The following is a 122,371-nucleotide window of genomic DNA, read 5'->3' on the forward strand; positions in this document are numbered from 1 at the left end:
ATCATTTTAATAAAACGTTTGTCTTAAGGGCATCTTAAAATAAGTCTCACAGTCGTCTTATAAGACAAATCAAGAGACATCTCGAAGACGTTTCTAAATCGTCGAAAATTGTTGCATAAGACGTCTTACAGACATTTTAAATACGTCTCTCTGACAGTTTCGTAAGACGTCTGAGTGATTTTAAGGTGTCTTTCAGACGAACATAAGACATAATGCTGTGTAGGTATGAAGTTCTTCCATTAAACTTAAGGGAAAATTGAATTTTTCAAATAAAGATTCCCTTATGAAAACTTCTTTTTCCGCAATATTATTCATCTTAAGATTATTTAAATCTTCCGCCACTTGGTCCATCTTATAATTAAGAATCGACAGCATCCTTAGTACCTGCCTTTTGTAAGCTTCATCTGAAAATTAAAAAGAAATCTAATAGATAGCTAATTAGAATAAACAAAAAATTTATAACTTTTATTTCTATAAAATAAAATTTGATAATGATATAATTTTAGTGATAGTAAAAACTGTGTGAATCCAGAATTAGAATTAGTATAATAGAAAATATTCAATAGATAACACAATACCTTTAGAAGCGTCTTGAAACTTAACAATATTTGGAATTTCTTCTTTTGACGTACACAGCACTAGTGAAACCGTGTGAGCTTTTCGAGCGCAGTATAGCTCGTCGGAATCCAGGTTCGGTCGGTTGGGGGTGTGTCAAAGAAAATGCGTTTAGTTAATGGTAAATTAGAAGACGTGTTTATTTAATTTAGTATGTTTGATGACTGTGTGTGTACATGCGATGCGAAAGAATTATTAAGCAACGGCTGAATAATTATTTGAGCTGTGTAACATAAATATAAAAGGATATATCGGTGAAATCAGTAACAGAATATCGGTGAAATAATTATTTGACAACGGCGAAATAATTCTTGAAGCGGCGTGAAATAAATATAAAGCAGCGTGAAAGTAAGCGAAGTATCGGCGGTAGCGGAATAATTATCTGAACAACGGTGAAATAATTATTTAAAAGCGGTGTAAACTAAATACAAAAACGACGTGAAAATAAATGTGAAACTATAAAGAATGACGTGAGGCGTCCCGGTGCGGTCGGCGAGAGCGCAAGCGCGGGCGATCGTGTCGCAACGGTTGGTACAATACGGAGCGCTTGTTGGTGAGTGCGTTCGTGACGGTATCGCGAGTCTGTTCGATCGTAGATCGATGCGGACTATTCGGCGGCGCGGATTGGTTGACGCGGCTTTGACTGCCGGATGGATTACGGTTTAGAAATCCCGGCGAATAAACGCGGTATCAGGACTTAGGCTGCCGATTACGCTTGGCGGGAGTACGAGGATGCTCGTACGAAGGCGGAATCTTAGAACGGCGACTTAGCTTGGTACGCGGAAATGCCCGCAATACGAAGTTCGGTGGCCTAGAGGAGCCAAGTACGCTCGGCGGTACACGAGGATACTCGTGTGCTGGAACAGGTATAAAGAAAAACCGAGTATGCTCGGTTGGGGACTACGAGGACACTCGTAGAGGGATGTTCGCTGTCTATCAGCGAACGGAGTCTGGTGAGAAGACGTACAGCCGGGCGTCTTTTATACCCGGCTGGCAGCCGAACGGCTTTGAATCGGCAAACATCGGCGGTTTCGGCGGCGAGCCCCCCACAAAACGGAATTTCGGAACGGTCGGGTGTGGGGGATTTTCGGCGGTTGACCGCCGCTGTTTTTGACAAAAAGCTTATCGGCGCTCGATGCGCCCTTGGTGGGCTACGGACGATGGACGGTCCGTAGCCGTAACGATGCAGCTTGCGGGCTGCACCGTTACACTAGAAAAAAAAAATACGTATAATTATGCAAAAAGATGAAAGTATTTATTGCTACTAACCTGAATCAGTTTGAATACTGGCCATATTTTTTGAAACTAGTGTCATAAAATTTTCTTAAAAAAAAAAGATAAATTGCAATCAATTCATGAATAAAATATTTTTAAATATGTCATTTACCTTTAGTGGCCTTCCTTAAAACTGGAATGTTAACTATTGTATTTCGTTCTTTTTATCATTTTCTTCACTTTCTTCATTTGAAATGCTCTTTTTTTTGAAGGAAAGTGTTAAAAGTAATCGAGTTTAAATCTGAATCTGAATCAGATGTAAATTTTTTTTTAAATTTTTTTCCACATCCTTCATTTTCTGATGCTAAATCAAAAGTTTCTTCAGCTTGAGCTGCTTTATTTCTTGCAATACTCAGATCTAAAATTTTTATTATATTGTTATTGTTATAGTTATATAGAAAAATCATATATTTTTTCAAATAATACCTACCATATAATTCACCAATTAGTCTTGATTGATACAGATCTCAATCATGAGCAAGTGAGATGCAATTTTTTATCAAACTTCTTAATTTTAATCCACTATATGGTGGCCAAAAGCATCCATTAATATCCTTGATCCAGGACGCTGGCACGGCTTCTACTGTATTTTCTTTAATGAAATGTACCACTCTCCAACTCATTGCCATGATATCTGGAAGAAAAACAAATTAAAATAAATTCACTGAATAATTAAAATAGTGTTTTATTTACTTTTAAAATAATAATATTATAGATTGTAATAAAAATGTAAAGTTTATAATAAAAATTCTAATGAAGAAGTGAGTAAAATATCAAGCTTTTTTCTTGAATAAAGGCTATTATCTTGTTCCTTTGCGACGACTTTTCCTTCTCGTTAGAAACACACAATCCGGAAGGCGTGCAAAACCTCGTTGCTCTCTTTATTCCATATTAACCATACGGCAATGCTTAGAATTGGGCGCCAGGCGCGGATTGACGCGCCGCACAAATAAATAAGTCAGAACAAATATATCGTTAATAGCAAGCAACGGCGATAAGCGCGACTAGCCCGCTCACACCAAATGGCAGAGGGGCGAGGTTCTTTAGAGATGCAAACAAAAACTTGGAGAGTGGAGTCTGAAACAAGGCTATTATAGAAAACACATCAAATCATATAACAAATAACAAGTATATTTATAACAATGGTATTATCAAGGAAGACACAGAGTGTGTGTAGTGTGTATTAAAGGATTCGCTCGGCAAAGATACAACCCGTACCGATGAGAGAGAACTTATTATCTTACGGATGTTCGGTTCGCGTACTGTATTCTCACTCGGTATACAAAGCTTGGTCTAATCTTGCTGTGATCATTGAGTCCGGTCATTCTATTTCGCTCTTTCTTGATCTTACTAATAACGCACAATATTCTTTCGATCTCGCTATTAAAAGTTCTCAATTAACTCTCTCGGCAGAAGGCCGAGGCGAGCCCTCAAATAATACGGCGACAAGACGTGGCATAATTACAGTCACCGGACACAAATACGCGGTACGAAGAAAACAGTTATAGACGCAAAAATACTAAATAGTTCAACATGACGAAACGCGAAATGGCGACTGTCGGCTCGGCAGCCCCGAAGGGAAGAGTGTGGCAGAATCTAATTCTATATAGCGGTAACCAGCGGGGCCCGGCCGAAATCTAACCTCACACGGTATCGTGAGAAGTCTCAATACCTATGGTATTCCTCAAGTACATTACGCGAGATGTTATTTCCGCGAGGCTCGGGCCGCCTGCTGGTACCGCTCTTACCGCAAAGTCGAAGTGGTGGCCTTACAAAATCGTCGATACGCCCGTTGTGGTTCTCGAGGTTCCGCTCAGGTTGCCGACTCGCCGAACAGTGACAACAGTGAGGCCCGCCGGACATCGGTGACAATCCGCGCATCGTATTGCGCACGTAGATTCTGCGGTATCAATGAGTTGTTACTCGATCCTTCCTGACGCTCCTCGATCTTTCGGCCCTCTGTGGCGCTTTTCCGTGGCGATCCCGGTTTTATTTATGGTAGCTGTCTCGAACGTCCTTCGCGGCCTTTTCTATTCCGGATCCGGACTGTCTTTTGAATCGGCTGTGAACTGGCCAGGTTCCGACCTGATTCTTCTCTCCTGGCTCGTTACGGCAGCTCCATTTACTGTGGTACTCCACCCCGGACTTTCGGGAGTGCGAGAGCTCTCTTTCCCTTCGGGCGTCAATCCTCTCGGTGCGTCCACTGGTTCTGATCCGTTTCAAGTCTGAAACGTTATTCTCGGTAGCGACATATTCTGTGGATCTTATTGAACATGATGGAATATTCTTACGTGACCTTATGAATCCGTCCACTCGACGTCCGGGCCTCCGTCGTCCCGTCTGCAGAGTCCCTCGCAGGTCCCACGAAGGCTGCTCCTTGTCATTTACACAACATTGGTTTTTGGCCACTCACTCCGCTCCGCAAAATCTTTAAAGGACTTACAAAATAAGAGGAAGAGGTCGTCGTCCCCCCGCGGTGGGGTTTACGACCTCAAATTTCTCTCCTCGGTCGGGCTTATTCGCCCTTATGACGGACTGCAAAATGTCACGTCACACCTTATATCTCTCACACTTCGTATACAATATTCATTCAAATTCTTTGCAATATATATGTCAAAAATACTTGAGTCACAAGGATAGTCGAATAAATTATTTCTAGTTGTTTCGAGGAATATTCTTTCACATATGTAAGTATCTTTCCTTATTAAAATATATTCTATTTTTATATGTTCACTTGTTAAATAACAAAATGAGTCGGCAAGTCTTTCAATATTGAAACTAAACTTTTCAAGGGTTAATTTTTTGAACTGAATATAACTTTGATTACGAACTAGACCTTTAAAGTGTTCTTGCACACACAAAAAATTTTCTTTATTGACTCCTTTGAATCTAGTGCCTGTTCCAGTTCTTTTATTCATTTTACAATTTGTTGTAACCGTTTTTCATGTTTTCTAAGTAAATTCTTCAAACTTTGAAGGAAATTTTTGAATGAAAATGTGCTATATTTATTGAAATTTCCAACAATTTGTATGTTATCATATATATGAATTAAACCATGTACATTATGAGATATATTTTCTTTTCCATATAATTTACCAATTTGAACAAAACATTCAAGTAACGGATGTGCATAATTTGCATATTTCTGGATATATTCGTCATTCGAAAAATTGTCACTGCAATGTGCAGGACAAAGGAAATTTATATATCTATCATTTTCAATATTTCCTTTTAAAACGACTAATCCTGCATATAGCAAAAAAAATCTGAATTCAGTTGCCTTCCTTTTGATTTCATCTAAAAAACGTGGCTTTCGAGCAAATTTATTTGGTGTATTTTCAACTATTGATAACAATTGCCTAGTAATCTCATTAATTTTTTCAAATTGTAATTTTATTTGTGGCTTTCCAAAAGTCCACATCATCAACAATTTTTTCATGACACCTAAGCAAATAAAGTGCATATATTCCAATGGCACGTGAGAAACCATATCAATTCCTGGAATTCTTTCTATAATAGAAGTACCAAAATGATGTTGAATCTGGCTTTTATTTTGAAAATTCTGACCTGTTCTTTTTCTACAATTAATTTTAAGAAAACGAGTTCGACCTTTCAGGTATGTTCCTTTTTGAAAACATTTTGTACAAGAATAAAAATCTGTATGGCCTTTTATATAACAAATAATAGATTTAGTAGGAGCATATAAATCCTTTGATTTTAATTGTTTTACATTTCCATTAATATTGATACTGTTTAATGTTAGAGCTTTTGCTTCATTGACAAATTGTAATAAGAATTTGTTAGCATTTGCTGGCTTTTCATAGCCATGATATATTCCTACAGTAGCTACCTTTGTAGGATTTGAATATAAACTACATAATATTGGATATATCTGGCTACTTGAACTTTTACTCAAAGATAGACCATCAATATTTATTAAAATTTTGATCATGTTTGAACCATCATCTTTGTCAAGTTTTTTTATTGCTTCAGAAAGACCAAAATGGTAATATGTTCCTGGCTCTATTTCTTGAATTTCTAAAGTTCTGGGAGTAAATAAAAGAGTTCTAGCATCTGAAGGCAAGTCATTTGGCGAATCAGTTACTTGTTTTTAATCATTTTAAAAAATTAGAAAAAGCTGAATGACTAATTTTATGTTTCAGTGCCCAGTCTTTGAAATTATTTTTGAAAGCTGAACCTGAGGTTAAAGCAATATTTTTTTTATTTATTAATTGCTCATGCTATGGATCGCTTACATCATTTACAAAATATGAATCATCCTCTGATATGTTTTTGTTCAAATTTTCTTCAATATTATTAGATTTTGATAGTGACACAGTTTCAATAATGTCTTTACTTATTATATCATTTCTCTTTTTATTTATAAATTCTTGAGAACGTAAAGATAAATTTTTATGCAATTTTGTTCTTATTTTTTTATAAAAACCAGCTCGAGATCTCTTCAGCATGATCACGTTAAATAGCAGAAATAACTAATGAAAGCTACCAAACTTCTACTTTTCTCCTAGCAAATACTGTCTAATGAAAAGATATGAAAGAATAGTATTAGTAGTATTATGGTAAAAAATTATAATTATGGTTTCAAATCGTAATTTATAATTATCTATTATTAATTTTTATATCTTTCATTGACCTACCCAGATAGCACTAAATACTCCTATAAACATTTTATAAATATTCTTCAAAAATATTTCGAATATTCCATAAAACATTCTTATATATTCATCGTATGTTTATAGAACATTCGAATGGCACTATTATAAATATTTTTTAAATGTGAATAGAATAATCTACCAAATATTCTATAGAATATTTTGTGCATATTTATAGAATATTTTGCAAATATTCTTTAAAATACTTTATGAACGTGCGTAGTATATTGTACAGAATATTCTATATATCATTCATGTATTTTTTTACAACATTCAATAATCTATTAACATGTGAGTTTTATTATTTTTAAAAGCGATCTATTTCATCTTTTATTTAATCCAAAGAAAGAAACAGTATAACTTGAGAAATTGTTATAATGTTAATATTACCTGTTAACTGATATTATCAGTTTCTTAATTTTAACACTTAAATATTTTTCATGCATTGTAAATAATTTTAACTAATTTTTATCTTCTTTGTAAAAAAGTAAAATGGATTTATTTTCCTTTCAAAATAATTCATATTTATAAGATATTGAATGTTGCATAAAAATATATTTAACTGTCTGAAAATGAACAACTTAATGTTTCTTAAAACAACTGTGATTATTTGAATATATATACATATATTAGGCCGAAAGGTTCATATTTAAGTAATAAATACATAAATGTAATTAAATCTAATTTTTTATTATTTCAAAAAATTTTATACATAAAGTATAAATTTCAAAACGTTTTAAACATTAATATTTTATAAACATATTTTATAAACTAAATAAAATATAATTACAAAACTTTTTTATTTTTAATTTAAAATATTAATTATCATAAAAACAGTGTTATAAATAAAATAAAGCTTTATGCATTTCTTAATCATCAATTAACATTCTATAAAATAAAAAAGACATTGCACAATATACTAACTTTAAGCAATGAATTAGACAACAACTGTATAAGTAAATTATACTTTTTAAATAAAACGAAGAACTTCCTAATATTAAGTAATTGTTGTTGCACAAAAAAAATAAAAATAATTTTTCTTTTTCATCTTAACTCAAAATAATACTTAATTTAATACTTAAAATAATACTCAATAATACTTAATTATAATATTAAAATAAAATTTTTCTATTTACTTGGAATAGAATGTCTTATTTTTCTTTCCTTGATTTTTTCTGTCGTTCCGTTGATTTTACAAGCCAATATTTTATAACAGTCTCTATCATTGCTTCAGAACAATCATGTGTTTTTTGTGTAGCAATTAATACTATTGCTGAGCAAGTCCGAATAATTGAAAAATTACGTTTTCCTTTAAAACCTATGTAATTATATGTCTTAGATAAGTCATCAGACATTATCCTTGTCAGTAGGCGTTTTATCATATGTTTGTACGATACTCCTCCAATTTGCATAATTTCTTTAATCTAAAATAAAAAAATAATTTTATACAAACTATAAATACAATAAAAAATGTATTACATAAATTTACGTACAAAAGTTTTGAAATTGTTGTCGTGGATTAAAAATTCTTCTAACGCCTCCAATTCTTGTACTTCCTTTAAAGGAAAATTATAATTGTTAAATATAGAATTTTCATTTGATAAAATTGGTTCATCTTTCTCAGAATTTGCTTTTGTTAACAAAACGCTGAGATCCTCTGTAATTTGTTGTTGTCTCAGATTAATTATTTGTAATTGTCGTAATACTTGTTTTTTGAAATTATCATCTGAAACACATAAGATATTTTTTATTAATATACATTAATTAATATCTATTTCTATAGATTTATAGATTTATAGCAAACATTTACTTCATCGATCATTATTATAATACATTAAAAAAAAAATATATTTTACGTAGAAGTATTTTTTAGGAAAAATAAAAATAGAATATATAATACAAATATAAATATTACCAAATAAATTATTATCAGTTGGTGTTACAGTTTAAGGTAAACACTTATTGCAAATAATCGTAGTAGGTAATACACGATTTTCTTTTTCATTATGTTTTCCTGTAGCAGATTTAAGCACAGATTTATTTGTAAATGAAATTGATTATGATTTTATGTCAACTGTAAAAGTTAAAATTGTACTTTTTCTATTAAAGTTTATTAAATTTTAAAGTATAAAACAATGCTTACAAAATACTAATTAATATATATATATATATATATATATATATATATATATATATATATATATTAAAAAAAATTAATCAATATTATATATATAATATATATTATATATATAATATTGATTAATTTTTTTAATTTTACCTTTAGATGAAGAAGGCAATGTTCTATTCAATTGTGTATCATCATGTTCATAGTCACTTGAACTTTCAGAAATATTACTGTTTACTTTGCTCCCTAAAAATATGTAATTAATTTTAATAATGTGTTACGTCCTGATCAGACTTCACGATTCTTTTCTTTTCATTAAATACCAAACCTAGTAAACGCGGGACCAACAAAAACTCTTAAGAAATATTATAACGCCAGAGCTGTTTTTCTCATGAGACACCAGGAGCTCGGATCTTCTCTTACAGAGAAAAATAGCAAGGGCCATGGATATTTCAAAATACCTTGGTCGCTCAGCGTGCCTATCGTCGCCAGAAAAACCGTAAAAGTCAAAACTTCGCGGTAGTTGAGGTCCTTAACCGACTCCAGACGGTTAGAGTAAGAGATAAAAAGAAAAACTGGCACCAGCTAGTCATATTCTTGGATTCCTCCTACGGGAACCCTAGCTAATAGATAGTTTTACCGAGTAACGATCGGAGAATGACTGCCGTCGCATGTCGAGAAGGCGCGAGACCTGATACGGCGCACGTGTTTAGTAGATCTGGGAAACCGAGATGCATTAGTCGCACTCTCCACGCGACACCAAGGGCACGCGACAGTCGTAAACTGTCAAATTTATTAGATCAGTGACCCAAGGCTTTGCGAACTTATATACCGATTCTTAACCATCCAATCCGAAAGCCGAGAATCGGGGCAAGCACCTCTATAGACCACCCATCATTCCATCGTATGGTCTAAAGACTACGCCCACCCAGATCTTAAGACACTGAGATGCACCCCACCTATACTAATTAACACCAACCGGGTTACGCCATCTCAAAAACCTACCCCCATCATATATGGACCCGAAACGACGCTATTCCTTATTCGTTAGGGCCCCTTTCTTCCTATCTCATTTCAAGTAACCTAATCATCTAAACCCAATCCTATTAGCTAAAAATGACGCCATCCTCCCCCACATTAAAAATCTTCTCGCAAGACTAATTCCTATTCGATCCCCGCTCCAAAAACCTAAGATTTTCCAAAGGGATCTACCCCAAAGAAAGGGTATAAAAACCCGTGTTCTGGTGGCTCCGGACACAATCACACACAGTTTTTCAAGCAGTTTTGCGCAGTTATTCCGTTTAGCTCAAACAGTTTTTTGAGTAGTTCAGGGGCGCGAATCAAAGAGTAAAACCAGTTGATACTTTGTCGCGACCAAGTGGTGCATCTCAAGTAGAGGGCCTATCACCCTGACGACACCATCCCGCAGCAGGGTGCCCACACGTTTACAAAAAAGGGGTCCGACGCTCATATAACACCTTTCCTCAACGGGGCGCCTGCTCAGAACCACCGAACATATTCAACCCGATCCGAAACTACTCTGCAACGAGTAAGTCAGTTCATTCCTCTTTATTTTATTATTTCTTCTGTCCTCCCTCCGGAAAAATAAAACACACACACACACACACACACACACACACACACACACACACACACACACACACACACACACACTTGTAAAGAATACACAAATAAAATTATAAAACACATGCGAATAAGAGTTAAGTTTTGTATCCTAATTATAAATTCAATCAAATTAAAATGTTAAGTCTTTAGTAAATTAAACTTTTGTTTTTTTTTATTTAACCACACCCTCCTCGTTCGTCACCCCCTCTCACCTTCCCTCTCAAATTGCGCACAAAGGTTCCGTCCCGGGTAAAAGGGATTCAATTCCTTGACCCAAAAAGGGAATTACGAGCGGTTGACCTGTCGACGGAGTAAAAACGACTCTTTCAGTCGCTGACCCGTCGCAAGTCCTAAACGTGCCGCTCGGCTCGTGCGGTCAGGCCCGTTTACGTTGATCGCCGAGCCCAACGAAAAAATTCTACATCTATCAGGACGTAACAAATGATTATAGATTATATGTATAAATTTTAGAGTACTTTAAAGATTAGTAAACTATTGATTTAAATTTTGTAAACTAGTTTCTTTACATCTTTTACATTATTACATAAACAGTACCAATTTTTCATTTATTCACAGAAATAAAATTTTTATTAATTTTAATATGTATAAATTGAAATATATATAGACAAATAATAAAAATAAAACATAAAAATAATTGTGTAAAATAATTTATTTTTTTGTACTCAATTTATTAGTATTTTGTAGATATAATATTTTTTAATTTTTATTATTTATGACAATATGTTCAATATTTAAAAAAATTTTTATTTAAACGCGGTACATTTATTGTAGAACGTGGTTTATATAGAACAAATTAAACAATATTTAAACAATATTTAAAATTTATTTTAAAATTTAATAAAATATAATGTTTAAAACAATGCAATTTTGTAAAAAATATATGACAGAAGTTTTGATTGAAGAGACAAACAGCTTTTACAAAAAATATTCACCACCTAAATACATTTTAGAATTTAAAATGATAATTGGACGAAACATTCTATTTATCAAAATAAAATATAATATTTTATAACAAATTAAAAAATGAATAAGGCTTACTGTTTTGTGTGGTACCTAACGAAATGTTATATTGGAGAGTAGGATTACTATCAGACTGAGCAATATCATCTTCTGAATCTTTTTCATCAAAAAATCGTTTCCTTTTTATTTGTCTTTTAAATCTTCTAAACCTTCTAAATCTGAATTAAGATCCGACGTATCCTCTGCTTTTGCGCACTTTGCTTTAGCTTTTAGCAAATTGTCTGAAAAATTAAACAGGTATATATAAAGTTAAATATAATAAGTTAATAAGTTAAAACAAAATATTGCAATAAAATCTAATAAAATTCTTCCTTTAATACTCTACAAACTTACAATATTTTTTTCCATTTGCTAATTGTCGTATTTTACACATATTCCATTCACCAAATGTTGGTGGTATACACGATGATATGGCTTGCGTTAATTTTGATCCTTTAAAAGGTGGCCAATAACAAATGTCGTCAAATACCCAAGCAGATGGTATAGCCTCAACAACATTATCATCAAGGAAATGAATTATCATCTATTCCATGATTTTGAAAATTTTATTAAGATTAAATCCTCTGAGACAATTTTATTTTATTCCTTTTAAACATATTTTTTAAATAAAAAATCAAAATATTTTATTTTGTATTAATCTATTTTATACATTCACAGAAATAAACCCATTAAAAGCCATATAAGTATTGTTAAAATAAAAAAACACAATCAATTTTAACGTACATAATATTTAAACATGAAGAAGAGGAAAAACAACAAAACCGTTATTATTTGGAAAAATAACAAGTTTTTTACTAATATCATTTACTAACCAAAATGAAATAGAACCAAGAGTATCTACAGAATAAATATTTAATCGCAAAGACTGACACGGCTTATTAAAAAAATTACAAACATTTTCAAATTTTCTACCGATAATATAATAATTATTGTTGCGTGAAGCGAAATTATCAATAAGTATTACAGAGTTATCGTTTAATAAACAACAATTGTTTCCGACGTTTATACTAAATTTTAAGTGTTTAAATGTACAATTCTTATATTCTTTTTCAAAGTTATTTGATGGTAAAGGTCCTTCGTTATGCTCTGTGCTGAACGATATTTTGTTTTCTTTTATATCATATATTGATAGTATATAATCTTTTTCATGCAAACGACGTGCAATTTGAGCTAATGGTTGGTTTGGCTTTTTTATCAACTTCTTCAAAGCTTGCAAACAATTTTCAAACGGAAATGCACTAAACGAATCTAATGTTTCATAGATCTTAGTATCTTCCACTATGTGTGCTAATCCATGCACATTATGAGAAATATATTCATAACCATAAATAACTTTTATTTGATCAATGAAATATAGCAATAAACTATTTGCAAATTCATTATATGTTTGATATAAATCTGTAGAAACTAAAATTCTAATTGTAATATGTAAAGTAAGAAAATGTAAATATTTTTTGTCAGATATTAAATTTTGTAAAACTAGTGGTCCGCTATATAATAAAAAGAATCTGAATTCGGTTGCTTTCCAACGTTTTACTTCATCCAATGAACGCGTTTTTCTAACAAATTCAATTGGTACATAACATTTTATCTATAAAAGTAAATCAGACATTTTTTTTGCATATTCTTTTGATAATTTATGTGAAGGTTTCCCTTGTAACCATATATTTAAAAGAAGTTTTTTAACAATGCCTAAACAAATGAGATGCATGTATTTTAAAGGAAAATTAGTTACCATTCCAAGATTAGGTATATTTTCTAAAATAGATACTCCATTATGATATTCTGGCTGCAATTTATGGCGAAAGCTATCATCTGTTCTTTTTATTGCATTATTTTTAATAAAAGAGACTCTACCTTTTATATATTTACCTTTTTGTATGCATTTAGTACAAGAGTAAAATCCGGAATGACCTTTACAATAAGTTATAAAAGATTTTGCAGGAGCATCACAAATAAAATCTTTAATTGTAAATGATAAAACTTGCCCTTGAAACACAAAACCATTATTTACTAGTTCAGTAGCTTCATTTACAAAATCTGAGAGATATTCATTAGCATTGAAGGGTTTTTCATAACCATGATAAATACCAATTACAGATACGTTATAAGGATATTGAAATAGGGAACATAAAATTGGATATATCTGACTGTTCGAACCTTTACTAAGAGGTAATCCATCTATATTAACTAGTAAATCAATTGATAATATTGTGGAAATTTCCACTTTAAAAATTAATTTTTGTATTGCTAATTTTAATCCAAAGTGTACATAAATTCCCACATAGCAAAGATCTCCCCAGGCCATCCCAATTTGATCGAAATGGTCCCAGTTTGATCAAGAGTAAAACGTTATCCGTAAGATTACCTGAGGATATCCCGTGTAGCATGTCCTGTGGATATCTTATGTACGATCTCCGCAGGACATCCCATTTTGATCAAAATGATCCGAACGATACAGATCGATAATAAATAGTCATTCGTAAGATTTCCTGAAGATATTTCTAGTACAAAAAATATACGTACATTAAAATTGCTTTTTCTTCAAATTTAGCAAAAGATTTCTTACATAAATATTTTTTAGTAAGACATTTTTTTTGCTTAATTTGAACAGAGAACAAATTTAATTTTGTGTGCATGCGTAGACACACATATAACATACAAATATAATTTTAATCCGTCCATTTGTTAAGATCAATGTACAAGTATATATAGAGAAAATATTTATTTCTATTATATGACGATACTAGAACTTAGTCATCGAGTTCTTGGTTCGAGAAGCCAGTATATATAAGATTACCGCTTTTTGATTACCTAACCTTTCTCAGATCGACAACTCGAATCGAATTCTAGTGTCGTAGATCGGTGAACATTGAGATTAACGCAGGCAGTGAAGTGTGAGTTTTGTGCTGTGATTCTCCCTTAAAAAACGGAAAATACACATAAGCAATAACATATAAGGCGTCAAGAACTATTAAATTGACAGGTAATTATTAAAATCTAAAATTATTATATCATACGCAGGTCATCTTTCTATATATATCATAAATAAGGTTATGTTTGAGAGATGTTGACTAGTAGAACACCACTACTACAATTTTTATTTATATATTTTATATTAATTTTTGTGCTGTATATATACCTTCTAATTCTTAGAAGTAAAAAAAGATGACGAGTAAGTTGAACCAAGATTAAAGTTAATCTACGTTGGTGGAACTGGGCATGAATGATCAGCCGAAACGTTTGACATCGACGATGCCTTAACAATATTCGTTACTATGGATACTGATACTTCTATCAAACATCGATAACAGATGTCTAATAGACATTTATGATGAATTTATATCGTCATTTATCATGGAAATAATATGGATTTCTAATAGAAACCTATCTAATATCCATCGTAGAGATAGATGTAGTATGGAGTTATGGAGATTATATGGACGTCCATTGGATATTATGTTCCGTGTGGGATATATGTACAAACACATAAACACACACTTAAACACATAGATATTTACACTAATAAACCTATACATAATGCATATACATATAATACATACATTAGATTTAGTTATTAAATTATAAAAATTAGATTAACTTTCCATCTAATTCATTAAACATCTGGTTTAAAAAAATTAAAAATATATTGAGAGGTATATGTTTATATTTATGTTATATAAATGTTTATACGTATTTGTAGGTGCAGTTCAATTAAAATACCTGCAAGCTACCGAGCACGAAATTTCGGAACCAATTAAATCATGGTTTTGTCATGCAACTGAAAAAATAAAAAAACTGAATGCTGCACAATAAAATATTTAATACTCTCTTTTATATTTTGTTTATGTGTATAATTCATACATAATATTAGCAATTTTATGTATAAAATATTATGTATGTAATATTATTCATATTAAGTTATAATATTTAGTAATATTAAGTTTATTAATTTATATCTAACACTGTGACTAGTGCAATTTTCAAATTTACAAGACGTATCTTTAGTTTTCGTTTATATATATACAAATTTTATTTTTATTGTAACTATTTTTACATTATATAGTAAATACAAAATTAAAAAAAAATTACATATTTTATAATCAAATGTGCTTCAAATGTACTATTATTTATATTACTTATACGTACTTTACCTTTTTTGAAATGTGTCAATTTCTTAAAATAATGTAATGTAATAGAAGCTTTTATTTTTAGAAATTTTGCTAATAATCTTTCCTTTATGCTCATAAAAATACTTACATGTCAAATGTCTATATAAAATATTTGAAAAAAATATGTATTTTGAAAAAATGTTTCAAAAATTGTTTAGTTTTAAAGGAGTAATAAAAAGTAATAAAACAATATCTTGATAGTGGTGTCATTAAAGCGAGATTGTCGTAATTTTTTAAAATATAAATAATAATTAATATGAAACTTTTTGAGAGAGAAAGAGAAAAACGTTACTTATTAAGATTACTGTTTTATTGCTTTCTTAACTTAAAATTAAACAATTTCTGTTTAAATCTTTTTAAAAAATATATTGTTTAGAGACATTTTAAATAAATATTTAAAATAGATATTTTTCTGGATGGTATTTATAGTCCGATTTTATATTTAGAATCGTCTTATAATTTCATTCAACTAATGAAATAATGTTGCGCAACCATTTTGTTGTTTGAATGAGGTTTTAAAATGATTTCGAATATAAGATCGGATATAAGATTATAAACACCATCCTATATTCAATGATCTTATCTGGACTTTATCTGGATAGAAAAAGATATCCAGAGGGCATTGTTGGGATCTAATTTAATCATATGTAGGATATCCCAGGGATATCACAGGGATTTATTTTTGGATGTCCTACGAATATCTGAAAAGCGAACATTCGGATATCTCACGGATGCCCTACGGATATCCTACGGCTTTGTACAGACATTCCAGGGATATCTGAAAATCCTTTACATTACATCCCACGGACATCCGTAGGATAAAATTTTGCTATGTGGGTTCCTGGCTCTATATTTTTTGAAAATGTTTTGCGAGGTGTTGCAAGTAAAGTTCTAGGATCATGTGGTAAATTTGAACACATAGGTATTGTTTTTAATAAACTTAATAGTTTCTTTAATGACTCATGAGACACATTGTATGTAATTGCCCATTCACGTAAATTATGAAAAAAATTATTTTCTGTACTATTATATATTCTGTATATTAACATCAAAGTTATTAGAAATAATAGAAGGTTGATCGAAATTGTTAAAACTATCATTTTCATCTTCTGTAAGAACATCAACAAAATTGTTGTTAGCGATACCATTTTGACTATTATTACTATTATTACAATTATTATTTATTTCATCAGAACTATTATGTTCACTAGAATTGATTTTGTAAATTTCTGTTAAATTAACAATATCGGCATATGTATTAACATTTTCTTTTATAAGTTCATAACACGTATCTGTATTTTTTGTAATTTTTCTAAAAAAAGTACGTTTACTTTTACATTTAGGTATTTTTTTACTTATATTTAAAATAATATTACGGCAGTATAATACGACAAGAATCTGAAATTGAAACAAAACAAATTTCATGTAACTTAAATTAACAACATTAACATTATTAATTGAATAATTTGTATATTCCAATTTTTGTATATATTTATTGATTATTATTCTAATAATTGTAACACTGAAGAAAACCTGATAGGGGCAAAACGTTTGGTTCTTTCAAGATTATGACCAAAAAATTTTAAATATATGTAATAATATCTGATATTGGCTCTTTTGTTTTGTTTTTCCTTATTTTTTATTTAAAATAATGTTTTATTTTTACCGATGTCATAAATTATTTTGAATTATATTGTATTATATTAATTATGTTAGGTTATGTTGTAATAAAAAAAATAACACACAATATATTCTTTATACATATAATATAAACATATTTACCTTTTAAAAATGTTGTTAATAAATATTTCCACCTTATATTTATTGATTCACTTTTTACTATATATTTATTCAAATTAAGATTTTTTACTTTTATATTATACTATGGGTGCGTTCGGGGAGACGCTATTAGCGCTATTTAGCGCTATCGACTGTTCACGGAGCTAGCTGGTAGTGCTACCAAACGCAATTATGACGTCATTAATGGTAGTGTGATACGTCATAACTGCGCGCTATCAACGCTATTCCTTCCGAGGTAATGTGTTGATAGCGTTAGCGTTTGCAAGCTCCGTGAACAGCAATAGCATAGCGTGGTAGCGCGCTTCTGCTAATAAAAATGGAACAAGATCGTAAATAAACAATATTAACAGCAGTAGCACTTATAATGCAAGAATTAATAGATTCATCGTCTGAGAGTGATGATGGTGAAGAATGAAAAATTATAGAATAGAGTATAAATGTAAGAAAACATGTACCATGTCTCAGCATTAAAAATTAAAATATCGGCATTTCTCACATTTTCCGTTGAATTATCAGATGAATGTTTGTAACAAAATTAGGTGTTATTATTTCCAACTAGTTTAATATTGGACAAAAGATTTATAATTGGACTGGATCTTTTGTCCAGCATTTAACGTGTTGAAAATAATAACATCTAATTTTATTACAAACATTCATCTAATAATTCAACGGAAAATGTGAGAAATGCCGATATTTTAATTTTTAATGTTAATACATGGTACATGTTTTCTTACATTCATACTCTATTCTATTATTTTTAAATCTTTACCATCATCACTGTTAGACGATGAATCTATTAATTCTTGTATTATAAGTGCTACTGCTGTTAATATTGCTTTTTTACGATCTTGTTCCATTTTTATTAGCAGACGCACGCTACCACGCTATGCTATTGCTGTTCACGGAGCTCGCATTCATTAGCGCTATCTTGGCTCCGTGAACGGAGCTAGTAGCGTTAGCGTTGATAGCGCGGTAGCGAGCTGCCCGAACGCACCCTATGTATCACACATGTATGCACACCGGTTAGTGTCATAGACAGTGTGATATGTATGACCAGAAGTTTCTTTCTCATAAGATAAATGTACTGCGCATGTGCAATAAACTATGTGCAATAAACTTGAAGAATATTCTAAGAACATTATTTATTGAATATACAATGAATATACGATTTCTGATTGTAATATTCTACGTATGTTTATATAATATTCGATTCAAATATTCCGAATTTAAGAACATTTACACTTTATAAGAATATTCATGGAACATAGTGTGCTATCTGGGTATAAATACGTGAATAATGAATATATACAAAAAAATATCAATTGTCTGAACAGAAATGAATACAAGATTCCAACTATTTAAGTCTTGATTTCTTTGAAATAGCTGTATAAATCCATCACATACATATATGTATAAATTGTACTCACCTGTTTTGTAACTACGAAAAATATCTGACTTTTTCAAAAATCAGTCAAAACACCTTATAATATAAAACACAATCACTATTATTTTGAACAGAAAGGTTACGATTGCAATCATTCGTGATTATTGCCAGTGTATCCAAGAATGCGTTTGTAGAGCGTCAGTACTAACGCTAGCCAATCAATCTTTTGTTCTTATGATAAAGCTGTAAGTTAATTGGCTATTGCATCGCCGCTTGTCAACGCATTACGCGTTCTGCGTGCAAAAGCCCGCACGCTAGGGAATAACGCATGAGCCATATAATAACGCGTTAGCCAATTAACGTTTATTTTTACAAAGAAAAGTTCGTAAAACGTTATAGGAATATTTTGGTACACAAACAATAAAACAACCGAAATAAAATGTTATAAGAATATTCATTGAAATATTATTAGAATATTCTGAGAATTTAACAAATAATATTCCAATAACATTCAGAACATTCTTAGAACCGTATATTCTTTCCGAATATTCTCAGAATATATAAAAATTTTTTTATTAGAATATTCTTCGAATATTCTGTCCTGTTTGAGAGGTTGCATATTAAAAACTTTGAGAAAAATGTTACCAAAATTAAATAGTGCGGAACACGTTGGATAAGTATAAAATAGTAGACGCCGCACAACACTTAATATATTCACGGCTCGCAGTAAAATAAAAATTGCAAAGAGAAGAGATACGGATAAGAAAAAGAAGAGAGTAAGAGAGTAATATACAGAGTGTCCTATTTTAAAAACCCCACGTGAATAACTTTTCAGAGAGACATTTTCAAGAAAAATGATTTAGACCAAAGTTGTTGCGTTTGGAGGGGGACATCCAATGATGACATTGGTTTAACCTAGGGTGTACATGCCAAGGTCATATGGAGGTCAACTTTGTATTTTTAAATAGAACACCCTATTTTTGATTCCAAAATCTAATAGCTGGTGTCAAGAGCTTTTCAAAACACTATAATGAAGTTATTTTTTATTAAGTACTTTTTGATTTATGAGGCTTGTAAATTACAGTATTTTGACATAAAATATAAAATATCTTGTAAAACATTTAGTTTTTGAGAATGTTACCTTAATACTTTTATGCACATCAGCTTGACATCAGCTATTAAATTTTGGAATCAAAAATAGGGTGTTCTATTTAAAAAACTAGACTAACTAGACACAATATACACATAAAAAAAGTTTTTAAAATATAAAGAAAGTAAAACTCAAATAAAAAGCAAATATTGAAATATTGAAATTCTACTATGTCAACGTTGTTGGTTTTGAATATCTAAAAAGTATTTTTTACGAAATTTTTCTTATACAATTTTATTCCAGCACGTTGAAAAGTAGTAGGGTTAAGTTTTTTTTTAATTTTTTTGACAAACGTTATTTTCTGACAAGTAATGTTTTGAAGATCTATTTTCAGATTTACTTTAACAAGTATCGGTATTTTTGACTTTCGAATATAAACTATACTAATTATAGCGGTCAAAGTAACAATACTTTTAGTGTGCATCTCCTTACGAAAATATAGATGGAATATTGAACTAATATCAAGTTCTGTTCTAAAGTGCGACGCCTATAAAAAAACCTATAAAATATTGAAACAAACATTGGCAGTTGACTCAAATGTGATTGTGCGAATGCTGATAGAGAAGTTTAATGTGTCACACAGAAAATAAAATTGTCGCCACTGTAGCTAATCATGGTTTGCTAAAACTGCGTTTGTTACCGTAACTATAAATTTTTAAACTACAGCAAAACGGTTTGCTATTTTAAATACGTAAGTAAAATAGCAAAATATGCACGTCTGTTACGATCACATCATGGCTGCGTTCCGTAAAATGCATATGCGCGCAAGTATCTATAGTAAACGTAACGTATACTAAGGATACATGCGCACATATGCGCTTTACGGAACGCAGCCCGTATAGCAACATAAAAGTAGCTATCGGAACTAACCGATATGTACATAGGGTGTCCGAAACCTACCGTAACATCCGTTAATCGCAGATTTTTGAGGTTATTTGGAGACGAAAATCTTAATGCCAAAATGTCGAGGCTGCTATAGTTTTTGAACAGGAAAAGTTTAAAGTTCCCCAATCAGCTTGTCAAAATTTGGCGCGCTCAGGGATATTGCATCTCGAAAGGACCCTTGCACAATATTTTACGGATATCACACTTCGTACCGATTGTATTGATTTTCTCTCATCACATGAGAGATGTCACTTGTTAATGGTACGCTTCACATGAATGCTTTGACAGTTCGACGCGCATTGTGTTTCATACAATAGAAATTATTATTGTTATTAAATTTGTCAGTCTTGCGAACAGTATACAAAGAAATAAAGCGAATAAAGTGAGCTGAGTAAAGTGAATAAAGTGAGCTGAATAAAATGTTGCGAAATGCATCCCTTTTGAAATGCGATGTCCCTAAGCGTGCAAAATTTTGACAAGCTGATTGGTGAACTTTAAACCTTTCCTGTTCAAAAACTATAGCCCATACAGCACAGAACATTGCAATTACATTGCAGCAATGTTACAATCTTGCAAGTTGCAATGTAATATTGTTGAGACATTATTGCAACCTGTAATTGTAATATTTCATGAGAATGTGGCAGCAACATTCCAATAACATTGCAATAGCCACAGATGTCTATACTAGTACTAGATCGCTAACTTCGTCAAAAGAGCTGAGGCCGGCAAGATTTCCGGTTTCGGCCATGACACCCTACAACAAAATGGCGACAATGCGTGTGTAATGTGTATAGGCCCTCACACACAAAATGACATAACTGCATATGCATAGCATAAGACCGTCTCGACCAATGAACATCTAGCATAAAGGTGCCATATTGATTTACATAGCATGTTCATTGGTCGAGACGGTCTTATGCTATGCATATGCAGTTATGTCATTTTGTGTGTGATGGCCTTATATCTGTACGTGCGTATGCACATGTGATACCCGGCGTGGTGATACAAATTGATAATATTGTAAAAATTCTTGAAAGATGCCGAGCAGTTGTTGAGCAGTTGTTGAGCAGCTGCTGAGCAGTTGTTGAGCAGTTGTTAAGCGGCCATTTTGTTGTAGGGTGTCATGGCCGAAACCGGAAATCCTGCCAGCCTCAGTTTTTCCATACGTCAAAGCCTAAAGTTAGCGATCTAGTACTAGTATAGACATCTGTGGCAATAGCAATATTCGGTAATCGCTAGTTCGTTTGTTTACCGCTATGCGACGCGCGTTGCAAAATCTATCTCGTATTTAAGTTTTAGTCATGATGATTATATGAAACTTGCAAAGAGTGGCTAGTAAGATTAAAGACATAGTAATTATTTTTATCAGTTTAATTTTTCTGATACGACCTCAACACAGGGAATTCAGATATTGAACTGATTGTTCAAAAATCGAACAGATAAATGTCCAAATAAATAAATAAAAATATATGCAACATTATTCTAAGATTGCAATAACAATGCATTATTGCAAATTTATTACATTGCAATATTACTGTAATATTTCGTTACAATCTTTCTAAAAGCGGACATTTTAACGTTGCTGCAATCCCACAGCAATAATGCAACAACATTTTGCAGTGAATTTGCAATATTGCAACATTACGATGAAAGATTGATGCAATGTGTATGCAATTTTTGTGTGCTGTATGGGAGCAGCCTCGACATTTTGGCATTAAAATTTTTATCTCCAAATGACCTCAGGAATCTGCCATTAACAGGTATTACGGTAGGTCTGGGACACCCTGTATATATAACATCGTTTCGTTAAGCCGTGCACAATTGGCGTGAGCAGCGTTGCAGCAGCAAGTGAATGAGTTAGTGATTGAGTAAAACAAAGAAAAAACAAAAGCTAACGCAATGACCTATATATACATTGCCTCGCATAATGTCTTGTGTCGTCCTGTGTCGCATGCTATGTGTTGTCTGCGTATCGTGTTATAGACGTTAATATGGCTACAAATACGGCAATTCATCTGCTGATTGCTTGGAGATTTAGTGAAAAAGTAATAGGATATTTTATAGGTATGTAAAATAATTTATACATAACGATAGTAGCGATTAGTATACGCGGCGTTCGCTGCGTATAAATATTCCGTAAATTCTTTTCCTGTAGGTGTTCTTTCTCCCTCACTAGACAAATAGACAATACCCAGTAAACATTCGATATCTTATGTATATACATGAAATATCCATAATGTGAAAAAAATGTACTGTATATACTATGTACATACATATGATATACGCTGATGTAGATACATTTGTGGATATACATAAGATATCTTATAGATATACATATAATGTATATTCGAACGAGATCGCTGCCTGTATATACATAGAATATACCTCGTGTACATTTCATGTATATATATCAAACGTATATACATATGATATACGCTGAGGTAGATACATTTATGGATATACATAGGATATCGTATGGATATACATACAATGTATATTCGAACGAGATCGCTGCCTGTATATACATAGAATATACCTCGTGTACATTCCATGTATATACATGTAACCAAGATTGAGAAAGTTACTTTATAAAAGTAACTCGTTACCGTTACCGTTCTTTTTTCTAAAAAGTAACTCGTTATCGTTACTCGTTACCAATTTAAAAAAAAAACTTGTTACTGTTGCCGTTACTCAAAAAATAACGAATTGTTACAATTTCCGTTACTTTTTTTATGCATAATACAAATTTTATGCACAATTTTTCTAATACAAGATTAAATTAAACACTACAAATTTACAGTAAACATTAAAAATTTTTGAACATTATTTTTCATTAAAGTAAAAAAAATGATATAAATTTAATAATGATATCGCTATTAATATAAAGTGTAATAATTTTAATAATATATAATAAAAGTAATAATTTTGATAATAAGATATTTTAAATAAGAAAAATTTTTAATAAGTTGTAAACCAGCTTTCTTAAAAATTTTTAGATGCTGTAAATATAAATTAAAAAGTTTTCTTATTGTTAGTTTTTTTATAAATTCGTAGATATATAGAGTAAATTTGAAAAATGTAACGTTAAAAATAACTGTTAAATTCGTTACTCGTTACCGAAAAATGTAACAAAGTTACTTTTTTTGTTACAAAAAAAATTTGTAATGCTATTACCGTTACCCCTAACAGCACATGTAGATACTGAGAACAATCTGAGAATATCGCAAAAGTATAATTGTAATATTCTCAGAACATTCTCAAATGTACTGCGATGTACGTAGTACGTTCTAGGAATCATCGTATGTCCGCGGTATCATCTTCCATAGAATTTCGCAAGAAGGTCTATAGTTTAAAAACAGTATCAAGATAGGAAAATGGGAATGTTGCAGTAAATCACATATACATGCACACATTTACACAGCCAAGCGCTGAAACGCGCGCGCGTTCATATATTGTATAGGATAATTTAGATTAGGTTAATTAATCAGTCAATTTCTTATTAATTGATATTTGTATTTCAAAATTACGACCGTAAGCGTAAAAATATTTACATAAAACTTACAATATAAAATAAAGTTCTAGAAGCCTAAGCTAGAGAACTTCAAAGGAACGATACTGCGAACTGAAAACAGTTTTATGTTAAATCATCTTTTTAAGACATTGTTTAAAAAATAATTAAGAAAATATATTGTATATTTAACCAAGAACCAAAGAGGTGAGAGGCAATTATAATGCAAGTTTACGAACATAACCTTAAAATATTTTAAGCAAAATAATTTAACAAATACATAAAAAATAATAAAAATATTACAAAAATTATATACAAACACTATCTAGCTCTTACACTTTATTCACTATTTGGTGAAACAAAACTTAAAGGAAAAAAGAATTACCTTCAATATCAGTAAAACCTCGGATACGTGGTGTTGCGTGGTGTCACTTGATGCCGGGCAAGCGGGAAAAGGAATTACGTATGTAAATGGCGCAGGTTAGTGCTGGTCAAGATCTATATAGAGAGAAGGTTACCTCACGCGCAAAGAGGGATGAGCGGCAAGAAGGGCAAATGCTGAGCGGGGCGAGCGGCAAGAAAGGCAATGATGATCTCATCGGCAAACAGAAGTTATCTCAGACAGCTACTGTTTGTCGATGAGATCATCATGCTCTCCCCTTCCTTCATCGCCCCTCGCCACCAAGCTGTTTCTAGCTCCCCCCTTACTTCATCATCCCTCGCCCACAACCGGTTTTCCTGAGGTAACCTTCTCTCTATAGATCTTGAGTGCTGGTCTCGTCAAACCTGAGATTATACGCGCGCGATAGAAGTGCGCACGTATCACTTCCGTACGTTTGAGTCAAACCTGAGATTATACGTGTGCGAATAATACTGCAAAAGATATTATAGGATTGATCTTAGTATTTAACGGATAATCACAGTAGAATGAGTATGAAAATGGGATGATACGCAGGATATCGTGTGCTGTTAGGGACAGTTACCGAAAAAAAATAATTGTAACGGTAACAGCGTTACAAGTAACGCGTTACTTCCCAACCCTGCATGTAACATACATATATACGATATACGCTGATGTAGGTACATTTATGAATATACATAGCATGTATATTTGAACGAGATCGCTGCCTGTACATACATAGAATATATCTCGTGTACATTCCATGTGTATATAATACATGTAACGTACATACATACGATATACGCTGATGTAGGTACATTTATGGATATACATAGAATCAGTTATTAGTTTGTTCGCTTTCCGCTATGTGACGCATTATGCGCTATCTATCTCGTATTTAAGTTTTAATCATGAAAACTATATAAAACTTGCAAAAGGCGGGTAATAATATTGAAGTCTTCAATTTGAAGATGTAATAACTTTTTCTATCAGTTTAATATCTGAATCCCAACACAGGGAATTTAGATAAATTAATTGTTCAAAAATTGGGTAGATAAATATCCGAATAAATGAAAATTGTTTATTATTAAAAAACGTACTGTATATACTATGTACATACATAGAATGTACCTCATGTACATGCCACGAATTTGTATTGCACATCCTCGGAATATATCCTATGTACATACTGCGAACGTGCACTGCACATCCTCGGAATATACCCCATGTATATACCACAAATGTACACTGCATATTTTTGGAATATACCTATGTATGTACTATGGACATCCTATGTACATACATGTGGTAATTATTTCACATACATAGGATATGCGCTTTATATACTTTTCACATTTTCTGTATATACATAGAATATACAATATACATATATGTATATACATAGGACGTACATAGAATGTCCTAATGTTTATTGGGTATATGCATATAAAGTATGCTTCTCATTTGTAGCTCAAGAAATAGAAGCCGATCAATTCAGTAATTTAACAGAAGAAGATGTTAAGATTGTAATACCAAACATTGGACCCCGACAAAAATTTCAAAATAATTTTAAAATATATTTAGATGAGGTATTCATTGTGCATTATTTTTTTCGTATTCGGTTTTATTATTTTGTCAGTTTATTTTTTTAGGATCGTAACTGATCTTGGTATTAACATTTCAGATTGCGCTGCAACAATCCATAGGAAATGTTGAGCAACAGCCATAAGCCACAAATATACCAATAAAAAAGAAAAAAATTGATATAAAGCAACAACATTCATCTGCAATAAAGCAGCAAGATTACAACAAAAATAGCGACTTACATGAAGATAGTAATATTACAAGTGATATTGAATTCTATATACACATACACACAGGATGAGACATTTATTATACAGAGTATTCCCAGGGAGAACAACAGGTCTAAGAAACGTCTAATAGACGTCTATCGATGTATATATATATGTAATATATCATTTTATTTCTTATATATTTCTGCAACTTCCCTGAACCATAGCAAGAGCAAAATCCACTTGGTAGCTATTGCTAATTAATGTAGTTACCTTGGATACATTTTTAGCTACATATTAGAGCTTATTTTGGATATAGCATCAGTTTTATCGTCATAGCAAAAATATTTGCAACGACAGTAAAAGTTGTGTCTCCCACATATAAATAGTGTACAAGCTACAACTAATTGCTACAATATATGTTGACACAATATATGTGTGACTGCTAACTAAAATATATACTGTAGCTAAACCTTGTGTATTAGGTAGCTAAACTTTATCAACTAAATGAAATCTTAGCTATCACAGCTAAGATGTTAGTTGTCCATATATTACAACTAAAATTTAGTTATCACACGCAGTTTTTAGCTACGGCAGCTACTTTTTTTGTGCAAAGTATATTTTACAACATTTTACGCAATAATTTGAATAAACCAAAGATCTATTCTCAATTTATATTATTTATGTTAACCGAATACCATGGCCGTATATAAGTTTTTGGCCACAAAACAAATAACATCCGCCGCATTCATTCAATTTGCTTCCTCTTGCGACTACTTTCTATTTTTCAAGCTCAAAATTTCTATAAATGGGTTTTGCTACAACATTCCAACCAAACAGTCGTGACGAGGATTCTCAAGGCAATTCTGAAAGATCTCTAAAAGTTTATCTACTCATTAGTTGGTCATACCTAACGCTATATCGATTGCAAAAAAAAATACTTTAAATAAAATAAATAATTTTTGTACATATGATTAGTGTTTGAATTGATGTAATGTGAATCCCGTCATTTTTCAGATATTATGTAAATATTTCCTATATATTATTTTATTTAGAAAAAAAGAAACTTTTTAAAAACGTAAAAAAATATACATATAATACTATTTAAAAAATTTATGTTGACTTTAATCTAGCTTTGATAGAAGAATTCAAGATAAAAGTGAAAAAGTTATTATCTTACGTCCTTTACATCCGTAACATTTTTATCTAGAATTTTATCCTAAAAATGTTTTTTGTTTGTTGTGTTGTTGTTTAAAATATTTTGATATATTAATCAAAATGAATACTTTCTGTACACATATGTATATACTAGACAGATACAAAATATCCCAAGTAAAAATACAAATATTTCAAACGCAAAATATTTGTAAAAAACTTTCACATAAAAGTTTGGTCTTAAAGAGGTAATAGAATAATAATCTTTATATAATTTTGAGTGGCGTCGGCAAGATAAAGTCAAGGTCATCACAATTTTTTAAAATAGAAACCCTTATTTTTTATTGCATGTTATAATAGTTAAAATCAAGTTATTTTGAATAATTTTGGAGGCCATTTTTCGAGATTTTTAAATGGTAAAAGGGTAAATGTTTACAAATACACAGTCGATCGTCTTGATTTTCATATATGTTATCAAGACCATAATCCTGAATAACAAACACAAGATTACAGCCGTCGTTATAATTTAACAAAATAAGTTTCACGAATTACACGTAACTTTTGGATACCATGTTTATTTAATAAAACATACTCTTAGCAGATTTGTTATTCAAACAGTAAACAAAATGCATTGGTAAGGAAAGGGGGAGCCCCTCCCCCTGCGCCCCTACCGACAAAAATGTTAATCTAACTCAACCCTTACACATCTTGGAGTAGAGTTAGGTTAGGCAAGGTTAGGTTAGGTTAGAGTTTTTTTGGGGGATGGAGTGCTGAGGGAGGGGCTTTGCCTTTATCCTGCAGGGGCTGCACACGCATTTAATTTACTACATGCAAATAAATATAAATGCATTGTGAAAATGCTCGGAATATCAAAATGAACAATTATGTACACATGTTATCTTTTGACATCGAGGACACTATTTCTCATCGTATCACTTGCATTTTACACAAATTAATATAATCTTTATTATTAAATTAATAAAATCTTTATTATTGTATGTCGAAGAAAGAAATTCGTGTAACAATATGTTGAGGCTACGATTTCGCAACAGAAACTGTATGTCTGATTATACTTTTATAACACAAGCAAAATATTTGCTATATGACAATGACATAATGACTTTTCTTAGAAATTCCTAAGCTAGGGCAATACGAAAAACTAATTCTGTATCTTTTATTGATGGACAAGTCTTTACTGGCGTCCGAAAATTACGTGAAACTTATTTTGTTCGTAACTTTTTAATAAATAATAAGCGACCGTTAAATCTTTCAAAAACATTACTGAGAACTATGTTCTTGACAACATATGTGAAAATCAAGACTGTGCCTGATCGAGCCTGATTGTGTATTTGTAAACATTTACCAATAAAGGCATATTTTAATTGCAAATTTTTAAAGAGCTAAAAAATAAAATTTTTTTTTTCTTTAAATTTTTTTTGTTACTTTTAATATTTTTCGGGTTTTAAAACCAAAAAAATGAGCGACTTATCTTCACACTTTTTCCAGGATTAAGATTAGCAATTATAACAAAATAATTATTTTTATTACAATTACTTCTTTTTATGATAACTAACGTGTTTATAGATATTTGGAGATAAATTATATTTTTAATTTTTTAATTTTACTAAAAAAAAAACTTGGTAAACACAGCAAAAAATAAATTTTATATATTTTCTTTTAATCTTAATAGTAGTAGATACAACAAATATTGTAAGTTATTATAATATTCTTTAGATTATTTTTAATTAGAAATGTTTTTTAAAATAAATTTAAAAGAATAAAACAAAAAAAAAAATTTAATAAGGTTTTTAAGAGATAAAACAAATTATAATGTTTTTTTTTATGAACAAAAAGAATAATCTTTATAAAAAGAGTGAACTTTCAAACGTTAAAAAAAAAATATATTTTTATAAAATAATTTATTTTTAGTACAATAATCTAAATAAAAGATTGATAATCTAATTCGTGAAAATTTAATTCCTCAAAAAGCTGTCTTCTTGCTTCTATATAAGTTTACAATCTACGTCTAAAATTATTATATACTCTTCGCAATCCTTGTGTAGAAATTATTTGATATATCTCACATATTCGTTGAATCATGTTCTCTCTGGTTGGAGAGGAAACATAATATTTTGGATTTTATCTATAAGTAAGGGGTTTAGAGGAAAAGTGGACCAAGTCGTTTTTTTAAATCCATGTATAAATTTGACAAAAACTGAACAGTTTTCATTGAATGCTTTAAAAGTGAGTGCATATGTTTAAGTTAAAATTAAAAGAAACTATAGCACCTATGAAAAACAGTGTACATGTAGCACACAATTAGAATAATTTTAACTTTAGAATTAATTTCCTAACAATTGACAATAATGGACTGATCCACTTTTCCTCTGAACCCCTCAAGTGATAGTCAAATCAGATGACCTATGAGCGGCTAAGCCACTGGATCTCCTCGGTCTATCCATCGATTAAAGAATGCAACGTTTAAACGATGTCTGACAGCCAGAATAAAGTGGAAAAATATTAAATCAAATTGCATCTATGTATTTTGCCGAAAGTTTAAAGGTAAGTCTTTTAAGAGAATAAGAAGTTTTCTAATCAGAAAATTAAAATTAAACCTGCTTTACAATGTCATCTAAAAAATATGGATCGATAATAGTGTCATCAAAAATATCGCATCACACGTTTAGTATTACGTGTTAATAATCTATTTATCCTAATTATTTACGGTTATGGTCACTGTAGTAATAAAAGTTACGACGGTTTACACAACCGTCGCTTCGATATGTAGCTCTCTCTCTTTCTTTGTTAGTCTGCAACACTTTAGAAAAAAATGTTTCATTCACTCGATAGTGACATAAGAATTGTTGACAAAATTCTTCTGTTATAATTCTTTTGTTGTAATCTGCTGGAATTAAAATTTGATGTATATTGACGTGGAATAGCCACTGACGACATAGAATACGCCAAATATTGGTTTGAGATATTCTGATTATAATTCTCGAAAAAATTGCCGCATGCTGTAATGAAAATTTACACTAATTGCTACTAAAATAGCATTACCATATTTTCATACAAGTTGAACAAAATAGATTTTGATTTTCATGACGTCTATTTAGATATCTTTGACAGTAAACTCTAATAGCTTCACTGGTAGTATTTTGATGCATTTGCCATAAATTAAAAGTATATCACAATATTCTGAGTTACTATGACGTACTATTTTTTAATAATTGTTCTATTTTAATAAAAAAATTTCAGTATTTAACAAGTTCCTTAAAAAATTAGTTATTAATAAATATCTTTCGGAAAATAAAGACCCACATCACGCACGCACACACATTTGTGTAGCAGATGAATATACGCACGCATGCTCGCACGCACGTACATACACACGGACACTCGCATGACTGACGCTATATACTATACGCACGCACATATGAATAATGAAGCAGACTTAATTTATAGACTTATTTATAGATATTATGCGTGCCAGAAAAATTTTCAGCATTTTTGAATTTATCAAAAGCAATATTGTTGTACTGTTGAAAAATAAGATTATAATATTAGAGATTTTCTATTTGATGTAAATATGTATAATACTTGAATTATTTAAATATGTTTTAGCATTAAATGTCAACTTCTTCTTTTTACTGAGATAAGAATGTTATCAACATGACACAAATAAATTTAGTTAATAATTATTTTTAAATTTTAAATATTTAAATATTTAAGTAATATTAATAGATTCGTGTAATTTAAGATAGCTTTATTGATAATTAATTCTTATTGCTCTATTAATAATTAATTCGTTTAATTCAACAAATAAATTATTAGGATTATAAATATTATAATCCTAACCAAGCTAAACAACAACAGTGAAATAAATAAATAATGCAGCTAATAAAGTGGTTAAATTTTATGTTTTATATTTTTTATTTTATTTTATATTTATTATTTTTTTTAAATAATTAAAATTAAAAATAGGTTTTTTATTTCATATTTTTATTTCACTATATAATTGTATCTTCATTGTGTATGATTATATGTATATCTACAATTTGCTGTATTTGGACAGTGAATTGATAATTTATAGCAAATGAGAACGTCGATACTAAGATGCACTAATATACACCAAAGACTATTATATAAATTGACACAAAAGCACATATAATTAAAGATATTTAACCCGTAAATGGTTACATGATTTCTTTCGCCTAGAAGGTTGCATGAGATGTTTGTAAAACCCCGTTTAATCACTGTTAACTATATGATGCATTTTATAAATTGTTATGCGTTGTAGTTGTGCGTTTAGCAGTTAAAGACATTACGGATATAAATTTTTCTTTATTATTTCCACAGCTAAAAACAAAAAAAAAATATATTAAGAAAACAGAATAAGTAAATACTTTTAAACTACTATAAACGCGCGAGTTTTATTTTTCTGCTGCTAGGAATCTAATAAATCCCTGAACGCGCGCGTGACTATGTTTAACTTAGCACAAATTATCACATGGCTTGCCAGAATATTAGTCAAACTTGTCATCGCTCAAAATGCTTATATTAGATTCTTACATGTCAAATTTTTACTTAAATTTGTGTACAACAGCGTTTAGTCTGCACTAGCAGCATGCACCAAAGCATTGAATTCCTCATATATACACAAGATGAAAAAAATGTTGCCAATATCACCCGCGTGAAATCATGTCCGATTAACATCACTGAACGCAATGTCTAATGTCCCGCGTTCGCAGATAGCCACAAGAGAACAATGACAAGAATCTTCGCGTGTCCCGTTTGCCCGGGAACGTACAAGAATCTTAGCAGTAATACAAACTCAGGATTTCTCTCGATAAGATCCGGATTTGTACGCTTTGGGAGCGATGCGTGACAGCCGACGCAGATCGAAAAGTACCGTCGATCGCTGAGCCTCGATGAGAATTTCGGCGCGTGTGCCGCAAATATTTTTCTGTCTTGCTTTTCTCCGCCCTTTCGTCTTCCGTTCCGTCCCGTAGGCGGGGTCGGATGGGCGGTTCCGAGTTAAACGATCGCACCACATTTCGCGTCGCAGCCACTGCAACCTTCGGAGCGCAGCTTCAATAGGTAAACGCGTTTCGGCTGATTTTGCATAAGGCCAACAACGTGGCAGCTATCGCGAAGGGTTCGGCCTGTTATGGGTTGCGACGACGATCGGCGTGCGCCAATGACCGATGGGACGGTGCGACTGCGTCACCCGATTGGTGGCGTTCGGCCAATGGTCGTGCGGCGGCCTCGGCGCATCCACTTCTTCCCGTCGCAGCCCCTCCGCGCCTTTCTCTGCGACGGTATGGAAACCCTTCTCTCACACGCAAAAGGGGGCATCTCATCACGACTCTTGGTAGCAGGCACTTCTCCGTAGTGGGCACTCCACTCATCGTGTCGTCGTACGGGTTCTCCGTGAGAGGCTGTGGGGCCTGTACCCGGGCGGGCGAGCGAGCGAGCGAACGAGCGAAGCGGGCGAGTGCTGGTCGAGTGGGTCTAAGCGGCCGTGAGGACCTCTCCAGGAGTACCCGACAGAAGTCCTCTCCATTCATTCATCCATCCAGCCAGCCAGCCAGCCAGCCAGCCAGCCAGCCAGCCAGCCAGCCAGCCAAGCCAGCAAGGCAAGCAGCCACCCAACCAGCCAGCCAAGCCATCCATCCATCCATCCATCCATCCATCCATCCATCCATCCATCCATCCATAGAGCGGCTTTTCTCCGTAGGAGAGAGAGTGTATCCTCGACGAAGGTGGAGGCGAAGCGTAGAGTGGTACATCTACTATCGTCTCTCTATCGGCGGAATCCGAGGACTCGAAGACTCCCGCGTGATTTCAGTCGGCCGCCGGCCGGCTCTGGCCGGCCACTATTCTCGACCACGTGTGTAAGACTATCGTGTCGTGTGTCGCGACCTTGTTTGTCTCGCGTTTCGTTCACGTGTATGAAAGAGCAATAACGACACGTTATTAAAGGATTCAACGACTTTCGGGAGCCATCTGAGTCGGCCGCCGGCCGACCGCACTTCCGCTCCATTGGGTACGATGGTTCCTGTGTGTCACGTGATATCGGATTGATGTCGACCTTGAAATTGCTTTTGGGGAAAGTGTTGAAAAAATAAAGTGAAGATGATGATAATGTAAAAGTATACAAAACCATCATCGATGCGCGCAGTGAAGACAAACTCGACAGTGAAGATAAGCTCGATAATTGCTAAAAAGAAACGTTAATTTGTGTCTGTGTGAAGATTTTTTTGCGATTGTAAACTATGTGCAAGTTATGCGATGTTCGTACAACATTGTAATCGCAGAGAAAGAAAAACGGACGATCACTAACTCGCGACAATTGAACTTTACATTAACTTTAGAAACAAATAACGCTGGTGTTAGTAAAAGCAGAATTTTTTTACACTTAACGTCAGTTTTCCGAAAATTTCCCGGCAATTGGACTAGAAGTAAAAATGCTTGCTTCTTGTTCTAAAATGGAGTTGCAATTAATCATAACTTCCAAATTGATTCACATCACCAAATGCCACTTTAAATTACTGCAACTAAAAGAATAAACAAAAAAAAAACACAATTTTATCTTTGCAAAACTTAAATGTTATCGATCTACAAGTGACCTGTGACATTGTGAAAATAATTAGACAAATATACCAATTTCGATTTGAGTGAGACGCGAAAAAATTGTTGAAATTCCAATGGTGCATATTAAACGTTCCAAGTCGATCAATCATCGATCCATTATCTATCGAAAACGTGAATACAAATAAAGCAACGATCATCGGCGACGCTATCTAAGCGGCAATCACAAGTGCACGTACAGAGTCGAGAGCAATAGCGTCATAATGTCACGCCGTTGTCACGGCTAGCGCCGGCCTCATCATTCCGCGAGGCGCGAGCTTCAAGTACTTCGACGGCGCCGGGCTCGCCGAGATGAGCGGCGGTAACGGCGGCGGCGGCGGCGGAAACGGCGGTGGTAACCAAGGTGGTAACAGCAATGCTACAACTTATCATCAGCACCAGCAGCAGCAGCAGCAGCAACAGCAGCAACAACAGCAGCAATCGCAGTTGGAGCAAGCCGGCCTGTTGTCGGATCTCAACGGTATCGACTTGGCGATGAGCCTATCGCCGAAGCAACATTCGTCGCACGTGCAAACTGCCGGCGGCGTCCACACGACGCCGTTCAGCGTTACTGACATTCTGTCGCCGATCGAGGAGTCTTACCGGAAACTCGAACTTGCTGCCGCCGCCGCTGCCGTCGGTGTCGGAGTCGTCACACACTCCCAGGGCTCGCCTTACGGAACGGCTTGCGGCGCCCGGGTGGGCGGTAACACCGGCAGCTCGAGCGCGAGCAGCGGCAGCCCGCCGTTACACGGCGGCTCGACGCCCGGCGGCAGCACCCCCGGACCGGTTTCCGTTGCCAACGGAGCCGCCCCCGGTGGCGGCGGCGGCAGCGGCGGTGCCGGTAGTGCCGGCGGCGGTGCCGGCGGAGGTATGAGTGCCATGGGCAATCCTTACGCTACCATGCAACTCACGTCGCAGTATCAATATTGCGCCGCGGAACTATCGCCATATCATCATGCTGGACCCGGCGTCGGCGCCACCGCCACAGCTACAGATCCCATGCGGTCCCACGCGGTGTCGTCGCACCATCATCCCTGGTACGCACCGGCGCCACCGACCACTAACGACCCGCGCTTTGCCAGTGAGTAGCTTTTGTTCTTTTCTCAAGAAGTCAAACAATCTAAAGCGAATATAAGACCTGCGAGAATATTTAAGAATTTTCAAACATTGGCAAAACCATAAAATTATGTCATAGAGTATTTGATTATTAATTCTAAAGATTATATCATTAATTTTGAATGCACAAAAATTAAGTATAATTTTCTGATTAATATGATAATTAATTTTTATATTTACATTACTAATATTTTTATAAAAAATTATATATTGCAGCATTTTATGCTAAATTTGACAAAGAAGAAATATTGCTAACCAGGTCAAATTTTATATATACTCCATAAAAACTTTAATAAATATTCATGTAAAATTTTATTTTGCAGCAAAATATGATTATTGCACTACGTATCTTATTCTATCGCGTATCCGCAATTTGATAACGATTCATTATTTAGTTTCAATTATTTACAGTTAATTTCAAAGAGATTTGTATCCACAAAAGTTTCACTCTTTTTCTTTTTGTCCTCATAACAAAAAATATTTACAAATAATTATAATAAAAATATTAAAACTAGCGTTAATTTATAACATTATCATTTTCTACATTATTCAATATTATTTATTTAATATATAAATAAATATTTTACTATAAAATAAAAAATAAAAATTGTTTTTAAATTTTAATAACTTTTAATTAGTATTGTGTATAGTCAATACTTAAAAAAGTTTGTCTATAAAATATTCAGATTTAGGTATGCATGACTATCTCAAATTTTGGCTCAGTAATGTTGTGAATTTATTAATTATAGCAATTCTCAAATATATAATTTTCTGCATGAATAAATCGTGTAGAGAAGAATCTTATTTTTGAGAATATTTTTTGAATATTCTCTGCTACGTGCTCTAATTCATTTTTTTATTAAAAATAAGAAACAAATATAAGATCTGTGAATAGAGCATGAGGGAGTCGGATCATTTTCTTAATTAAATATCTGGACTCGATTTGCTTCTCTGAAATACATATTATATTTATTACTACAAGAGTATTAGAGGGAACGATCTCTTTTCGAATCACAGACTGCCACGATTTCATGAAATTGCATTGTATTGTATTAGGTAGAATTACAGTCGGAGCAGCACATAAATAGCTTATAATTTGGTTATATATAGCTAAACATATATACGTTTCAAACACATATATATAAGAAATTGTATAAAAAGCATAAATTTTTTTTACTTAAAAAAATAATTTAAATGTTAACATATATAACTGATATAATGTGATATAAATATAAATTTAAAACTGATAAAATTTCCGAATGCAGTCGTAATTAAATAGAAATATTAAATCTTACTAAATCTTATCTTACTAAATAGTATAACTACACATACGCATTTTTATAAATAATTATAGATAATTGGCAAATATACAATATTTTAACATAAATAGAGAATTAGTAACTTAACTAATTGTAAGTTGAATTGTTATTTCTCCACTGGCGCATATTACAAGCTTGCCAGACACCTTGATAGGACTTAGGTCCAACGCACAATAGAGAAAATATTAGGCATAAGAATATATATTAAATATTCAAAAGAACAATTTGGAATTATTTTACTTCAAACAAGGGAATGGAATAGATTAATTAATTCTGATTCTTATTTTCTAATTCATAATACGTTAATCAATTTTATTTTTTTGTTTTGAATAAAAATAATATCAATTTCTTATTTCAAATATTTAATATTTATTCTTATTCCTAATATTTTCTCTATTCTGCGTTGGGCGTTATGTATGAATATTTTGATAGCCATTTGTCAAATACAACACATCGGTTTCTTAAATATTTGGTAACTTTCTAGAGCTCCTTAAATTGCGGTAACAATTACTTTAATATTTCAGTTATATTTTGGAAATTTTTTACCATAACTAAATCTCTTTCTTTATATTTATGTGTATTTCTTTCTGATTTACAATAATTTCATTACGCTTTCGTGATATTCTAGTCTTTTCAGCTACTTTATTTCAAATTAAATTTAAATTATAATCTTGCTTTTTTATTTTGCTGTGTACATATACGATTTTGTTTTTAATTTTACCACATTGCAATATCCCAAATAAATTATTACTTAGCATGCTCTCTCTCTCTCTCTCTCTCTCTCTCTCTCTCTCTCTCTCTCTCTCTCTCTCTCTCTCTCTCTCTCTCTCTCTCTCTCTCTCTCTCTCTCTCTCTCTCTCTCTCTCTCTCTCTCTCTCTCTCTCTCTCTCTCTCTCTCTCTCTCTCTCTCTCTCTCTCTCTCTCTCTCTCTCTCTCTCTCTCTCTCTCTCTCTCTCTCTCTCTCTCTCTCTCTCTCTCTCTCTCTCTCTCTCTCTCTCTCTCTCTCTCTCTCTCTCTCTCTCTCTCTCTCTCTCTCTCTCTCTCTCTCTCTCTCTCTCTCTCTCTCTCTCTCTCTCTCTCTCTCTCTCTCTCTCTCTCTCTCTCTCTCTCTCTCTCTCTCTCTCTCTCTCTCTCTCTCTCTCTCTCTCTCTCTCTCTCTCTCTCTCTCTCTCTCTCTCTCTCTCTCCCTCCCCCCTCTCTTTTTCCCTCTCCCTCTCTCTCCCTCTCTCCCTCTCTCTCTCCCTCTCTCCCTCTCTCCCTCTTTCTCTTTCTCTCTCTCTTTCTCTCTCTCAAATATATTACTTAACACATACGTCATTTAATGTTTTATATCAATACTTTTCGCTTCTCAACTTAAAATCTATTTTTTGTTTTAGCTAAAAAACGATTCTTATGAGAGAAACACCCTTCAAAGAAGATCCGATTTTTCATATTTTTGCTAATATTTTTGAAACAGTAAAAGATATTGAAAAAATATCAAGTACTAAATATTATGGTTTTTAATGATCTTTAATATTATGATAAAAAATTTTCAAAATAAAGGAAATAATAAAAAAAATTTTTTGAAAAAAAAAACTTTTTTTAAATTTTTTATTATAATGTTAAAGATCATTAAAAACCATAATATTTTGTACTTGATATTTTTTCAATATCTTTTATTGTTTCAAAAATATTAGCAAAAATTTTTGCTAATATTTTTGAAAAAAATAAGGGGGTAGAAACACCCTTCTAAAAAAATTCGATTTTTTATATTAATATGAAAAATCGAATTTTTTTGAAGGGTGTTTCTACCCCCAGAATCGTTTTTTAGTTAAAACAAAAAATAACTTTTTGATTAGGGTTATATGTATTACATTTCTGCAAAGTTTCAGATTTTTTAGAATTTTTAGGGTTGTCGAACTTTTCTTGTTAGCTAACATGGATACAAGTATTCTATTTATTCTACTGTCCATTCGTTTGAGGCGAATTGCGATGTGCTTAATATCGTTCTCCTTAACAAAATTGACAAAATTCGTGAAAAATAAACGATGTATTCCTATCCTTATTAAAATTTGAGTTAACTGTAATTAACAAAATAATTTTCTAAATATCGTATAGCTTCTATAGTTGAGATATTTTTTGTCGCATATAATAGTACATATTTAGTAAATGCATTGATTGCAAAAAGTACAAGAGTTTAGTCAAAATGCTTTCCATCCATTGAACCAAAATAATCAGTGTAGAATACAAAATGGTACATATTTTCTTTAGATATATTACGCAAATAATCTTCACGTTAATCTTTACATCGGCTGATACGGGCAAAAATGTGATACATTTGATACATTTCAAACATTTTCGGATGTAAGATTCTACCTTTTGTCGTAAATTTGAAAACCAATAATTGTACATAATAGCATTAAATAGCATAGTCTTCTCTACTCTTAAATGACTTGAACCACTGTGATATTTATGCAATACATTATTTTTTATATTTGTTAGTACATAGAGTGACATCTATTTATTTTTCTTATAATATATTATACTATTGCGCGTTTTGAACTTTAAGTCTTTGGGCGGTATTCATAATCCGTTCTTATATTCAAGATCGTCTTAAGTGCAAACTTATATTTGCTCTCTTCGTCACATACAGATTGTGTCTGACAAAATGAGCGAATATAAGTCCCTACTTAAGTTAATCTTGAATATAAGAACGGATTATGAATACCGGCCTTTGATTTCTCTAATTTTTATTTTTTAATTCTTGGCGAATCTTGACTTTAAGAAATAACTAAATAATATTTTTAAAAATTACCTTTAATTCTTCATATGGAATTTCTCTTATTTGATTTTATCTTCACTTACTGAAATATTTGTGCACGATTAAATGCATTCACATGGCGCACACGTGAACCAGTTCTATGTTTCACTACATAATCATAATTCTTTTAATTTCAAAATCCGTCGCATTATACGCGAATTTATATTTTTCTTTATTTAGTTAGTTTTAGAGATTCACAATCTGTAACTATTTTAAATTGTTTTTCGTATAAATCCAGAATCGACATAGATCATACATAATTACCAAGGTCTCAACTCAAAACTATGGTAACTTTCAGTTTTGGTTGTGTGCTTTGAAAAATAGAAAATGGGGCGGAATTTTAGATCCGCTTTACGTTACATTAATATTGCTTTAAATCCTAACGAGCTGGCATCGTAATGTAATTCTGTTCCTTTAGAACTATAAATTGCTAGTATAGGAGCAGAAATTAATTTTGCTTTTCTATTTTTGAATCCTTTTAACTCTTTGGTATCAAACGCACACAAGGAATATTTTTCTTTAACAGATCGTATAAAGGTTTTGCTAACAGCAAAGTTCTTGATAAATTTTCTTGATAAAATATAAGCTTAGTCTGATAAATCCTTTAAGATCACGCGTTTTCAGTAACAGAGAAATGCTGCTAGTCCTCGATAAGAGTTTTATATTTATTTACACTATATTATACCCGAAATATTGAATCTTTATGCATAAAAATTTATATTTATCCAGTCGTAATGTTATTTTGTTTCTTATTAATAAGAGAAATATTTAATAAATTAAAAATTTAATACATTTATTGTTAGCTGACATTCTTTCGTTTACATTTAAAGATTTCGTAACATTTTGTTTTTGAGAATAGAAAAATATGCTCATTATAATTCTCTTTTTTCTCTCTACCTGTAAAAACGAGATCAAAGATTTTCAAAACATTGCATTTTAATACAATATTAGATAATTTTATTATCTAATACAACCTTTATTATAATATTCTTTTCTATAATACCATTTAACGTAAAATCCGCATTTATCATATTTAAAATAATCAATTTAGAATTATGTATTCCGCTGAATTGTTTAAAGAACCTGGATGCATTTTTATAAAATAAAACATTTTTTCAATGTGTTCGATATTAATCATATATACAATTACGTTTTTAATCAAATATAAATTCTTTAAAATTGATAAATTTAATTGTTTCTAAAATATCTTTACGCTCGCAAGTATTATCGTCGTTATTAGCAATATATACACATTATATATACATTATATATACATACAACGTGACTTACGTAAAGCTTTAATAACTTTAACAACAGCTTTGTATGCTTAGTATCGTTTATAGTATCGTTTGTAGTAATCGTTTATAGTAATTTTGTATTTCTTAAATTCAGAGGGCCTTTAAATTTATGTCAAAATTGTTTTTGATCCGTCTTCTTAAGAACAGTAAAATAGGGGGTAACTTTCAAATTTCAAACAGGTACCTATATAAAACAAATTATTTCCATCTATGTTATAAAATAAGCAACTTTTGTCGGAAACATTTTTTAAACCATTCTTTTAAAAATTACAAGCATTTGAAGTTTGGACTAGGATGACTTGATTATAAGTCGGGATTAACTAAAGATAAATGTGAAACGTAAAATAACATTATGTAATTTAATTTATATATATATATATATATTACATACTTAATGCATTTGTTTATTCGAAGAATAAAATTACTTCTAACTTAGGACAACATTTTGGGGGTTACTATGGCACATGCTTCACTTATTCGTCGCTTTATGTCATCTTTTATAGTCGGTTATTGGAACATTTTTCTTTTACAAATCCTCATAAAAAAATCGAGAAGTGTAAGATCGGAACATTGGGATAGCCGTTAAATGGATTCTCCTTGACCTGTCCATTTGTTTTCAAATTTTTTGTTTATTAATGTACGCGTTCATTTTACACAATGTGGTGAAGCTCCATCCTGTTAAAACCACATTTTGTTTTTCAGCGACATATCTTTTAACAGCTGAGGCAATTTATTTCTTAATAAATTACAATATGCTTCTTCAGTCACAGTTTCTTCAAAAAATTAAAATATATGATCCAATCGCAAAATTATCAATAATTCCACACGAAACATTCAATGACCAATGATACTGGAAAGAAACAGATAGCATGGATCTTTTGATGTCTAGTAGTGAAGATTTTTTTGTGCCTGTTTACTTGTCCAATGTTTGTTTGTAGCTTCTTTAAGTGTATCTTTTAGACAAAAATTAATTATTTTCCATAACAGCGCGCATCTGACAAAATACTATGCAATTGTAATTTGGTTCTACAATCTCTTGAGTTAGAATGAAATGATACGGATGATATGTTTGTTATTTCAAAATCTGTTGGATCAAAGAACGATTGAATGCCTGAGATTCTTGCTAATTCACGTTGACTAACATTAGAATTTAATGTAATTACAGAAGAATGCTCATAATGTTATTCTTCTTTATTATTAGATTAGCTTTTTGATGAGTTTTTTTGTGCAATTTATTGTGCTCACGTGCTCAATTTTCTAAATATCTAAAAAAAATATCACATGTAATTTTTAAATACCATAACATTCGAAAAACATTGCTGCTGCACGACAACTTTTTTGACATTCACTCAAAATTAATAACATATTCATTTTTTTATCAAAACAGATCATGATTATATAAAGCTTTATTATAACGAATAATAGCTGTAAACTGAAGAAAAAATTTCTTATTACATCTATTTGAAATTTTATTTTAAACACAATGAAACGTGAACTAGTAAGAACCTTAGGCAATTGTCATTTTTTCGTGCATGATCCAACGAATATCCAAATTTCAACTATAAATGCTTATAATTTTTCAAAGAATGGTTTAAAAAAGAAGTTTTCGACAAAAATTGTTTGTTTTGTAACGTAGATTACAGAAATAATTGATTTCATATGTATAGATGATATTCATATGTACCCGTTTAAAATTTTAAAATTTCCCTCTGCTTTACTCTTTATATAATATAATCTATTGTGTACAAATATAGGAAGAGTATAAAATAACAAAATACTGTGAAAAATATATAATATATTAAATCTTTGTTCGTTCAGATGACGTTACGGTTCCTAATGAAGGAAGGTACTTTTGTCAGATACATCTACATATCTATTGTACATTTACATGTCAAATAAGCAAAAAACCGCATGCCAAAAGAGCGCTTTGTGAGACTTGTCTACATATTGATTAATTCAGTCTCTGCTTTGATAGATTAAATCTCAGACAGCTAGTCTATCCGCTAAATGTTACTGAGTTAAAGAATGCAGACAGTCAAGCTATCACTCTGTTAAATGAGTCTTGTCTGTATTTACTAGAGGCTCGGTGTAGTTTCACAGAATATGATTGATGGTAATATTTTCAAAGCATGTCTTGTTGAACTATGCTACGGACGTCAGCATTGAACATCTAACTAATAATAAGCATGAACAATTTACATCTTTTATTTCATTACTGAAAGACTGATAAATAAATTTTTTATAAACAAAATCAACACACGCAAATTAATGTGATTTCGAATTTATTTATGAAAATTTTACATTTCTCTACATGAATCTCTTATTTAAAGTAGAGTTATTTATTTTTTATAGATTTTTATACATTAAATTTAAATCCAGTTTCAAAAAATGTATATTACCATAAATATTATCATAATTTAGAGGAAATTCAAAAAAGACTGACCGATATTTTAATATATTTACAATATTATATTTACAACCCAAAAAAATATTTCCTTTTAATTTCGTTTGCACTATTTCAAAATATGAATTTTTTTTTTTTTGTTTTATCACGACTTTTCTAAGGTTATAATTAAAATATTTATGATTTAAAAAAATGATGTCTAATATATACACACACATATATATATATATATATATATATATATATATATATATATATATATGTGTATGTATGTATATATTTGTATATATATTTTGTTCGTGAATAGATGATGCGCAAACAGAATGTATCAGGGATGAAACAGACAATCGCTACATGCAACATACACACAGACATACACCTAATACACATTTACGTTTGCAATAATAGTTTGATTATTACACACACGAAAAAGTTATAAAAGTCGTTTTATAAGAGAATGCAGAATACGCGCAATAAATTGTGTGTATTGAGCGATGAAAAGCAACTGCAAGTATAACGCAAAAAAAAGAATATGATCAGCGAAGAGCTGACAAACGTTTCATAGAGTTTGTAATGAGATAGCTAGATTACAATGGACATGTCGCGCGATATGGAGCAAGCAAGCTTCTGAGTCGAAGTGCACAGATGATTTTTACGATGTCGCTGAAATAAACGGCGGTGAACACATCGCATGATGCATGAAACAAGTAATCTGTGCAAGCAACTGCCGAATCGTAAGCAATCGCAGCGCGTAGGCGATCAGCACGGTGCTCAAGTGCACGACGGTGAACATTGTACGCAAAGCGAGAACCATAAGAATGTAACGCATAAAGAGAACACGCGGGCATTCCGTCGCGAGATTTTGTACTCGCGAAAAGTTCTCAAAAAAATTTTTTTTTGAAAATTTTGCAAGAACAAAAGTTTTTTTTTTAAAGATGTATGTTACGCTTGACTTTTCACGACGCGGGCTGTAACTGGTTAAGACACGATCGTCGCGCGCAGCTCGCTGCGATCGAAACTCTCTCCGATTAGTGCTGTTATTTTATATTTACAAGTTTTTATATACAGGGTGTCTTAAAATAATCACGACAACGCTCGCGAGCGGGTAAAGCACAGTAAACCGAACTAAAAGTCCTTTACCGTTTTGCAATATTCGCAATAATTATTCAGGAATTAAAAAGGAATGACCGTACGTTTCGCACGGCTTTTCAGTTTATTCTCTATGCTCTCTATGCTTTGCTCGCAAGCGTTGACACGATCATTTTGAGAAACCTTGTATATTGTACATGGATAAAAATCTACTTCATATATTTTCTCTCCCTTCTCCATATACAAACGCAGATACACGACCAGCTATTCCTTCCGTCTTTTAAGAGTCACGTCCGTTACGCTTTTATCGGCGTTGTAGCGACAAAATCATGGATATCTTAGCTCCATTTAGGGATCGACAAGAGTGTCAGTCTCACGTTACAAAGCTGACAAAAGAAGGTTATCGTTAATTGGTAAGGAAAACCCGTGGCATTTTTCGAATCATCCTGAAGTGCGGTACGAAAAAATAAATTTTATTTTTATCTTAAAAATTGAAATTTCTTCAAATACAGAAACTTATTACAAATAAACTAATCAATTGTTTATGTATATGAACTAGGAATACAAGTTTATTGGATTAGAAAGGTTACTTCTTGCAGAATGAGGATATTTTTTCGATCTTTATTTCAAAAATTATACTCAACGCACAGAATCACTTATAAACATTAAAAGTAGATTAATTTTAAATATAAATAAAGAATTAAAGTACTCGAAATCTAAAATGTAGCAAAAGCTTTAACCAAAACCTAAAAAATTTCTCTAGAAATTATAGAATCTACAGAAAAAAATACATAGTACATATACAGGGTGTTTCAGAATGATTGGACCAACGCTTGTGAGCTAGTAGAGAAGAATAAACTGAACAGAAAAATCTTTTATTGTTTTGCAATATTCACAATAATACGTTCGCCGAGCGACCAAACTCTTTTCGTTGCGACACTCACGAACTAAGATACTTTGGTCAAAACCCAAAAGTCAAATTTTTTTGATGCTATACTATTATGTTATTATTCGATAAACATCTTGATTATAAGGGGTGATCCAAAATTAAAAGTTTCACGGGTAGAATCTGTGCTTTAGTCAGTTTTAAAATTAGTTTTCACATCAATTGTAATAGTCAATGAAATAAATAATTCAACTTGGCCGAAATTGATTGTCATTTTAAATCGCTTGTGTGGTGACCACATGCTGGTCATTTGTTTATGTTTGGACGAATCAGTGATGTTTGTAGGTTATCACAATGTATTGTTTTTTAAATTCACTGGTGCATATAAGATATAGATAGTCGTTCATACGTAGCGAAACACAACAGAACATAAAACTATAGATTTTCTACTTGGGCGACACTGTCTTTTGGAAATGATACACAACCGAGATGATTTCGCGATTATCCGTGGTTACATTTTCTTAATATCTCTCACAGATATACTTTGAAAGAGAGTGAGTCCCAATGTTTTTAAGGTTAGAAAAACTGTCATAAAGCATGTGTCCGATTCCAACCACCGTATGTCCGTTTCTTATTGTGTCCGATTGTCACTGTGTCCGATTCATTCAACCTGCTGTGTCCGATTTATTCTGTGCGCAACTAGGACTTCCCCTTTGAAAGGTGCTTACAATATGGCATCAAAAAAATTTGAATTTTGGTTTTTGACTAAAATACTTTAGCTTGTTAGCGCTGTCACGTATAGAGCGTACATCCTACGGTCGTGCAAAGCGCACGCTTATTTGCCAATCTTTTTTAATTATTATCTTAATATTTATTGCGAAAATTGCAGTCATCTTAAAGGTCAGGTCAACCCCATATTTTTTGTTACAGAATCTTAAAGCCGCTGTCAAAATGGGATATGACATTGGTATTTGACATTAGTGTAGTAAATCTGTAAGCTGTCAAAGTTAAAATCGTCCCGGCATAACGCGACTTATGTTGTACCAAGTACAACTGATGTATGATGTATGTGCATGTGTATGTGTGTGTTTGTTTGCATGTGTGTGTAGGTATTTAGATTAGTTGTTCAAAATGTTGTCTTTCAAACTATTAGGCAATGGGCTACTCGATAATAAAAATGCGAGACTGCATTTCTACAATATGCTTTAGGTATACTATAACTATAGTTTATGAGAACAAATACTAAACAGCTGGAAAACAACACTTTGAACAACTAATCTAAATACACCTACACATATGACACACACACACACACGCACACACACGCACAACACACACATCAGTCAGACAAAGTTGCATTTGGCAGAATTTGGTTTGTGTTATACTGGAGGGATCTCTTAATTTCGACAGCTCACAGATTACATAATTTACTAAACACTATGTCATATATCATTTTGAAATTTGACAGTAGCTTTAAGATTCTGTAACAAAAAATAGAGAGTTTTATTTTAAAAAATTGATATGACCTTGACCTGACCTTTACGGTGATCGCCAAAATCAAAATGACACAACTACTAAATAAAATAGGTCATATCGTACAACTTTTGTGCAAAACATTTTTTCTAAAATCTAGTTTTCGAAATATTAAGTCGTTCCGAGACTTTTTTCTCATCCTGTATATTATCAGTGCAATTTTTATTTTACCAATACTTTATTTTGTCAAAATCTTACCACATCTACTTGTACATTTAAGCCAAGCTTTTAGAAAATGTATAAGCATCAATAACATAGCATAATTGAACAAAAATATATATAGTATTGTACGTATAAACAGATTCTTTTAAACAAGGTTTGAAATGAGATTGTGTTTAGGATGTAAATTAGAAAGAAATTTATACTGTGAATTAGAAAATAATTGTACATCAGAGTCTAAAATACGGAAATATATGATAATATATAAAAATAGAATAGCGTGACGTTGAAAATATGAATGCAAATCATATTTTTCTATCTCTATTGTTGTTTTTCTGCACTTTGTTCTCTAAAAGGTGAAAAAGAGAGCTAGCAATATTTTTTTAGTACATTGATTGTCATGCTGTCATACGTGACTGACAATTATTATTTCCTTTAGAAAGAATCAGAATCAAAGGGCAATCGAAACAGAAATTATCATAACTTATACGTAATAATAAAATTTATTTAGCTTTAATATGTTTTTCACGCATTATAAGTATGTTTATATAGAAAATTTAATTCAAAATTTTGTTGCTACTTTAATGCTCTTCAAAACACTTTATCACTATTTAGATACTTTATAAACTAGCAAGAAGCTTTATTTTGTTTACAAATCAAAATTTCTCTTTTTTTAAACTTAAAATTTTAAACATTTGGAATATAACGTTTTCTTTGAACAAGATCAACTTCTTTAAACACTCCTAACTTCACTCCTTTAATCCTCCTTAATCTACAGCTTCTATTTAGAATAGAATAAGTTAGAATTTAGTAAGTAAGAGTAAGTAAGACATTTAGTCAGAGTGAGTTGGAGTTTTGCTATATAAAATTGACGCCAAAAAAAATTTGTGACGAAATATTTTAATTGTAATCATTTTGATTGTTTATTGCTACAAAATTCACAATTTCAGAGTTTTTATACCTTGATTCTTCTTTTTATACGTACTGTTTATTCTTTTATGTGAGTGCCGCTAATGTGAGCGAGGCATGAATCGTAAATTAACTTTGAATACTAGATTTTATTATTAAATTTTTTTAAATAATGCTTTAAAGTGTTAGCTAATTTTCAAAGTGTGATATTTTTTGAAATTATATTGTTTCTAATTAACTTTATTCTTGACGTATCCTTTGGGTCAGTACCAGGAATCCGGACCGACATCATACTTCGGTTCGGTTATGATTACGGTATAACAAAATATTTGATAACTGTTTCGGTTTTGGTTTCGGTTTTTTAGCTAATAAAAAAAATTAAAACCGTTTAATTTGCGGTTTTTCGGTTTACGGTTCTTTTGAAATTTTTTTTAACACAATTTAATTAAAAATTGAGATTCGGAGAAGAATATTTAAGTAAAACATTTTATACACTATTTACAAATTAAAAGCAAAAAATTTGAAGAGAAATATCTGCAATGGACACAAAAAATTTTGCCTTTATGTAAAGGCATATTTTTCTTCGGAAATTCAGAAAAGAAAAATTGAAAATCACGGTGTTTCTTGATTCCATGCGACAAATACATAAAAAGTAAAAATACGAAAGATTGAGAGTAAGAAACAATACGCAAGAAGCACATTGTAGATCAGGCCTAAAAGTAACTGTAGAAAGAGTGATGATAATTAGAGTTATACAGGAAAATACTGGGTTGTTCAAATATTAACAAGACTGATTTTTTTAAAATAGTATAAAAAGCATATTTATTCAGAAATAATATCTATTATTTACATATTTTCCCTGGATTTTGAGATATTTTTTCTAAATTTTTGGAAGTTTCTTTATACTCTTTTCGAAAAAGGTTTTTGGCTGAGTATGTACCCAGTTTTGCACGCGGCCAACAAAAATGAGATTCAAATACAAAATCAGCTGAAATTTATAAAAGACTTGGAAAAATAGTTTACAAATGATTGTCTTTCAAGATCTCAAGTGTTTAAGTAGTGTGATATGTTCAAACAAGGACGTGTCGAAAATGAACCTCATTTTCGTCGGCCGTAAAATTGATTACTCTGGTAGGTACGATAACACGTTCAATGTTGCGTGGATAACCAGTGATAACGCAATCTAAATTTTATGAATAAATAATAAATTAATACAATCTCTGAAGAAGTTTATGACATTTTGCTGAAAGTTCCTTTTTTACATCTGTAAGTATTAAAATTGTCTATTTATTGCCTATTTAAAAAAATGCAAACTGGAAGGGAGTTCAAAATAAAACTTCCACGTAAATTACATCTATTAAAATTCTTTATAATTTATAAATATGTTGAGAGTTTTAAATAAAAAATGGGAAAAAAAATGTTGAACTTTGATTATCTGCACAATAAAAAGAAAAAGATAGAACAGGCTGGTTTGGAGTTAGCACAATATTCTTTAAATGAAACAGTTTAAAAGGATTGGCGTGAAAGCGTCTCCGGAAAAAGAAACTTTGACACTCGGAGGATCCATTTGGATGTTCCGACCGTCGCATAAGTTTCGCATTTCAGTGTCTACAAAAGGCTCCGTTGTGCATACCACCATTCGACCAACAATGTGCGCATCTTTCGAACGACTTATGTAAACAGACATTCGTCTCCTCTCTGTGGATTTTCGTTCTTCGCACGCGCCAATCGTTCGTCGTTCGCTTTATCGATCCAGAATTTGAGAAAGCGCGAATAGTGGACGGCGTTGAAGATTTTAGTTAAACAAATAAACGGAACTGGCCCTCGAGTTAAAGGCCTAAGAAGCGGATAGCGTTCACATTGATCGAATTCGATTTCACAGGACTTATCGCCGCCCCTTGTAAAATAAACAAAGAGTAGAGAAAAAACCTTGCGTTTGCTGCGTAACTGCGAATAAATGGTTCTCGATGCGTTTCGCAATCACTCATTTTCATTCTTTTTTTTCTGTGTGATTACGCGTACGGTACTATAAAATAAAAAATTCTACAGTTTGAAACTAAAAATATAATACGGAAATTCGTTCAATTTATTTGTCGATGTGTTTTTCAAACGCTTTATCCGAGAGTTTATTAATTTATTGTCAGTATTTCGAAAGTGTAAATTCGATATTTTTTGGCTTAAAAAGTGTTAGTGCTTAAGAATGTATAAAATTATTCATATAAACTTATCCATCATTAATCCACTCTTTTCGATCTAGCATTTTTATATTGTCACTATTTGACATTTTTTAATGATATATTGCAACGGTCAGTCGTGCGACGCGTGCTTACGGATTGCATTTTATTAACGTCCTATTAAAAACTTTGCTCTCATCGCCACGTGTACATTATTTTATATACATTGTTAAACTTTTTTCATAATTTTTTATCAAGTCTATATTATACGCACATATGTTTTATGGAGTCACAATGTGACTATTTCTTTATTATTAACCTTTTAGAAGCGCAACTATTTTCTGACAAATTCTCTTGCACAACATGCAGTTGTATATGTCCGCCATATATTACTGCCGATAAAATACACATTTAAAATTATCTTTTTGATCTTATAAACAGTAAAATAAACATTAAAATGTCTTACAACAATTAAAGTTTTCACCCAATATCGTGATTTGCAAAACGCTATACAGATAATGACGCATTTACAAGAGAGTACCTATATTGACAAACAGAGCCTCCTGTTATTTTTTAGCAAATATAATAGTTTTAAACAGACTTAGGATAAAGTGTCGTCTCACCCTTCAGAGAATTAAGTCTCTTTAACATGATTAACAATTTGCAACTAAAGAAAATTTGGTTCAATCATCTTGAAAATCATATAACATTTTAAAAGTCATATATGTATATATGAAGTTGAACTAGAAGTTTGTTTGGATTATATAATAGGTAAAAAATCAAACTTGAATGTTAAATGATTATGTAACTCTAATTAATTATGTATCCATTTTGTTCTATAAGTTTAAACAATTTTTCGGGCAGTTTCATTGTTCCGCTGTAAAAGTTGATCGGTTTTTTGTTGAAGAATATATCTCGAGGTGATTTTTAATAGTGTTTATAAAAATGGAAACTTTTATATTTGTTAAATTGTTTTGAAGCGACTGGAATGAATTGTAATACGAAGACGCATTGTTAGACGAATATGATGAGTGCTATAAGATATCTTAATTCAATGTCTCGCATTGTCAAGATGGAATACAATACTTTTGCAATTTACCTTTTTTGAAAGTTTTTTGTTTTTAGCGGATTTAATTGCAATAATATTTATTCAAATTAATCGTTTGATCGCTTGGTAAAAGTTTATAATAAATAATTTCCTTCCCATCAAGCACAGAGTATGACTTTTTTGGACGCAGACGGGCTTTTAATTGAAATAATGAAGACTTACTTCGTTTATTCCAAGATCTTTTTTGTTGGATATTGTTGTAAATAATCCATTTTTTATTATCCGTCACTAACCGCTGCCATAACAGATTGCTTTTTCTATTGCATTTCAGAAGAGAAATGCAAGTAGAAATATGATTCATTAAATTATTTTTATTTAATTGATGTTGTATTCACATACGCAAACACACACACATTGTATTCACGTAATTTAACTTTTCCGAATGTCTTACAGCTACTGATATTGTCGAAATATATTGAGTGTGCCAGCAATGTCTCTTGTATTGTGTGCTGTATTGGTTAGTTCAATTAATGTGGCAATTCGATCTTTATTAATCGGAAGGTCTTTTTGACTATGAAGCGTCTTCCAAAGAGAATTTTTCGGCTCGAAATTTCGAGAATCATGTTTAATACATTTTGCTCATCAATATCGTCTTCATGCATCGTTTCTGCAGTAATCTTTCCTTGCATTGCCTATTTATTCCTCAGGAAATAAAAATGATACATGATGGCAAAAGTACAACTATGTATAATCATCTTCCATTTTTTAATCTACACTGCACAAATAAGTATAATTGAAGCAATCTGCATAATTTTTTTAAAAAAGTCTATAAAAGAGTCACCTGTAACAAGATCATGCAATATTTTTTTATTAGAAATCAAATTAATTGGACAAATTGTTTTTAAAAACTCCCATTGTCAAAATCCGAATGAATTTTTGACTCAACTCGATATATTAATATATTTATCTACATATAAAAAAAGAAAATATATAATACTGTATAAAAATTTTAATTGAAATATTATATTATAATAAATAAAATTTTAAAGTTTTATGAATTTATGTCTATTTATTGATTTTATTTCATTTATCTTCTACGTATAATATATTTAATTATTATTTGCACTGATAAAATATGTTTTAATTTTACAGAAATATTACTTGTAGTTTATGTTTCTGTGCTATACAGCATATGAGAGATTTTATTGCAAATTTTACAATCTTATGAATTAATAGATCATAAAATCAATAAAAATAGTGCGGAACGCTTCAGCATAATAAAATTTATAATAACTGCGTATTATTTTGACAATATTCTTTTCGAATTTTCTTTATTGTGTGTGTATTTCAAAATGTTAATATTATTAAAAGAATAGTATTGGGTTGTGAAAAATCGTGATTTGCAATATTATGAAAATAAAAGAATTATAATAATAATTATAATGCTTTAAAGAGCTGAAACAGATAATAACGTTTGAAAAATCTGTAGAAAAAAACTGACACATTTCTTGTAAAATTTATTGACACAAAATGAATCAATTGTCGACACAAGATGAATCAATTAATACAATTTTTTATTTTTTTTTAATTACAATTATTACTTAGTAAATTTATTTTACCGATGTTAGCAAGACTTTTTTTTTATATTAATGAATTCCTGATTTTTATTTAATTTTCAATTATTTGTGCCAATAATCAGAGTTTATAGATTAAAAAACTTAATAAAATAAATAAAATAAAAAAATAAATAACTAACATAAAAAGTAAAAAATAATAAATAATTATTAATAAATAATTATATATATTATATAAGAAATAAATAATTAATAATAAAACGTGTGTTCTTGAAAGATAATTAGTGACATAAAGGACAAATGAGAGTCAAACGCACGGTTGTTGGTGTGCAAGAACTATTTTATTTATTCAGATGAGATCGATTGTTTTGGCCACAATTCAGGCTCTTGTGAATGTAAAGCGTAAATAAAAGAACAAATAAAATACAAGGTTTGAATTGAGTACATAATCTTAAATAAGAACACGTCTGCAGAGTTGCAATCTTATAAAATGGAAAAAGGCAAAATGTCTGTGACAGCAACACAATTGTTAACATATAGTATAGTCCAGAAGTAAAGAAGACAGAAAATAAATATTATAAAAGTACTACTATAATATAAATAAGTGAGGTTATAAATACATAATACAAATAAGTGCAGCCCAAGGGAAAAAATAAACTGAGAAAAATATAAATAAGTAATATTATAAAATAAATAAAAAATAGAGTTTTACTATTTTATAAGAAAATTAAAGCTCTAAAGAAATTGCAAAGTTATAAAAAAGTAAAGTATATAGTCGAGATGGAATGTGCTGAATAATTATTTATTTCAATGGATCTTGTAGTAAATGTGTTTACAAAATTTATCAAATACTAGAACAATACAAGCACACGCTGCGCGCGCGCACTTATTATAATACTTTAATAATTATGAAATCTAAATATTTTAATAAAATTTTTTTTATTTTAAGTAACTGTCGCTCTCAAACCTTCGCTCTCAAACTATCAAACTGTCAGAATAATCGAGATAACCAATCAGCGTCGCGGAAAAGCGTCAACAATACTTTCGATACATTCGAGTATCGATCTTTCATGCCTTTTTTAAGAGTGGATATTACCAATTTTTTTTAATTGTGTAGTAAATTGTAAAAGAAATTTGAAATTACGTAGGAAGTGCATGACAATTATAAAATTGATACACATAATTAAACACATATATAAATATTATATATATATACAAACAGAAAAAATACTTTTAGCCCTCTGGATTGGGCAACTTTCACATTGTGGGCGGTACAGTAAAGGCGTCTGTGATTTGAAGCGAGAGATCTCTACGCTTTTGTCACCTAATTGGAAGTTGAAGAGTCGAGACGCGGAGATTTTCCCCCGGTCGGTTGCTACGCCACATAATTACGTTTTGAAACGATGCGAATGGGGAGGTTCGACGGTGAGGTGAAACGCGACGCTGGTGGTCAGGTAGACGTTGGAGAAACGTCAATTTATTTAACAAGTTCTTGCACGTGCGTTGTTCGCCCATCATCGGGATCTGCCTTCGTGTATTGGTAAAAGTAACACCGCAGCATCCCAGCCCGTCAGCAGGATCCGTATTCATTGTTCTCGGCGACTGCTGACGAGTGGCTTAAAAGGATAGCATCGTACAAGAAACATAATAATTTAAGCCATCAGTATGATTTACAAGATATTTCTTGCGGCACCAATTAAACCCTCGACTTTGAAGAAAAAAATCTTATTGCCAAAAATATCTTTTATAAAAAAAAACAATTATATTTACATAAAAACGGTATATTGTTATATGTATACTTAATGTGATTGAGCAATTAAAAATTTAAATAATAGATTTGATATAAAAATTTGTCAGAAATTTTAGGGACTTTTATTTAAAAATGAACATGCAAATTTTGCATTTTGAAATATAAAATAGAAATCTAAATAAAATTAATTTAAATAAATATTTCAAAATACAATAAATGTTATGTTGTGCTTTATAAAAAAAGACATTCTCTTAATATAAAAGTTCAGTGATATTAGATTCAAATTAAAACATCATAGAAAATCTTGAGAAATCAAACGAGATCAATTTAATGAGAATAGTATTTTTTTAATGTGCGATATATTGAAGTTTGTGGAAATTCGCCTAAAAATTCAAATATAGTGACTCTTAATTCTATAGATACTGTTTTGTGATAAATCTATAAATAAAAAAATATATTTTTTGAAATAATATATGCGCGCGCGCACGCGTGTGTGTGTAATTAATACTTAAGCGTTAGTACGGACACGTAGTTATCGTATCTCTGAAATCGTAGAAGATTTGCAATTTCTGAACTGAAAGTAAGTTCAATATCTTAAAAAAAAGGAAACAAGTGTATTAAAAGGATTCATATTATACATTTTCTTTGTTTCATAATTCATAATCCATTGTTATATAATTATGAACAGATTAGACTACGACAAACTAGTGATAAGCTAGTTTTAATTAATTTATTGATACAAAATGTGTTACTTATTATTTATACAAAATATATACAAAATGTGGTAATATAATTGAAAAGGAGATGAGATAAAATCATATGTCAAGTACTTGGATCGGTTATCGGATAGACTATTAAATAGAGAAAAATTCCGATATAAGGTCTCGATAAAAGATTTATTACCTCCCGCGAATCAAAATATAACGTTGTTTCCGGTTTTATGTTTTACGCGATGGCAGAGAGAGGGAGAACTCTGATTCTCAAGCCCGAGCTCATGATTTCAGTTCCGAACAATCGTGCCAAGCAGAGCTGAGGTAAACAAATTTGATGGTGTTTGTTCCTGCGCTCAAGTGGTATTTCTTTCTCGCCCTCGACTCCACTGACGGCTCGAAAATACGGTTCTCACAGGCATAATAATTCGGAACTTCATCTTAGACCTCCCGTGCTTCGGTGACGTAGCACTTTGCAGCGCCTAAATCGTTTTCTTTGTCCGCATCCAGACGCGTTCATTTTTGACAGCTCTTCGCCAACTGACAAGGGATAGATCGTTCGCTTATTCGGCTAGCTTTCGGTAGCTCAAATTCAAAAAGAATTGCTCAGCCGTGCACGCGATTAGACTTCTGAAAATATTAATATACACAGTAAGTCTGAAAAATAACGGGATTAATTTTTTTTTACTTTTTATATAAGTGTCATCTACTGACAATTAATGGCGTTTAGCAATTTCACTTTAATAGATATTGATTTTACGAGTATCGAATTTACACGGATTATAGCGGAAGTGTACAGTACTTATTTTACAGTACTTATGATTAACAGTACTTATAATTATAGTGCACCTCGTGAAAATACAATGGATCAAGGAGCCATCAAGTTTTGTTTTAAACTCGATAAAACTGCAATGCTATGAAATATTGAAACCACTTTACGGAGATAATTGTCTATTCTAAGATGGTTTGTAAGATTTTGTGACAATAAGAAAGATTTGAAAAACGACAAATAGGACGGAAACGGCTTTAACGGAAGATCTCATGGTAAAGGTCTGTTAAACAATGACAGTTGACTCGAATGTGGCTTGTGCGAATGTTAATAAAGGACTCTTTTGTGTCAAAATTTACATTGCACAACATTTTACGCAATGATTTAACCTTTTCGCTACGGCAGCGTCGACCGAATAGCAATTACAATGTAAAGAAAAGGCGTTGAAATTGACATCTTTTAAAATGATATATTCCTATTTTTTAGAAATTAAATATTAGATTTTATCAAAATTAATATAATCGTGATTTGTTTAGTTAGTTAAAAACCCATAGTTCATATATTCTCTGTTTATTTATGTGCTAAATCAGCTTATTGAGTTCGTAAAGTTCGAAAATTTTGTTTTTATGACTTTCTTTTTGTTATGTAGTTTACATAATAGTAATCTCTATTAATAATATCAAGTTATTCTACATGCTTGTAGCTTTCTAAAAATTTTTCTTTCCTTTTATCTTTATTATTCTTTTATAGTACGACTTAAGAAATTTAGAGTTTATTGCAAATTGACATACTCTGTGGTGGATGATGTATTGATATGTAAATTAACGTAAATTTATATAAATTCTACTTTAGAAACAAACAATTGGATTGTATTTATTTGATTTTTATAGATGCCTCGCACACAAAAAGAAAATGTAGCACCACTATATTATTAATAAAGTAACAATATTATTATTGAAAAAAAATTTTGAATAGATTTATGTTATTAAATAATTTATTACATTATTCAACAATTTATTGCAGTGTAATTCTATGTTTCCAAATATTCTATAATTTTTAACAAATATGTCGGTTTTGGGACCCAATTTTTTAGAGTTTAATTTTCGTGTGTTTAGAAAAACGTTAATTTCTTAAAAATTAAGAACAATATTATAGAAAATATAATACTATTCGGTAGGCGGCAGTCTCTAATATATATACTAATAGTTGAAGGCTCTTCTATTATTTTATAATAAGATAAATATGATAATATAAAGCAAATAGAGCCGTAGCTGGATCTCAGTGTTCAATGATTTATTTTAACATTAAACGCTTATATATGATCTTAGCACTTTTAGATATGATCAAATGTTTCGGCCATCGGTTTCGGCCATCTTCAGTGTAAGGAAAAGGTAACGAATACAATTAAAACGTAATACAATTACAACGCAACTCGTAGAATGACGGTGGTATGTGAATCCATTAATTGGCCGTATTTGGATTGGCAATCGTTCTGTGAATATAGTTAAAGCGGATTTAACAATGTCAAGTAGACAGTCAATATATAAAATTATCAGTAAAATTAGCCGTAAAAATGTCAATTAGTATAAACTATTACCTAGAGTCATTCAACAATAGAATGTGTGAATTCTGAACCTATTTGTCCGTACGTAATTGAACGTCAACCTTGTGTCAAATTTAAAAAAATAAAATATAATTGTATGACTTGTATTCTACAGTTCGTCTAATATACAGAGTGTCCGGTAATTGCTGAATCACCTCTCGGGTTAAACCGAGTAGAAAAGTTCTCTACCGTTTTGCGATTTTCGCAATAATTAATGAGAAATTAATTAAAAAAGATCGGCCAATTTGCGTGAGAGAAACGCGCGGCGAGAAGAGACAGCCTGCCGTTACATGGTCGCTAGGACGCAAGGATCTAGCGTTACGCACCGCTCCTAATTTGCCGTTGTCATTTGTAGAGCGCTCCTACCAACGCTCCGTCGCGCGCCTAGTAACCAAATAACAGTAGGTTGTATCGCCACGGGTCTCTTCTCGCCGCGCTCTAAAACTCACGCGAATTGGCCGATATTTTTTAATCAATTCCTCATTAATTATTGCGAAACTCGCAAAATGGTAGAGGACTTTTCTACTCGGTTTAACTCGCTCTACCTACACCCGAGAGGTGATTCAGCAATTATCGGACACTCTGTATATATTATATACAGGATTTCTGGGAAAGATTACACGAAACCTCTAGTAAGCGAGTAGAGAGCAATAAACTGAAGAAGAAAGTCCTTTATCATTTTGCAATTTTTGCAATAATTATGGAGAAATTAATTAAAAAATTTGGCGAATAAACGCACGTTTCGCGTAGATAGTTTCGTTCAGATTGTGAGATGTATGCTCTAGGCGTGTGCTAGGTGTGCACACATCTTATAAAGCATACATCTTAATATTGCACGCTTATTTGCCAATCCTTTTTAATTATTATCTTAATAATTATTGCAGAAATTACAAAACGGTGAAGGACTTTCTTGCTCAGTTTATTGCGCTTTACAGAGGTTTCGTAATCTTCCTCAGACACTGTATACCTGTGCATATAAATTTTTATATTTTGAATTTTTAGCGAAGAAATAACTTTTTAAAGTAAAATAATATGCCGGTTTTACCTTTCCTCTATGCTTGAAGTAGGCGTTGACATAAGAAAATCGCGTGAAATTAGTTGCATATTTCAAACGATCTTCTTATGTCAACGCCTACTTTCTCTCCTTACCGCGCGCGCGCTGCACAGCTATGGCCAGCACCGCCAGGCGTTAAGAGCAGCATTATCCGACAAATTAAATGATCCTTTTCTTATAAAGATTCCAATTATTAAAATTTAAAAATTAGAAGAACAACTTTATAGGCCGCTTAGCGTTACGCAATAAAATGTACAATTCTTTACTTATTTTATTTTTTTAACTCATTATACTAAGATGACGACTACAATCGGCGTTAAAAACAAAAAAATTAAACAAACTGAAGATCCGTCCTCGATTTTTCGACCAAAAAATGACTAGCAATAATTTGCATCGGCCGTATTCATTTAATTTGACTTTCTACGACTAATATTTATTTGTAAAATTTAAAATTCCGAAAAGGAACTTTCTACGATGACATTTCTGCTGTGATTCTCAAACGCAATCAATTTCGGACTGACTTGTTGTTAAACTTTATAGTTGATTTGTGATATTGTTCATTTTCTAAGAGTGTGACATTTATTGACATCATTTCTATCAACTTTATTCTTTGACTGGATACGTTAATACGTTCTTTGCTACGTAAACATCCATCAGCGATGGCCATTTTATTAATTGTTCTATTAATTGTAATATTTAATTTATAGCAGATTTAGAATTAAGAAATGAATAAGATTTGGAAAATTTGATGAGATTTTACAGAAGAAATCTGTTTTTGTTTATAAATAGAAAATATATTGCCAATTGAGGCGTAGAGTGTAGGAGAAGCGCAAATCCCATATAAATTAAATCTTTAAATCAAAATTCTTTAAAATCCATAAATATTGAAAAATTAAGGTTAAAAATAGAAGCAAAATTTTAATTCAGAAATGTTTTTTGATGCGACGGCCAAGTATTGAGCAATAAGATGCCGTGAGTTGAACTACAAGAGATTAAAATGGCTCAGAAGTTCAGCTTGATAATATAAACGCGTGATCAGATCACGAAATTCAGAAATACAAACTTACAAAGATGCACGAAGATAACTATTTTATTATATACATATATATATATATATATATATATATATACACAAAGTGACCATTGGAAAGATGGCTAAAGTGAATTGCTATAACTTTTCTAAACGAATAGACAGAATAAAATGAATTAAACATCATTTTGTAGAGGAAACCTGTCAATTTTATTACATATTGTATAAAAGAGGTACATGATGATTAAATACATAATGATTAATTAAAATAAACATGATAAAAAAATGCTATAAATCTGTCTGGGCGCTTAGTGATAAATATTTTCAAAGTGTTGTCTATCGGAATTGGCACAGAAACTCGAAAGTTTTTGAAAACTGTTAAATACACTTCTTAACATGACTGGAAAAACATCCTGAATGCATTTTCGAATACTCTGTTTTAGCTTATCAGTGTTTTCCGATAGACAACATTTTGAAAATATGATTTATCACTGAGCGTCCAGATAAATTTATAGCATTTCTTATCATATTTATTTTAATTACTTAATTATTGTATACGTCTATCATATAAAATAAAATTGACGGGTTTTCTCTAGAAAATAACGTTTAATTCATTTCATTCCGTTCATTCGTTGCAAAGTAATAGCAATTTACATTTTCAATGGTCACCTTGTATATAAAGAGATGAAGACACTCGCGAAGTATCATTCCCGGTTTGTTCAATATGTTTTGCAGTCTCGCGGCTAATGGGCGCCGCAGCGGCGGGCGCCGGGACCAATATGGCCGGCTGCTCGGTGGGCCAGTCTATGGGTGACGTAACTAAGTCGTCGGGAATGGGGATGGGCGTCGGCGTCGGAGTCGGCGTCGGCATGGGCGTCGGCACGATGCAATTTCCCCTTGCTCAGAGGCGGAAGAGACGTGTGCTCTTCACCCAAGCCCAGGTCTACGAGCTCGAAAGGCGATTCAAGCAGCAAAAGTACCTCAGCGCACCTGAACGGGAGCATCTGGCGTCTTTAATTCATTTAACGCCTACACAGGTACGTTATTATTTCTAACATTTATTTCAGATTTGTCGAATATAATGTTGTTTTAGAGCGCATCAAAATCAGATGTGCTTGCAATTACAGATTTAAATGTAACTTATTTGGTCAGTTAGTTCTTATGGAGAAAGAAACTAAATGCCAATTTTTTGATTTTTAAATTTTGGATTTCTTGAGGTTTAGATTGCTGAGATTTAGAACTGTTTAAAAGCGAAATAATGCTGAATGCATATAACATGTTATATGCATAATAGAGCCAATTTAGCAATCATATATCAGAAAGTAATCATTGAAATCGGAATTTACTCCTCATCTCTAAATAATTATCTTAATTTTTCAATCTATAGATTATTCCCAATCTAAATATTCAAGAAAAATTTAACATTAAAATAAATAAAAATAATAAATTTATTTAAAATAAAGTGTAAACTAAAAAAATAATAAATTGAAGTAATTTTGATAATAAAAATTAAGAATTAAAATCTAGATAAAAAAATTTAATTATGAAAAAGAAATACAATTATTAAATATTGAAGCAAACCCATATTTAAATGCAAAAATTTGTGCCAGTTTTTATGGCAAAAATTGATATTTGCAACGATGTGTATCAAGATTATTATTGAAGAAAATCTATTTGCAAATTTTAGTTTTAAAAGAACAATAGTTGAGCAAATGGACAATGGATTTAGCATGTTTCGTACTTATTATTTTTCTTTTAACTAGCCTTTTTTCATTAATTTCAAGTAAACGTTTTTTCTATCTAAAATCTTGAGCTTCTTTTTGGATAATAATCGATGAATAGAAAATAGAAGATTCAGTCAAAAAGTTTTTTTATAGGAATTTCCATGTGCTACTTTTATAAATAAAGAACTTTATATTTATGTCATTGTTTATGATTATTTTATCTTCTAAGAAGAGGATGGGGGTAAAAAGTAGGGATTTCTACCTCCGGCTTCTTTAAAATTTATATTTCCTTATGTTTTTACTCCTGCTAAACTTATTTCTGAAGATAAAAATTATCTAAACCCCGGAGAAAATCCTCAAATTTATCAATCTTTGTAAAAATATGCTCTTATGTAGAATACAACGTTTCGCATTGGGATCACTTATGATTGTGTAAGCATCTTTCTTTGTACATTCCAAAGCAAAATACATAATGCATTGATTAGATCAACCTCGGAATTAGTTGCACATCTGATTGTGGTAGACGTAAATTATCGTGATAGACGCTCACTTTTCTCTCGCGCGCGCCGTAGTGGCTGGGTCAGCGTCGCCGAGCGTTAGAGACAACACTATCCGATAAATAAATGGATTCATGTCAGATTTTTATGTCACCCAATGAGGTACCGCTGACATGCTTTTGTTTTTTAACGATTTTCTTAATAGTTATATCGTGAATCTTCTTCGGATTATCAACGTATAGAGTGATTAGAGGTAACAGAATACCTATACGTTGATAATGTAAATAATAGTGTTTTCGATTATACGGATTTTGAACGATCCAAGGTTGATTAATGACGTCATTGCATCGTCTCCACCAATAAGGGCCACTTCGACCAAGTTCTGGTTAATTTAATCGTCGATTACAGAGTTGCCAACATGACAAATAAAACACATTTTGTAATAGAAAAGGGTTAGAGAGACGGATATATCGGCAGCAATACTGTTGGTAACATTAAAAGTTAATCGTCGATTACTTTAACCGGAACTTAGTTGAAATGACCCTAAAAGACATGAATTTATAGTAAAATAGTGATCGATTAACCTTGGGTCTATCAAAATCCGTATAATGGAAAATGCTATAAGATTCACGAGATGACTATTGGGGAAATCATAAAAAAAGAACGCGTCAGCAGTATTTCATGGGTGACATAAAAATTTGAACAGAAATCCTTCAGAAATGAGGTCAGCGGGTGTCGAAACGTAAGGTGATGTAAATTTTGAAAGAACCACTCCGGAGGCAGAAATTGCTACTTTTTACCCATCCTCCTTTTTTAAAATAAGAAAAACTTACTTACATTATTCAGATAATATGTATTTAATTAATAGATCAATTGCTAAAAGTACAAAAAAAAAATTTTGTCGGAAAGTCTTTTAAAAGTTTTTTTGTCAAATGCTGATACGCGTAAATTAACGTTAATATTAAGTAAAGCAAATAAAAGCAAATAATGCTAGATAACAAATGACTTGTTATTTTTCCAAAAGTCTTTCAAGTAACCAATTCACATATATATTTGTATGATTAATAGTAAATACAAATTCATTAATCATAGACATTTTGTATAATTATCTTCTTACTTGGAATTGTATGATAGTTGCCATTTATCGGGCGGTTAGGGACAACTGGTTCTAGTATATACGCCGATTTTAACGAGCGTATTCATTTTCATTTGACGCAGACAAGTCTACCCGGCTTGATGCGACACAGCAGTCTGGCAACAATAAATAATTGTTACGTGGCTCATTGGCCGCATCCTGCGTTCATGCGCACAGATCTCCCCTCGTTCAGTCTACCGTTCCGTTTACATTGTTCGTCTCTCTCTGCGGCTCAATTCACTTATCAGCCCTTTGAAAACAAGCGTACCGAATTGTTCGTTTATCATCGTGCAATGTGGCGCTACGTAACAGTGTTATCGATACAAGTTAACTTACATTAAGACTGGAATTTATAGTCGATTATTATTCGATAAATGATCATAGTTTTTTTTGTGAATTGCAGATTATCCATCAATTTGTTAACTCTTACTTTATTCTCTCTCTCTCTCTCTCTCTCTCTCTCTCTCTCTCTCTCTCTCTCTCTCTCTCTCTCTCTCTCTCTCTCTCTCTCTCTCTCTCTCTCTCTCTCTCTCTCTCTCTCTCTCTCTCTCTCTCTCTCTCTCTCTCTCTCTCTCTCTCTCTCTCTCTCTCTCTCTCTCTCTCTCTCTCTCTCTCTCTCTCTCTCTCTCTCTCTCTCTCTCTCTCTCTCTCTCTCTCTCTCTCTCTCTCTCTCTCTCTCTCTCTCTCTCTCTCTCTCTCTCTCTCTCTCTCTCTCTCTCTCTCTCTCTCTCTCTCTCTCTCTCTCTCTCTCTCTCTCTCTCTCTCTCTCTCTCTCTCTCTCTCTCTCTCTCTCTCTCTCTCTCTCTCTCTCTCTCTCTCTCTCTCTCTCTCTCTCTCTCTCTCTCTCTCTCTCTCTCTCTCTCTCTCTCTCTCTCTCCCTCTCTCTCTCTCTCTCTCTCTCTCTCTCTCTCTCTCTCTCTCTCTCTCTCTCTCTCTCTCTCTCTCTCTCTCTCTCTCTCTCTCTCTCTCTCCCTCCCTCCCTCTCTCTCTCCCTCTCTCTCTCTCTCTCCCTCCCTCTCTCTCTCTCTCTCTCTCTCCCCCCTCTCTCACTCCCTCTCTCTCACTCCCCCCCTCACTTTCTCACTCTATCAAATTTATAGTTAAATAATTTTTAATTCGTGAAATATTTATTTATGAATCACTTATCGTTTTGTTAATTCCAGATTTGTGAAAAATTAATTTACTAGTTACTTATTTAAAAGACAAATTTTATGTATGTGGACAAATTTATTATAAAATTTATTATAATATAATTAGATAATAAAGAGACGGACAATGTGTTACTACAAAAACTAAAAATGAAGCGTGAGTTGAAAGTGTTTTTGATACATCACTTTAGTCTACATTTGATCTAAATCGAATGATATGTGTCTATTGTAATTCTCTTTTAGCAGATTGTCAAACATATAGGATAATTCTTCAATGCAATATTTGAGGAGGTACATGTGCTGAGAGCTCAAAACAATAAAATATATTTTATATGAATATAAATTGTCTAGATTTTATTTTTAGAGAGTTATAACAAATTAAAGAAATATTCTCAATAATATATATTTTAATTATTTACATTAATGTAATATTAATATCGATAAATTTCTAGATCTAATTAACCAGATGTTTATAATTTCATATAATAACAGTTAAAATAGTTGCAGTTTTAAAAGATTATACAGGATGGGAGAAAATCAGCCAAGCAAGGTATGATACCTTGTATAAAAATTAATAAAAATTGCAGAATAAATTTTTTTAGCATTCGTGTATTTAACAAAGATAGTTTGAAAGACAGTTTGTGAAAAAAAAACACTAAATGTAATTATATTTACATAACGTCTTAAGGATTCACTTTTTCAAACGGTTCAATAATTTTTTATCTTAACATATGAATATTTTCAGTCTCTTCTTTTTATACACAATGACTTTAATTTGGCCCCATTAGTAAAAGACAAAAGAGTAAGATTGGATAGTGTACAGTGTACACACCAACTTATCATTCCGCCACGACCAATCCAGCATTGATGTTATTCATTAAGTAGGTTTTTTACTTCTTTACTATAATAAAATAAAACATTATCAACCTGAAAATAGAGGCATGGATATTGGTTTTAGGCACGATAAATCAGTTCATCAAGCAGTACATAGCTATTCAATACAGCTTGCAAACTTGTGTTTCTCGAAAATAAACAAAAAATTTGAAATGAAAAGAAATTTATTCTGGATTTTTGATTTATTTTTATACAAGAAATCGTTCCTAGCCCGATTATATTACAATTTTCAGAGTTTTACTCTGTATAAAAAATATTATAAGAATTGTAATTATCAATGTTGGTAGAAATAAATACTAGTCATCATTTGTCGTCTAAGCAATCGAATGACGACAATCAAAATCCAACAAGCAAATCTGAAAAGAACGGTTCATGTAGCGAACGAGACACGCGCTTTAAAGCAGTAACGGAACACTTCCTTAAACCGGAAGTCGGTCTTCGGTGTCGTGTAAAACTCTCGACGCTTGAAGCGACGGTGATGAGTCGAATCCGAGTCAAGCACGAAAGTCGGTGAAGAAGCCTGATTACAATCAGGGATTTTCATGTACACGTCTGGAACAAATGCAAAGGCGATACATAAGTTTCAATATTGAGTTTCATAGTTGATGGCACTAGAGACCATAAAAAAAATACGAAATTGAAGAAGGGGAGAGAATTTATGCACTACTCCCTGTGTATATATGTACAATATATATTTCTATATTTTTTTGTACATTGCACATTGCAACATACATACATACATTGATACATTGCGCAACATTTTGAATAATATAGATTGTGTATTTTCGTCTAACACACTGAGAAAAATGTTCTGTTTGATTCAACAAACCGTTTGTTCGATTTTGGGCGAAACAGACAGATTCTGGTTGAATCTATCAGAATTCCTATTAATGCAACAATATTCTGATAGATTCTAGACCCAGATTCTAGAATCTACTAGGTTACGAGCTCGTAACTAAACAGATTGTTGAATCTACCAGAATCTTCTTGCATTAATAGGAATTCTGGTAGATTCAACCAGAATCTGTTTGTTTCATCCAAAATCGAACAGACGGTTTATTGAATCAAACAGAACATTTTTCTCAGTGTAGTAAATCGAAATTTCCTAATTTGAAAGTTTGTTGCTCGTGGAAAAACTAACTGTTATATTGATTGCTACATGATGATTTTCCGTAATATTTTGTAAATTCGAATCTGATTTTGAAAACATATCATTCAAAATTTTGAGAAAATTAAAGAAAAATATGTCAAAAATAATGTTTTTGCTTATATTTATAATGTTATTCTAAATAAATAAAAGATAAATCTTTTTTCAAATAATTATTACATTATTTTGAAGTATTAACTTTTTTCTACAAGGTATATAAATTAAAAAAGATAAGAAAAAGGAATTTAATGTAAATCACTTCCATGTGATGTACTATGGATTAAGTCACTCGCATGGCTAAACGATCTGTAAGCTCACGGTTCAATTTGAAAATATTATACATAATATTATACATAAAAGCATGAAATGACAGAACTAAAAATTTGTCTATACATTTGTCTATACTTTCTATATATACAAAAACATTAAAAAGTTGTTTTTTTAAAACTTTAATATAATTAAATTATATGTGTATAATTTTCCGATGTATTCCATGTTTGAATCTTTTTCAAATCTACTTGTACTCTCTCAACACTATTTCACCTATCTTTTTTATATCTACATTTTTTATACTTAAGAAATATTGTTCACGCGTGATTAAATAATTTGAAACGATTCTTTAAAGTAAAATTTGTCAAACAAAGGAACACATTATAAAGCGATTTATATCTAGTATTGCAAGTTTGTTTTTGTCAACATTTTTCTACAGTCGTAGTTTAATACTGTATTGTTCATTTGCTCGCCAAATCGCAACATCGCAAATAAACAACTGCCATTTAAAAATCTTTCGTCATCAGAGTAATATAGAAAAAAATGGTGACGACAGATCGGAGCGCATGACGCGCGTTACATTTATCTCGTCGCGCTTCTCTCGCCCTGCCGATTTCTCGTCTCTGTTCCCTCCGGAACACATTTCTCCCACCCTTTTCTTGTCTTCTTGGCACGGGACACACGCAGATGGATCCCTCCATTTTGCGCTCGCATTGTTACTCCAAGTACCGGTCCCCCTTCACACGCGGCGCGATGTTACAATGCCTCTAGCCACTCCTGGCATTGTTACCGGTATTGTTATTATTATCGCTACTGTTGCCGGTTGCGGCCGAGTGGCGAATGGAAAAGCAGAGAGCCAGCGAGCCAGCTGCTGCGTCGAGTGTCGCATTAGAGGCAAATTACACTCTCTCCCTCCCCTCCTGGTCTGCCTATCGAAGCTTTCATCCTTTCATTCCATCCTTCATTCTCTTTTTCCAAGTTTCGTCAAATTTGTCGAATTGTCGGTAAAAACGTTATTATTATTAAATCTTTATTATTTAAAACAAATGTTACAGATATTTATATAATTTTATTATTATTATACTCCATTAATATTAATAATTACAATATTATATATATAAGTAATATTATTTGTACAAAATCCAAACACGATTAGTTTAAAAGTTATTTAATGTTCGTATTGATTCTTATAAAGAATCGTATACTGCAGATACTTATTTAGTAACAACTTTGACAAAATTGATACAAAAAAAGGAACATTGCCAGATCAATTTTTTTATATAAACTAACAAAACTCTAATAATATTTGTTGAATTTATTTGACATTTATCTAGTGATAATTGTTGACAAAATTTCATTCGGCATCATTAATTGACTTGAAAATTATTAATTTAAAATTGCAGCAAAATATAATCATACTTCGACACTTATTTCAATTGACAATTGATCATCATTTGATTTCTTGCACTAAATTTCAGAGAATATTCACAATCAAAAGTTTTTTCTTTTTATCATTTAATTTAGGAAAAAGATATTAATTCAAAAATATTTTTTCCAATAAAAAGTTACGTCAATTTGTAATATTGTAACATACTGCATTATCTAAAGTTATTTATTTTGTGTTTTAGCATAAGAAACATCTTGTTTTTAGATTTAACTACTTGTCATTAATATTGTAAATATATCTTTAAAATCAACAATTTTATTAAAATTTTATTATAATTTTATAAAAATTTTATTAAAATACTTATAATATTATACTTGTAGATGAATATGAAATGCTTTCAATTGTTAGATTATGCCCAACTTCAATTATGAAAGCATGCTCGTAAGTAATTTTGTGCGCGCGCGTGCGCGATTGAAGACAAAAATGTGTGATATTTAGAACTATAAATGCTTAATAAAAAAATTATACAAAATAATTATACAATAGTCAGGATATTCATTTTTATAGGAATTGCCACTAATGTTAGCAATAATAACCTTACACAGCATTAATTTATCTTTAATTATCATCTTAAATTATCTTACACAGCATAATGTTGTCAACAATAAAAACGACACAAAATTTTTACTATAACTTAATGATTTTAAACATAAATTTAGTAAAACAGTACATTTTATTATACAAAAATCTCGTTGTGAAGTATAACAACCATGCAATAAGATTATTTAAATTAATATCAATATAGCAGTCAAGAGAAATAGCTAAAACAAGATTTTTGCGCCATTTTTATAATATTATTACACTTGCGACGGTCACTCGCAAATGCGCTCGCACAAGAAATAAGTACTCAATTTAAGAACAAAGAACTTTAATGAACTTAACAGCAACACAATCAGAACGAAACAACAACAGAACTGTCGTGTACAATTCAGAAAACCGTCTCACGCCCAAAATGCGTCCTCACGGCACCGAGGACCAAGCGTAACTCGCATGTCGTTCGTCATCTCGCACTTTATTTACAAGTTACTAAGCAACGCTTCTCAACACTAGCTCGTGGCTCACACGACGCAGCTTCCGAACGACGACATCCCGCGACGCGGATATAAACAGTATATTCAAATCGTTATATTAGTACAAACGTACAATGTGACGCTTCAATCTATATCAAATTATCCTCACTGCTTCTGCCGCATTTAAAATCTTTATAATATGTGTATACAATATATGTATACATAAATATCCATATTACTATAATATGTAAGATCTATCTAGAATATGTACACACAATACATCTTATCTTCTAATTATAATCATCTTCGGATCTTTGATATCAAGAATTAACAGTTATCCTTCTGTTGTGACAGTCATTAACGTCAATAATCCGCAAGCTAACATATCCGAGAATATTTCTGCACTCCCAAAAAAAGATCAGTTGTGTACAGTTTTAATTTCTAAAATATTAAAAAGAAAAAGAGCAATAAGAATTAATGCGTCGAAAAAATCAACTTATTAACAAAAAATACAAGGAAAAATAAAAAAAGTTTTTTTTATTTTTCCTTGTATTCTCTTATTAATAGATTAGTTCTTCTGTGCGCTTACATTCGCCTCTTCTTATTGCCTGTTTTCTCTTCTAATATTTTTTACAAAAATATGGTTGGCTCCAAAAAATACTATAAAATATAGTGAGATGATGGTTATTGCACAACCATTTTTGCCTTCAGTGTGCGCGCGCGCGTGCGCGTATGTGTTACATAAACACATACAAGTATGTCATCACTAGGGATGCTGCATCGTGGTATAAAGTTCAATGAGAAAACGACTAGACTGATAGAAGAAGGCGAAAAGATCGCGGCCGCGTATGATTCAACTACGCGAATAATAATCATAATAATGGGTTTGCTTACCACCGAGCTCTCTCGCTCTCGGCTCTCATCCCTCTGCATTGCGGTCGGCAACCCCTGGCGCGCGCGCATCAGAAGAGGGATCGAATCTCGGAGAGCAGAGGACGGGCTGAATACCGTGCAAACATGTCGATACCACTGTTGAGATCTATCGACGAGGAAGACGAAACGAAACGATCGACGGCGCACGGCGCGACTGTGTGTTAATCGTGATGCTTTGATACAGTAACAAAGAAACGACGCCATTAGTCCGCGAATATTCTTTTCGAACGCTTTTTCCTGTTCAGTTCGATCGGTTATATTTTTTTATTCCTCAATTTACCATCTTTATTCTCGAATCTTAAATATATACGAGATGCGATAAACGTCACATATTTTATTATTTCTTATTGCAACAGATTTCTTGATGTGTTGTTTATGTGTTTTTATGTTAAAGTATAAAATCTAGCAATGGATAGATGGAATTCTACATCTACTTTTTGGGAGACCTGAGAATCGGAATTTAAATTAATTTTTTCACTGTCTTCAAAAAGTGGTATAAATTATTTTTGCACTTTTTTATAATAAATCTTTTAATTAAATCTATCTGACTATTTGCAAGAGTGCTTTAATACACACAAAAGTGCAAATGATTAGGATTGCACGCACCATAATACATATAGCACAAGATTAATATTATTGCCGATTTTTAAAATACTTTATCACGTCACAATTTTGAAAAATTCAAGGTCAAAGTTAAAAAAGTCGCTATGCGACGTGTTAGAAAAGTTTCTTTTTTTTCAATAAAGTATATTATTATACTAGGACTTTTAACTCTGAAAAGGAATTTTTTGTGTACATTACGGTTAACAAAATTTTGACGATTAAATATTGTTTGTTACACCTCAGGTAGATTATAAATGGTACTAAAAACTGCGAATAATTCACTGAATATTTTCAATTTTTGTGGAACATAGATAATAATTTTTGAGATCGCTAACTACTAATGTGATGTCGAAATTGACAAATTTAAAATGGCGAATTCAACATGGTGGATGTCAAAATAATAAACGGTTGTAATTTTTGTGAAAATTTGTAATTAAAAATTAGTTGCTGAATATGAATCTGATGTCAAAAATCATTGTGTACGTTATATATTTTTAAGATAACTCATTTAATAATATCTATATGTATATTATAGTATATTCTATTTATTCAATAAATGTTGCATGATTTTTTTATTTCTATTTATTCGATAAATGTCGCAAATTTTTTGAAAAATACTATTTATCAATTTTAAGAAATACTAATTTAGATTTTTTTAATGCAACTAGAATTTATTGTATAAATTAAGACCAATACTTGATTTGGTATTGCAACATTAACTCTTATTATTGTTCAAATGTATTAAATCAATTGTAAAGATAAATGATAAAAATCTGTTATAAAGACATTTAACTTTGAGCTATTTTCAGTATTTTTGCTTCGATAAAATTTTTAAACACTAATAAAAATTTTGACTATCCTAAGCTACATTTACATATATGGCAATTTCTTCATTGTCAAATGCATATGGTTAATTGAACGTTCTGCAACGCGTGCGCGCATCTTTCAAGTGTGCTCTCAGCACCCTCGCATAATAACGCACACATGAATACGTCGCTGGCTTTTGCAGTCCTGCGACATTTTGCCGTAATATCCACACGGGCAGAATGTGGCGGACATAATTACATTTCTTTCTCCACTTCTCCGTCGTTTGCGAGACACCTGCCTGTAGTGATGCATAGTCAACAGTTAGTCTGACGCTGTATCTATTAGTAGATTAGTAGATTAGTACAAAAATCATTGCTTTCAACGATTTTGTCAAAATTTTTATTCTTGCTGTATCTCACAAATATCGGACCACGTACTGATCATATAAATTTTTATTTTTAATTTTACTTTTAAATTTGCAATTAAAGTTTTCTTTTGTAAGATTGATATCATGTCTCTTAATAAAAAATCTATTAGTAACTTTTTCAAGATTAAAAGATTCTGAGATTATTTTTACAATAAATTCAATAAAATAATAATAAAATCGAGATTTTTAGTTTTATGCAAGTAAATTTCTAACTATTAGAGATTTAAGATCAACCAAAGTTTATAGACACTAAAGTTTATAAACATAATTTCATTATAACAGAAGAAAGTTCAAGCATAACACATGTTGATAAAATTTTTAAAAGTATTAAATTTACATGCAACAATATTCAAATTCCAACATTTTTTGTGCTCTAACATTCGCATTTTGATTCTTGTAACCTTTTCTCTGTTAATATTTTTTTCTAATTCAAAAATAAATCTACAATGAGTTAAAGATTAAAATTTTTGCAATATTAATTAACAATAAAAGTATTATGTATTTTATGTATTTTATCAGTTAGTGTAGTAATTTTATTAGTGTTAGTATGTATATTATATATTTTTTATTTGATTTTGCGCAACAAACCTCTGCAAATTATGTTTATAAATTATTTTTGTTAAAAGACAATTTAAATATAATACACTGATAGCATATAACAGTTAATAAAGTTAGGAAAGTATTAGATAATTTGATTATGAGGTTTCAACTTCATGTTCAATATTCTATGTTTAAATACGTTTATATATACATTTTTTTACATTTTTTTACGAATCAATAAATATTCTGAATCATTTGGCCATCATAATGAAAATGATAGATAAAATCCATCCACATTTCATGTACACAAACTGCTGAATATTTCAAGTTTATCAGACGGAGAGATTGCTTTTTATGTCTCACCCTGTAGCGCAAGCGAGTTCTTTATAACGCATTCACGGCATCCGCGTCGAGGGTGCATATATTCGGACTGCAAACATCAGCATCTCTTAACGGTGTTTTATCGCATCACGTCTCCCTGCTTGTCGATCTTAAAAAGACTACGATTAAGATGAAAAACCTGAGATGCCTCAAAAAAGCACGTTTTACGCGTTGATAAAGATGTAGTGTCTTTTTGCGTCACTTTTTTTATTCTTTTTTTTCACCGATTAATACGATTAATATAAATACTTTAAGAATCCACAGACTCTGATCAATTAGGAGTTTTGAGTTTTCTTTAGCAGTAAAAGTAAAAAATATATTTCGAGAAATAAGTTTCAGAAATGCAGTTATATAATCAAATATAATAAAATATATTTTATTCAAGCGGTACTTGAATAGACGTGTTGTTTTAGGACTTGATATAAAACTTATTAAAATTAAAAGATAGAATAGATTAAAATCACCACATAGCATTTTTTTAGACATACAAAATTACTGCACGCATTTTACGGTAACTGGAAAGTCATTTCTATTTGGGGGTTGGAAGACCCTTGGGTTTCAGACATTACGCTGGGTAATCGGTAAGTCATCTCCGGCCAGCGGCATCGAGTTAAAACAACAAAAGGGAGGCAGAATCGTGTTTGTCCTTAAGCTACCACTCAGCAGGGTCAACACGAGACAATTAACAGCCCTAATCATAATTTGACATTAGTTGATCCCGGTATTCGCAAGTTCATCGTTATATGGCAAGCTCTTGCCATACAAATATTCGCGTTTATTGAAGCGTATCTTGAATATATTATTGACGTCGCCGTCATTAAACACATTATTACTAACAGAACACATTAATAACAAAGTAATTATTTGATTTAATTATGCGAGAAAAGCAAATTTATTCCAATATAATTATTTGTAGTGCTCAAATTATTCGAATACAACACATATTTCTATTTATAACGTATAACAAGTTTCTTATTCTTTGTTTAAATAAAGAAAAATATATTTTATTATGTGAAGATTATTTCTTAATCGTTATATCTTATTCGCGAATTTAAACAATTTTGTAATATATTGTTATCGTATCATTGCTTCAACACGGTCGCGGACCGCTAAAGAGAGGATTAGCAATATCAAATAAAGTCAAATTAATAAAATTTAAAAATAAAAAAATTTATCCTTTATTTTATATTTAAAACGTCAAATAAAGAGATTTAGATTTTGCAGAGAACTATATTATATCGTTTATATATAAGGTAGTCAAAATTTGTGCTTGCTTTCGGTTGCTGGCGGGCAACCGGCGATCGTCGACGCCGAAGACACCGAACGCCGGTACACTAGTCGCTCGTTGCCTGACACGGCCCGTGTTCGATTTGATTATATATAAGTTTTAAATTCTTGCTAAAGAAAATATTTACAATTAAGATTTTTCTTAATTAATGAAAGACATAAAGGGGGAAAAAGATGAAAAAAGAAAAATGGAGAGAGCGTGAAGGAGAGAAGGGAGAAAAGGAGTAGGGGGCGGGAGAGGGGGACGGAAAAGGAGAAAGAGAGAGAGGGAGAAAAACTTATTGATGTGAAAATGAAATCTTCCCTAGAATTAACTGCAAATTACAAAATAGCGAACAATTTCTAGAACGAGTTGTGAAATGTAATTTGTCATGTTTTCTTGTAGCTTTGGATAAATTATTTTCGAAGCGGCCAGTAAATTCAAATAAAATTCTGCACGAATATGTTTATTAGTTTTGTTAATATACAATATAAAAAATTTGACTCGACTGACAGCGTCTTTTCATTGCCAAATTTGTTAATAAGTGCTGTAGCACGTGTATACGATTTTCCATTAAAACCAACATAAAATCACTTTTAAACTAACTCAGAAAATTGTTCCTCCTAGTTTTTGCGTACGTATTCAAAATAAATAATAAAACAATTTGCAAAATTTTAATGGTCTTGCTACTGTTTCAACGTATGATGTTGAATGTGCATTCAATAATTCTTTAAGAAAAGGCGGTACCACGAGAGTGCACTTGTTTGAGTTACGCTATGACAAACCCCAACCGAGAGAGTGAACCACCCACTGGCTCGGTACTGTATAGGCCACCAACCCGGATAATCGGGGTGAAGGTTGGTGTTGAGTGAAATTGCCCGAAGGAGGTTGTTGTTACACCTAGCGAGGGGGCAGGCGATGGTCGTCGTTTTGCTTCAATCCCCGCTGTAGTCGCGACGTAATAACATTACGCTAACTTGATCAATCGTCCACTCTAATCGTCCCCGCCCTTTCCCCCATCCACGTCGTCTACCTACGTAGTTCTACTCTGTCGAGCGAAGGCTAACAGATACTCGATGCTTCTCGAACGCGTGTCGACGCGCGTCTATACGTTCGTAACACACGCGAGATATAATCGCGCGGCCCCCTTGACTTCGTGCGCCACCCACCAGATTTATCGACGTTTAATAGGCCAACTAATGTCAAACGGCGACACGCGTTACCTGGATAGGAGAGATCGTTACAATGAACGAGGGAGATTGGTGTTGAATAACCGTCGAGTAGCACCAGTGAGAGAAAACTTGAATTACGTTTGACCCTTTTTATACGTTTGTTCTCTCTGTGTAAGAAGATACTACGATCCACTTTATGTAACGAAAGTCGAAATAACATTTTTCTTAATTCGAAACACATACACGGTGTTGAATTCTGAGGACGCATATTTATAACAATTTTTTTGTCTCTTTAAGAAAAACATTTGGTAAAAATTAAAGCTCAAACATTTTGTATAAGACAATTAGCTACGAGTAATGTTATTGGAATCAAACATAACTTGTTAAAATAAAAGTTCTCTTCATTATTTCTCTCTATCATTTACATGTGTGATTTTAGTAATAATAAGTAAAAGGATCCGTGACAACTGCAAATATAAAATTCATACTTGGAGTGTTATATTCTTTGAAAAATTCCGAAGCGCACTTTATATTCATTTATTGTTTTTTTTTATAGCAACAAAGATATTTTAAATAGTTAAATTAAGATAAAACACTTTATTTTTTACAAGACAATATGATAGAATAAAAATAAATTTGAATAACTTTTTTATCGTTTTACTCTAAGTTTCTTATAAAAAAATTACAAATACGTAATTTTGTTGATGGAAGTATCTACCAATTGACAAATGACAGAAATACAACAGTGAGAATGTTCATTTGTGACATTTCGAGTCAAAATTATAGCTCTATATTTAATTTTGCAATAGATAGGAGCTAAGATAGCAAAGCTAATTTAGCTTTAGTAGTAAAGATTACACGTCTTTTTTTCTAACTAATCTAAATTCTAACAATGATTTAAATTCCCGTTTTCGTTCATTTAGTGTCGATATTGATTGTTTTATAAAACTTATATTAGAGCATTACTTTCTACATAGAGTGCATTTTGTCCATAAAATTATTAACTAAAATATCATAAAGAAAGAAGACAAATTATATAGCATATAAATTTACCTTGCAAATTAATTGATATATATCCTAAATATTATTTTTTTTAAATTTAATTTAAAATTTTGTAAAGAGCTGAACGTGCTATAGATACATTTATTATTATGTAACTGTTGCCCCATAAAACAATCATATAATTAAAATAGAATATGATAAAACTGATTGATAGAAAATATCTTAATCTTGAAATGCTTTATGTTTCGCTGATCATGAAATGAGTGAGCACTTTTCGGTTGCGTTTCTCTTAATATAGGATTCTAGCAGGGAGTATTTATATATATAAAAGTCGCGTGCGCACGCGTAGTATATGTATGTATAGCTCTTTAAAGAAGCTCTTTATCTAACAATAAGTAGCACTAAATTTTTACTCAAATCAAAATCTATCTTAAACTTTTACCATTCAATGATATAAATTACAGATGTGCGTAGTACTTTTCAAATTGATTCGAATCGAATTATAACCTATAAATTCTTATTTATCAATTAGCAAGACCTTAATGCAATTAACAAGAGCTTTTCTGTGAAACGGTTGGACTTTGTTTATTAAAGATCACAATTTTGTGGATAATCTTATACAAGATGTACTTTTTTTATTATTTAATAAAATGTACCCCTCTTTATTTCTTACAGGAATGCAAAACTTTATCATGTAGCAGAATATAAAAATAAAACTTGTATAGTAATTTTGAAAAAGTACATTTCAAAATTGTTAACGGAGATATTATTTCGTGGCATTGTGAAATATTCTTTAAAACTCACTTTAAAGTGAAATTGATTTGACCGTGCGACTCTTTCGAATGCAACAAGAGACGTTAGAACTCAATGGGCAAAATTCACACATCAAAGCGCTTGTCGTTCGAGGTCGACATTGTTAGCCTTGAATTTCATGCCTGCGCACCGTGTTCTTACGTACACACCAGTTATATATCCCTATCTTGTTTAACTTTCCCTGTTTACACACGGCATCATCGCGGGAGCGATGGACAAACGGACTGACGGACGGCAGTTCCCTTGAAATAACAATTCGCTGTGCGTCGTCTCGCTCTGCGCGTCCCGTTTTCACCGTCGAATCTTTCACAAGCACAGCCTCCGGATTTACTCTCGCGTAAGTTCAGGCAGCTATCAAAAAAAAATTATTGTGCACAAGTGTTATTTTATAGTGTATATTTTATTATGTAACTACAAAAATAACAGAATAGAAATTGTTAAAATTTGTTTTCCTTGCAAAAAAATAGGTGATACCAAAACTCGGCATCAGTTAAGAGTAAGAAATTAAGCATTACAAAGTTTAATTGTTTTATTTATTACATTTTAATACTAAAACTTTTATTATTATAATATTAAAAATATTGTTCAAGTTTGTAATTTATCTGTGTGTATGTGTATTTCAGAAGAGTGAAAAGAAATAAAAGATATTACGAGAAACAAGAAAGTAATTTGTTCATATTTGATAAAGTGGACTGAGGCTGTTACCTTCATTGTTGGTAAAATTATATAAAATTGTGAATATTAAAGAATGGTCAGGAATATAGAAAGTTAAAAATAAAAATCAAAAGTTAAAATTTAAAAGTCCTTTAAACATAACACAACCACATAAGTATAATAAAAATAGTACAATCATTAATAATCGTTGGAATAACTTAACACTTCAGAATACTTCGACTAAAGTTGCTCTTAACAATTAGAGAATCTTAAAAATCTTCAACTAATGGTGGTTCAACTCGTTTAAAATATAAATGTCAACCAAAATTATTAATTGATGACTGTACTATTTTATTGAAGTACGTGGTTGTGTTATTGTTTAAAGGTCTTTTGATCAATTTTAACTTTTGACTTTTATTTTCAACTTCTCATATTGCTGACCATTCCTTGATATTTACAGTTTTATGTAATTTGACCAACAATAAAGATAACAGCCTCAGTCCACTTCGTTAGATATGAACAAATTTCTGTATAATTGCATTTGCGTTTGAGATTAGACAATTTAATTTCTATTATTTAACTTTCTCCTATAGACTGAGGATGGCCAAATTCGATGGCCGAAACGTTTGTATGTGTATGTAAATGTAAACAACAAGTTGGAACGCTATGTCCTCTGCAGTGCGCTCTGGCTCTGTTTAGCTTTCAAAGATTGTCGAATCATTATATTAATTAAAGAGTCCATTTTTAAGAAATTATATTTTATTACATATTTCTCTATTTTAATCAAATTTTTTGTTTTTTAACTTTCTGTTTCTTAATTTTTTTAAATATACAATAATTATAATATATGTATAGAAATAAAATATAAAATTATATTGGACGTTAATAGATACAGTATTTTTTATTAAAACATAATGAGAATAAAAGAACTAAGTATATGTATTTTATAATTTTTACTCTCATTTAAACATAAATTTCTGATATTGTTTTTGTTGGTGCGTTTTGAATGAAAGATATGGATGAATGTTAGTTGGTTGTGTGAATGAATTGTCTTGATTAATGATCTTAACTTTATTTATTGTATAATACAATATTCTCATGTTCGATGATTTCGTCTCGTCTTAATTATCTATTCTATGCTAAATATGCTAAAATTTTACTGCTGTGACGATCAAATTGCACTAATTGCCGAATTGTTTTATTGTTAAATTGTACTGCTTGACCGCCCTCAATCCACAATTTTTGTGTCGATCGCTATCTTTCGGATTCCCACTCAAGAGAATCCCCTACTTGTTAGCGCTTGCGCGAATACATAGACAATCGTTTCTGCTTATCGACATACATAGATCGTCATATATTTCGCTTGTCATATATATCAGTCTATACAGTTTTTCTACCTTTTTTGTAGGAAGAACAGATTTAAACTATTTCCAATTTATCATGTTTACAATAATATAATAAAATATGTTTAAAAGTAAAAGTTTTATGTGTAACAATTTTTTTCTTTGAAGGGTGTGTGCTTTTGGTGCCTTTTCTTAATGTTTTTTAAAATTTCTCTTTATTAATTTTTTAGCGATATATTACATTTTTTAGTAATTTATATTTATTTAAATGTCTCTATATTTGAATCATCACTCTATAATTCATTTTTTAATCGTGGCAAGTTTGGAAAGTAGATCACGTAAACGAAGAATGATCGTGAAGGGATGAATTTTGACGGATAAAGGATTAAGAACCCACGTAAGCTGTAGATCTCAAAGATCTACAGATCACACGTTACGTCGCGCATTCTACGTAAGCTCGCGTAAAAGTGAACGGCTGTTTGTAGATCTCTCGAAGTTAGTGCTCAGCGTACGTAGCCGAAAACTCGACGAGCTTCGAGTGGATTATCGGTGGAAAAGGAATTAACGAATGGGAGCAGTGAAAGAGTACTTCCCTCGTTTAGTACCTCTTCGTGGTTTTTAGATAAGGTCTCGCACCCCTACACAAAACCGACTTTGTGCCACAAAGCGTACGTAAAAACTCGCGCAACGAATAATAGGAAGGGCTACGAATGGCATATTGATTCTTTTTCGCGACAATGTTTCTTAAGAATGACACACGTCTACATGTTCTAACGTTGATCAAAATTTCATAAATTTTGTCATTATTTATTTTCAATATCTACGCAAAATCTAAACACAATATTCTGATTAGTTGTTGAAGAGTTATTGAATTCTTATTTTTACATTAGTTCTTGTAGAGAACAATGTATTGCAGAGCGCTTACTGATAAATTTGATAAAGAAGGAATCAAGTAAAATATTTCGCACACACTAATAAAACTCTAATAATCTTTGTATAAAATTTTATTTGGATTCACTAACTGGTATGAAAGTTATTCATCTAAAACTATAGCAAAACATTATCATTGCTATACAATTTATTCTGACATCCGCAATTTGACAATGTTCGTCATTGTACATCTTGCAGTTAATTTCAGGGAGTATTTATATCCAGATGTGTCCCTTTCTCCACTTTTCCCTCCCACTTCTCCCTCCCCCCCCCCCACACACACACACACTTATTACAAAAAAAAAAAAACAATTGTGTTAATTTGTAATATCATAATTCTTTGCACAAAACTAACTTATTAATTTGATATTTGAGTGTGTTTTAAGAAATACACATTGTTTTTAAATTATTAGCAACAGTGCATGCTTTGAATTTATACGTGTATAAATTAAAAATGAAAAATAAACCGTTTATTTTTAATTATACATTATTTTTTATTATAAATTAAAAATAAACCGCGGTTTATTTTTTATGACACAGTTTCGATTGTTTTCAAAAATTATTTAGAGAAAACTCAATGTATCACGCGTAATGTGATTTGCACATTACAAGTGAAAAAATCACGTTTTATAAAGAGGGATAAGTTATCTTCAATGATTGACTTTGTTTATTGATCAAAATAATTCAACTTAACAATTTGAATGCTTGGCTTTAATTATATTTCTTGACGCTTTTAAATCTATATTTCGTGACGATATCTATATTCTGTGACATTTTAATCACATTGTATCCTTAATAATGTTTCTTGTCTAAACTTGACATATAATTGTCTTCAGACGGCTTTTGATCTTCTTCTTAATGTAAACTTTAATTACAACTTTGAACGATAAAAAAACAATTAAAATTATTTAATAATTAGAGTTATTTAGAAAATATCAAAATTATTTTTATTTTTTCAATGGCATATATGTTTATTTACTTAGTTATTGTTGGATCAATTATCCATCTATGGCTTAGTATTTTTGAAAGTTATACAGTTTAAAATAGTTATAAAGAATGTTATTTATATATATTTTCCAAACTATATTATTATATTAGGTAGCTAATAAAGTTCTTGTCGTTTTTCAATCGTTATATTTTTCGGAATCGTTTAAGAACTGATGTAAATGTAATCTGATGGTTTACACTTACATTAAATGCAAGTTTTTGGCACGTTAGTTTCAATTTGCCTTTTAATTCGTCATTATTTACAGAAATGTCGGTCTCTGTGGACATTGATCATGTAATTTTTCTCTAGGAGTGGAAATGTGAAAAGTGAAAAGTTTCACGTGAATTCGACAATTCTAGCAATCGTGTAAGTTTCTAAACGGAAACGTGAAACTTTTCATGTAAACTTTTCAGTCATGAAGATTGATGGCGGAAAGACGGAAAAGGCTAGTGAAATAATAAATATATTTCGGAGTTGGAATACAGATACGTTATATTTTTGTTATAACTACACCAACAAGAGGCATAAGCTTTATAAGATTATATACATGCCTTATTTGCTTGTAATGCCTTGTAATGCCATGTAAAGCCATGTCTAGTAATTTCATTTTTATATATTTAGTTGGCTACATAATTGCTATGAAATTTGTGAAAAGTTTCACACAAAATTAGATGATACCCTGATCGAAAACATCTTTTAGGAATTTATTCTCTGATGCAAATTTGTGAAACTAATGCCAAGCGTGTGTGTATTCTTTCCTTTATGTTCATCCTTTTCCTGCATCCTCTTTAAATGCAGAGCAAATTTTTCGGCAAGTTTCTGAGATGCTTTGGATCTAAGTTTAAACTCGTACAATAAATCAGCGCGAATCACTCTTATTTAAATAGACATTTTAAGGGTTTAAAATATTTATTTAATTTGAACTTTACAATTTGAAATGCAGCGACTAAATGAAGTAAGATATGTATTTTACAGTGAAAAAAATTCTCTACACAATTCGTGAAAAACAACAGAAACTTCTCTTTGGTTACTTAATATAATTTATATATTTTTCAATAAATTTAGTTGTTTTGAAAATAAAACTTTGTGTGAAATAATTTTAGTTTACAATTTTACAATATTTTTGTAGGTGAAATCTTTGTTTTTCTTGTAACAATACCAAAAATAACGATAATATTTACGTCACATTAATTATAAATGTCACAAGTTCTGTATAATATCCAACAATATACTTAGAACAACCGAAATTTGAAGGCACAGATCAAATAATAGAAACACAGAGGATGATGATCGTTTTTCGTATTGTATTCCACCGGCGGGACGACCACTGGTATTCCGGCCACGCTTGAGGCGACATCCGAGAGGGGTAAAAGGAATTTTCGAGGGTGGCCGATCCCGCTAATATTCAAAGAATTAGACAGACGGTAGCGGGTTCTCGAGACGCGGTCGCTTGGTCGGCCCTTAAAGTGCTTTCGTTGCATTCCCGACACACGTAATTCCGATAATGGGGTCTGTACAGCCTTAGGAACGGAGCTATAGCGTACAAAAGCCACTCGACGAGGTTACACGAGGGTAACATATGCGCTCCGCGTAACGGAACAATAAAAATCAGTTACTGCGCAACGGCGCGGTTTATGCCACATTGATGAGTAATCCTGACAATTTGTGAAACATAAAAATCGAACAATTACGATCGACAAAATTGCAAGTACCAAAATTACATGTTCAATATAATTGATTATTTAAATTATTATTTTATAATTATTAATTATTACATAATTATTAAATCTTAATTTTTTGTTAAACTTTTGTTATTTAAGAGTTCGCTTTAGAAGATTTGAGGAATTTATACTGTTTTGTACTGTATTATATCTATACAATACGTTAACTAAATATTAACTCAATCCTTGAAATTTCAAAACAATATATTTTTTTTTGTTTATAGTGAAGCATTAAATAATATTATGAACATGACCTTTATTCGAGAAAATGTTTACGATTAATATTAATTTTTTTCTTACTCAATGATAAACAGAGAGAGAGAGAGATTTTTGATGTAAATATTTCTTATAACTAACAATAGCAAGAAATAAAATAAGGAATAATTACCGAATTGCGAATGCCAGAATAAATTGCGTACTGTGCTTAATATGCTCAAGTTTTATTGCAATTTTTTTTTGATAAATATCGTTCAAATTCTATGAAACTGAGCTTAATAAATCTGAATAAAATTTTACACGAATATTGCTAGTTTTGTTAATGTATATGAAACATTGATTTGCGTAAAAATGCTTTTTTTGCCAAACTTGTCAATAAACACTGTACACAATTTTTTTATAAGAATATAAACAAAAAGTTAAATAACTTTTGAATTAATCATTTATGCTTGAATTTTAAACAGACATTCAGAGTAAATGATACGATCTAAAAAATTGTTACCAGTTTTGCCAGCATTTTAATATGTGTGTTTAGTAAACATTGAAATTAGATTCTAATTTTGTATTTTTTTCCGTAAATTGCTAAATCGCGAGGTCGCTTTACTTAAAAAAAGTAGCTTGCATGTACAAAAAGGCTTACATGTTTACATGTGTGTTAACGATGTATAATACGAGATAGAAATTTATTTGCAATTTTAATAGAAAAGACGTTTAAAAAATGAGAATATATGTATTGTACATGTTTACAATCTCAAATTTATATTGTATATATATAACAACGCTGCCCAACCTTTTTGTACATGCAAACTTTTTTTTTTTTTTTTTTTTAGTAGAGCGACCTAGCCATGTATGGAAAAAAATACAAAATTAGATTCTGATTTCAATGTTTATTAAACGTATCAATAGACAAACTACAAGTGTCAATATATAAGCAAATTAATAGGAACAAAATAAATATTGAAATTACAAACATAAATTTTATAATGGAATTTAAACAAAGGAAAAGTCGAAATATGATGATTTGTCAAAAAACACATCGTGATTGATCGCAATCGGCTAGTTGGTTACTTTCTTGATATATAATATAGAAAAAAGAATGATTTTAATCGTGTTATTTTATATACAAGAATACATTTAGTTACTGCATAATAATATCATGTTCCTAACATTCTATTTTTAAATTATACTTAAAATAACAAACTATCTTACTCTTTTTCAATGCAATTATACACACATATGCGTGCGCGTGTATTTGTATTTCAAAACATTTTTTTGTCATAAAGTTTATTAGCATTTAATAAATAAATAAACAATTTTTTTCATTATATTATTGATTACAGCAGTCATTTTTTATATTATGGCATTTATAATTTATTTTATAGTACTTGTTAGGAGTTTAAAAAAATTGAATTTTAATAAGGAATTAAATTAAAGAAATAACTAACATCCCGAGAAAAAAATGGTATAATTGGTCAGATATAAATATATATAATTAGTTACGAAAAGATCTAATAACATATGTAATTTTATATGATTATATAAAATATTACATCTTATCACATCTTTTCATAACTAATTATATATATTTACATCTGATTATATTATACTATTTTTTCTCGGGATGTTACGGTTGGCGAGAAAAATTTGGTATAGTTTAGCTGCTATGACCGCGGAAATCGGTCGCGCTGAACTTCTTTTTTAATCTAGTCAATCTAGAAAAGGAAAAAGGAAAAGGAAAGGTGCCGCGGTAGTTTTTGAGTTTTCAGTAGGTAGCGATGCAATCGCGTGCGATTAGGGTCGCTTAAGACGGCTTTCACGGCAATTGAGCTGAGTGATCGAGAAAGCGTGCAGCCACTTGGATAGAATCGAGATCGACATCTGCTTATGACAGAAGCGTGTTATAATCCGCGATATATGTATTATGTACATTTTGCAAAGGCAGCTATATCTGCATTGTTGTTCATTGCCGAGATAACAGTACACTGCGTTTTACTGATCGATTTGATGCTTTTTCAATCTTTGTTTAATCGAATAAAAATCGGATAATATATTTCTTATATTTTATAACTAAAAGTTAAAGTTACGAGATCATTCTAATTGAAATAAAAGACAGAACATGAGTAAAAACTAGTTTATTATTATTATAGCTGAATATGCTTTATTGTCGATTTTATTGTTCTAAAAACATGTTAAACAAAGAAGTACTTTTATTAGCTTATTTACTTTGCTACTTATTTTAAATTTAAAAAAGAAATAAATTTTTAATTAATTAATATAAAGATTTGTAATCTAAAATTAAAAATGTGTAGTTTAAAAAAAAGATATACGATCCGTCTCTGATCTGTGATCAAAATGGCCTCGCAATCAGTTTACTCCATAGATTTAAAAATATATAGTAGCAATTTTATTTTATTATTACTATCTACATTTGTGTTTTAATGAAATGAGGAAGCGTAAACATTGATAAATGAAATATCGTTCTAAAGAATATTATACCTCTTTCAACATCTGCGCTAAAAAAGGGTTAGTTTAAAAAAATATTATCTTAAAAAAAAGTTGCAAAATATACAATTATTGTGAAATAAAAGTTGAAACTATCTGTTCAATTGATTACTGTCGTTTTTCGTACAAGTAATGAAACAATATTCGCATAAAATGCATAATAAAGCGAGATTCTCAGCAATTTTGTCAGAAATGTGAAATTCATATTGTCTTCTTTAGCATTGAACGTTCGAGTGAAATGAACAAGGCGTTAAATTTCCCTCGTAGAAATAACACGAACTTTTAACCGTGGATTATGGACTTAGAGAATCGAATAGGGAATAACCGGAGGTTTAAAATGCATCTGACAAAGACCCGTGCCCATGTCTCTCTGAAAAAACATTCGAGGGCTTACCTGGCGATAGGTAGCACATGGAACATATCATCCGTTTTATTTCGACGCAAGAGCGAATCAATGCTGCCACTTTTACGCTTTGCTCCACAAAACTATTTGTGGAATGTCTTCAGGCACATCGTGCATTTTATTTCCGCTGTACACCGCACCTGCAATTTGCACTCTACAAGATTTTCTTACTTTTGGATATTTAATATCAAAACATCAAATAAACAGATTTGCCAAAATTATATAGAGAACTATGCAGAGTTATTTACACTAGTGTATATATATAAACATGTGTTTTAATGTTTTTAACGAGTTTTAACTAAAGAAAATGTTTATATGATTTCTATTTTCTTTTTAGTCGATGTTTAAAGAGGAAAGAAGGGGGACTTTTGGATAATAAAATTAACTGCAAGAAACAACAAAATAGCGAGCTATTATCAAATCGTGAACGTTTTATGTAGTGCAAATAATCATATTTTACAGTAGTTTTAAACGAATAACTTTCAAGCTGATCACTAAATCCGAATGAAATTAGAATTTTATACGTATATATACTGTATGTGAAAAATCTGGCTAACAATGTTTCTTTTTTGTCAAATTTGTCAGTAAATACTGCAATATTTTTTTGCATAACCAAGGTAAACTTATCGTGCCTAGATTTCGGGCAGATATTCGAAATAAATACACGGAAAAAATTTTATATAAAAAATTACTATAATGTGGCAGTAGCTGCGGATATCAAGGGATTATAAGTTTAAATGCTATAGCTATATTATTTTAAAAACAACAAAATAACGCAATTTTACACTTTCTCGTAGTAAAAATTTTGATATTACAAAGCAGAAGCTTGCTGGATAAAAGTTAGTATTGCAAAGAAAAGTAAAAAATATATATTGAGTAAATTTTTACTACAAGAAAGTGTAAAATTGCGTTATTTTATTGTTTGCATACCATAGTAAAAATTAATTCTTCCCGCTTTAGAATATAGCTTGAGCGCCAATTTCACAAAAATTATCTTTATCTACGAGATAAAAAGCAATGTTGCCATAGTTACGTCGAAATCACGGAAACATTTCATGCAAGAATCAACCGAAACGCGCAGATCTTGTCAAGCATGTAACAATTGAACGCTGCAGCCAAAGCCAGAAGTGTACAGCGGCCCCACGAGCTCAGTCATGGAGGAAATGTGCATACAATCGAAAACTGCGTATATGTATATGACACATGTACGTAGTTCTCGGTTGTGTGCGCATTTCCTTTATGACCAGTGATGGTAGAAATAAGACTAGTCCTTATTTTATTTCTACCGTGCTGTTTATGAGTGAGCCTGCGTGTGGCTTCGGCTGCCACGTTCAATTGTTAAAGATCTGCGCGTTTCTGCAACTCTTCGGCCCAAAGCTTCCTTCATCGTTTCGCTGTAGTTTCGTTATAGCAGTGCTGTGAATAAAAGAAAATGCTGAAATTAAATCTCCTACTGGTCACAAATATATACCAACTCTGGATATAAGATATGTGAGTGTATATGAATTTTACTTCTTTCAACCTTGATTATCATTTGATTTAGATTATTATTTTACATTGTATAATATTTTTATTATACAATTTTATTTTTGTTTACATTTTTATTTTTTGAATATGCTTATTGTACTTATTAAAATGCAAATGATATACAATAATATATTTTTACTAATTTTTGTGGAAAATAAACTTGTATTTTGCTGAATAAAATTCCAGACAACATGCATGTCTCAAAGACTTTTAAAAGATGTCTAAAAGACATCTAAAAGAAAAATGACATTTTTTGGACGTCTTTCAGATGTATTTCTGATAAAAATTTAAGAGATAGAGACAGTAGCAATTGTAAGAAAAGACAGTTATACTTATATATTTTGTCTTGCACAATATTAATTTATTGTCCTATTTAAAGTTGCGCGAGGTAATTTAAGAGAAGTTGAAATATTGTGCTTACCTTTGGATCTCATAGAATAATAATATTTAACATAAAAATACAGATTGCGATATTAATAGGCACCCAATAAAATTTTAATTGTGCGTTTGTATATATGTGCAGGTGAAGATATGGTTCCAAAATCACCGGTACAAATGCAAGAGGCAAGCTAAGGAGAAAGCTATGGCCGAGCAAAACGCTCAAAATCAGGTAATTGTACAAATACAGTATTTAAACTGTAATAATATATAAAAATAATTAAATTTATACAATATTTTTACAAGAATTTTGATATACATATTTGAACTTAAAATTAATAATTTTGGAATATTTTCTACTAAAAAAATTATGTCCTAAACTATTCGTGTTCGGTAATAATGCAATAGAATTGGATGCCAAATTTATATGCAGTATGTCTAAAAAATAATGGGATTTATTTTTTAATTTTTAACTTTTTGTATAAGCATCGTCTACTGACGTTATGTTTAGATAAGTAAACATGAAGCTTCAAAACACCACTAGTTGTCAGTAGATGGCGCTTACATGAAAAATAAAAACAAAATTAATCCCGTTATTTTTCAGACATACTGTATATGTAAATCTTATGCATTTGTCATCGAGCTGCCGTCGCTTCTTCAGATTCTTCCGGCAGTTTAAAAACAATGTTAGTACGTACTTGACGAAAATGTCATGTCAACTAATCCGAAATAAAATGACTTTAAATGAGAAATATCACGGAAGCCGCATAAATCCTCGTATCCGCATCATATTTCGCTTCGAGAGTCCACTCAATCGCTCGAAGCGATTTTGCATTTATTTTGTTATGTCATTTGGTATTTCCGAGGGATCGCTCCGAGTGTCGCTCCGATAGAACGATAAAATTGCTCGCGTTGAGCACATAATCACGTGCTCGTCGCGTTTCACGTGGCTCAAAAAAAATTTAACGCCAGATTACCAGGTCGAGTGAAATAACGAATTTGTACGTCGGTGAAATCTAGCATTTACTATAATCCGAGCGAAAAATGCAGGAGATATCAAAGTGTTCTGTATGTATATATATACAGTTGTCAAACTAATGCCTACTATATTAACTGATTATGTTTTTAATTTAATTAATTCTTTAATTTTTATCAAGTATCATTTTTATCGTTGCCTTACGATCTTATTTTTTCACATGAATACCATAATGAATAAAATTTTAACTGAAATTTTACTAATTGCAAGGTTAAATTTATAAAGATCAGACATGAGAAAGTTTATTATTTATTTTTCATCTTCTAAAATTTAATTTACTGGCAAGCCTGTTATTTTCAACTGCGCTTATGACACAAAAGCTATTGAAATTTGATCACAATTTTTGTTTTTTGATTAGTATCGAAATATTGATGCTATATAAATATTGATGGTTTAATAGTCTACATGTATCTTTTATGTGACAGAAATTTAGAAATATTCTAACTAATTTACATAATATTACACAGTATTGCAAAGTTAATTTGCAATATTATGGTTTACAGTAATTTACATCTTCGTCTATCATTCAAATATAAGTACTGATTTAACAATATGTCTTCAAATTTTTTAAAATATTTATTTCATAAATCGAACAACACGCATGACAGAAAAATGTGTATTTGATGTTATACATTAGAGCTCGGAATTAGTTGCACATTTCGGGCCGATTCCCGAGACGACGCCTCCTGTTCCCCCACTACTGCCCGGCCGCTGGCGACCGAGCTGCCGATAGCTCTGGCTCAGGAGCGTTTTATATTAGAAATAGGCTAGGTTGTATCTCTCAAAAAATCGTAACATTTTCTTTGCTACATAAATAATGTTTATTTTCATTAATACATAATATATATATTTAATTATTTTACACGTTTTATATGTATATGTATAAGATTTTCAGATTTGTCATTAGTTTACTAAAACTGTTTAGACTGTTTATAACATTAATTCTACTTAACGCTATATAAAGTGTATCACATGGAGGTAATTTACTTCCTTTTTATACTGCTTTTTTTAATTTTATTTATTTTAAGAGGAAAAATTAGTATATTTATGCTTTATTATATTAATTATATTAATGCTTTAAAATTCAGTGATAGTTACTGAAGAGAAAATTTATTTTTATTAGAATAGATTGTAAATATTTGGCGGAAATTGTCATTTAAAGCATATTTTTCTTTGATTTTCTCAAAATCATGATGCTAGGTTAAATTTAGTGTATAAAAGAACTACAAAAATCATTCTTTTTGCGCAGACAATAAAGCAAAATGTCAAATTTTATATGCCAGTATAACTGCGCAAATACAGTTAAAAAATATATCGCGAACAATTCTACTAGTGACAGATGCTATTCTCGAGATATCGCTCGTTGCTTGTGGAAACGTGCCATGTCTCTTGGATCTTTCAGCTAGGCACGCATATAATCGAACATGGACTGTTCCGCTTTTTTTGTCGCCCTATGTCTCTCAAAGAATACTATTCAAAAGAAACGTCAGATTTGTGATTATTATGATACACGCACGCGGGTTCCTGTGAATACATTACGATGTCACATGTATGCTACGTCACGAAAACCGCTAAGCGTACGCTAATATCGGGTTGCTCGAGATCCGGCGATGCGACGCAACGGTAAATACAATTACACGATTACATAATTCTGCAATATTCTCGTGAACATTTTCTTGAAATCAACGATTTGAGTTTATAATAAAACATCGGAGGCTTAAAGTACGTAACAACTAAACAATCAAAGAAAAAATTGTTTTAGTATAAATTTTTGTATTTCCGTATTTTTATCTTAAAAATGATAAAATCTATAAAATCTATTCTTTTACTGTGAAATTTGTAAAATCTATTTTATGATGCAAGTAATTTATTTATTTATTTATTTATTTTTATATAACTTTTGCTTCTCTTAAAAACTCTTTTAATGTAAGTTTATTGTGTTTTCCCTTTTTTATAGCTCTTCTTTAATTAAAAAAGGCATGTTATTTACTTTTGAGGTCTCTTTTCCGCGTTACTAATTGGTCGATTCATGTTGCACATTATTATGTGTCATCGTGACGATTACATTTGACAGCTTGTATTTTGACAGTTGTTTGACAGCTGTGTGACAGCTTGCATCTTTGTTATTATACAAAAAATAGATGTGTTTTAAAAAAAGTAAAAATGTTAATTATTATACTAAATCGGGGAAAAAATAACGCGCGCTTGTGTGGCCTAGTAATATAAAACTTATTAGAAATTTGACGAATATAATTTTTACATTAAAATACTTATTAAATTTGCCATAATTTTAACACTCTATTTTCAAAACATTATTATACAGACACTTAATAGTTAAATAGATATTTTAAATAGATGTTATCTTAAAAATTGATCTTAATAATACTGTAAATTGAGATTTTAATTATAATTGTTTTTAAAATAAAAAATAATTTCAAAAAAGCAAAAGTAATTTCCTAAATGAGAGCAAAAATAATTCAATTGGCATAAGAATTGGCATAAAAAATTCCGTGCCATATACATATTTCGTACCATGTTTGTTTTATGTGGTAAAATGAAATGTGCTACTTCGTTATCGCTTTAGGTAGATGATATTTTTGCGAAATACGCGAACAAGTGTCACTTAATACAGACACAGAGCAACGATATAAGCGGATTTTTCGTTGCACGCTTTTATGCGTCGAGGGATGCATGTATCGTGGCCCATTGAAATTCGATAAAAAATATAGTTTACGGAAATATGAGATTACGCGTGAGTCAGTACGCACTTCTAAACGATACGTGCACTTTTTCGCTCATGGTGTAACATTCAGAAGCGCAGTCTGTGAGCCTTATGCAAATTTTATTATCAATTATTCAAAGATATAATACATATATTGTACAATATTTCCATATGGAAGAAAAGAATCCTTCCGTTGAAATAAACCGTTACTGTGTTATACGCGAATCACATTTGATGTGAAAACACAATCAAATTTTTCTGTTATAATTAATTACTCTAACTTTGCAAAATTAGATACTTTTTGTCCGCTTAATTCTCGCTAAACAAAATACGAATTATCTGTTGAAGCAAAATATTCTACCTTGCTAATATATACAACATATTATATTATAAATATAATAAATTTTTTTTTTATTTAAAAATTTTTGACATCGAAACAAACGTACAAAAGTAGTCTCGAGTTTGCCACTATTCTTCAATTTAAAGCTTAAGTGATATCCATCGCAAAAATTTCGATGGATTCTGCCTGGACAATTTGCCGTCGAGATCGTAGTTATTCTAGAACACAATAGATTCAACGCTACGCTGCGATGCTTCGTAAAAAGCCGTATTGCATTAATCGTATTGAAAGTTATCTGACGAGCCGATCTGCACGGACGAGCGATTCTTTTGCTCGACAATCGCGCAACTAGCTCTATAATTTACTCGTTAGTTCATTGTGTTTCCGTAAACACGTTTTTGTTACCCTCTTTTCGATATGGTTCAATATTTCATTCAGTTATATCGTCACTTTGAAGGAAGACTGTGATGCAATTTGACAATTGACATATCTTAGTATCTAGCGTAAAATAATTACAAAAATTTTTAATTTTTATTTTAAAACTTGTGGTGCTCTTTCTTTAGATTAAAATACAAATAAAAGGTGTCCTATGTAGTAGCTGATCATTATCTAGTCATACATTAACAATTATTATTTAATATTTACAAATATCAAATCTAAAAATAATGTTTTAAAACATTTTAGTTAATTATATTTACCTACAAAAAGAATTAAAAATCAATGCGCGATATTTAATTAAAGAGTAGTAAGAGTTATAATTAGTACAATAAGCTGATGTACGAGACGATGAGATTATATCAGTAAAATAATTTAGATTGATTTAATTTTACTAAAAGCAAATGATATTTTATATTGTCAAAAAGAATCAATTTTTATCATTTAAAAAAAAACAAATTCCTCGGATATCGGATATCCATATGTGCTAATATTTGATATTTTATGTAAATATTTTATTATTATTAACATTGATTATTAATTAATAATCGAAATTTTTATTTTATTTCTGTTAAGTAAAGTTTCTTCTTTATTGTGAATACAGAAAAGTGAAGAAAAAAATTATTTTGATGAGAAAAATTATATCTTTAATAATAAATATTTCTTAAATGTCCAGCTGTACTGGAACATAATTTTGTTACATAATTTTCAAAATATCTTCTTTCAAAAATTAATTGTTACTATTTGTGAAATTATATAAAAAATATATTTAGGTTTTTTTTAACTCCAAAATAGATACTTGCTACTTTATAGATTGTATGATTTATTAATAACATGAACAACTAGATTTTTTCCCGCGGAATTTATACAGTGTTTACATTCTGTTTTTTTACTGATTTAACAGATAATATTAAATTGTGAATTCTGTTGTTAAATTAATTGTTACAAATGCAATTTTTTTATAAATGAAATAAAAATATTGATATGTATGTTAAAAGTTTAAATATCAAGTTAAAAAGTATACTGATATGTGCGAAAATGATTAGTGGATTTATTAAATGTTAAAGCGTACACTAATTTCAGCATAATGTTAACAAATTAAAGTTCAACCATTACATTCGAAATAAATCTGCCATAAGGTGATGTTAACAAAGATGATTACAACTCTAACGACAATATTAGTAGCCTACGTACAGATATTTTTTTATTTTTTATTTTACTTTATTTTTATGCTTCATGTAGGTAAAAATATTTGAACGTAATTCGAAAGAATTTCTGTGGATTATTCTAATCTGTTTATGTGCATTAGTAGAGTTTATTATAATAATGATAAAATAACTTTTACAGAACTGGCAAAATAATATTTTTTTAAATATTTCTGCCCAAATCTGATTTCAATGAAAATTGCTAAGGGGCCATAGAAAAATTGGAAAAAATCAATTGGGGTGAGTTTCGACTTGTGAAAGTAACACGCGCGTGCGCGAATAAAAACTGTTCTTATGGCCTTTAAAGGCTGAAATTTACAAAGGATTAATAAGAAAAATGATCTTATTGTTGACACATGATGGCTGTTGTTTGATACATGACGATTCGAAATGCACTCGGTACTTTGACCGTATTTTTATTGATCTTATCAGTTTCATCTTGGGTGGCGTCGCCAAGGTCAGAGCAAGGTCACTTTGAATTTTTAAAATAAAATCCCCTATTTTTTATTGCATATTTTTATAGCTCTTTTTGAGACCTTTTCGAAACATTATAATTTTATCTCCTTTAGATCAGCCATTTCGAAGTTAACGAGGTTTTTATGGTAAAATGTCGGTGACTGAAGCTTTACTCAAGATGAAATAAGTGAAGATGCCACTATCGTATTATACTCATGTATGGAGAAAGAGGTGGTAGGTGATATGTGGGCCCAGTTGGAGCCCAATCAGACCCAAATCGATTTTTTCAAATGGGCACTCCCATTTTTCATCGCAAATTCGTGTTCGAGACATTTTTCTTTCCGACAATGTGAATTAGATTTTGGGTCCAGTCAAGCCCAAGTCAATTTTTTTTAACAGAAACCCCTATTTTTTATTACAGATTTGCGTTTAAAACAGTTTTTGATTCCCGACAAGATACATTAGATTTCGGGTCCAGGACCCGATTTGGGCACAATCGGTCCTTGCTTAACTTTTCCAATAAGAGTCTTCATTTCTTTATCGGAGATTCAGACACGTTTTTCATTTCAACAATCCTTCTTTACAGAGATTGATTACATTACACAACTTATCTCAATGCATATTATCGTAGTCAAGCTATGCAATAAATATTGGTCCTAGCCATATTTTCAATTCAACTCGCATTATTTTGCACAATATTTTCACTCGAATTTCTTGGCTTTAAAAAATATAAATCAATTACTATTTTGTAAATTTGAATGCCTCAAATACTTTCATTTATTTTGAAACTCTTTTTATGGGTGTTTTTAACTCCAATTTAATTTTTTATTATTCGAAAATTAGGTTTTTTTAGATGCCTTCACACATTGTTCAAAACATACATATCTTTTTTTTCGTACTTACAGAGTATTTATCTCAATTATTTTCCACCGTGATTATGGCATATCTTTCAGAACAAGAAAGAGAATCCCTTTTAACCAGTTGAGTGGTAGACTTTTCCGAAAGATTTGTGCCAAAAGTGGTAAGAGCCAAAAGTTAAAATATCGAAAAATGGTGAAACATGGGTTCAAAGTTTTCGAAAAAGCAACTTTTCGAAATGGGTGTGGATTCCTCCCCCCCCCCCCTCCACCCTGGGGCAGAATAGGGGTGGAAAATGTTAAATGGCACTATGGGTCGAGTGGGGATCATTTGAAAGGGCGTTTCAAGACAAGAACAATGATTTTTTAAAATGTTTACTACGACTTTCCAGTCAAAAGTGGAGGTGAATCAAAAAAGGGGGGTAGACTTCCGAAAAGCTATCACCTCCAATTTGGCTTATATTCAGCCTAAATACTTATTTTATCTAGTAAATAATATTCCCAAATGGATTTTTGGCGCAAATGCCCCCTCCGCCACCCAGCCCTCCCCCCCCCTCAAAGGTTCAAAAATAAAACTGTTTTTGTTAATTATTTCAGAAAGTATTCATTGTACGGAAAAAGTTGTTAAACAAAAAATGAAGCTCATAAAAAGCTCTACAAATAAGGTCTTATACATATTTTACCTAACTCCAATATTTTAATCTTTTAACAATTAACAGTCGCCATATTGGATCCGCCATTTTGAATTTTGCAATTTTGACAACAGATTTGAATTCAGCAGCCCAAAAAATCTTAGGATATCAAGTTTTATGCAAATCTGTTGAAAATTAGTGGAGTTATTTAGAAATGTACATATATGATACATTACTACGTTTGGCACTTTTTTTTGTACATATATGATATATTACCACTCAACTGATTAATGATGCGAAGGTGGGGTAATCGACAAAAATTTTACAATGAAGTAAGGCAGCTTTTTAACGAAACATTTCGTGATTAAAACACTGGTATTTCAAAATCTACTGTAGAACGAACGATAAAGCGTTTTGAAGAAACTGGAAGCGTAAAAAAATCACACAATTCCAGGGAGGCCAGTATCAGCGACTAGTCCAGAAAAAGCATTGGATGTTGCACAATCCTTTATTGAAGATCCAAACCTTTCCATCTGTAAGAACATCAGCAACATGACATTAATCCAATATCTGTACATAAAATTTTGAAACAAATTAAATTTTATTCGCAAAATTCTTGTGCAAGAGCTAAACGATGATGATTTTGATCGTCGTATTGAATTTTGTGAGCTCATAATGCAAAGAATTGACGCAGAACCCAACTTTCTATTTAACATAATTTTCTCGGATGAAGCAATTTGTGAATTCAATAATCGCATCAATAGACACAACTATAGATTCTAGTCTGATACTAATCCTCACTGGATGTTAGAGGCACACACATAATATCTAGAAAAGTTGAATGTTTGGGCAAATGTTTTATTAATGAATGTTTTAATTAAATAATGTTTTAATTGGTCCATTTTTCATTAATGGCAGCAAAGATATGCTGAGAAATCCAATACTTTCGGCAATAATTGCGATCGTAGGTGAGAACTTTGAGCAGACATGGTTCTAGCAGGACGGTGCAGGACCGCATTTTAATAGAAACGTTATTAATTATTTGAGCACAGTTTTTCTTAATTGATGGATAGGCAGAAGAGGAAAGATCGAGTGGTTATCTCGATCGCTTGATTTATCGCTGCTTGATTACTTTCTGTGGGGTTATCTAAAAAGTAGAGTGTGTAAAACAAAACCATGAAATCAGGACGATTTTCGCTGTCGAATCTTTGAAAAAGCTGCGTTCATTCTTAATGATTACATCAGAAATGCCGTGTCATCTTTTTATGATCGAATAGTATATTGTCAAGCGGTGAATGGTAGGCAATTTGAACAATTACTATGATACTTAAACATCAGCAGAATGTGTTTGCTAGGCCAATTGTCACACATCCTAATCAAGGATCAGTTTTTATTTTAACGTCCTCATAACCATCACAATCTTGCCTTCAATGTCTAAATCACCCGGCGATCTTGCCTTCGTTGGCTGGACATCTGACCATAAAAACTCGATAACTTCGAAACGGCTGACCCAAAGTGGATAAAATTATAGTGTTTTGAGAAGATCTCAAGAAGGGCTATAAGAATAATTAATAAAAAAATAGGAAGTTCCATTTAAAAAATTTAAAGTGATCTTGCCCTGATTTTGGTGACGTCACCCAAGGTCAAACTAGATCAATAATATCAATAAATAGATCTTTTTAAACCCTACAACTTTTATCTGAAACATTTTCTTGTAAAACTTATATTTCTCGAAACATTCTGGGGTCCCGATCTTTTTTATACACCCTGTATATAAAGTAATGTAGATTAATTTTTTCAAAAAATAAATTATTGTTTTTTCAAACATCTTCGATATTATGACTATTATTATTGCAAAATAAATGGATTTATATGTTAAAATGTTGAGAAAAGCGTAAAAATTTTTCAGATTGTTTTATTATTTAGTTTGAACATTTACTCAAAACTTACAATTATGTATAATTCTTTAATCAATTTGAAAGTTATTTAATTTTTATGGCAAAATTGTGTACCGATGTAGACTAACAAAATTTCAACAAGTATACAAAATTTTATTTAGAAAACATTATGATTGCAAGCAAGTAATTGTAAGTAATGCGGATGCCACAATTATTTGCAAATTACAATAATGTCTCTTTCTTTTATTAATTTGTAGAAAAATATTAAGTACAAACATTTCCTATAATAAAAATTTATGTTAATTTATAATAATATAATTCTTTGCATAATCCAAGTCTATTTATTTGACATTTTTATTATTTTGAAACTTTAACAACATTTAGCTAACATTGTATACACTTGCAATATATATATTATATGCAATATATATATTATAATAATTATTGCCTTCTATTGTTTAAAAAACATAAATTTTGATAATAGAGCAAAATTTTCAGTATAATCATGTTGTTTGCTTTACATCGTACTCTGGACGATTAGAAATATTTTAAAGCAATTTAAAAGTATCGTTTTGTGGAAGAATTACATTTATGTATAATTTTTTGCATTATGAAAGTTTTATATTATCTACATTTAACTATGATAAAAGATTATTATACATAAATTATACAAAAACAATTTTATCTCAATATGTACAACAAAATATGTACAACTTAATCTTTGTACATCTTGAAAAAAAAGAAGAAAATGATAAACGTATGAGTAAATATGTTGAGAGTATTTTTTAATTATTTTATAAAAAAATCTAAAAATCGTCAAAACAAGAGAATTAACACTTTGCGGTCTGGCGACAAACGCAACAACTGTTGCTTTAATTTGACGTTGCGCGGACGGCTGTTAACTATAGCGATTTGACAATATTCTATTTATCACACAAAAATACATATCTATCCTTGAAGATCTACTTTCTTGTAGATAACCAAATACATAATTACTGAAGTTTGTTACTCGCAGACTTTCCTTATAGATGATTACAAAAATAAACATAAAAAAATAGTGTGCATTTTATGAGATAATGAGTTGATATCTCAGTTTTATCAGCTAAACACACATATAGAAGTAGTAAGTATAGACTACGCATTCCCTATCTTATGCCTAAACGACGGATGATCCAAAATTAGAAAGAAAGCGCAACGTTAAAGTTTTTAACTCTTATATGTGAGAGAGAAAACATTATTTAAAATTTCTTTTCTTTTTCTAAATTCAATACCATTTTGAACGACATGAGCAGTCTATAGACACTTACACTCTACGTCTACGGCTAAACATAAAAAAAGTTTTTTAGCACACATAATATTTTTTATATTTTTTTTTATTTTCTTAGCATAAGTATTTTTTTGCGTAAGTAAAAGAGTAATTTTCTAATACATAGTTGTGTCACCATTTTCAACAAGAGCTTAAAAAGATACACACAAATTCTATGCTATCAGATTACTACAATCACAGTGTACTTCTCTTTTAAAAACAAGAACATCTTTAAAAACAAGAACATCTTTTATCTGCAATCTATCGATATTTTTTAGACATTTCTCCTATTCTTCTAATAGCGTAAATTTTCATAAAAAACAAATCTCAATATCTACTAATATTGTGGGCTTACAAGCAAATAGCGGGACCAACAAGGGAACCTCGCAAACTTGAAAATTCTGATTTTGATGAAACTTTACACACAAGTAGAAAAAGGAGGGAGGGTAAATAGATGAGTTTAAAAATTTTCAATTGCTGCCCAAAAATGATTCTAAAGGGTGAAACCACCCCTCATATGTATAATAGATCGGCTTTTTGCTTTTCACGATATATGTATTTCAAAAATTATTTAAGATATCAAAAAATGTTCTGTTCAAAAGTTTTATGGTAAAAACACCTCTATTTAATTACATTAATAAAATTTTAAAAAAATAATTTTTGAAAAAAATTTTGATCTTTTTTATTTTCTCAAACGTATAAAACATTTTTTGAACTGACGTATCAAACGTATCAAACGTATCAAATATTGAAAGAGTTATACTCAAAGATTCAAACATTCGTGGAGATATCCAAATGAATGTATTATAGAGGGAAAGAGGTAATTAATTAAACGGAAGTGTAATTAACTAAAAAGTTTGCTATAAAAATTTGTGTAATTAACTAAATTTCGATGTAATGTCACTTTCTTTCTCACGATAATTTCTTTTGCTGAACAAAAGAAAACACGGAGAAACGTTGAAAGATTTCCACCGGAACCTCTTGTTTCCACGTCGAATGGAATTCAATGGATCTTATAAATGTACTGCTTCTTTTTAAATATAATACCGACGATTGTTCCGCTATTGTATGCGTAATTACATTACGCGAAGCGTAATCGGTGTGCATTCACGAGACATTATATCGCGCGATGAAAGTTAAACGAGTTTCGCTCTATATACTCGTTTATTGATTGTGTATAACGTCGCATTAAGCGATAAATTAACATAATTTTATATACGCGTAGCATTTCATACAAAACTGTTCAGAATATAATAATTGATCTTAATCAATCCAATTTTAATTTGCCATTCTCTTTATATTGTAAAATGAGTACATAATTTTGGAAATCAATATGTATTGTATGTATTATTTGACAAATTGTTATATTTTAAAATTTTACATACTTGGTTGTTATTTTTTTTTTTTTTTTTTTTGTAAGTTTCTAGTATCTACTATTTTGATAAAAATTATAGTGAGCAACAGATTTATTTAAATTATATTTTATACAATATCAGCCAAAAATTATTCAAATTTGAAAATGTTACGTTTCTTATTTTATATGTCAAAGAGATAGGCATTAGAGTAAAGGAGTTACAAACTGTAATAAGTAATATGAATTTGATATTTTTGTGGTAGAAAATATTTCTAATTAATATTTTCTTAATCGATAAAAGAAGTGAGAGAAAACTTTTGGACACAAGTAATATTCTCTGGAATTAACTGCAAGAAAGAAAATAACGAACAATTATTAAGTCGCCAAATGGCAGAATGAATTGATGTGAGTAGTGCAATGATTTCAAGTCGGTCAGCAAATCCGAATAAAATTTTTGACGAATATTTTTTCGTTAGAGTATATGAAAAGTTTTATCTGGCTGGCAATTTTTTTTCTTGTTAAATATATAAATTTGTTAATGAATGCACGATATATTCTTCTTAAATATCAACGTAAAACGTAAACATAGACAAACGTGAACAAGTACATCATTTTCAAACTAATCTGAGAATTGTGCCTACGTTTTGAACACATTCGGAGTAAATAATGAAACAATCCGTGAAATTGTTGCTTTTGTTAATATTTGCCATGTGATCCACATATCTTTAATAGAATATCGATGCGACAATTTAGTGTGATATTGTAAATTCGTTTTCGCCAACAGTACATTGTCATCACGGTTGGTCCAATCGAGTTGGATTGAGCTTGCGTATTGGTCCGCAATGCGCAATTTGGGCCTAGGTCTTCGCAAAGGCATTACTATTCGACTCCCAACAACACAAGCATTTTCGCCGGAAATCGTTTAACGCACGTTAAAGTGGCTAAAGTGGCGTGACGCGTGACGCGCGCGCGGACCGGCATGCGTTTAGCGTAATCGTCACTTTGTCAGCTTGAAGTGCACGGCATGCCGTGCACTTATGCTCTCGCGTGAACGGCAACGCGCGCGAACGTAAGTTCGTACCGGCCACTCAAATCAAATCGGTCATATACCTCCCGGGCACTCGACACTGTGCGAATTTGCATAAAAGTGTCTACTCGTGCGACAAAAAAAAATTCATTGCCTACATAAACCTTCTCGCCGCGTTCTATTCATTGGTCGGCTTATATTTCTCTCTTCCTCGTTTTTTTTATATGTATTCATCGTAGCTTCATATGTACTCATCGTATTCATTTTTTAAAAAGTGCAAGCAAGGGTAAAAATATCACAAATCTAGTTAGCGTGTAGTATATCAATATAAAATTAAAAATATATGTATATAATATAAGAAAAAAATTAGTGGCAAACAATAAATCGCACTATAAGTTCATAATTACATAATTTCCAGAGTTCAATAAATGTCGTTAAAAAATTTAAGAACGGATAATAATTATAAAAATAGCAATCAATTTAATATGAAAATAAATGTCACGTATTATTTTCTAAATATTTCGGATTACCGATTTTATATTTAGTGACTAAAAGTTTATTATACAAGTAAAAATATGCAACAGTTTAGAGAAATCTTTTATATAGCATTTTGTATGTGTAGTAATTTACCAAATTTATTCACTATGTACTACTATTACACAATTATATTGTAGAAAATTGAATACTTAAAAGGTCTTATTTAAATATCTAACATATAAAAAAAGTAAATTTTACGGAATTTAAAAATTGTTTTTTTTTTTAAACACATATAATAGTAAAGCTCCATATGATAACAATCAAGAAATATAATAGAAGAGCATTAAGAGCAGGATGTTAGTGCTAAATTTTTTTAATTTTTCTTAAAGAAATTAATAAATTAGTCCACAAGAGACAGTTAAATTGTACACCGATCTCAGATCGAGATACCTAAAGTGTACGAAATTTTAAGTACATTGTTCTCATATATCGAGAAACTTAATGTACATATAGGAATTATTGGAAAGAAAGGAAGAGAGAGAAAAAATATCAGGGCGCGAGTGGCTAAGCCGGGAATTGAATCCGGGTCTTCCGCTTGCCGGGAGAATGTTTTTTTTTTAATTAAAAAAAATATAATTTACTCAAATTAGAAGATAAAAAGTAACTAAAAGGAAAGTGCCTAACACATTTCTCCACTTGATTTTCTTTTATACATTTCCTTAGCTCTTTTATCATTGAAAATAGCCTAAATTGCGTAAATATATATATATATATATATATATATATATATATATATATATATACATTAATCTCTTTGTAGCATGCTTGATGCACAGATTACCAAGATTATATTCATAAATAATAAGTTCTTTATAAGATTGTGCGTTCTGTTTGACCATATAGATAAATGATATATAATGAGATAATCGAATAAACGAAAATCAAAAGATTTTGAAAGATGACGTTTATCATCAGCGGAAAATCACGATTGTCAAGCGAACAAGGGATGCTTATTTTTCAGCGCGATCGTATTATTAAAGTCTCACTGGCAAGGAGATCGAAGAGGAATGTCGTGTACTGAATGTTGATACAGCTGAGTGGTCGTTCTGGCAGGTATTTGGTCTGCTTACTCCGGCTTCTGTTTGGTATGCCGTGAGATTCGTTGGGGTTGACGTACAGAACAGAACAGTCTCTCCGCACCTGCAGATTCTGTGCGCGAATACAATATTCTTGATATTTCTTGAATCAACGTCCTAAACTTTTAATCGGATTCATAGAAAAATTTGGATCTTTCCTATTATATTTTAACATAGCTGCAAGAGTTTCATATTCACAATAATAAAGTGCTAACCGATAAAAGAATTTTTTTTACGAAAGAAATAAGTTATAATATACAAATAATATACAGCTAATATATGTATAGATACAGTATTTACTTAAATTAATACATTCAATCAATAAATATTTATAGAGATAGATTAATAAAACAAATTTTTTAATTATCCTAATATTTTTATTTTTAGTTCCAAATTAAAAAAAAAAGTATTTTTTCTAGTCACTTTTTAATTTAATTGTTGATTTAAAAATTTTTTTAAGTGATTAAAACATCAACTGCTGTTTTTATAACAGTATATTCTAATTTAAAGTATGAAAAAGAATAGTTTAATTCTTTTTAGATATACGTATAATGTGTAACAATATTAGTTACACAATGCATCATTGAATTGAGCAGCTAACAGTATGTTATGATAAATCACATTAAGAAAAATTATATATATATATATATATATATATATATATATATATATATATATATATATATATATACAGGGTGTCTGGCAATAATCGCCCCACCGGTCATGTACAGGTAGAGGAGGTCAAATTGAGTAGAAAAGTCCTTTACCATTTTTTGATTTTTGTAATAAGTACTAAGTAATTAACGAAAAAAGATTGGTGAATCCGTGCAAGTAAAGCGCGCGCAGCGAGAAGGACATCCCACTGCTATGCGATCACTAGGCGCGCGATGAAGCGTTGGGAGGAGCGCTCTACAAATGACAATGGCAACATACGAGCGGCGCGTAACGCTAGATCCTTGTGTCCTAGTGATCGCGTAGCAGTGGGACGTCCTTCTCACCGCGCGCGCTTTACTCGCGCGGATTCGCCGATCTTTTTTCGTTAATTACTCAGTACTTATTATGAAAATTAAAAAATGATAAAGGACTTTTCTACTCGATTTGACCTCCTCTACCTGTATATGACCGGTGGGGCGATTATTGCCAGACACCCTGTATATGTTACCGTCAAAGCCAGAAGGATCGGCAATCCTAAGATTATTACAAAATCTTTATAGATTATACAATAAATAGATTAATAAATTTTAATATAATACAATTAATGTAATACATTTTAATATGTTATATATATATCAGTATCAATATTAGATGGTTCGGTCAAGATTTGACCATCTTCAATAAATTATCATTTCCGCTGTCGAATCACACATAAGATGTCCTGATGTTATAAAGTGAGGTCACGTTATAAAAGACTGTGAATTTCCGATTTGAAGATTTAATAACAACAACTGTTAGTATCGGCAATTACAACAATAACATTGTTATATATTACATCGATATATATTACATATTAATTGTATTATATTAAAATAATTTATTAATCTATTTATCGTATAATCTATAAAGATTTTGTAATAAGCAACAACAACCAGCGTGGCTCGATATTTTCATATAATACATTGATAATTTATTATTATACACGAGTTCAATTTTTTATTTATATATGAGCACCTCAGAAATAAACTGGGTTAAGTCACATTTTCTCGAAAATTGAATTATTGTTATCACAAGACTCTGTACTTCAATTTTTGCCCAATCAAAAATGTTTTCAATGAATATTTTCATTTCAATAGAGATGTTGACTACATATTGTTAAGTCACATTAAAATCATATTCCGTAATCACAACTTCATTTTCTGAAACATGTCGAAGTTTGATATTATATCTGAATACAAAAAAATCTGCAAAACATTATATATAAGTATTTTGCTGAGAGCATATCAAAAGCGAAAAATCTCTTTAGATCCTTCTCCTGAAAAATTATGTTCATGTGATTTAACACAGTTTTACCTCTGCGATGCTCATAATTTTTAATTTATATATATATATATATATATATATATATATATATATATGTATATAAATATTTTTAATTTATTATTATATAAAAATATTTATAATCTACATATATATATAATAAAATAAAAATATATAAATTCTCAATGTCGTGAAGAAGGAGATATCCCAAACAGGTTGTAATTGCTTAATAAATTCTTCTTTATTCCAACAAAATTCAAAAATATATAATATATATAGTATAGTGAAGTAGACTTTCTCAATCGAGCAATAGTAGTATGTCTTTAACCGCTTGAGCGTAAGGCCTTTTGATATTATCAGTGGCGGATTTAACGGTCCGCAAATCGACATTTGCGGATCGGGCCCCCGCCGCTCCGGCCCGAAAAGGGCTCCCATAAAAAAAATTATTGATTAACATTTAAAGTAACCCGGAGTGGCGTGTAACGCATAAAATCGTGAAATAGACTACGGTACTCTTAATTCTACTATCAAAGAACATAAACGCAATGAGAAGTATCAACTCGCTACGTTTCATTTTCAGGCTAATTGAGATTGGTTTCATTTGGAGTAGGCGACAAATTTTAAAAGCTACAAATGGGAAAGACAGAAATTTCGAGAGCGAATTTAGTCATTAGTCACCAGATTCAACATAATTGAGATTCGTTAAAATACACGAACACGTTAACAAGTGTTAAAAACGGGTCCTACATAAAAATGGGCCCCTTGTAACGTTTGCGGACCGGGCCTTTTTCCTTAAATCCGCCACTGGATATTATCATGGATCAATTTGATTGACCTTTTTTCTTTGAAAGTGGACTTTTTTCATTTAACGTTCCTCAAATGGAATAATTCTCTGACAATCAACCGTGACTATTTTATCCGGCTAAAGCAACTCGTAAACTAATATACCAATCCGACCAAATGCAGAGCACAACATTTTTGCTGTGAATATTGCATTTTGGCATTTATGTAGACGATTGACCAGGAGTTACCTAGAATTTTTTTCCACTTGGAATTGTCGTAGTAAATCCATTTCTTATCATCGATTATACATATACATATATTGTCACTTTCAACTTCCACTTGTTTCAGCCGATGCAGAACGCCTTATAAGATACACTTTTAAGATAAGCCTTATAAGGTATCTTATAAAATATGAAATTGCGAGATACTTTATCGCGTCCAATTGTAAATCACCCAGCTTTTATAAGAACGTCATTCATAACTGCCAGATAAATGGCACAAAGTCATCAATAACAACAAGCTATTTTGACGATTGAAAATATTGTTCTTTTTTTTTAAATAGGGCTTTTTTTTAAATTCAATGTCTATTTAAATTTTTTAAATAGACATCGAAATTGATAAAAAAAGTTGGATTATTTTTTTGTACACACATACATACATCTAATATGTACTTATGTGTGTTGAAATTGGTTTTTCTCATTGTCAGCAAAAATATTGATAGTTTCCGGGTAGTAGTTTCATAACTGTAAGCAGTTATGAAAAAAAGAAATGCTTTTTGCAAACTAAGCTTTATGTGATCAAATAAATAATAGAACTATATTCTTTAGTTAATTTCAAGTGGGATTTTTAATGCAATATAAATTTGAAGTTAATTAAAAAAATATGATATTAAAAATTGAAAAAGTGCAGTAAAGTAAGTATAATTTTTTCCGATATTTTTGCCAAGAAAAAGTTAATTCCAAATTAACTCAAAAATTATTAAAAAGAACTCCGATAATTTTTGGAATGCCCTATATATGTACATATACAGAGTGAAAGGTGAAAAGATGTCTAAAATAAATTTGTATAAATTTGCAATGAATGGACAGAACAAAATGAATTAAACGTTATTTTGTAGTGGAAATTTTATTCATTTTAATACATATAATATGAACGAAGTTATAATAATTAAATGATTACAATAAACATTATAAAAAAATGCTACAAATCCTTGAGCGTCCAGACAAATTTGTAGCATTTTTTGTCATGTTTATTTTAATTACTTAATTATTGTATACTTTTTTCATACTAAATGGAATAAAATTGGTAGGTTTTCTCTATAAAATAACGTTTAATTACATTCTGTTCATTCGTTGCAAAGCTATTTACTTTAGCTATTTACTTTACCTTTCCAATAGTCACTCTGTACATATTCTTGAAAGCCTTCAAGTCTGAATTGCAAATTAATTGAACAAAATCTAGAAAAAATATAAAATATCTATGTCTTATGAATCTTTGTATTTGTCAATCCGTATTTAATTCTTACAAGAATTTATAGTTTTTAAATAGTTTTTATTTTATAAAATGTTTATTTATAAATATTAAATATTTGTGAATATAAATTTAATTGTTGCTTATTTGTAAGATAAATTTCATAAATGTGTAAAAATCTAACATAGAATTTTTAAAACTATTATTTACATATAATTGAAAATAAAAAGAGTGATAATGTTAGTACAAAAGCTAATGAACAAAGCGTAAGTTTATAAGCGTATCTGATATGCATATAATATTATAATATTTTGAGTTACACTTATTTAGTATATTGTTATTCCTTTTTTTTCAGCATATTTTTACTGGAAATTATTTAATGGTTATTATATGTGAAATGTCGAAGCGTTTGACTGTTATCATTAATTACAATAAAGATCTTATTTGACAAATCGATATAATTCAAGATTAGTAAACTTTGAATTCTTATAAAAGAATCAAAGATTATTTACATGAATTATATTTTAATTCAAAATTATAATAAATTGTTGAAATAAAAATTTGTAAAATAGATATTTGTAAATTATTAATCTCAATAATTAAATAATAATGAATGAATAAGAGTCTGTAATTAATGCTCTACGCTTTACGCTCTTAATCATTAATTGCAAATTATTTTACTATCATGAATATTGGCTTTAAACTGGGCAAATAATGACTACATTGTAGGACGATGCGAGCCGGTAGCCAGTACTGTTTATTCGTTACGAAAGTCCATCGTACGTACCGGACTTTTCTGTCTAGTTGTAAATGCTGATCACGGAATATCGTGTGGGTTAAGTGTCTTACCGGGCCTACCGCGCTGCGCATGTTTGCTCGGAACACAGGAGCGCTTCACCGAAGTCTTTGCCGACAGACGTGTTCCGCGTTTGTTTTCGCAGCGTCCATCGAATCGGGAAATTGCACGGTACATCTATGTGTGCGTATGCGTATACGTGTGTGTACTATAGAGTGTACGCTTAATGTGCCTACATTTGTGCTAAAAAACTTGGACAAATGATGATTTTTGATAATCAATAAGAAATCGTAGTCGTGCGTGGCGTGATGAACGCATAGTCGTGAGTACATTTGTTTTAAATAAACAAGTTAATCTATTGTCTCTTTATTCACAAATAATCTTAATCAAAGCTTTATAAAAAGTCAAATGATAGCAAATTATACTTTAAATAAATTATCGTAAGAGTTTCATAATTATCACACATAATTCATGATAAAACATTACTAAAATAAAAATTATAAAATTATAATTTCAACAATGATCTTTGCAGTATGTGGCTTGTGGTTGTGCGGTGAACAAGGCAGTTAGCGTTGAAAATCAACCTAAGTTTTGTAACTTTTCATCTCTGGGCAGCTACAAACAACACGCATGTCAGTGATATCTGAAAGACGTTCAAAAGACAGCATTTTTTTTACGCGGCGTGTTATCTATGCTAATTATATATCTATACGGAAATATTTCCGATTAAAATAATTTTACTTTTTGTCAGTTGTTCTATTACAGATATTTAGATAAATTATTTTAACATTTCGCAATAAATATTAGCATTCTCGTCTCAGCGAGAATTTTAAGGTTACTTTCAATAATATATTTTCAACTTGCAAAAAATTAATTAAAAATAATTTTATATCACAACGCTTAGATTTCAATTAAATAGTTACGATAATAAATATTAAATATTTTCAATCTTTTTTTATTATCTTTGTATAATTATCTTACATCTTTATTTTACTGTAAATAAATTCTAACTATGTGTCTAATTATTTTGATAAAATTTGTAATAATACAAAAACATCAACGAAAATTCATGTTTTTTATCATAATTGTCAAAATTATATATATAATAGCTGTCAAATTTAATATATTAAGTTATTTATTTTGCTTTCAATTCTTTATACTATAAATATGAGATTGAGTCAGTAATTAACATTATTCATGTTATTTCTGATACTGAGCGGTGTGATTCGCAATAGTGTTAATTTTGTTTCAAATATTGTTGTTTGTGTAATCAATCTTGATAGCAACAGTGAAATAAATTACATTAATAATAGTTTTGTTAATAATGCAGCAAAAAGAAACAGATTTGTTGGGTTCCCTAGTTTTGGTATCCGATGGCATATCAATTAGTATTATTCAATCAGCTCGAATTAATTTTACAATGTTTCCAACATTACCATTGATATCGATGCAACAAAATAACTATACCTTTCTTATTTTTAAAGAATTCACATATTTTTGTTTTTATCACATAATTAGTAGCACCTTTACGGAAGATGCAACTTGCAATAAACGTATTTATTGCAAAAAACATATATTAAAGGTATTCCTATTTAGAACTTAAAAAAGATTTTTGCATTGTTTTGAACATTTCAGCTTTCAAAATAAACTCTTTTCACTTAAGCAATAGCACATTCATAATTAAAACCGTTATTGTCATATCAATCAGCAATATATATTTTGTTTAAAGTGTTGTATTAAAAAATTGAAAGACGAGACAAATTTTTTATATTAAGGGGCTATATACACCTAGAGACGTAAAAAATAGGCCTTTTTCTCGATTTTTTTTTAAGAAACGTAATGTATGTAATTATTCCTAGTTTTTTTACTTTAAAGTACGTTGTTACAACATGTTTCAGAATAAATTTGAAATAGAAATTTTTGAAAATGGCGGAGATATTGTCCTCGGCGCAAGACCATGTTGAAAAAAGGTGCTCCGCGGTATCAGATACAGCTCGTACAGGACTTGTTTGAAATAAATCAGACTAGAATTTTCTTAAACTGTATAAAATTATCTAGCCTTTATCGTGGCCGATTTTTAAAATATTGATTTTTGACAAAATGGCGGCCGTTTAAATAAAAACAGTGATTTTTAGGGTAAAAATCGGTCATTCTTTTAGCTGCAAAAAAAAATGAGGACTCTAAAAAAAATCCGCCACGATAAAGACTGCCTTTTTTGGTGTAGATTAAGCCCTCCAAATTTCAAGTAAATCGATCCAGCCGTTTCCGAGATATTTCTGGTACGCGTTTTTAAAACATGGTTTCGAGAAAAACGCGTTAAAAGTTTGACATTCCGATAAAAACGTTGATACGCGCTTAGACCTTTTTTGCTATATCTCCGACAATTTTCAAGGAATCATTTTGAAACTTGCAGGGGATATTCTCAAGATTTTATACTTTTCGAATATGCAAAACACAAAAAATGCATTTTTTCAAAATTTCTAGGTGTATATAGCCCCTTAAGGAATACGAAAATTTATAAAGACTCTTAAAATATAAATAAATATATATGAAGAAATTTGGAAAAAGATTATCTAATATTTTTCTTTTAAAGAAATTCCAAAATAAATCTTTTTGGCGCTTTTGATTAAATTATCCCTTTAAATCTATATTTATATTAAAAATATTAGGAAATAAAAAACTAGAAACCTAACATATATAATTTGACACAAGCATTGATAACATTAAGAATCAAACGTCAATCTTGGATTGTTTCAGAGCGCGAGTTCGCCGCGACGGGTGGCAGTGCCGGTGCTGGTGAAGGACGGAAAGCCGTGTGGGAGCGGCGGAGGCGGCGGGAATGAAGGTAGCCGCGGTGGGCCCAGTGCGGCCTTGGCGAGCCCGGCGCCGCACATGACGGCGGCCTCGAGTCCGCACGGCACCCACCATGCGGCCACCTCAGTGTCCCATCACTCGGTCGTGGCCGGCGTCAGCCATGTGATGAGCTCAACCCAGGGTTTGCAGCACTGCTCGTACACGCGGACCGGCGCGCAGCAGGGCATGCAACAGCAACAGCAGCCGCAGTGCGGCGCGTATCTACCATTGCAAGGCCGCGCTTGGTAGTGCGCGCCATCCGCGGCGGGGGCCGCGGCCTACGCCAATCCCTCCGTCGCGGGCCCATGGGCCCTCGCCGCGGATCCGGCTGCTTGGTACGCCATACCTGACGACAGTCCTTAGGAGGGACAGAGAAGCGCGGCTGTGGTCATCAAATTGTGTGCGGTACGAATGGACCGCAATGTGGAACGGGATATTGCAGGATGAACCTGCGCTCCGTTTCCGACCGCTTATCCGGCCGCAGTGTGGTTTATCCGTCACAGCAAATCGTGCGTTTTTTCAGTGCTATGCGGTAAATTCGTTCAAAATTGCATAATTATTATCTTCCCCTTTCTCTCATTCTTCTCCTTCATCACTTCTCTCTCACCATCTTTCTCTTATTCCCTTCTCTCTCACTCCCCCTTCCATTCTCTCTTTTTTCCTCCCTTCTTGCTTATACAACTGCGCTTACAGTTACCAAGGGGATAGTCTGTAATTGGACGTATCCGCATAGTCACTGATAACACACTACCTGACCATATGACGATGGGATGTGACGCTTGTAATTGACAATCGATGGGTACGTACTCAGTGATTGTAGGGACTATTAGTGTGATAATTTGCAACCATCCCTATGGTTAGTGAGTATGCGCTTGTGGTTGAAAACGGGCCAACTATGTTGATATTATGACGAGAACACTCGAATCTGTATTGTCAGAAATACATCATTATAGTGATCACTGATGTGATTTTTTTCTGCCAACACGTAAATTAATAACGAATATTTATTAAGTCATCAATCCGAAATTCTTAACTTTATAACAATTGTTTTATATGAAGATGGATTTACTGCGAGTTGCGTCTTGAAAAGAGACAGACATTGTAAATCTTTCTGTAGACGAACAGGGGGCGCGCCCAACAGGAGTACATACATCTCAATAATACTATTTGCGATGTGATTCACATCAGCCAATTTCGAAAAATACGTTTGTTTTTTTTTCGAAAAGAGAGACCTTTATAATCCTAGTCTATTTTATCATTTTTTTCGTTGTGTCAAGATTTCAATATTTAAAATATCTTATTCGAGTCTAATATGTTTAAATTACATTTGTCAAATAGCGCTCTTTACTCATTTAAAATAACAGTTTTCAAATCGTTTGATGAATGAAGGATGTATACAGTATATCTGAAAAATAATCACGGATTGATATTATATATAAATTCCAACACTGATCTTATATGAAAAAATTGTTTATTTTATTCAGAGTACGTCTCTTCGGCATTGATATAGGGTTGAGCACAATCAACTGATACACGGATAGATTTTTAAAAGTCTACTTTTGGAATTGCTTTGAGAATCCTTGCCATGGCTGTTTGTCTCTTTCATCGAAATTTCGAGTTTTGAAAATAGAAAGTAATCGCACGCAACAAATCAGGTAAATTTGTTTTTGGCCAAAAATTGAGAACAGATCTTCCATTTGTTTAAATCATTGTCCAAAATGTTGTAAACTGCAAATTTTGACACGTTAAATTTCTCTACCAGTATTTACACAATCACATTTGAATCGATTGCCAATATTTGATGGACTCTCCATCATTTTTTCTCAAAGTCATTATTAGACGCCTTGGTTGTTTGCCGTTCTCTAGACCTCTCCTCCCTTTTCTATATCTTGCAAACTATTCAAAAACTCATGTATGAAATGGACAATTTTTTCCATAAACTTGTATCGACATTTTATAACAAAACTTTTGATATTGGCAATTGCTTTTCGTGCTGCACTAAGATATCGTCAGTTTGACCGCTGATAACTTGTATAATGTATGCTCATGAAATACGAAGTCCGCTAATAAAAACATGGAGATTCAAAACTCCACTAATTGTCAGTAAATGATGCTTATAGAAAAAAATTAAAAAACTTAATCCGAGTCCAACATACTGTATATATCTTACGTAAAACAATAGTAAATTTGTAAAAATTTATAGATTTTTTTCTTTTCTGTCTCTTGATCATCAGATAGAAAAAAAAATAATTACAAATATTTTTTTCCATAAAAAATGTTAAAACTTATATTAGTTTGTAATATTATAATTGTATAATGCAAATTTATTTGATATTTATTTGATGTTTTAATATGAAATAAGAAATATTATAGATTGTTTTTAAATTTCAACGACTTTTAGCTAATAATTGTATAGCTACGAACACGTATGACGATAAAAGAAAAATGATGATATAAAAGAAAGGAAATAACAATAAAATATTAACAATATTCTGATTCTAATGATTTATTGGAATCAGATAGAAAAGGTAATCGTCAATAAGAAGTGCAACAAAATCGAACAAGCGAATGAACGTCATCAAGTCTATTTATTGTTAGCTGCATCATGTTACACTTTTTACACTCACACAAAATAAATATATTTGAGTAAAAAGAAAAAAGGAAAAAGAGAGGTTAAAAAAACGAAAAAATTGCAGCTGAAATGGAGAGATCTTGTATTATGTCACAATCGCTAGATTCTCTGGATTACGAACAATCTTCAAGGCTGTCTGACGAAAAGATCACATATAAGAAATAACATAAGGAGGGATACGGTTCGGTTAGCATTATAAAGGCTTCGAAGCGGTTTGACTGTTCGGTTGACGCTTCGAAACATTCTAGCGATAAATATGACGGCATGAATAGACGTTATATATTTTCGCTCTCAGCTCGCTTCCAACGATTTCATTCAAATAGTAATATGACTGCAGTGTTTGCATTTGAATGTGCAAAGTGCGAGAAACTATCGTATATATGTGAGGAATGTGTTGTTACGTATCAAACTCATGTCTATTGCAATAGAAATACGGAAATATGCGATAAAAAACGCGAACAATTACCAGGCCGATATATTATATGCGTAGCATATATTTGGTAACATTGATAACGCGTGCTAATTGGACCGCTTGGACGCAGATAGCGTTGGAAGCGAAAACATTGGAAGCGACAAGTGGATCGCATCCGAAACCGTATAATGTATGTTTCCGCGAATTAAGAAAACTAAAAAGTATCAAATAGATATACGATGTGGCGCGAAAAAAATCGGCATTTCTTTTGTTTATAATTTTTTTTATTAATTCAATGTTGAGAATTTTTTTCTCCAAAATCTTGCTTGAATGTCATGCGCTTTTTAAAATGACATTTTAAAATATCTAATATTAAATATCTTAATAAATAATGGAAGAGAAGTTAAATCGTATTAAAATAAAATGCATTCATTTGTCTTTTGATACAATAACATTTAATTTAATTTCTGCTAGAAAAAATTAATCTTAAATACGCCAATAAACACTGTAATTACAACTATAAAGAGTAATTCTTTAAAGGCAAATAATAATGAAGAAGGCAATAAGAATCAAAAGTATGGTCGGAGCGCAAGAAAAGTATAGATTATTATTTTTTTTATTATTACATTATAATATACATTATTAATAAATATAGAAAGAACAAAACGGTTCGGCAATAATTTCGAGTCTTCGTTGATTTGAGAAATTTCAAAGAAGGAAGAGAAAAATTCAAATATTAGATAAAAAATATAAAAATAAAGAACGGTTAAACTCAAATAATTACAAAACCAGATCTCACTGATCGCACCTGCTGCATCTCGATTGGCATTATTACATATTGGAACAAATTATAACCGAAATATTAAATTTTTTATATATTGATTGATAATAGTTAATAATTCTTACGTTGCGACAATCGCATTTCTGATTTTTTAATGCCTTTTTCATCATTGCCTGCAATTATAATTATAAATTCTGTAACTACAAAAGTACAAGTGTACACACAACGGATCGTTGCTTTATAGTATTAATTAGAATTTGCAAAAAAACTAATGAAAATTTCTGTATACTTGTAGAATCTTCCTATGCAAATAATTGATCTTTCTTAGTATCAATCCTTTCATTCCAATATAGGCCTTTTTGATTTCACTAATTATAGTGAAAAGGGCTAAGACTTATCAACAATTTTCTATGAATTGAAAAAATAATTATTCCATGAATTAAAAAATATTTTATTACGAATATTTCTTAGAGTTCTTGCTGGAGCATACTGAAAACAGGAACTTTGACCGGCGGGTTTCAGAAATTGCGAAATGGCTGTCCTTCTGACTTTTGAAAACGCTTAGGAATAAGTTTTTACAATGAAAATTTCGATACACGCGCGCGCGCGCGCGCTATCGTCATACAAAAGAAAATAATAAATGGTAGTATTTTTATTTTTTTATAAAAACACCTCAGAATAACCAATAGAAAAATCGTCATTTTGTTTAAATTATTAAAAACATATTTATTAATAAATATTTGAGAAATTTCAACAGACAAGCTACTTTATTTTGAAACAACTTATTTTTTAGTGATTTAAAAAATTTTAATCTAAGTTATTTGCTCTTTGAAATTATTTTAAAGTCAACGTGATTTTCAAGTGGAATAATGTATTTATTTTATTATAATATAAAAGAAATATTTCATAAAAAATCTTTTACAATTAAATTTAATGACATGCAAGAAAGTATGATTTTCTCACTGTTTATTTATATCATAAAATGCCACAAAGTAGATTATTCTCTTCTTTATTCGTGTAGGTCTACGAAGATACATCAAAGTAAATTTGTCGGAAATGTGAAAATGTAGACATGGCAAAAATGTAATATAAACATGTCATAGTCGTTTCAAAAAAGGTATTTTCTTCCATTTAAAAGATTTCTGTAAAACATCGTAGGTTTTCAAATTGTTCAATTCAAATTTTTGGTCAAAGTTTTCGAATTCAGAATGACAAATCTAATATAGCAGAGTTGAAAAATTATTCGATTCTCATTAGATTAGATTAGATTATCATGTGATTTCTGAGGGGTTTTATGGTTCCTCAAGCTTTACATTAAAATTTTAAATTTCAAGAAAAATTATTTTTATAACACGCAAAGTAAAATTTATTGTATTCTGAAATTTTAAGTTACAAATTATATTTAAATAAAGGATTAACAACTATTTTTGAATTTTATCACATTTTATCTTAGATTTTTTTATCTTTTATTCTTAAATTAAAACTTATTTCTGAATCTTCAAATTAAAGATGTCTAAAATTTCATGAAAAAGTTTGATATAAAATCTATTGTGCGAATCTCTAATTGCCACATTAAATTCCCAATTTAAAAGTCGAAAATTTTTTGCCATCAAATTTTGATGACAGATTTTGAATTCAACGTATTAAAAACCGCGTACAATTTTTACGTAAATTTATTGCTTCTTCATAGAAAACATCTTTGATAATAAAAGAGCGTTTTCGTTTTTTAAGAATAAAGAGATTTACATTTATAACTGAACACACGCAAAACATATTTAATAAAAAAATATAATTTTTACATGTCAAATTTGTATGTCAGAATTTATATATTTGGCTATTTGCAGAAGTTCCTCCGCTGTGCGAATCAAACAACATTGTGTAAAGCGCACTGCGGCGTTAGAAACAAAACACGCATGGCTACAATGGAACGGCGAAACGGATTGTTCGCTCGCGAATTACCATTGGCTGTGTCCACTCGACAGATTGAAACCCGTCGATTCAAATTACGAAATAGTACACCGCGTCGCGTGATTGTGATTCGGTTTCATCGAACGCCGACATCCGAGACACACTCGCCAAGTGACATTGTCGCTCGGAAAGTTGCTTCTCCCAGACAATGCGTATGTTCGTCAAACATTCGACCAATTCCTGTGCGTCCCGTATTTACGCGAGAGATTTCACTGTATTGTCATACGTAAATGTATACATTGTCGAGCCGACATATATTATTTTACCTTCGCGACATAATATTTTTATGCGAAAATTACGACAATCCGAAAAAATCCTCATAATTTATGAAAATTTGCAAATTAAAGTTTAGCAAGTTTTTACCTCTTCAATTTTTGAACGTTAATGATGCATATCTATATATATATACTTTATTTTAAAACAAGTATTTTCCAACAATAAGATTTTCACAAAACACTATATATCTATATATATATAAGATTCTGAATTGAAATTTTTGGTTAAAACTTTCCAATTCAATATAGCAGACCTAATATAGCAAACGCAAGTTTGGACAATGATTCTATTCTTACCATACATGATTTTTAAAAGTTTTGATAGCCTTTGAATTGAAACTTGACATCAAAATTTAGGCAAAAATTTAAGCATATATATTATTTTTATAAAATACAAAATAAATTTTATTGTATTTTAAAATTTATTTATTTTATTTACATATCAAGTTTAAATTAAATGTCAACTATTTTTTAATTCATTCATATTTTACTTTAAATTTTTTTATCTTTTATTCCGCAATGAAATAATTTTATGTTAATTTTAAAATTAGAGATTTGTCAAACTTCTGGGAAAAAAATTTTATATAAAATTTATTGTTCAAATTTCTAATTACTATATGAAGGCGGAGGGAGAAGAGAGACTATATGATTCGGAATTTCAAAATTTATTATTACAGAATTGTATTCAATGTCTCAAGAATCTTTGAATAATCGTTACATAAATTAATTTAATTTTTTATAGAAATTATTCTTGTTAATATAAAGCATTCTTATTGATTATAATCATTAAAGAGTCAAAAATTTTTAGAATTTTCTTTTCATTGAATTTTATTGAAATTTTATTACATTTACGTAATAGATATTCCAAACACTTATTTAAACAGAAAATGAAATCCTTTGGTTGAGACGCGAATATCGCACGACTATTAAAATTTTATCCTCTACGTAACGCAACTCTTTTGAGAGTAACAATGCCCGAAAAAGAGTGCTTGAAAATTTTCTTTTTAAAAGTACGACAGTCAAAACTGAAAAAGAAATGCGAGAAATCGACATTTTGAGACTCGATGAGTGTTTCGCGTGTTCATAAAAAAATCTTAGAATATGTGTAAAGTTTACAATTTTGCACATTTAATTGTAAATGACGCTTACATTGTAAATACGTGTTTGTTATAAATGACGCGCGTGCATTTCACGCTACGAAGAGAAACGCAAGCGTGTCGACAACGAATTTCTAAATCTGGCGAAGACGTTCATTATACATAAATTGATTTAGAGAATGTGCATTATCGAACATTACAATATAATGATTACGCAAGACAAACAAAGTATAGAATTGACGATAGTGAGTAGCATATCATGGTCAGAAAATCAACTAGAGATTATTATAAAGTTTTGTAAATAATAAGAGAGATTAAAATAAAACAATACTTATTCAAACATCAACGAATCTTGTCTGTGTCTTCTTATTTACATTTCATGTCCTTTTCGCGTATCTTTGTTTCATGATTTTATCACAAAGTTTCAGGCAATAATTGAAATATGTGATCAACAATGCTTTTTCACGCATTTGAAAATCGAAGTTAATTTGATGTGAAATATTTAACACAGTCTATTTCTAATGTGGAAACTTTCATATTTTTTATATAATATTTATTCTACAATAAATGAAATTGAAAAAATATTTATCTGCATATACAAAATAAAAATTTTAAGCAATTTAGATAATTACTTGAATATTTGTTTTAATTATTTTGAATGTATTATACATATATTGTATGATAGCACCAAATTTATGTGGGGAGAGGGAACGAAAGTATTAATTTTTTATGAAGTAAAAGTTGAAATATACAGGCAAATTAATAAAATTGAATTAAAGAAAATTAACAAACGTATTGATTTTATTTTGTTGAAATATTTAATGGCTACATTTAGAAGTCGAATATTCAATGAAATATTTTTAGAGTACATTTGGGCAAGAAAAAGTTTTGTTTCTTTATAATCTTATTTTTCTTTATAATCCTCTTTTTTTACTTATTTCAAAATATAGCTTAATTGCTATATAAATTAAACCTGCTAACATTCTTTAGCAACTATAAATTTTCGAAAATTAAGGTTAAAAGTGGAAAGAAAATTTTGACTCGGATTTGTTTCGAATACATAACATGAATATTAAGAAAAGCTCTGATATGTATTGTATAAATAATATTAAGTTCCAGACTATGTTAAGTACAGTTATCTTATACATTATATATATGAGCAAGTAATATTTGTACCATAAAAAATCATAGTTTTTCTTGATTAATTGTTTTGGTGCGAATCAATAAACACGTAAATATTGTAAACATTTTTATTATATTTTACACTCATGTACACTTCTGTTTTCATATTTTTCAAATAATAAAATTAAGTTTGTTGCTACTTATTTGTTGAAATAATTTTTCAACAACATTATTTTTTACTTTATAGTTAAAGTATTGCCTTTGGAGAAGCTAAACTTTACGCTTAACAACTCCAACAAAAGTACCGCCGAATAGAATTCAAAAATTCTATTTACATTTCTAACATTATTTTGAACATCAATATTAATTCTGCGATATAAAATTAATTGAAAAAATACAAAAGTTTAATTATTGGTTGTCATTTTGTGGCAATTGAACATAGCATTATTTATTAAAATACGAACTTTTGTGACTTAATTTGACGTTAAACTAATATATAACGTTTTTGCTTGCTTCTGAATTAATATAGAAGATAATATGTTTGCGTGATTTGTTTAAAAAATTCAAAATTGAAGAAATATTAATATTTGGAACATCAAGATATTTTCTAATTGCAAATATCTAAAGGCTATTATACTTGATATAAAATTACATTTCTTATTATTCACCAAGATATTCCCTTATCGCAAACTATATATTTATTAATACTAATTCTCATTACTAAAACATTGAATATACGCATACATGTTTATTGTATAATATACCAATAAATTAAATTTTAAAAAATTTTTGTAACGAAAAGATAAAATACGCATTAATTCTAATTCTCCTTCATTTATTAGTACGTCATTGAATAAACTTGCATGTCATTTGTCAGCAGGCAAATAAATAATTCCTGGTTGGTTTAGTGTATTGGAAAAAACGCATAGACATATTAAATCCTCTGGACTATATTAATTCTTATCGAGTCAACTTCAGCTTTCTCACAAGTGCTCTCGCATAGACGAGGTGTACCATTCACCAATCAAAATGCGAACCATCATTTAAGCGTTAAGAATGTTTCATTACATCTCTCGCGATTTTCGATCACTTCACCTTGACGACGCGCTTTCGGCAGCCAGATAGACGCCATGGTAACACCCCTGCATGAGGGGTAAACTCCCTCGCAAAAGCTCTGGTGAGACAAGAGCAGAGCGCATTGGCCCCGTAACGTCCTAACCCTCTTAAAGTGCGACGTGTATCTACAATTATTAAGGTAAGCCGATCTTTCCGACGATAGGTGAAGGTTTAATGCCGGGTCTGCAGGTACGATGGAGCGGAGCGAAACCGACGATGAGCAGAGTCAGTCGGTCGTTATTGGATATTTTACGAGGGGAGAGAGAGAGAGAGAGCACAACTTCAACCCTCCCTAAGGACTAAGCGGGAGCTGGCGATTTATTAAATGCACCGTGACTAATTGCTCTCCGGCGCGGCGTGGAGAGAATCGAGGTTGTGCGACGCACGGCGTTGCGAATACACGTGAACGCTTTGAACGCGCCGGAATATGGCAATTTGGAATACGAATTATATATTTTATATACAGTATATTGAAAAGTGACGTAACCGGCATAATTTTTATTTACAACCCATTCACAAAATAGTTCTGGTGGAGAACAAGACAACTTAGTTAAATCAGTTAAATCTGATATTTTATATCAAAAAAATATAATGATAAAATGTAAAATATTTTGAAGAATTTTAAATGAAGAAAGAAGTTGTGTGTGTGAAACACACATTGCGTTTTGAAAATGTTTTGGCGTCAGTTGTCAGAATCTGTAATACAATTAGAGGATTTTTATTCAAAACATTGAAAATGATTATAACTTGACCTTTAGAGATCGATCCAAGGTCAAGCTAATATTTCATCTCTTTGTCCCCGTTTAAATCTTGCAATTTCTGTCTGAAACATTGCTTTGTATCTCTAATTTCGAGATATTTCGAGTTCTCACTAAAAATGAAACATTCTGTGTATATATGCTATGTAAACAGATGTGTGTATGTGTACATTCAAATCTGAATTTAAATACACTTGATTTTCGTTTTGGTTCGCAAAAATGTCACTAATAAAAGACTTAAAGTTTAGAATGAGTCGAATCATTTGATTTTGTTCGAAAATCGGTGAAACTTTTTCGAACGCTAACTAGAACAACGATCCCGCTTCCGATCGAGGCTTACATAGAAAGAAAAGGATCGAAAGATAACACCCTCTTCGCGTGTTGCTATGCCAGCGTATTGCTATGTGTGTGTGTGCACGTGTCTACGTGTCGCGTGACATACGACGAGAGATCCTGATGATGACAGGCCTCCGCTTCTGGTGGTCACTCTTATACAGTGGTATCCCATATCGCACCCCACGGTACCCTTCTCTTTCTCTCATTCTGGCCGCCATTATCATATTTATTAACTGCCGCTCGCCGCTTATATCTACACCTATTCGCTGCCATTCCTATATAATATAATCCGTGCTAGTGACAGCAGCACGTGACATAGCCTACGATCAACCATCTCCCCGCTGCACCGGTTGATCCACGGTTCTCGGCCCTCGGTCTGTAGTTCACGCCCTTATATTCCTGCAGATTTGTTGTCGTTTGATGCGATTATACCAGGGATGTGTGTTAAAGTTTAGGCTGGACTGTCTCCGTGACAACCGTGAGAGGACTCCGAAAAGTTGCGAAAAGTATACACACATTTGTGAGTTCAAGTTTTCACAAAGAATAAGAACATTTGATTCAACAACGGATAAGAATTCTCCAAGTTTAAGACAATAAATCTAACGATTTATAATACCAAAGATATTTTCTTTCAGCAATTTCAGAAACCTACCCTAGAACGAATTAACGCCATTTCTTAAAGCGACGAATATGTGTATATTAATTAATAATAAATTTAGAATTATCAAAATTTAAAAAAAAATATTACGTGCCTGCACTTTTGGTTAACGTTATTATATGGCATAAGTTTACATTACGGGATAAATGCAACAATAATAATCGCAATGTGATTGGCATATTTTTTTTAAATCTATCAAATAAGAAGGTGTATAGAGAATGATGAAAGTTCTATTGTATCAGGAGTGTGTAACTAACAGTAGGCATTTTGAAATGCTTTCGAAATGCTTCTTATTTCCAAAGTATTTATATATTATTATTTTAAATTTATTGTTTTATTGGAACAATAAAAATAGAAAATTGAAAATGTTTAGTGTAAAGCAAATTTTCTTAATTACCTTTCAAATATTTAAACTCGCAGGCATTTTGCGCGCATCTTAGCTACAAGCATATTAAAAATATATTAAACATTAAAAAATATTAAAAACATATTTAAGAAAAAAATATATTAAAAAATTTGAAATAAATTCATGTAACAAACAGATCAATATATGCAAATTAAGTTTAAAAAAATGCGTAAATACACACTCAAACCATTTTTCGATTTTCAGAATTTAATAATTATAATCTTGGTAAACAATTTGATAAAGAATATTGTTAACTCTATGTATTGTACTCGGCGTGCTTTTGAGTTAACTTGTAGTCTGTTGCGGAAACTAATTGTCGCGATGTTGGCAAACTCTGTCTGCTTTGTTGCCTGCCTATTTTCGATGATAAATTCCACACTGCTCTCTCTCTCTGCGTATTTTGCCGCACAAGTAGCACGCTCGCTATAATCTCCATGGTGATTTTAAATCAATCACATTGTATGAGCTTGTCTATTGCAATGAACCTATTTCGCTACGAGATAGCGTGCAATACGAAAACAAGGTAGCAGCCAATAAAATTAGTTGCAAATTATCGTATGCGATAGACATTAGCACAATTTTTTAATATCGGATAAATGTCGGTGTTGTGCTAAAGTCAAAAATTGCAAAGACCTTTAAGATACTTGGCTTGTGACAATGCTATAATATTAAAAAGTTCAGTTGCATAATATGAGAAAGAGATTAAATAAT

General features: G+C 31.0%; 1 protein-coding gene and 4 long non-coding RNA genes across 7 annotated transcripts in view; 2 read left to right on the forward strand and 3 right to left on the reverse strand.

The window, feature by feature from the left end:
• Positions 1-4,174, reverse strand: part of LOC137000379 (uncharacterized) — a 4,391-nt gene extending 217 nt beyond the window's left edge. The window contains exons 1-5 of one of the 3 annotated variants that reach the window (XR_010890631.1): positions 2,321-4,174; positions 2,003-2,248; positions 1,885-1,938; positions 579-1,825; positions 1-404 (exon numbers count right to left, since the gene is read on the reverse strand). The exon at positions 1-404 is cut by the window's left edge and continues 209 nt beyond it. This is a non-coding gene — a long non-coding RNA (uncharacterized lncRNA). Of the gene's footprint in view, positions 405-578; positions 2,249-2,320 lie in introns of all 3 variants that reach the window. The other 2 variants (XR_010890630.1, XR_010890629.1) reach the window with 2 other exon arrangements.
• Positions 4,175-6,909: 2,735 nt separating this feature from the next.
• On the reverse strand, positions 6,910-8,246 carry LOC137000380 (uncharacterized). Its single transcript, XR_010890632.1, has 2 exons — positions 8,057-8,246; positions 6,910-7,987 (listed from the first exon to the last, which is right to left on the reverse strand). It is a non-coding gene; the product is annotated as an uncharacterized lncRNA (long non-coding RNA).
• A 3,129-nt stretch (positions 8,247-11,375) lies between these two features.
• Positions 11,376-13,961, reverse strand: LOC137000381 (uncharacterized). Its single transcript, XR_010890633.1, has 2 exons — positions 11,689-13,961; positions 11,376-11,576 (listed from the first exon to the last, which is right to left on the reverse strand). It is a non-coding gene; the product is annotated as an uncharacterized lncRNA (long non-coding RNA).
• A 7,487-nt stretch (positions 13,962-21,448) lies between these two features.
• Positions 21,449-26,850, forward strand: LOC137000820 (uncharacterized). Its single transcript, XR_010890994.1, has 3 exons — positions 21,449-22,810; positions 26,125-26,243; positions 26,339-26,850. It is a non-coding gene; the product is annotated as an uncharacterized lncRNA (long non-coding RNA).
• Positions 26,851-32,276: 5,426 nt separating this feature from the next.
• LOC105677859 (homeobox protein Nkx-2.4-like) lies at positions 32,277-117,610 on the forward strand. The gene is made up of 4 exons (XM_012376738.2): positions 32,277-35,319; positions 60,199-60,500; positions 87,488-87,574; positions 110,004-117,610. Exons 1-4 carry the CDS (start codon positions 34,548-34,550, stop codon positions 110,346-110,348), a joined length of 1,506 nt encoding a protein of 501 aa, XP_012232161.2. The 5' UTR covers positions 32,277-34,547; the 3' UTR covers positions 110,349-117,610.
• Positions 117,611-122,371: the final 4,761 nt, after the last annotated feature.

Source organism: Linepithema humile, chromosome 6 (assembly GCF_040581485.1).
Source record: "Linepithema humile isolate Giens D197 chromosome 6, Lhum_UNIL_v1.0, whole genome shotgun sequence".
Taxonomy (NCBI): Eukaryota; Metazoa; Arthropoda; class Insecta; order Hymenoptera; family Formicidae; genus Linepithema; species Linepithema humile.

What these genes read in the sequence shown, in the direction of transcription:
- LOC105677859 (XM_012376738.2), top strand. Translation starts at nt 34,548, where the DNA reads ATGAGCGGCGGTAACGGCGGCGGCGGCGGCGGAAACGGCGGTGGTAAC. An exon ending in TAACGACCCGCGCTTTGCCA is followed by an intron (nt 35,320 to 60,198) that starts GTGAGTAGCTTT and finishes TATGTTTTGCAG; the next exon opens with TCTCGCGGCTAATGGGCGCC. An exon ending in AGCAAAACGCTCAAAATCAG is followed by an intron (nt 87,575 to 110,003) that starts GTAATTGTACAA and finishes GGATTGTTTCAG; the next exon opens with AGCGCGAGTTCGCCGCGACG.